Source organism: Vulpes lagopus, chromosome 8 (genome assembly GCF_018345385.1).
Source record: "Vulpes lagopus strain Blue_001 chromosome 8, ASM1834538v1, whole genome shotgun sequence".
Classification (NCBI taxonomy): Eukaryota; Metazoa; Chordata; class Mammalia; order Carnivora; family Canidae; genus Vulpes; species Vulpes lagopus.
This window is the reverse complement of record NC_054831.1, coordinates 133,459,806-133,585,487: the sequence shown is the minus strand read 5'-3', so window position 1 is coordinate 133,585,487 and position 125,682 is coordinate 133,459,806. Positions and strand designations below refer to the sequence as shown.

Sequence of the window (125,682 nt, the reverse complement as noted above, 5' to 3'; positions counted from 1 at the left end):
GCCCCTGTTCTGGCCCTACCTTGAAATCCAGCAGGTCTGCGCTGGACACAGAGCCGTACACGGGGTTAGCGCCCGTCTGCCCCAGGAGCTGAACTGCCAGGAAGAGGAGGAAGCTTGCGGTGATGGGGGAGCCCATGCTGGCGTCGCTCGAGGAGTGGCCCGGTGCTTGCTGCCCCCCTGTCCTCTCGCCTCCCTCTCTCAGCCTCCGTCCGCCTCTGTCTCCCAGCTGCCCTGTGCCTCCTCTTTTTATAGCCCCCCGGCTCTCCAAGAGCACAAGAGGGACGGAACCCTCCCCATTCTGTCACTTGCAGCGATAAAGCAGCTGAATGAGGAGCAGCAGAAGATGGCCTTTTAAAGCTATCAGGCCCGCAGAGCCTGTCACTACCCCTCCACCTTGAGCAGCCCAACAGCCCCGGACCCTCAGCGGCAAGAGCCACATTCTTGTTGATTTGCCTCAAGAGGTTCCCACTTCAAAGGTGTGAGAAGAGCAAAAAAGAGTCCTTGGTTATCTTACAGCGATGCCTGGGGCTTCTTTCTCCTCAGCAACGGGACCCACGCAGGGAGGCAGAGGGTGACGGTTGGCCGGCGCCCAGCTCCCCCGGTTGGTTTTCTGCTCAGCTGTCAGGGGCTCCAAATAAGGGCGGGAGGGGAGGAAGTGGCAGGAAGCCTGCAGCTCGGGACAAATTAGTCCAGATGCTCACGCTGGCCTCACACCTGACTCATCGGCCGTGGGGGCAGACCTCCCCTCCAGCTGGGCCGCCCTCGCTCCTGGCACTCGCTCTCAGCGGTCAGGTGAAGAGAGAGTTATTTTTTAGAGTATTAAATAGTCAGCCTGGAACCAAATGTGATGAGTGTCCCAAGAATTCAGCTCCCAGACATAAACACCAAGCAAAGTTTTGGAAACACAGCCATCCCTCCGCCAAGCCCCTCCTCCTTCCCCTCTGCGGTGTGGAGGGAGGTGGGTTCGTAGAGATGCCAACATTTTCATCCCATCACCTCGCTGCCCATAGAACCCCAGGCTCTGAATGTGAGGCTTCCGATGCCCCCAGCCCTCCCGGGAAACCTCCCTTGGCGAGTCGGCGGGTGGGGAAGTGGCACACGGTTTCCCTTAATGCCTCCTGCGTCCTGCTGCGAGGCCACACGAGTGATGAGCCACCAAGGCCTCTGCTTTCCTGGCCCCAAAGAGAATTTACAGGCAGCAAGACTGTCCTGTCCACGTGTAACGAGTGGCTTCCATTCGCTGAGCACCGAACTCCACATCGATGGATTGATTGCCTCCTACTCGATGCCCCAGGCAAATGCTAAGTGTGGAAGGTGGAGAGGCCTGCATCGTAGCCCCAGACAAACCGAGTTACACGCATCATCACCGCCTCATTTGCCCCATTTGTAAAAACCTGCTCCCCCACCAAGGTTGTCAGGTGAACTGACTAAGGCGTGAACGCACCATGAAGGGCCATCTGTGTGCAAGATGGTACTAACGGTTGCCTTTATTGAGCAGCTGTATGTGCCAGACGCTGTACCGAGAGCTCCATGTGGATGACCTAACTGCCATCACCGCCCATTCAGGGGGCACAGACTGAGGCAGAGGTTATGTCCCCTGCCCAAGGTCACTCAGCTCCCAAGTGGCAGAGCCAGGGCTCGAACCCCAGGTCTGACGCCAATGCCCGCACTCCTACCCATTTCGCAGATGCTGCTGCTGCCTCTTAGCGTGATGGTTCCTTACCAGCCCTTTCGGGGCGGTATCTGATTCAACACACCCCTGAACCCCCTGTCCCGGGTGGCCTTGAAGAAGCTCCTTCACCTGCCCCCTTCCTAGGGGCTGTAGCTTCGGGTGCTTGGCAAGCGTGTGTGTGAGTGTGCGTGGACCACCCCAAGGAGGGGGTCGTCCAAGCCCCACAACCTGTTGACGCACCTGCCGTGCCTTGGCGTACCCCACGGAACTCAGGAAAGTGCGTGGAATGACCCACTCTGCCCCAGCCAGACCCCCGCTGGCCAATCAGGTGCACAGGCTGTTCCCTGGGGCGGGGAAGTGGGGGCAGGACGTCGGGGCAGCACGCGGCCGGGGGTCACGAGAGGCACCCAGGGTGACGTTACTCTAACGCAGAAGGAGAAAGGAGCCCTGTCCGGTAACCTTATCCGGGTCAGCTGACCTCAGCTTCAAATCCAAAGTGGGTGCAAGGCCGAAGAGGAGCTCTGGGGGCCAAACCCCTGGATGCAGAGGAGTCCCTGGAATGTGCTCACAGCTTAACGGCGCGGTTGGCAGGGTTATTATTAGCAGAGGATTCATGAGCGGCCTCCTGGGGGGACTGACGCTCCTTGCTGGGTGCGTCACGCGGCCCGGCTCCTGGAGATGCCCTTTCCGACAGGCCTGGCTGCGGGCGGCGGCTTCCGGAAGGGCGGCGGGGCAGGTGGGCTCTGGGGAGGCTGGGCCCCGGGGGCCGCTGCGGCTCCTCTGCCCCGAGCCTCTTCTGAAGGCTGGCGGCGGCCCGAGGGAAGCGGAAATGCTGTTCAGGGCTCCAGGAGGAGAACCTCAGAATTTTCCCAGCTCCTTGTATGATCCTCTTCCAGACGGAATCCTGAGCAGGGCATTAGTACCCGTTGTTGAGTTGCTTGCTTGCTTTCTTTCTTTCTTTCTTTCTGATTTTATTGATTTATTTTTGTGTAAGAGAGCGAGGGAGCACGGGGTGGGGGGTGAGGAGGGGCAAAGGAAGAAGCGGACTCCCCGATGCAGGGCTCCATCCCAGGACCAGGGATCGTGACCTGAGCCCAAGGCAGACACTCAACCGACTGAGCCACCCGGGTGCCCCAGTGGTTGACTTTCTTCTATTAGCGAGGGGGGTTTTGTTTGCTTTGGTTTTGGGGTTTTGTGTGTGTGTGGAAGGGGGGTGGCGAGAAAAAGAATATTTGGTTTTGCTGCCCTGAGGACTTCACGCAGAACCAACAGCAGCTCCTGCCCTGACAAGGCTTAGTAGGAAGACAAGCCTCAAATACCCTTATCACCCTGACCCTCGCAAAGCTTTGCTTTGTGCCTGTAACCGAAAATGGCCTGACGTCAAGTTTCCCTTCTTTCCCACGCCCCTCCTCAGCTGGGAGGAGTCGATCTTTAACAGAGCGTTGGGAAGCCAGCCTGGAGGAGTGAGACGGAAGAAAAGCAAAAAGCAGAGAAAACCAGATCCACCTCCCACCCCCACCTCCCTCATTAGCCAAAAAGTCAAGAGCCTTTATTTCCCGATCACTGGAAAGAAGTTGCCTTAGTCATAGGATGGAATGAGCCCTGCAAATGGGTGGGGGAGCCCAGAATTGGGGCGTCTCTAGTTTCCATCTCAGGGTTTCTGTTTTAGGATCCTCCATGGGGATGCCGCGGGCTGCTTCCGGGGCCGTGAGACCCCAGCAGTGTAACACTTGCACAAGGCTGGTGTGAGAAACCCGGCACGGGCACGGCGTGATGGCGTCGGACGCAAGTGGTCTAAAGCAGAAGCCCCAGTTGGGAGAAGTCGGTAAGGCCCCGGTGCATACTTAGGGATGGTTGTCTCTGACTTTGAAAACGATGTTCTGTTTCTTTGGCACAGCGTGGAGGTCACCGGGACTGGAAGTTGGCGGCAGGTTCCCTAGAAAGCAAGGCTCAAGGCCAAAGTTCAGTTGCCAAAGTTCAAGGAAAGCGAGAGCGAGGAGAAAAGAGACACGAGGCCGGGTATTATTTAACTCCTGCTGTGTAACAAGTTACCCCGAACCTTAGCAACCTGAAAGGACACACGCCCTTCACCTGCCAGTCCTGTGGGTGAGGAATCAGGCCCGCCCAGCTGCGGGCCCCCGGCTCGGGGCTCTCACGGGCTACGGGAAGGTGTTGGCTGGGGCTGCAGTGAGCGCCAGGCTCGGCTGGACCATCTCTCTCGGGGTCACCCGTCCGTCCACTGACGGACCTCAGCTCCGGGGTGACCACTGGCCGGAGACGCCCGTTACTCAGCAGTCGGGGCCCCTCTGGAGCCGTGCAGCTGACTTCCTCTGGTAGAGACAGAGGTTATGGAAAGTCTCGGTAACCTCGCCTTGGAAGCGGCATCCCAACATCTTTGTCGTGCTGCGCGGGGATTACACAAGGGCTTGGGGTCCAGGAGGTGGGGGGCTGCGGGGCCCCCTCAGAGGCTGCCCATCACGGAAGAAGAGGGAGAGCAAACAGAAGGTGATACGCTCCCAAGCTGGCCACCTTAGTGTTCGGAGGGTCCGGCCGGACATCCCCACGGAGCTTCCTGGAGCCCGGCGCCTGGGGGAGCATGAGGGGAGAGCAGGGTGAGGGCAGTACGTTAGGTCCCCAGGGCGGCTCTAACAAAGTGCCACAGACTAGAGGCCCTCCGGTGCCCAAAGCCTGTTGTCTCCCGGTGCTGGAGGCCAGAAGTCCAGAATCGAGGTGTCGGGGAGGCCACACTCCCCCCGAACCCTGTGATGGGGAGACTTCCTTGCCTCCTCCCACCTCCGGCACCTGCCGGCCCTCGGCGTCCTCGCCTTGTGGATGCAGCCCCCAGGCTCAGCCTCCGCCCTCAGAGGCCATCCTCGCTCTGTGTTTTTCTGTCCTCTTCGTATAAGGACACCAGTCCTACTGGATTGGGAGCCCACGCTGCTCCGGTCTGACCTCGCGTTAACTCACCCCGTCTACTTTGCAATAAGGTCACATTCTGAGGTTCCGGGGGTTCAGGACTTCAACATGTCTTTTAGGGAGAGGGGATTCAGCCCATTGCAAACACTTTATCCGTGGGCTCCTTTCTAACTCCGTACCCGCACCCCACCACTGCCCCAAGGCCAGGAACTCCCCTTCCCTCTGGGCTGCACTACCGAGCTCCTTCAGGTGGTAGCGGGGGAACCCGAGATTCCATCCATTTGGGAACTGGTTTGGCAATCTCTCCGGGTGACCCTGCCTGCTGGGGGACGGGGCTTGGTGGCACACGGAGGCAGAGAGGCGGTCAGACCGCAGCGCGGAGAACCGGGCAGCCGATGCCTAGGCTGCATTTCTGGGAGGCCAGAGACACAGGCCGAGTACGCGGCAGTGCGCTTGTCGCCGCAGGACGCCCCTGCCGTGCTGTTCCAGCGCCGAGCGCGGAGCTGACGCATCCGGATTCTTAAGAAAATATTTTCCGAACGGTGGAATCCACGCGTGTGCCTTCAGCGCCTCTCCTATGCACCCAGGCCTCCGAGGTACATGCCTGAGTGCCCACGACTGAACCTCGCCCACCCCGGGGCCTTCACGGAGAGGAGTCGTCACTCTCTGGCCAAAACATGAAGGTTCCCCTTCTCCCCTGATGCAGGAAGAACCAGATGAGGGAGCCTGGAGTGGAGAGGCCAGTTAGAAGGCTGGTGAGCGGACGTCAACGTGAGTGACGAGGACACAAGCCAGGAATGGAAGTGAAGGGCTGTGTGTAGGAGATGCTAGGAACGAGGCGAGTGGACCCGGCGCCTGCCTGGGTGGTCCGGCAGGAAGGACGTCGAGGAAGAGTCCAGGGGCTCTAATCACCCAGGGTGGAGCTCCTGGAGGAGCTTTAATCATTGGGGAGTGTCTGGGTTTGGGTTCTCCTGAACCAGAGACAAGGATCCAAGCACAAGTAGTTTACTTTGGACACAATCCCAGGAGACGTGGGCAGGAGGAGGAGGAAATGACCACCATGGCCAAGCGGGGCTCGAGCCCTCGTCCCACAGAGAACCCCCGGGAGAGGTGGAAGACGCACGCCATCAGGGTCTCTCGGTGAGGGTGGGAGCCAGCACCCCGGAAATGTTCCGGAACATCCAGGCAGGTCCAGGGGGCTGGTCCCTGCCCCGATGGGAGAAATGGGTCACCTAGTGACACAAGACTGGTTGTGCAAGCTAAGGGAGCACATGAGAAGTCCTCCCGAGGCGGAGGCAGAAGCCTGAGACCTGCCGCGGGAACCAAGCCAGGAGGCCGAGTCTGTGGTCTTGGTCACGTCTGGCTCTGCGGGAGGAGAGTCAGAGTTTCTCCGAGGGTCGAAGCTGCCACAAGACGGATGGAGCAGGCTCAGCGTCCCTGGAGGATGTCACAGGTGCAGATTCGGTGGCACAAGAAGGCATTCAGTCCCAGCGCTGTCCTGACTCCTGTAGCCTCAACACTTGGCCCCCGGGAAAGCTCGTCCACCCTCCGCGGAGAGTCCCTCCGGCTCTGAAGCCTGGGGTTGGGCCCCCTGGGCTCTATTTTCACCGGCCCATCTTTCTGGGACGCTTGTAGCGACGAGCATCTGTGGAGAGACGAACTCTGGCAGCTTCATTGGGCGACACTGGTAATAGGGAAGCCAGGGAGGTCGAGGCCATGGCTGTGGCTGTGCTGGGGAACATTGAAGGGCCAGGGTCACGGTGAGGGAGGGCGGGGTTTAAGGGCATCTTAGACGGTGCACGTGTGCCGCTTCCCACAAACACCAGACACCTGGGGAGCTCGGTGAGCTGTGACGCCACGGGCACCGCAGGCTCCCAGCATCTCAGGCACACACATTTGGCTCCCTCGCAGTTCTCTCTGGGGTCCTCTTCCCTAGACCTTTGCTTGGGGAAAAGGTACAAACAACAGACGCTCCCACCTGGATGAGCCAAACTCGACGGCAAGGACTCTGCGTGCTGGCTGGATCGGGGGCGCGGGTGTTCTGGGCGAGGTCTGCCCTCATCCCCTGAGCAAGGGGGGAGGCTGCCCGCAGGCAGGGGCGCCAAACGCTGCCCTGAATGAGGCCCTTAGGAGGGCAGTTTGCCCTCCCACCCGCAAGCCTGATTCAGTGACCTGGGAGGGGCCGGGGGTGCAGGGATTAGGGGCCTGGGTGCTGAGCCAGGCTGTGTGGCCTTGAACTCTGGCTCTGCCACTTGCTCACTGCATGGTCTTGAGCAAGTTGCATCACCTCCCTGTACCTCAGTTTCCCCTTCTGTTAAAATGAGGGAGAGGGAGAGTTCTTCTGGGAGGCTCAGCAGTTGAGCTTCTGTCGGCCTTTGGCTCAGGTCGTGATCCTGGGGTCCCAGGCTCGGGTTCCCCACAAAGAGCCTGCTTCTCCCTCTGCCTGTGTCTCTGCCTCTCATGAATAAATAAATTAATTAAATTTTTTAAAGAAAGGATTTGTTGCAAGGACTATACGAGTTAGCAGAACTGTACCTGTGGCATACTGAGGCCCCTGTGAAAGTCGACTACACCGAGCACTCGTCGCCTTCCCCGGGTCAGAGACGCCAGGCAACGGTGGCTCACGGTCTTATTAGAAAGTAACTCACTCCTAAACCTCATTTGAAAAATCTAAAAAGGGATCCCTGGGTGGCGCAGCGGTTTGGCACCTGCCTCTGGCCCAGGGCGCGATCCTGGAGACCCGGGATCGAATCCCACGTCGGGCTCCCTGCGTGGAGCCTGCTTCTCCCTCTGCCTGTGTCTCTGCCTCTCTCTCTTTCTCTCTCTGTGTGTGACTATCATAAATAAATAAATAAAAATAAAATAAAATATAAAGAAAAATCTAAAAAAAAAAAAAAAAAGAAAAATCTTAGCTGATGTCGTTGGCTATCCATACCCTCTGGCAGGCGCTGCGTTGAAATGAGAACTAACACAGAGCCCACGCCACTCGGGGTTCCCCTTGCTCGCTCTTGGAGAAACATCTGCTGAGAGCAGCGGAGAGGTCAGGAGGTGAAGGTCAAGGCCAGGAGCGCAGGAAAGAGCACAGGCTCCAGAGTCTCTGCCTCTCCACGCACATCTCGGGGCTGGTGTTTGTGGCCACCCGCTGCCGGGTGGGAGGCTTCGGTTTTCTGGGTCCCCGTTTTCTCACCCACCAAATGGAGATAAGAATGGTCCTGTGCCCTCTGCAGAGCTAGGGTCACAAAAGGCATTCTGCGCAGACGGGCTACGTGAGCCGAGTCCTGGAAGCCCGAAAGCAGGGGAGCGCAGCCCCGGATGCCTGCGAGGCAGGTTGCATGGGAACGGGGGCGAGGGGGGGCTACAGAGGACAGGACAGTGACCCCCACGGACTCCCTGCTGAATAAGGCGACACAGTAGGATTCTGGTGGCTGCTCCTTTTCTGCCCTAGAAGGAGACGTTTCTCTCTCCGAGGCAGAGAAGTAAAGATGCGGAGCCCGCAGAGAGGGGCGCCCTGGAACGCTGGGCCTTTGTCAGACACGTCTACACCTCTGGGCTTGAGACATGGAAACACCATTAATCTCAGGGTTTTAAAGTCCTTCTCGGGATGACATCAGGAATCGAAGACTGGAAGCTGAGGTTTGGGGCAGAGTGGAGAGCTCACCCCCATTTAGAGGTGCGTGCAAGCCAGCGTGTCTCACACCCACACACGGCCCCTAATCTCTGAGATTTCCCCTTAGCCCTCCTGGAAACAAAACCACCGGGGAGAGCGTGTCCGATCGATCGATCACACAATTCCGGGCAGAGGGGAAACTAGTAAAGCAAAGGCCGACACACACCCTCGCTTGCACCAACGAACGTATCAGGGCCCATTTCCACTCCCAGGGAGAAACCACCAGCTTTGAAGAGCAGTTCCTGCAAAGTGTCTTGAGTGCTTGGGGTATTTATAGACGTTTCAGAGCATGAAAAACTCTTCAGGAGAAGGAAGGCGCCCCCGCTCCTGCTTGACCAGCCCTGACGCCGTGTCCCCACCCCGCCATTAAGACATCCTTGGAAGCTTCAAGAAAACAAAAGGGTTTGCGGTTTGGGGGTTTCGTTTTTTTAAATGATGTGTTACTTTTAATGCACAGGGACAAATCGGTTTCAAAAGAAGCTCTAAGGTTGACTTTATTTCACCGTGGAAAATCCGTGCTCAGGGATCGGAATCATCTTATATAAAACAATCGAAATAAATAAATAAATAAATACGAATAAATAAGATCTGCTTCCAAGGGGCTCAGGGGGCTGCTGAAGAATCCGATGCAGATGTCTGCAGCCGGGACTTCCTCTTAATACTTTCTCAGCACTGTGGGAGGAGAGAGAGGGGGATGATGGCGTCAGGTGGGAGACTGAGGCAGGATCTGAGCTTCCCAACCCCAGGGGCCATCCCTGCCACCAACCCCCACCCTCAGCCAATCTGGATGTTTGAGGTTTGGAATAATCCATCTCTCTAGACCTCAGTCTCCTCCTCTGTTAACTGGGAATCATCACTGCCCTGGTGACCCTGACCTCTGCCTTCGTGGCTACAGACAGACAGAGAGAGCTACGAGGACGATGTTTAGGACTCTTTCTGCTCCAAGGAGACGCTTCCAGACAATGACTGGATTCCATCCTAAGATGATTCTGCCCCTTTGGGTGCGGGAGGCAGGAGGGGGCTAGGAGGTGGGTAGGGACCCTGGACAACGATGTCCACACGTAGTATTTCCAGAAACGTACACCTTGGCCCTTAGGACTGTCAGCAAGAAGGAGCGATGTCCAGATGTCCTTTCCTCAGAGTGTGATCCCCTGAGACAACAAACCCAGAAGGGGTTCCAAGGGTCGAACCCAGGGGCCTGGGGAGGGGGAGCCAAGGCGGCAGGGAGGCAGCTTACCATTGCAGCCCAGGCCACTGAGGGAGCCAATCCGGTCCAGCCTCCGGCCAAAGCACCCTGACTTGTGCATCATCTTGGGGCTGCGTAGTCTTCTCAAGGCCTGGAGGACATTGTCACGGGGTGCAAGGACCCCCACGGGGCGTTCCTCCCCGGCCTCCGGGGCTTCTGTGGGGCTGTGGCTCCGGTGCAGGGGTTCCAGGGCCAACTGCTCTGCCTGCAGCTCTGAAACTGTGTCCTTCAGACGGCCCAGCAGCTCCTGCAATGGACGGCCTGAGCCTCAGGAACCCACGCCGGGGCGGAACCACCCTTGCACCCAAGTGAAGCCGCCACCTTGGGTATGGAGTCCTGGCACCCAATCTCGTCACTTTCTGATTCCCTTATCACTAATTCCCAAGGGAGACTGAGGACTTGGGACAGTGGCTAAGCCCCCGTGACCTGCTGCCACCCGCCGCGGCCTTCAGGCAGGCTGAGCGCTCACCTGCACAGCCCACAGTCCTGAGGCTTCCGAGGCGGCTTCCGAGGAGGCTTCCGAGGCTTCCGAGGCGGGGCCGCGGCCACCCAGCGGGTGGGGGCGGCCTCCGAGTGGCGACAGGTGCAAGAACAGGAGGAGCAGGAGGGCCCGGGGCAGCGCTGCGCAGGGCTCCATGTCTCTAGAGAGAAGTGGGGAAAGAGACGTCCGGCTGCTGAGCTGCTGCGCTGCGACTGGGGTGGGGTGTCACCGCTTCGGGGCAGCGGGTGCTCTCCTGGATCCCGCGGCAACGGGGGCTTTTTATCCCTTATCCCGCGCCTGGGGTTATCTCTGATTTATCGGCCGCATTCCGGCCGGCTGAGCTCAGGGCGGGGGAATGCGCCCCTCCGCGCCTGCGACCATGCCGCCGGGTGGAGGCTGGAGAGCAGGCCTTGTATAGAAATGGGCCTGGCCCCCGGGGGTGGGGCCGGAGGGGGACACCAACAGGTCCTCGGCCTCCTCGGCTCCCTCCTTCCCTGCCTTTCCTCCGCCCCCAAGCATCCCTGGAGCGCGGAGAGACAGCTCCAGGAGTGCGGGGCGCCGGGTGACTCAGAGCAGAGGAGCCCCAGCCCGCAGCCCACCCGCGGCGCGCCCCCCTCCGCGTCCCCCCCTCGCCTCCTCTGCGCTGCACTCCGGGGCCCGGCCGCTGTCCGTGGTGCTGAGCCATCTGAGCAAACTCAACCCAAAAGGTCTTGGCTCTTCTCCCCTCAGGCCTAGCTCCCCACTCAGGTCCAGCCAGGAAGACAAGCATGGAGTAGGGACGAGACCCTGAGACACCCCCCCCGCACCCACCGCCTGCACAAGGATGCTCATTTTCCAATGTCATCTGATTAAAAGCCTGAGCATGACAAGGAACTTCTGGAATGCTGACCCTGCTTCCATCCCTTAAACGGTAGGGCTTGATTTGGCTGGAATTTTGAGAGGCAAAGCCCAGAGATGAAGTCACCCAGGAATGCCGTCTATCAAACCTCCTCCAGGTGCCAACGCCTCCTCTCCCCGCCCCCCCACCAAGCCAACATAGGACAGGAAAAAGGGCAAAGATGACCGGAAGATGGTTATCTATTTGGCAGGACACTAGAAGTGTGGGGAGCACCCCTCCCCAGTGCCTCCTTCATCTGACCATCCATGACCTAATTCCCGTTAGCAGATGGTCCCGACCTCCTGTCTGTGATCACAAATGAGGCTGCAAAGAAAAATGGCCCTGGGAAGAGACACAGCAGATTAAATCTCCCCTAAAGCACGCATGACTGATGTCACCACCCCTTCCAGATGCCTTGTGTTGACAAGCAGCAGGATGAGAGAGTGAGATATGGGTGACGGAGAAAAGGCAGCAAGAGGCAGAAGCTATGGCCTCGAAGCAAATCTTTCCTTAGAAAAATAGCATCTGCCAAATATGTGAGAAGAAATACTGTTACCGGTTTTCATTTTTCAAATGAGGAAACTGATTCTCAGAGGAATTAATCTGCGCTCTCAGTTGACAAGTGGTAAAGCTTGGGTTGCAACCCAGGCAGTCTGACTCCAGACCTGATGCTCTTAATCACTGCCAGGGTGATTGCAAGACAGAATTAGATTAATCCACTGTCGTCTCTGAAGGTACAGAAAGCTGTGGCATGAGGGATGCGTAAGTTGGTGGCTGTGTGTGCAAGGAGAAGGATGTAAAGCGTGGCCAGGATGACCATTTTGCAGATGAGGATGGAGGAGGGTAAGGGCTCTGTAGAGGGGCCACGCCAGTCCTGCGAGGATTCCGGAGGCTGCAGAGTCGTGTGTGTGTGTGTGTGAGTGTGCGCGGGCGGGCGTGTTCCCACCACCTCCACAAAGGCCTGGGCTCATATTGTCTCTATAGCTGGCAGCAGCGGCATCATCAGAGCTCCCGGACCATAAACGCCTGAAGTTAATCTACTTTGGCCTTTGCGGTCATGGGAGCTGATAAATCTCCCCCTCCCTTTTCCACCCAGACCAACTTAAGTTAGATTTCTGTCACTTCCATCCCGAAGCTACTTAACTGACCCAGTCCCCAAAAGAAACTGCGCACTTTTTTCTTAGAAGTATTTCTTGAGGGGCACCTGGGTGGCTCAGATGGTTGAGCGTCTGCCTTTGGCTCGGGTCGTGATCTCCAGGTCCTGAGATCAAGTCCCACGTCGGGCTCCCAGCTCAGCGGGGAGTCTGCTTCTTCTTCTGCCTTTCTTTCTTTTCTTTTTTTTTTTTTTTAAAGATTTTATCTATGTATTCATGAGAGACACAGAGAGAGAGAGAGGCAGAGACACAGGCAGAGGGAGAAGCAGGCTCCATGCAGGGAGCCCGACGTGGGACTCGATCCCAGGACCCCAGGATCACGCCCTGGGTTGAAGGCTGAGCCCCCCGGGCTGCCCCCTTCTGCCTTTCCCATTGGTTGTGCTCTCTGCATCTCTCAAATGAATAAATTAAAAAATATTTTAAAAACTTTTTAGAGATGTTTCTTGAGGACAAGACATTGCAGCCATTAGTAAAAGCCCAAGGTCTGGGGCCTGTGCAGACAGCTGCCTAATTTTTTTTTTTTTTTTCCGGTTTACTGCAGCACTTTATTTCCCTCCCACAGTGATGCATTGCCGGGGCCTAATGTTCTCGCATGACAGTAAAAAACCAAAATTTGTCATCTCTTAAAGAATTGAGAGTCGCATACGAAAACCTCACATAAATTAAAAGGAGGAATAAATTTACAGGTGTTAATGCAAACCATTTCTCAACTCAAGGCAAGTAACAACCCACTGTATTCTGACAGGAAAGCATCAGTTAAGAACGGAAAACAGAGAAAGGCGATCCTGGCTGGTTCGGTCGGTAGAGCATGTGCCTCTTGATCTCAGAGTTGTGAGTTCGAGCCCCACATTGAGTGTAGAGATTACTTTAAAAATAAAATCTTATTTTAAAAAAGAAAGAAAGAGCCTGGGGGGCTCAGGGGTGGAGCGTCTGCCTTCAGCTCAGGGCGTGACCCCGGGGTCCTGGGATCGAGTCCCATGTCGGGCTCCCCACGGAGAGCCTGCTCCTCCCTCTGCCTGTGTCTCTGCCTCTCTCTCTGTGTCTCTCATGAATAAATAATTTTTAAAAAATAAATAAAAAGAAAAAAAAATAAAAAATAAATAAAAAGAAGGAAGGAAGGAAAAGAAGGAAGGAAGGAAGGAAGGAAGGAAGGAAGGAAGGAAGGAAGGAAGGAAGGAAGGAAGGAAGGGGGTCCTTGAGGCTCAGACTTTCCCAACCCTGTCAGATGAGCAAGACAGAGATGACAAGGGGGTACATGATGGTCCCAGCAGACCACACCGTGACAGTGTAGAGGTCCTTCTGGATGTCAGCGTCACACCTCATGGTGGAGTTGAAGGTGGCCTCGAGGATCCCACAGACTCCATACCCAGGCGCCAGAAGTGCAAGAATGCTTGGGGCCATGGAGCTGCTCATGGCCAGTGGTGATCACCACCTGACGAGCGGCTCGTAGCTCTTCTCCAGGGAGGGGGACAGCGCCGTGGCGGTCATCTCCTGCTCCAAGTCCAAGGCACCCTAGCCCAGCTTCTCCGTGATGATGTCACACAGGATTTCCGCTCCCCCGGGGTGCTGGAGCTGCAGCCAGGCTCCCTGAACATCTTGCGGCGGTCCTTCAGGGTCAGCCAGCCGGGTCTGGATGCCAGCTGGCGTGGCCGGGGGTAGCCCTCACTGATGGGCACCGTGTGAGTGACCCTGTCGCTAGAGTCGACAACAGTTTCCTGGTGGAGACCTACAGGGCCAGCACGGCAAAGTGTTGACGGTCTCCAACAAACATGAGCCCGACGAAGGGACCAGGCGGCGCCAAGGCCCCACAGTGAATCCGGCGTGTCGGAGCGCGGCAAAGAGGCCACCCCTGGGAGTGGGGGCAGCGGTGGGAAATGGGCTCGGACACGCAGTGAGGGCTCCACAGAGCACAGCCTTCTCCTTAGGACTTTGGCTAACGTTACCTCGCGCACAGCGGAGGCCACCGGCGTGTCTAAGGTCAAAGAGGCTCGTGCTCCGCTGACACCAGGTACCTCTGCTGCCTCTGCACCAACCTTCAAGCTGCCAAACTTGAATAATTCCCACCTTTCCCCTGTGTTACCCCAATAGGGGAAGGGGGTGAATAGCTACTTCGTGCTTTGCTTCTCCCCCCGCCCTGACACCTAGCGTTCTCTTTTCTGCTTTTTCAGATTTTCGTTGCTTAATTAACAGATTTACATATTAAATTCCCTCTGTTGAAATAACTGGTGTGGTTCTTGTCTCTAACGGACCCTCACCGGTACACCCGGCAGCGAGTCTTCCCTGGGAACGAGGCCTGGTCTCCAGCCTCAAGGGCGAGCTGTACGGTGGTAGGAAGGGAAGTCCCATCCCTCGGGGTCCTGGGATGTCGCCTACACCATAACAAATTACCACACGCTCAGCGGCTTAAAACGGCAGAAATTCTCTCACTCTTCCGGCGGCCGCAAGTCCAGAACCAAAGTTGTTGGCTAGGCCTCCATCCCTCGGAAGACTCCAGGGGAGGATCCTCCCAGGCCTCTTCCAGCTCCTGGTGGCTCCGGGTGCACCATTCCAGGTCATCGAGGCTCCTCTGCGTCTGTGTCTCAAATCCCCTTCTCCTTTTCTTTCATAAGGACAAGGACATAGGACATAGGGCCTGTCATTGGACATAGGGCCTGCTTCTTATCCAGGATGACTTCATCTCAAGACCTTTAATTTCTCTCTCGTTTTTTAAGATTTTATTTATTTGACAGACTGAGAGAGAGAGACAGCAAGGGAGAAAGAGAGAGCACAGGCTGGGGTAATGGGTGGAGAGGGAGAAGCAGGCTCCTCACTGAGAAAGAAGCCCAATGCTGGGCTCAATCCCAGGACCCTGGGATCATGACCTGAGCCAAAGGCAGATGCTTAACCAGCTGAGCCACTCAGCCCGCCCCCCCCTTAAAAAAAATCTGTAATTTCATTACATCTCCGAAGACCTTCCTTCCAAGGAGGGTTACATTCACAGGTGCCGGGGTGAGGACGTGGACATACCTTTTTGGAGGCCATCACTCACCATAATGCAACCCCCCACCCCGCTGCCAAATGCTGGTCTCACTGTACCAAGCTCTCTGCTCACCTTCACCCAAACCTCCTAGCCTGCCTCACAAGTGCCCTCACAGGGCGCTGCACCTCGTTTCCACTTCTCTGGGCACAAGCTTTATAGCTGAGCTCCCCCGAGCCAACAGACCAACAGTCCTTGAGACCTAGGCCCTTCACAGTGTGTCTGCTGTCTCTGTCTGGGAAGCTCTGCTCAGCTTGGTGTCACGTTTGCTTGATGCTGGGACACCGGCATCGACCTTGCCAACCACACACCACCCCGCTCCGCCATCGTGAATGGCTTGAAGTGGAGGATGCACAGAGGCCCAGGTCATCAATGGCCATCCCAGAAGACCCTTCCCCAGTGCATCTGGTATATGGACTTCCACTGAGTCTCCCGACCCCGTAGCATAACTATCCAGCGGCTGTCAGTTTTCCCTGCTGGGGTGGAAGCTGCGCAGGGCATGAGTCAGGCTTGCCCAGTTTGTACCTGGGATGGCTGGCGCAGGGCCAGACGCACGGAAGCGGCCTCCTTAGACACGTGTTGACTGAGTAATAGGTGAATGTGTTTACCTTCCTTTTTGCATTTACATCACTTAATGCATATACACATGTATTTTTGAAACATTTCTATTGAGATACAATTCATCCATTTAAAGTGTATGATTTGGGGCCCCTGGATGGCTCAGCTGGTTAAGCATCTGCTTTCCACTGAGGTCATGACCCCAGGTCATGGGATCGAGCCCCACGTCAGGCCCCCTGCTCAGCGGGACGTCTGCTTCCCCATCTCCCTCTGCTCATTCTCTCTCTCTTTCCCAAATAAATACATAAAATCTTTATAAAAAATAAAGTGTACACTTCAGCGGCTTTTATTATAGTCACAGATACATGCACCCATCATCACAGACAATTTTAGAACATTTGCATCACCTCAAAGAAACCCAAGTCCCTGTTGCTATAATCCGTCACCCCTCATCACCAGCCCTAAGCAACCACTTTTCTTTCCATCTCCATAGATTTGCCTATTCTGGATATTTCATATAAATCGGGGTCATAGATTTGTAACCTTCTGTGTTTGGCTTCTTTCACTTAGCATAATGTTTGCAAGGTCCATCCACGTTGCAGCATGGCTGAGAACTTCATTCCTTCTACAGCCAAATAATATCCCGCTGCGTGGACAAACCACATTTTGTTTAACCATTCATCCACCTTTTAAGTTACTCTCACCTTTAGGCTGTTACGAATAACACCAGAATGAACACTCAGGCGGTCTCTGCGAGGACACGCGCTTTCATCTCTCTCGGGCGTGTACACCTCGGAGTGGAATGGACGGGTCATATAGCAACTGTACGTTCAATCATTTGAGGAATTTGTATATGTATAATTATATACAATATTTATATATAAGTTTTAATATAGTTATCAGTGTTGCTAAAGAGCTATCATTTATCTTTTTATTTTTATTTATTTTTTTATCATTTATCTTTTTAAGTGGTCATTTTATAATCCACTGAATTTGATATTCTTAATATAATTATTTTTTTTTATTTTTTTTATATAATTATTTTTTAATTTGATAGATAACACCTAGAATTTTTTGTTGTTGTCAATTATCTTTAAAGATTTTATTTACTTATTCATGAGAGACATAGAGACAGAAAGAGGGGCAGAGACACAGGCAGAGGGAGAAGCAGGCTCCATGCAGGGAGCCCGATGTGGGACTCGATCCCGGGACTCCAGGATCACGCCCTGGGCTGAAGGCGACGCTAAACCGCTGGGCCACCCGGGCTGCCCTGTTGCTGTTAGTTTAAGTAATACTGCTACAGGGACACCTGGCTGGCTCAGTCGGAAGAACAGGAGTGATCTCAGAGTCATGAGTTTGAGCCCCACGTTGGGTATAGAGATTACTAAAAGCATAAATAAACTTTAAAAAAATAACGCTGCTATAAAAATCTTTATATATATGGGATCCCTGGGTGGCGCAGCGGTTTGGCGCCTGCCTTTGGCCCAGGGCGCGATCCTGGAGACCCGGGATCGAATCCCACATCAGGCTCCTGGTGCATGGAGCCTGCTTCTCCCTCTGCCTGTGTCTCTGCCTCTCTCTCTCTCTCTCTCTCTCTCTCTCTCTCTCTCTGTGTGTGTGTGTGTGACTATCATAAATAAATAAAAATTTTAAAAAAAATTTTTTTTAAAAATAAATAAAATAAAAAATAAAAATCTTTATATGTGTAGGCTTTTTGTCCTTTTAGGTGTGGGTTCCTCAATGTCCACCCCATCAGTGTCGGGGCCAGATCACTCCTCGTTGGGGTGAGGGGAACTGTCCTGCGTACAGGATCCTTAGCAGCCTCCGGTCTCCCGACATGCAGTAGCGTCCTTCTCACCCAAACTGCGAAGCCCAAAGACGTCTCCAGATGTTGTCAAGTGTCCTCGGATCGGGTCGAAATCGCCCTTGGTCGAGAACCACTTCTCGAGATAGTTTGCTCAGGATACGTGCCCAAGAAAGACCGGCTGAATTGAAGGCATGAGCGTGTTCAGGGGTCTCGATGCTGAGTCATTGGCCTCCCCAAGAGGACTACAGCAGCTGACAGTCTTTGTCACGGGCGTCAGGAGAATGAGCCAGGGACCGTCGTGGCCTCAGGGACCTGACACACAGGGACAGCATGGCTCCCCGCTGCCGCTCGCACACCCGCAGGGGGCGCTGCTCACACCACAGCCCCTGGAAAGGGCTGGACAGTGCGCATCTCCCTCTAGCTCGGGGGGTCACCTGGGGGACCAGCACACTGGCTTAGACCCTGTAGGCTCTGGAAGTGGAGAGGGGAGGGGGCGAGAGAGCAGAAAACAGAGGGAGGGCACAGGAGAGATGCAGGGAGCCGGCCAGGCCCGAGGTCACGCTCATGAATGGCTCGGAGTGGGGGGTACGGAGGGGGGGTACCCGGAGGCCGAGATCATGAATGGCCGTCCCGGAACATCCTCGTGGGGGATATTAATAGAGCTGTCGGAGGAGAGGACACTCTGTGCTTGGGGACGGTCAGGCGGGAGGGAGCAGGGCCGGCCGGTGTGCGGGAGGTGGCTCTGGGACACTGCGGCCCCCGTGGGGAGTGGGGGAGGCGCTGGCGCGGCGCCAATGGGTCGGTCCAGCTGGCTTTTGTCCCCTGACGTTACTCCCGGTGAAGGGGCCTGTTCCTGGCGGGCTCAGAGCCCCGGGCCCTCCGAAGCCAGTCGCATCCTCCGGCACACATCTGGGGACCTGTCCCCATGGTTGGAGCCGTGTTCCCTCATTAAAAAGAGAATGATAAGAGGGACAGGAGAATCAGACAGGGACATCGTACTGGGACAGTGTCCCCCCAGAATTCATGTCCACCCAGCACCTCAGAATACGACTTTATTTGGAAATAGGATCTTTGCCGATGTAATTAGTTCAGACGAGAACACACTGCAGTAGGGTGAGCCCTAAATCCAACATGACTGGTCTCCTTAGAAGACAAGAAGAGTCACAGATAGGGACACCCAGGGGCACAGAGCTGGGAGCAGTGCGTCCTCAAGCCAAGGAGTTCCAGCGGCCACGAGCAGCCGCAAGGGGCAAGGAGAGGTCGCTGGAGCCTGCAGAGAGAGCAGGGCCCTGCCACCACCTCGCTCTCGGGCTTCCGCTTCCGGAGCCAGGAGAGAATCCGTTTTCGCTGTGTTAAGCCGCACAGTTTGCGGTGCTGTGTTGGGGCAGCCACAGGCCCCTTGCATTTGCGAGGGCTCTTTGGTCTGGGCTCCCGTGTCCTTCGGTTTATGCTCAGGTCCCTGGAGGACTTAGCCTTTAGTGGGGCGCGAGGTCTCCCCCGCGGCACACTCTTCCTACAAAGGGACTTGAACTCTCCCTCCCATCGAACCGGAGCCCAGGCTCCCCCCTCTGGAATCTGGGCAGGCTTGTGATTATGCAGGAGGGACCCAGCGCTCTCAGGCTGGGCCATGGTGGTGAAGCAGCTTCCGCTTTGCTGTCCAGAATCCTGGGGCTGGAGGCCTGAGCCGTGAGGAGGCCCAACGTGGCCCCACCTGGAGGAGCCCGAAGCCACATGAAGAGACAGAAATGACTGCCCAGCCCCACCCGCTCCAGCCCCAGCCACCATCTGTCTGCAGTGGCATCAAAGACCCTGAACCAAGGGACGCCTGGGTGGCTCAGCAGTTGAGCATCTGCCTTCGGCCCAAGGCGTGACCCCGGGTCCTGGGATCGAGTCCCGAATCAGGCTCCCTACAGGGAGCCTGCTTCTCCCTCTGCCTGTGTCTCTGCCTCTCTCCCTGTGTCTCTCAGGAATAAATAAATAATATCTTAAAAAAAAAAAAAAAAGAAAAGAGGGCAGCCCCGGTGGCTCAGCAGTTTAGCACCCCCTTCAGCTTGGGGTGTGATCCTGGGGATCCGGGATCGAGTACGGCATCGGGCTCCCTGCTTGGAGCCTACTTCTCCCTCTGCCTGTATCTCTGCCTCTCTCTCTCTCTCTCTCTCTCTGTCATGAATAAATAAATAAAATCTTAAAAAAAAAAAAAAGACCCTGAACCGAAACCCCATGAGCCTTTCCCAAACTCTTGACCCACAGAAACCATGAGAGAGCAAAATGACTGTTGTCCCTTCAAGCTGCTAAATGTTGGGGCGATTTGTCACGCAGCGGCTGACGACCGAATGTTAGCTGAATCCCTGGGGCAAGCGACTTTAGCCTCCCCTTGCCTCGTCTGTAGTAACAGCACCTACCTCTCGAGATGGTTGAAAGATTAAATGGAATAAGATGTGTAAGACGTTTGTCTCAGGACCTGCGCAAAATAGACACGCAATTCAAGAGCAATCAGGCCCGTTATTTTTAGAATTACTGTATATGACTATGTAACACGTGGTTATTATATGTAATTTCCACCGAGAAATCTGTCGAGCCCATGTTGGCGAACAGGAAATCGGATCCTCCAGCCCCAGTCGGGCCTTCAGATTGCAGCCTCTGTGGACAGCCTGACAGTAATCATGCGAGGGGCCTCAGCCACCCCAGATTCCTCACCCGCAGATAACCTGTGGGTCCGATACCTACTTTTTCTAGGTCATTAAGTTTGGGCTGCTTGGTCACATAGCGACGGACAACTAACACAGCACAGCATAATACAAGTGGGCATTTGAGTCTCCATTCTGGAGCTGAGGACAGTGAGGAACTCATCCACCCCTCCTGCAGCTGTTTGCTGAGTGTCCATGACATGCAGCGCCTGCTCAGCACCAGGACCAAACAGGAACCAGGGCTACGGGGCTCCCGTCCTCCCAGAGCACGAGACACCAACACGCTCAGTCACGGGGTCTCGACTCACAGCAAAGAGGCACAACCAAGGTCCGACTTTCATCCTTCCGTCTCTGAGTCTGTGACCCCCCGATACCCAGAGCTCCCCCCCACATACACACACATCATTCCCTGGAGGCCACTGTGCTCACCTCCCACCGCCCACCCCCGAAGTGGAGGCCAGAGGGACAGCTCCCCGTGGAAGTGCGGATCCATCGGGGGAGCAACCTGTGAACAGGGCTGCACCCCCGTTGCTCTGCTGGGGCACCTGGTGGGGGTGAGGGGGTCAGGCACTTGCCACCCAAGAGGAAACTCTAGTGAGGGAGGAGAGCGACAAGAACATCCCCGGGGTGGGAGCACTTGCGGAGCAGAGCCGGCCAACAGCGGCCCCTGCGCTCGTCTCAACAGGACGGCTTCCGTTGTGTGACGCCAAGTAGCTGCAGACAGAACGGCAAACCGGTTAAGGACCCTCTCGAACACTGTTTGTTCGTGGTCACTGACAGGTGACTCGTGCTCTCGGGGACCCACCGAGGGGCTCGGCTATTCCCAGCTCCAAGGTGAGGGCCGTAGTCAGGTCTGTGCTTCGAGAAGCACATGGGCCTTGGTCCCCGGGGGTCCCAGGGGCACGCAGGTGCCCGCTTGTGCGCCGAGAGCACAGCTCGGGGCCCACACCCCTCTGTGGGCGGAAGCATGTGCCCTGGGCCTCGGCTACCAGGACGGCTCGGCTCTCGGCCGAGGGGAGAAGCACCGATGAAGAGGACCTGGAAAGCCATGTGCTCCCAGCCCCACATCTAAGGAGAAAGAGAACCTGAGGCCCAGACGCGGAAAGCCAGCACTCCAGGTTCTGACGCCAGCTTCTGGCCTCCCTGCCTCCATCCCCTCCCCTCCCCTCCCCTCCCTCCATCCTTCCCCCCCTTCCACCCCGCCTGTGCTCAGCGATGCACACCAGGAGCCCCGAACAGGCCCTGGGAGCCACGCTGTGTTACTGAGCACCCGAGTGCACGAGCAGTTCCACACCCTGGAGGGAATCGCAGCTCCCCGGGGAGGAAGAAGCCGCAGGGCCTGGCGTCCCGGCAGCGCTCCATCCAGCTCCATCCAGCGTCGCTGGCTCTGAGTTTTACTATGGAAAAGGCGGATGCCTTGCCCGGAGGCCCTGGTGGGTGGGTGGTGGCAACGTGCCTGCGTCACCCTGCCCAGTGCTCAGGGGCCTGTGGGACAGGGACAGCAGGGAACACAGGCCTGAGCAACACAGTGGGTGGAAGACAGGTGTGCTGGGCTGGGCCGGAGACACTGCCTTGGGGGAGCGGTGCTGGGGGTGCCTAGGGGGACCCGGGTGTGGCCCCTCCCCACCCACCCACCCACCCTGCCTGGAGGCACTGGCCAGGGAAGGCCAAGGCCCCGGAGATGAGGCTCAGAACTACACGGGCCTGGTCACCGGTGGGGAGGCTGGGGCTGGGGCTGAGCCTGTGCCCGGATGTGGGACGACAAAGGCAGGGGAGGCTCAGGGAGCCAGACCCCCCCCTCAGGACTCTTGGGTGCTCAGAATGGGGTTTCTGTGGGCCCTTCCATTCACTATTGTGCCGTAAGCCCCCACTGCATGCCAGGCAGGGACGAGAACGGCTCTCTCCCCAGAGGTGACAGTGGCCCGAGCCCTGAAGCAGGAGGACCCAGGAGTCCAGGGGGAGCCATCCAGGCGGCAGAGGAGAGCCCAGGGCTTGAGGAGGGAGGAGGTGACACGTTTGAGGACCAGCAGAAGGGCCACGGGCTGGGGCAGCAGCGAGGGTGAGAGGGGCTAACGGAAGCCTCCGGAAGATGTCCGCGGCCTCCTCCCTGCACCCGGAGAGCATTGCGGTCCACGGCCACCGGAGGACTTTGTGGCTAGGACCCAAAGACGGGTCTTGAGGTGGGGACATCAGCTTGGATCATCGGGTGGCCTTATAAGGGTCCCGGGCGCCCTTAGAAGAGGGGGCGGAGGGAGGCTTGGCCCAGGCGATGGGAGGAGACGGAGGCAGAGGCGGTCGGGCTGGGGCCACAAGCCGGGAGCGGGGCTCTCCCCGCACAGAGGGGACCGTGGGCCTCCCACACCTGACGTTGGCCCCGTAGGGACTCCGGCCTCCGGAGCTGTGAGGCTTGCGCTGCTCCGAGCCTGCGCGACCTTTGTCGTTGGTTCCAGCAGCTGAATGGTGACTGTGACGGGGCAGCGGGAGGGAGCCGGGAGTCCGCCCCGACTCAGCTCTGCTCCCCCCACACCTCCCCCTTTCTCCCCAATGCACCCCAGCGCCCCCGTCCCTTTTTAATAAAAATAACTTGTTGCAGCAAAGCAGCATCAGCTCTGAAACTCTAAACACAGGCTTCAATCTTTGAAGCAAGTGGGGAAAAAAGCAAGGCTGGGCCCCCCTCTGGGCACCGCCATCCTGTGCCCTCCGCCTGAGCCCTGGGCTGGGACTGGGAGCCTCCCCACCCCACCCCCACCCCCACCAGCTCCCGCTGTCAGCGCCCTGGGCCCGTGGGACGGCTGCAGGCTCTGTCACTGTCACGGCTGATAAAGCCCCACGACCTGCTCGTCTGCAGCCTGGGCCTCTGGGCCTGATAAGTCCGGCCTGTCAGCGGCCTTGTCCACACCTGCTCCTGGCCCTGCCCGCCTGGGCCCGGCCTGCTCTCACTTCCTGCGGCCTGTGTACAGCCAAGCCCTGGCCACCGTGCCTAGGCCAGGCCACGGTCACCTTGAGGTGACCCCAGGCGGCCAGGCTTGCAGTAGCAAGATCGGGAAGGTCAGCTCATTGAGGACACGGAGGGGGCGACGGTGCCAGATATTTTCTGCCCCAAGTGCAGGCCCAGGCCCGGTTTCCAGAATCTTCCTTGGTTGCCGGGCAGGGGGCGGTGGTTAGAGAGAGGCGGGTGTGGGATTCCAAATGCAACAGCACCAGGGCCCCTCCTAAGGCACCTGGTAACCCAGCAGGGTCCCGACCCCTGGAGGGCACGGGGTAACGTCCAAGACCTCGTTGGGTGTCGTAACCGGGGAGGGGGCGCTACCCGCCCCGGTGGGTGGCAGCCAGAGAAGCTGCTAAACATCCCACGATGCACAAGACACGCCCCCCCCACAACGAATGATCGGCCCAAAATCATTGGACGCAGCGAGGCGTCCGATCCCTCGCCCAGAGATGCAAAAGCCGAGTCCGGCTCTGTCCGGGAGCCCAGGGCCCTGCCCCCCGGCACCAGACGCCCCTGGAAAGGCCAGACGACGCCAGCATCTCCCCGAGGAACTTCCTGACCTTGGCGGAGCTCGTCCAGGACGGCCGTGGGGGGTGACAGCCGCTGTGTCCCTGGGCGCCGGCGACGAGCTGGCCGGAGCAGCAGCGTGTCTCTTCCTCGTGGTGGGAGGGACGATTGCTCCCAACCTCGTTTCATAGACGAGGAAACTGAGGCTGGAAACTGACTTGCCCCACGCCCTTGCCACGTCCTGCTGGAGTCCCAAACCCCGGTACTTGGGATTACCTTGTTCGGAGATAGGGTCTCGGAGAGATAACAAGGATGAGTGAGGTCCTTAGGGTGCGTCCTGAAGCCCAGTGTAACCGGTGTCCTTACCGACAGGGGGACTTCGGGCAGTCCCTTGGCGTCAGGCTTCGGCTTCCAGAAGCTTCATTTGGTTGCTGCTCATAACATCCAAAATGATGCTACTAGGGGATCCCTGGGTGGCGCAGCGGTTTGGCGCCTGCCTTTGGCCCAGGGCGCGATCCTGGAGACCCGGGATCGAATCCCACATCGGGCTCCCGATGCATGGAGCCTGCTTCTCTCTCTGCCTCTCTCTCTCTCTCTCTCTCTCTGTGACTATCATAAATTAAAAAAATAAAAATAAAAAAATAAAATGATGCTACTAAATAATAACAAGAAGGAGGAGGAGGAGGAGGAGGAGGAGGAGGAGAAATCAGTGTGAGAAGCGCCGTGGCAAGGTGTGGAGGGGTTTTGTCCTGTGGCCGCGGTGAACCGTTGGTCTGGGCCACCCGGGGGTAGAAACCAGTAGACGAGTACTTAGGACGCCCCCGGGCTGTGGAGGTCGCCCTCGGCTCGAATCCCGGCTCCACCAACCACCAGCCTTGCGAGTGACTCCAGCCCCTGAATTGGGTGTGACCACAGCGCCCACGGGTGGGGCTGCCCCAGAGGCCAAGAGGGAGGGTGCCTGCATGCAGCACCCGCTCCCCAGCTCGCTGCAACCACGGTCCTCCCCACCCTGGTGGCTTTGTCCTGCGTCCCCAAGACAGAGGGGGCGGCCCCTGGCGACGCCCACCCCCCCCACTTCGAATCTGTGCTCTGGGTTTCTCAGAGCCGGCTCGGAGGACGCCGGGGAGTCAGGCGAGGGTGCTGAGGCCCACCCTGCGCGCTTCCCCCACCCGGCTCCCGCGGGAGGCACGAGGCCGGTCACACGCAGAGCATGAGGCCCTGGCAGCGGCCCCGCGCGTTCCCGGGATTCCTCAGCCCGTGTGGGGCCGCGGGCACCAAGCCAGGGGGACAGGAGCCTGAGCCGCCCCCACGGTGGCCTCGCCCCACGCAGCACAGCCTGCCCCGCACGTGCTGGCCCCGCAGGTGCCGCCAAGCCACCAGACTCCGTCACAAGACGCGTGGCCATCCTGGCAGGACAGCTAGAGGGGCCTCCCGGGAGACACGGAAGGGCCGCCAAGGCGCCGCGCCCTCAGAGCTCCTCCCGGCCGCCCACCCCGGCCGATCCGCGCCTCCCCGGGCGAGCCCCGCTCAGCCGCGGCCCCGCTCAGCCTCCTACGCCCCGGACCTTGCACGCTCCGCTCTGTTGCTCGCACCATTAGGCGACCGTGGCTCGAGCACGCGGCCTTAGAGACCGCTGTAGGGACATACAGACCTAGTAGGTAGACCTCCGAGGATAGTGGTGCCACAGGGGCCCAACCAGGATGCCTGTGAGCGTGGAAAGGGGGCGGCGCGAGGAACCGGGCACAGGACAGAGCCGGGACTCCCTGGCAGGCACGTCTTGGGCAGAGACACGAGAGAGGCCCGGCCCGGCCCGGCTGCATAGAGCCGGACCCTCGAACACGTCGTTCCCGCGCATTCCGCGTGCTTCCAGGCCGTCCTGGGGGCAGGAGTGAGTCCAGCCCAGGCCGCGTGCACCCCATGGGGCTCGAATCTCAGAGACTCCAGGGAAGCCCCGTGTGCCAGGCCTCGGGGAGGATGTGCGTGTCACTTTCTTCATTCTCCTCCTTTCGCTTCGAGCTGTCTCCCTGAGCGCTGACGGAGCATCCGTCTCCTGGGCCGCTCTGTCTGTCCGGGGAGAGTCCAGGAACCCAGGCCACCAGCTGAGGACGGGCCCGTGAGCGAGACCCCATGGGGAGCACCGTGGACACTGCCTCCAGGCCCCCCTCCCAGCTGCACCCCCACCAAGTCAGCACTCCGGCCTCCCTCTACAGAGGGCATAGCTACCCCCGGGTCCTGGGTCCCTGGGCCCCCACCGCCCGAGAGAGACCAGGGCACGGCCCTGGAGGTGCCAGCCCAGCCCAGCCCGGCGTGTGTTTCCGACCCCTCCTGGGTGCCAAGCACCAGGCTTGCCGCAGTGAGCGGTGTGCAGGGAGCCTCCATCCTGCACGCGGGCGTGAGGAGCATGAGCGAAGTGGAGAGAGTCCCATGGAGGTGGACAGAAAGGAACTTGACCTGGTGTCGCCCACAGGGCTTTCCAAGGATGTGAGGCTGAGGGTGCGTGCGTGGGGCTCGGCTGGGTGGGGTGCAGGGGAGATGGATAGCGGGTCACCAGGTGCCATCAAAGGGCCCTGCACATTGGAGAGCGGAAGAGGTGGCCACGGCCTGGACTGTGGGGAGAGAGGGAGCTGGCTGGACCTCGCAGGGCCACCTTCGTGGGTCCACCGTGCCATGCTCCCCACCGCAGAAAGCACCTTGGGGCCCCGGGAAAGGGCCCAGGGGGCTGGAGAGGGGAGAGGAGCCAGCTCAGGCGCTGGGGCTGGGGCCAGGAAGGGCTTCAGAGGACGTCCCAGCAACCTGGAGGCCGGACCCCTGGGCAGGGGGAGGAGACGGGGCTCCGGCTTCCCGACCCCGGGGTTAGAGCAGAGGCCCAGGCCCTCCTGGCGGGCACCCCAGGCCCCCCCCGGGCTCACACCCCAGCCAGGCCCCTGGGGCACCAGGCTCCAATGCTGCCGGTTGTGCTGAGCACCCCCAACACACACACACATGCGCACACATGCCCAGAGCGGAGCAGAAGGCGCAGGAGACCCAGGGAGAGTCATAAAAGGAAAAGCACCGCGGGGAAGGTGAGACAGCACCCGGGCGGCCCGCTCCCTTGGCGCAGGCGGGAAGCCGTGGGCCCGGCCCCCCACTGTGCGGGTGGGGCTGCTTCGGGGAGAGGCACCGTGACCACCAGCCGTGGGCGGCCCCTCGCGCCCCGCAGGCTGACCTCACTGCCCAGGCCCGCGGGAGTGCTTCCTGGGGTCACATTCCGCGCTGAAGAGCCCCTCTCCAAGGCCTTGGTTGGCGCCAATGTCTTTTTAGGAACCAGGGGTCTAATTTTAGTGTCCCGGCCTTCCACACCTTCTCGAAATAGCTCCCTGTTTTCCCTCTTGTCTCTACCCCTCCCTTGAAAGAGGTGAACCCCCCGTGTCCCTGTGATCCGGGCTGGCGAGCACAGGCCCAAAGCCTTGTATGGGTGTCATCGGAGGGCCCCGTGTCCCTGCTGCGCGTCCCATGAGACCTGACCCAGAGGATTGGCCTCCGGAGAGGGCAGCTCACGGCGCCCACCGAGCGGGGTGACGCGGCGGCCAGGGCTCACGCCTGCCCCTCCCTATCCGAGCCGAGCCCAGGGGTGACCCGAATCCAGGTCCCCACCGTGCTGGAAATCGAGCCAAACCGCACCCAGCCCCTGCCCGTAGGGAGCTGACCCAGGGGAGCCTCCTTCGTCCTTCCAGTAGGGTCTGCCGTTCTTGGATCAGTGACAACCACGGCTATTATTTTCTGAGCACTGACTGGCGCCCCGTGCTTCGTGTGCATGATTCCATTTCCTCTCTCTGCCACCCTGTGAGGCGGGTGCTGTTATCCCCAGGGTTGTAGGGCCACCCACGGGTGGGACTGGGATTTGAACTCAGGACATCTGACCCCCAGCCTCTGCTTCAATGTTCCCGTGGTGTCGCGCCACAGACACCTTCCTTGGATCCTCAAAGCAGTCCATTCCCCACTGTGCCTTTGTCGCAGGCCCTGTCCCAGGGTCCTCTACTCACATTCTTCTAGGCTTCCCCTGCGAGCAGGCCAGAGGGCCATCCTGCTTGCCTGAGGTCACACAGCAAACTTGTGGGGGACGACGAAGACAGCGAGCGCCAGAGCTCTAAGATCCGGGCGGCGATCCAGGAAGGAGGCTGCAGCTGTGCCAGGGGAGACAGTCGTGCACGGGCGCACGGCCCGGAAGCAGGCAGGTGTGTGCACCCGGGCCCGGGAAGACCGGCCAGCCGCCCCTTCCTGTGCAGGTGCATGTGCTCAGAAGAGCTTTTTAAGAGGCACCAGCAGCAGGCTGAGTGCCTGGCCCGGGGGAAGCGAGACTCAGCTGGGAGGTACAGGACGGACAGGACAGGACGGACAGGGCCTCTGGGAGCAGCCGCATCACAAAGGAGGGAACCAGAGTGGGCCTCCTGGGCCTCCTCTCCCAGCAGCCAGACCCCAAATGCCACATCCAGGGGCTCCCCGGAGAGATTGTGGGTGGTGGGAGCTCCTCCCTGGGGCCCCCAGGCCCAGCTCCTGCAATGAGCTCCTGGCCTGTGTGTGGGGACCAGGGGGGAGTGGGGGAGGGAGACAGAGACAGAGGAGCAGGCAGTGCACTGAGTCAGAGGGGACCAGCCGCTCCACCCAGCCAGAGCAGGAACAGCGCCTCGGGCAACTCCTTGGAAGCCTTGGAGTGTCTAGATCCATCCAAGCAGCATTGACGTTCAGGACGGGAAAAGGCAACATAGATAAAAGGAGATAAAGAGCCACTGTTCTGGGGCTGCCTGGGCGGCTCAGCCGTGAAGCGTGAAGCGTCTGCCTTCCACTCAGGCCGTGATCCCGGTGGGTGGAGCCCCCGCCCCACGTGTCGGGCTCCTGCTGGGCCGAAGCCTGGTTCTCCCTCTGGCTCTGCCCCTCTCGGGCTCTCTCTCTATCTCTGTCTCAGGTAAATAAATAAAGTTTAAAAAAAAGAAAAAAAGGAAAGAGAGAAAGAAAGGACCGGAGGGGGCCGGTGATAATCCTGTACTTGTCATGTCAGTAATGCAGTTATTCAAACCCTCTAACCAGCAAGGACCAAAGCCAGCGGGTGACAACAGCCCCTGACCTCTGACCTCAGCGCTGGGGACCCCACGGGGACTGGAGAGCCTGGTTGGGAGGAGGAATTCCGTGTGTGTGCCTGAGCGCTGTCCTGGGGGACTGGCCCTGAGCTGTCAGATATGGTCGTAAATTCAAAATCTTCTGTAAAAATCTGATTTTTTAAAATCTTGGCCAAAAATTGTAAAACCTCTTGGGACTGCTGAGTTTCTAACCACACGTGCCCGCAGGCGGTACCCCGCTGTGGGGAGCGCTGGGGGGCAGCATCTGCTGTGGGCGCATCCTTCGCCCCTTCGCAAAGCCCACGCCCCGTGTAGTTGTCACTCCGACCCTGTAAGCAGAGGGGCAGTTCTGCTGGGCCCATCTGCCAGATTTGGGGAAAACTGAGGCCTGGGTGAGTGAAGCACTTTGCAAACGTCACAGCGACAGAGAAGCATGGATTTAAAACCGGACCCCTGGGGGATCCCCGGGTGGCTCAGCGGTTTAGGGCCGCCTTCGGCCCAGGGCATGACCCTGGAGACCTGGGATCGAGTCCTGCGTCAGGCTCCCTGCATGGAGCCTGCTTCTCCCTCTGCCTGTGTCTCTACCTCTCTCTCTCTGTCTCTCATGAATAAATAAATAAAATCTTTAAAAAAAATAAAATAAAACCGATCCCTCTGATTCCCAAAGGGGTGCTCTTTGTGCTCGGATGGGTCAGGGCCCTGTGGGACAGTGGGGGCCACCGTCTGCCCTTTCCACCCAGAGAGCTGACCCCATCCTGTTACCCGAACTCCGGGCTCCACGCGCTCGGCACCCCAGAACAGCGAGGCGCGGAGATAAGGCTGCGGGGTGCTGACGGAGCATGTGACACCCAGACCTCGCGGCTCCAGAGGCAGCCCCTCCCTCGCCGGGCCTGCCGGTGGAATGAGGGACAGGACGTCGGGACGCACAGATGCCAGTGTCAACCCAGAAACTCCAGGCGAGCCCCACCTGACCTCCAAGGCCGCCTCCCCCTCTGGAGGCTTCGTATCTCCCCCACTCGGGCTCCTCACCCCCAGGCGTCCTCCCATCCCTGGGCCTGGCCCGCCTGCCTCTTGGGGTCCAAAGCCGGGAGCCTGGGGCCCCCGTGGGGGCAGGCAGCACAGATGCCTCCCATCGGCCTCGTCGCCCCACCGGGCGGGAGCAACTGGTTTGCTACAGACCCTGCCTTACTGGAAACCAGCCGGCATTACTGGCACCGTGAAGGAGACCGAGGGAAGTCGCGTGGGGCCAAAGACACGCGTCCCCCCAGTGCAGCCTCTGAAACGGGAGGACACGCCAGGTCCAAACACCCGCTCAGAGGCCGCCGCTGCTCAGAAAGGCGTGGAACCCCCAGGCTACAGGACTCGGTCTTACTGTGGTTCAAATATCCCTGATCTTTTATATGTTTTAACATCACATAATAGACATTATGATGTGTATCTTGACGGGCTTTTTCTAGAAAAGCAAGTACTGTTGAAGTCAAATTTTCCCTCCGGCCCCGTTGTAAAGGAAGCAGGAATGACTGGAGATGAGGGCGCCCGGGTGGCGTAGTCAGTTGAGCGTCTGCCTTGGGCTCTGCTCATGATCCCGGGGTCCTGGGATCGAGCCCCACGTTGTCGGGCTCCCGGGGAAGCTCAGCGGGGAAGCTGCTTCTCCCTCTCCGTCTGTCCCTCCCCCTGCTCCTGCTCTCTCTCAGATAAATAAATAAAATCTTCTTTAAAAAAAAAAGGAAAATCAGGATGATGACACCCCAGCTCAATCCCCCAAAGAAGGGGACAGATATTACTGTGACTGTGAGGGCACTCGAGGGGGTGGTTTCTGGGACTTGCCTCGTCCCGCCCCTCACCTCTGTCTTACCAGGACCCCAGTTCTGTCCTTGCTCGGGCAACGGTGTGGAGTAAGGAGCAAGCCCCAGGCGGGGCCCCGACGGCTGACAGGCCACCGACCCAGCCCGGGTGCGGGCAGGGAACCGCCGCCTGCTGACCACCGATGACAGCTTGGTGCTGTTACGAGCTCACACGTTTAGCCTGGGGCTAACCTGGCCATGAGGCATCATTAGTCCATTTTACTGATGAGTAAGACTGAGGTTCAGAGAGATAAAGCGGTTTGCCTGAGGTCACACAGCCCTCACCAGCCTGCGCTATTGCCGGTTCTCTGTCCTTTCATGCCCCAAGCAGGACTCCCAGGGGAGACTCCCAGGGGAGCCTGTGCAGCTGGTCCAGACCAGAAGGAGGACAGGCCCTCCTGCTCTGCCCAGGAGCACCCGGCCAAGGACCAAGATGCCTTAGGAGAGCTCCGTGGCCTCCTGTGTGCGCCTGAGTGGGGGCGTGGGGGGAGCCCAGCCCGGCCCTGGCTGAGCAGCAGCCCGCCTTCCTCTCAAATCTGACCCACGGGCCCCTTCCCAAAGCGAGGCCCCAACGGCCAGCGTCACCCAGGTGAGAAGAGGACCCCCAGCACCACCTGCTGGACACCCGCTAGCAGCACCCGCGGGATCCCTGGAGAGGGCCAGGCTCCCCCTCAGGGACCAGCTCCTACCCTTGACCTTATAAGCCGGTGTGGGCGTTCCTCCTGCCACAAACTTAGAGAGTCACAGTGGGAAGGCTCAGAGTAGGGGCCTGACCCTGCAAGTACAAATGGAAGGAAGGAAGGAAGGAAGGAAGGAAGGAAGGAAGGAAGGAAGGAAGGAAGGAAGGGAGGGAGGAAGGGATTGGATGGGTGATACATCTATTATTTTATCTAGTAAAATCCTTTAAAAAAAAAAAAAAAAGAAGGGATCCCTGGGTGGCGCAGCGGTTCAGCGCCTGCCTTTGGCCCAGGGCGCGATCCTGGAGACCCGGGATCAAATCCCACGTCGGGCTCCCGGTGCATGGAGCCTGCTTCTCCCTCTGCCTGTGTCTCTGCCTCTCTCTCTCTCTCTCTGTGACTATCATAAATAAATAAAAATTAAAAAAAAAAAACCACAGTGAAATATCGTTATGCACGTACGGGCATGGATGAAATGTTGAAATGCTGACAATACTAAGTCTGTGGAGAATGCGAAGCGGCTGGGACTCTCACACGCTGCAGGATAGAGTATCCACCGTGAAGTCATTTTGACAAAATATGTGACAGTATATGTCTTGTTGACGCTCCAGTATTTCCACCCACAGCTGCATCACCAAAACAGGTGCGTGTGTGCACGTGCCCCCAGACAGGAATGTCCATAGCAGAATTATAAGAGCACACGACCCAAAGGGCCACCGGGTTTCAGTAGAGAAATGGAACATTCGTAATATAAACAGCAAGAAAGGTGGGATCACAACACACATGACCGTGTGGATGGAACTTATGAACTTGAGGGGCGCCTGGGGGGCTCAGCGGTTGAGCGTCTGCCTCCAGCTCAGGTTGTGACCCCGGGGTCCCGGGATCGAGTCCCACATCGGGCTCCCTGCATGGAGCCTGTGTCTCCCTCTGCCTGTGTCTCTGCCTCTCTCTGTGTGTGTCTCTCATGAATAAATAAATAAAACATAAAAAAAAAAAATCTTTCAAGATCATGAAATGCTCCCCTAGTTTGTCTGTTAGAATATTTCTTGTTTCGCTCTGCACATTTGGGAATTGGTCTCTGTGTATGATATAAGATAGGTGTCTCCACTTGAATACTCAGTTGATAAAGTACCAGTTCTTAAAAACCACTTTAGTCGTCTAATATGGGTGTGGTTATTGTACGTCAGGTGACTCTATACACATGGCTCTATTTCTGCACTATTGTTTTGTTTGTCTGTTGGTCTGTCCTTGCACCAATACCACCCTGCTTCAATTACCAGAGGTTATTCTGAGCTTTAGCACATACAGCTTTATTTTAACCAATACCGTATGTCCTCACCAACATTTGGAGAAGTATTTTTAATTTTAAGTGTTCTAGAGAGTGTGAAATAGCATTTCATTGTGCTTTTGTTTTTCATTTTTGTTGGGTTTTTTTTTTTTGTAAGTAGGCCCCATGCCCAGCTTTGAGCGCAGTGCAGGGCTTGAATTCAAGACCTGAGCTGAGATCAAGAGTCACCCGCTTAACCAACTGAGCCACCCAGGTGCCCCTCACTGTGGTTTTAATTTCTATTCTCCTGATGAGAAGTGATGTTGAGCACCTTTCACGTGCTTATTTGGCATTCATATATCTCTTGGAAGGGGGGGGAGTGTCCATTTAGACCTTCTGCCCAGTTTTTATGAGGTTCTGTTTTTATTAATGGATCTGTAGGTTTCCTTATATATTTTGCATATAAGTCCTTTGCTAGATGTGTGGATTGGGGATGTTATCTCCTAGTCTATGGCTTGCTTTTTCATTTTCACTTGCTTAATGAGCAGAAATTTTCACTGTTGGTGGAATGCAAATGACCTGTTTATTTTTATATGCAATGCTTTTTGCTGTTCACTCTAAGTAAACTTCACCTATTCCACTGTCCTGGAGATATTCTCCTAAGTTTTCTTCTAGGAGCTTTATGATCATAGCTTTTATGTTTTGGTTTATGACCCATCTTAATCCCTACTTTGGGGTTAATTTGTACTTCTTTTTCCAGCTTCATAAAGTGGAAGCTTAAAATATTTATTTTTAAATATTTCTTTTTTAAAAAAGATTTATTTATTTATTTATTCATAAAGACAGAGAGAGAGAGGCAAAGGCACAGGCAGAGGGAGAAACAGGCACCTTACAAAGAGCCTGACGTGGGACTCGATCCGGGGTCTCCAGGATCACGCCCTGGGCTGCAATCGGCGCTAAACCACTGCACCACCAGGGCTGCCCTATTTTTAAATATTTCATTTGAAGTGATAAACTCCCTTCTAAGGACATTAGCCACATCCCACTATTTTTTGTGTATTAGCTTTTATTATCATTGAGTTTAAAATAGCTCCTAATTTCCCTTCTGATTCCTCCTTGGACCATGGATTAATTTAGAATGGTGTTGTTTAATTATCAGATATTAGGGCTTTCCTGGATAACTTAAGGTTTTTTTCTTTTTTTTTTTAAGATTTTATTTATTTATTTGAGAGAGAGAGAGCACAAATGAGAAGGCACAAGCAGGGGGAGCAGCAGAGGCAGAGGGAGAAGCAGACTCCCCACTGAGTGCAGAGCCTGATAAAGGCTCCATCCTGGGACCCTGGGATCATGACCTGAGCCGATGGCAGGTGCTTAACTGACTGAGTCACCCAGGCCCCCACAGTTTTCGATCTCTAACTTAAATCCCCTCTGGTCACACAACATGCTTTGTAAGATTTTAGTGTTTTCTCTGATTCTGTTATTTTGTGCTTCATGGCATCTTGAAACTCTGTGAATAATCATTTAGGATTGTTATGTCTTCCCAACTCATTGACCCATTTATCATCATAGAACATCTTTATTGGGCAGCCCGGGTGGCTCAGTGGTTTAGCACCGACTTCGGCCCAGGGCATGATCCTGGAGACCCAGGATGGAGTCCCACATCGGGCTCCCTGTGTAGAGCCTGCTTCTCCCTCTGCCTGTGTCTCTGTCTCTCTCTCTGTCTCTCTCCGTGTCTCTCATGAATAAATAAATAAATAAATAAATAAATAAATAAATAAATAATCTTTTAAAAAATGTCCTTATTTATCTCTGGCAATATTCCTTGATTTAACATCTACCGTGTTTGATATTAATACAATGACACAAGCCTTAAATGCTTACTGGTGCATAATCTTCCATCCTTTTAACTTCACCCTATTTGTGTCTTTATAGTTGAAGTGTATTTCCTGTAGCCGCATATTGTCGAATCTTGCTATTGGATAACCTCTGTCCTTGAATTGGAATATTTCTTTCATGTAGATTTAATGTGATTACTTATACTGTTGGGTTTAAGTCCATCATCCTGCTGTGTGTTTTCTATTTATCCTCTCTTTTTCTTTGGTACTCTTTTGCTCAATTCTTTTAACCTAATCAAATAGTTCGATATTCCATTTCATTCTTTTTACTAGTTTTTTAAGTTCCATCTTTTTTATGTGGCTCTAAGGATTATAATATGCATCATTAACTTTCCAAAGTGTACCTAGAATCAATATTCTACCACTTCAGGTAAAAGGTAAATGCTTTAAAAAAAAAGGTAAATGCTTTAAGACAGCATAATTCCATTTAACATCCCTCTTTGTGCTATTAATGTTGTATATTTCACTTCTGTTATAAATTCCCAAGTACAAATCATTACTTTTGTTTGTTGTTGTTGTTGTTGTTGTTGTTTTATTCAAGAGAGACATAGAGGCAGAGACAGGCAGAGGGAGAAGCAGGCCCCCTGCAGGGAGTCCAACATGGGACTGGATCCCAGGATCCCAAGGGTCACACCCTGAGCCAAAGGCAGACAGACGCTCAACCACTGAGCCACCCAGGTGCCCTCATTACTTTTGTTTGAACCAGGTGCCGTGTAATGAAATTTTATTTTATTTTTTTTGAAATTTAAAAAAGTATCCCCTCTAGCAAAACAAGCTGAGAGTCTCTCCAGGGGGCAGACAGGGTGGGCATCTAGATGGAGGAACAGGGCAGAAGGGCAGGAAGTGGCCTACAGATAGTCCCTCTGCTATGCTGTGTTCAAAATGTGGCCCATGGACCAGCAGTATCACCTGGCAGCATGCTAGAAATGCAGAATCTGGGGGCGCCTGGGGTGCTCAATTAAGCATCTGCCTTCAGCTCAGGTCATGATCCTGGGGTCCTGGGACTGAGCCCCACAGCATCTGGTTCCCTGCTCAGCGGGGAGCCTGCTGCTCCCTTTGCTGCTCCCCCCAGTTTCTGTGCCCTCTCTGTCTCTAATAAATACGTCAAATCTTTTTTAAAAATAAGAAAAAGAAATGCAGAACCTGGGCCCAACCCAGGAATTACTGAATCAGAATGTGCACCTGAGCCAGCTCCCCAGGTGGTCTGCACGCAGTGAAGTCGGAGACCCACATGGCCCAGGGCTCTAGTAGGCTCTGCAGTGAGGTTGCCCTCACTCCACTCCTATGTCAAAGGAGCTTCGCTTCCTCCACACTCTCTGCCCCTTTCTTGGTAGCAGTTGCTTTCTTTTTTTTTTTTTTTTTGTATTTTTATTTTATTTATTTATGATAGTCACAGAGAGAGAGAGAGAGAGAGAGAGAGAGAGAGGCAGAGACATAGGCAGAGGGAGAAGCAGGCTCCATGCACCAGGAGCCAGATGTGGGATTCGATCCCGGGTCTCCAGGATCGCACCCTGGGCCAAAGGCAGGCGCCAAACCGCTGCGCCACCCAGGGATTCCGTATCAGTTGCTTTCATCCCAACGTCCTCCTTGGCCAACCCTGCCCCACTTCCCTACTTGCTGACCAGGGCCCAGGTGCCCCTGAGAGGCTGAAATCTGTCCTCGGGCTGTTGTTCTGGACTCTGCAGTGCTTGTTCCCACCGATCCCATATGTTTTCATCTTCCCTTTGCCTTGACAAACTCCGTGCTGGCCAACGATTTACTGCCCATTCCATCAACTTCTAGGAGGAGAAATATCTGTCTGCTTTTTGTTCCCCAAGTTTATTGATTTAAGCAATCTCTACCCCCAACCCCAGAATCAAGAGCCACATGCTCTACCAACTGAGCCAACCAGACACCCCTAGAAAATGTCCACTTCCTGAGAGAAGGGACAGGGGGAAGAGGAGTGGGAGGAGGTAGGCAGAGCCTCTCAGAGTTTTCCCAACAAGACCACAAAAGAGGGTTATGCTCTACAATAAGAGTGACCCAAAGGGTACAAAGCTTGGTCACCTGCCAGGGGTTCATCCACTCAGAGGGCAGAATAAGGTCTGGGGTGATAATGGGCTTTATCAGCAAGGTGTCAGCTGCAAACCCTGCTCCTGAGTTCCTGCTCTCTGTGGGGGTATGCTCAGTTCCCAGGAGCCAAAGGATGAAGAAGACATGGCCTCTGTCTCCCTCTCTGGGGAGACAGAGCACAGCAGGAAAACTCCAAGAATGCCAGGAAGCGGCTACTCCATGCCAAACAGGGGTCGTGAAAAAGAACACCTCGGGTAGAGTGCTCCAAGGATGGCTTCCTGGAGGAGGAGGCATGTGAGCTGGGCCTCAGGGGAAGGGTGGAATTTACAGAGGAGAGAGGCAAGAGGTGGACACCATGAGAAAAGAGAGCAGGAGGGAGCAGTCAGGACCCCGGAGCCACAGGCTGGGCTGGAGAAGAACAGAGCGCGCCATGCCTTAGCCGGTGTCGGGGTCCGGGTCGGGGAGAGGTGAACCACTAAGGCTGGGCTTGCTGGGTGTGTAGCAGAAGCCCTGGAGGGCAAAGTGGGGCTCGGCACCTATTTTTCTGACAGTAGTGGCAGCGCAGGTGAAAACAGGTGGACCAGGTGGGAAGGCCAATGGGCTCTGCTGCTTGAGTTTAAGATCTGTCTCTCCAGAGAGGGGGACAGGCTGGGGCAGCTGGGGGGGGGGGTGAGAGCAAGTTGGGTGGGGGAGGGCTGAGTGGAGGTGGAGGTGGGCAGGTGGAGTCAGAGAAGCCTGCCCCGGAAGCACAGTCACACCTGCCATCTACTGAGGGACTCTGCTGGGCGCTCTGGATGGCTTTTCTCCCGTAATCCCCCCATCAGGTCTGTGAAACGGGCATTTCATCCGGGTGAGAAGACTGAGGCTCAGACAAGACAAATCGGCTGCCCCGGGCCCACGGCACAGGACAGCGCTTTAATCTGCTGCCGAGCAACCAGGGCTGCAGGGAGCTGAGGAGGGCGGCCGCCGGGCAGGGGGCAGCCGGGGAAGGTGCCGGGGCTGCACCGCGCGAGCTGGAAAGGGCCGCAGGCCTCGGGGCAGCCGGGGCGCGGGGGCGACCCCGCGTGGTCACAAGGCCGCCTGCCCCGCGCGCCCCCGCGCCCCGCCCACCCGAGCGGGTCTCCCCCTGCTCCAGCCTTTCGCGTGGCCCGTGTCGCACGGCGGCCACCAGGTCCGGGGCCACCTCGGAGACCTCGTCCGGGCGTGTCTCCCTTTGGGCTCAGGCAGGCCGCTCGCCACCGACGCGCCGCCCACGGGCTCACTCCCCCGCGTGCAGCGCTCGGCTCCCGAGACCCAGCGGCCGCTTTACTCCCCGGCCCCGCCCCTAGCCCCGCCCCCGGACCCAGTCCCAGCCCCCGATCCCGCGCTCAGGGTTAGGCCCCGCCCCCAGGCCCGGCTCCGCCCCGCCCCTAGCCCCGCCCCCGGACCCAGTCCCAGCCCCCGATTCCGCGCTCAGAGTTAGGCCCCGCCCCCAGGCCCGGCTCCGCCCCGCCCCCGGACCCAGTCCCAGCCCCCGATCCCGCGCTCAGGGTTAGGCCCCGCCCCCAGGCCCGGCTCCGCCCCGCCCCTAGCCCCGCCCCCGGACCCAGTCCCAGCCCCCGATTCCGCACTCAGAGTTAGGCCCCGCCCCCAGGCCCGGCTCCGCCCCTCCCAAAGTCCCGCCCCGGACCCAGGCCCAGCTCCCCGATCCCGTGTTCAGGGTTAGGCCCCGCCCCCAGGGCCCCGTCCCTTGCCCCGCCTCAAGCCCCGCCCCCGAACCAGCCCCACCCCCGATCCCGCCTCCAGGCTTCGGCCCCGCCCAAGGCCCCGCCCCGACACCTGGACCCGCCCCTAGTCCCGCCTCCGGGCCAGTCCCAACCCCCGATCCCGCGCTCAGGGTTAGGCCCCGCCCCCAGGCCCGGCTCCGCCCCGCCCAAAGCCCCGCCCCCGGACCCACCCCCACCCCTGATCCCCCCCGCTCAGGGTTAGGCCCCGCCCCCATGGCCCCGCCCTGCCCCTGGCCCCGCTTCAAGCCCCGCCCCCGGACCCAGCCCCACTCCCCGATACCCCCCATCTCAGGGTTAGGCCCCGCCCCCAGGGCCCCGTCCCTGGCCCCGCCTCAAGCCCCGCCCCCGGACCCAGCCCCACCCCCCCATCCCCCGCTCAGGGTTAGGCCCCGGCCCCGCCCAGGTCCCGGTCGCTGCTCCGACCCGGAGCCCCTCCGCCCTCAGGCCCCGCCCCCCGCGCCCTCCCGGCCCCGCCCCCAAGGCCTCGCGGGTGTCCGAGGGCCTGATGAGGGTCGGAAGCGCACTTGCGGGTCGGGGAGCATCGCGCCCAGCTGCAGCGTGTGCAGGCGGCCCAGGGCGTCAGAGAGGAAGGTGGTCACTGGAGGGGGAGGAAGGGACACGACCCTGGCCACGACCTCACAGGCCCAACCCCCTTCGCAAATGGGGAGCCCGAGACCCAACGAGGACCAGGAACGGGTGCCCTGGGCCAGCCAGCAGACCATAGGCAGGCCTGGGACTGAAGACTGCGCATCCAGACTCCCATTCCAGTGCTCCCCTGGCTTGGGCTGTAGCTGGAGAGCCTAAGAGGAGCGACTTTGTGCATTGTGCCCCACCCCACCCCCGGACTTAGGGGCTGAGAAAGCAGCTTTTTAAAGCTTTTAAGCTTTAAGTTTTATGTGAATGTGGAAGTTTCAGCTTCTATTCACCGACACCAACTTTTGCAGCAGGGACTCTGGCTGGAGACGCTTCATGGCAGTGGGAAGATGCACAGGTTTGAGGTCACAGGGACCCGGGCTTAAATCCTGGCTCTGCGACTCCGTCTCACCCCCAGACAGTTACCCAACCACTCTGAGCCTCAGTTTCCTTCTCTGTAAAAGGAACACGACAGAAGCGCCTCCTCCATAGGGCTGTGTTAGAGATTAGTTAAGATAAACTGTACTGGAGACCCGGGATCGAATCCCACGTCAGGCTCCCGGTGCACGGAGCCTGCTTCTCCCTCTGCCTATGTCTCTGCCTCTCTCTCTCTCTCTCTCTCTCTCTCTCTCTCTGTGTGACTATCATAAATAAATAAAAATTAAAAAATAAAATAAAGATCCCAGGACCCCAAGATCACACCCTGAGTAGAAGGCAAATGCTCAACTGCTGAACCACCCAGGCACCCCACCTTTTATCATTATTAATAATGGGGTGAGGTCATATGGGGAAGGCTCAAAGCAACTTACTCCATCTATTGGTTCTATTTTATTTTATTTATTTTACAGATGAACAGACTGCCCCATGCTCATGAAGGTGGGTTAGAGGTGGGAACGCGATTGTTTAAAGGCAGAGCCACATCCTTCATCTCAGGGGACCCTCAGAACAACCTTGTAACCAGGTCAGAGACATTTTAAGTTCTTCCCGGTAGAATGTAAGCTCTGTGAAGCCAGGGCCTATGCAAGCTGAGCGAATTTTCACGTCTGTATACACCATGAAGTCATCTCAGATCAAGATATGCAGTGTTTTCAGCACCCTAGAATGTTCCTTGGGCCCCTTCCCAGTCAATACGGGCTCCAGAGTTAATCACTATTCTGACCTCTATCGCCTGAGATGAATTGATGGACACTGGGGGTGTTTTTTTTTTTTAAGATTTTATTTATTGATTTGACAGAAAGAGAGAGAAAGAGGACAAGAAGGCAGAGACACAGGCAGAGGGAGAGAGGAAGCAGACTCCCCACTGAGCAGGGAGTCCGATGTGGGACTCGATCCCAGGACCCTGGGATCATGACCTGAGCCGAAGGCAGACGCTTCCCCGACTGGGCCACCCAGGCGCCCCGACTCTCAGCTTCCAGGTCTCTGCCGGGCAGCCAGGGCTGAGAGCTAAGAGCGGTGCAGGTGGACCTCTGCTGGCTACTTACTGAGCGCATGGCATTGCTCGACACCTTTCACAGGCTAATTCATTTAACCCTCACTCAACCCTGTGACGTGGCTTCTGTGCTTACTTCTATTCTCCAGATGAGAGAACTGAGGTGGGGATTTGAATTTGTGCCAGGTGCGGAGGTGTTCGTCACCTGTGCCATCCGCCAGGTGGGCTCTGCGGGAATCGGGGATCAGAGTGAGGGTTACTGCAGGAGAGCCAAGGCTGAGGTGGCCCGGACCTGGGCTCGTTCCCCACTGCTCCCATCAACCTGTGTGTTTTTGGCCTCTCCTGCTCATAGATCTCAGCCACCATATGTTTTTTTTTTTAAGATTTTATTTGTGGGGTGCAGGAGAGCACAGAGGGAGAGGGAGAAGCAGACTCCCCACTGAGCAGAGACTCTCTTGTGGGACTTGATCCCAGGACCCTGAGACCATGACCTGGGCCAAAGGCAGACACTGAACTGACTGAGCCGCCCAGGCTACCATGTGCTGTCCCCTGCACGGCTGCCAGCCCACAGAGCTGCAACACCCCCGGTGACCCCCCAGCCACCACTACCCCCGACAATATATCGGCACCCAGAGGCCCTGGCTGCAGGCCTAGCTCCAGGGAGTCATCTTCCCAAATGAAACCAGAATGACGGGGTACGGGAGGCTGGCCACCAACCGCAGGCTGACCTTCGGGCTGTCAGCAGAGAGTACCACACTGGCTGTGCAGCCCGGTCCCACACAGCCATACGTCCACTGGTGCTGGCAATGAAAAGACCAGCAGGAGCAAGAAGACAAGGCTGCCCCTAGACAGGGACCAGAGGAGGGACAGGTTGACATCTGTCCGCCAGCAAGCCTGGTGTTGCTCAGAAACCACCAGAGCAGCCTGTCCCGAGAACCAGGAAGGGTGTCAGCATCCCCCGTGGTTCCTAGCAGCAGTAGGTTCCTAGATCATAACAACTGTACACTCTGATGCAGATGTTGCTGGTGGGGGATGTGCAGGTGGGGATGGGGATTATATGGCGAAAACTGCTCTAAGAAATAAACTTGATTAATTTTTTAAAATCGAATGAATAATATCACAGCAACAAATTTGAAAATGTAGACAAAATGGATGTATTTCTAGAAAAATATAAAAAGGTCAAGAATGGCATAAGAAAAAGTAATCATCTTAAGTAGATCAATAGGCAATAAAGAAATTGATATGATAATCAAAACACAGCCCCAAAGCCCTAAGCCAGAATGGTTGTGGATACGTTTCTATCAAAAATTTTAAGAATAATTATATCTTGGGACGCCTGGGTGGCTCAGTGGTTGAGCGTCTGCCTCCAGCTCAGGGCGTGACCCCGGGGTCCTGGGATCGAGTCCCGTGTTGGGCTCCCCGCAGGGAGCCTGCTTCTCCCTCTGCCTGTGTCTCTGCCTCTCTCTCTCTGTCTCTTGTGAATAAATAAATAAAATCTTAAAAAAAGAAAAGAGAAGAATGGCGGTGGGAGTCCGCGGTGGGAGCTCTCACGCCCTACTGCTGCTCAGCAGCAGCCGCCACGGGGAGGAGGGAACCTGGCAAGTCCAAACCACCGCAGCCACCGCTTTACCACCCCAATAGGGGCAAGAAAGGTTTCCTCTTCCCCTGGCAACAGCCCAGCCAATGAGAGGCTGCCACGCTCAGCTAATGAGAAGCCATGAGTCTTCCAGCTCCCACTTTACTCCAAGAGAGTTCCTCTTTAGAACGTCCTTTCCAACTTCCCCGTTTTCCCTATAAAGGAGAAGTCCCTCTCTTTGCTCTCTAGACTCGCTTATGGAGTCACCATACCTTGCCTGGCCCAGGTTGCAATTGTCTGCTGTTCCCTAATAAACACATTTTTGCGGGTAAAATAACTGGCAGCTTTATTTTTAGGGTTATCAGGTGACACAATTTTCAGGAATTAGAACCTGGCAATCGTAGGCACCATTACTCAGCCTCCCACACCCTCCGACTGTTCATAGGAAACCTGAAGTCAGGGCACAGAGATTGGAAGATGCAACCCGGAGCCCAAATGCCTGCCTTGACCTGTTCATTCTGTTGCACCTGGGCACTGGGGCGTACTCAAAAGGTACAGCAGATAAAATACACAGACTGGCACTAGATCCGCAGATAGCGATGCAAATCAATCTTGAAAACATAATGTCGCATGAAAAAGGCAAGTTGCAGAAGGATTAAAATATAAACATGACTTTAAGGAACACAACATCTGTGTTTGTGCATGGGATCAAATGAGATGGGGGAGGTACTAATGCAGCCTTCAGCCTTATTTTGTTTCTTTTTAAAGATTTTGTTTATTTATTTACTTATTTACAGAAAGCATTTTTTAAAAAATAATAAAATAAAAACAGATCTAAAGCATATTTGTAGAAATGTTGACACCTCTTAAATCTGGGTGTCAGGTGCATGTTTGTTCATTATACTTTTCTGTGGAATTAGGAATATTTCATTATGGTTCTTTTATTTTATTTTAAAGATTTTATTTATTTATTCATGAGAGAGACAGAGGGAGAGAGGCAGAGACACAGGCAGAGGGAGAAGCAGGCTCCACGCAGGGAGTGCGACGTGGGACTCGAGCCCGGGTCTCCAGGATCAGGCCCTGGGCCGAAGGCGGCGCCAAACCGCTGAGCCACCAGGGCTTCCCATTTTATTTTATTTTTAAGTAGGCTCCATGCCCAGCACAGGACTTGAACTCATGCATCAGGAGTTGGATGCTTAACAAACTGAGCCACCTGGATGCCTCCTGATGGTTCTTTCTTTAAATTTTTTAAATTTATTTTTTTAAAGATTTTATTTATTTATTTATTCATGAGAGACACAGAGAGAGGCAGAGACACAGGCAGAGGGAGAAGCAGGCTCCCTGCGGGGAGTCTGATGCAGGACTTGATCCCAGGACCCTGGGATCATGACCTGAGCCAAAGGCAGACACTCCACCACTGGGCCACCCAGGTGTGCCACCCCGGCTCTTCTTTTTTAATGAATAAAAGCAGTGAAGAAGTGGAGACAAAAAAAAAATAAATAATTGTTTCACTATAGACCTTAGTTTCATCTAATGAAAAATGCATGTTTAAGACTCTGATGCGGGATCCCTGGGTGGCGCAGCGGTTTGGCGCCTGCCTTTGGCCCAGGGCGCGATCCTGGAGACCCAGGATCGAATCCCACATCGGGCTCCCGGTGCATGGAGCCTGCTTCTCCCTCTGCCTGTGTCTCTGCCTCTCTCTCTCTCTCTCTGTGACTATCATAAATAAATAAAAAATTTAAAAAAAAAATTTCCCTCTTTAAAAAAAAAAAAAAAAAAAAAAAGACTCTGATGCTTGGGATCCCTGGGTGGCGCAGCGGTTTGGCGCCTGCCTTTGGCCCGGGGCGCGATCCTGGAGACCCGGGATTGAATCCCACGTCGGGCTCCCGGTGCCTGGAGCCTGCTTCTCCCTCTGCCTGTGTCTCAGCCACTCTCTGTGTCTCTGTGTGACTATCATAAAATAAAAAATAAAAATAAAAAACAAATTTTAAAAATTGTTAAAAAAAAAAGACTGATGCTTGAATGAGTCTCAAGATTTGTGAAGCATTGTCTAGTTACTTAAGCCATTTAGAAAAAGTCTTAGTGTGAAAATTAATTCAACATTGTCCTAATTGATGTAAATGCATTGACCGTAAAGGTTATTAAGCTTCTTTCTAAACATAAAGCTGTGGAAGATAGTTGTTTAGAATGAATAGGTTGACTTGCTCTCTTGTAGCTTCAGGAAAGTTTTTATTATTATTATTATTGTGATTAAATACATGTAACATAATTTGCCATTGTAACCATTTTTAAGAGCAACAGTTCAATGGTTAATACACACACAATGTCATACGAACATCGTCACCATTTCCAAAATCTTTCATCAGCCCCAAACAGAAGCTGTGCCACCAGCAATTCCTTATCTCCCCCTTACGCCAGCGCCCGGCACCCTCCGATCCATTTTCTGCCTCTAGAAATGCACCTGTTCGCAGTAGTTGGTGGCAATGGGATCGTGCGGTATGTCCTTTTTGTCTGGCTTCTTGCATTTAACATCTTTTCGAGGCTCACCCTGTTACAACAGCATGATCAGAATTTCCTTCTTCTTTTTTTTTTTTTTATTTATGATAGTCACAGAGAGAGAGAGAGAGAGGCAGAGACACAGGCGGAGGGAGAAGCAGGCTCCATGCACCGGGAGCCTGACGTGGGATTCGATCCCAGGTCTCCAGGATCGCGCCCTGGGCCAAAGGCAGGCGCCAAACCGCTGCGCCACCCAGGGATCCCAGAATTTCCTTCTTTTTAAAGCTGAATGATATTGGATGCGTGTACCCCATGTCGTTTATCCCGTCAGCTGTTGGTGGCCCTGCGGCAACTGTGAACGTTGTTGCCTTGAGCATGGGAGTCCAAGAGCCCAAGTCCCTGTCTCCAGATCTTTTGGGTGTGCACTCAGGACAGCAACTGCTGTGTCATAAGATCATTCTGTGTTTCACTTTTTTTTTAAGATTGTATTTTTAGGGGCAGTTGGCTGGCTCAGTAGGTGAAGCATCTGACTTCAGGTCAGGTCATGATCCCAGGATCCTGGGTTTGAGCCCCATAGCTTCTCCCTCTCTGTCTGCCCCTCTCCCTGTCTGCGCTCTCTCTCTCTCTCTGTGTCTCTCTGTCTCTCACTCTCTCTCTCTCAAGTAAAAAAATCTTAAAAAAAAAAAAAGATTTTATTTTGAAGTAATCTCTATGCCCAACTTGAGGCTCGAACTCACAGCCCTGAGATCAAGAGTCATGCGCTCACCCACTGGGCCCGCCAGGTGCCCCTGCGCTTAGCAGGCTCCCGATTTCTGCGCTCCTCGCCAACACCTGTCCTCTCCTCTATTATTACTACTGCCATCCTAGGGGTGCGCAGGGGCGTACAGTGGTTTTAATAAAGTGATTTCTGACACTTTTTTTTTTCTGAAGGAGAAATACAAAATAGAGGGTTATTGTTTCCCCTTTGTTGGGGTCGATTATTATATTTCACAAGAGGAGAGGGTGACGGGGTCTGAGGGATTTTTTCTGTCTCTTGCTCCCCTCGCTCTTTCACGCTGGGAAATAAGGAACCCGTGGGTTCCCGTCCCCGCCGCACCCACAGCAGGGAGGGGAGACAGGTGCGGCTGAGGGGGCCCGAGCCGGAGGGGCAGCGTCTTTGTGGGGTGAGGCCCAAAACCCAAGTGGAGGGCCCGCCTTGGATGGGGTGGGGCCGAAGGGCGGGATACCCGCTGGCTGGGAAGACAAGGGCTTCTGCTCCCCTGCTCCCCAATCCCTGGGGAAAGGTCAGAGTCAGAGACAGGAAGGGGAGCAAGGAGCGAGAGGGTTTAAAAGGGACTCCCAGGATATCCAAGAAGGACCCCCTCTGACCTCACACGCCCACCAGATGTCCCTGTGGAGCCCCCACACTCCACCCCGCCCCTCTCTCCCTCTCTCACCAGCTCCCTGAAGCTGGGAGCTTCCAGCACCCTCCCTCTTTAGAATTGTATCTGCCCAAGGCCACCAACCTCCTTGCCCCGACACCCACTGGCCTTTGCCCCCCCCCCTTACCTGACCTCCGGTGGACACTTCCTGCAGCTGGCCGCTGTCCTTGTGCACTGGACTTCTGTGCAGCTCCCACCCCAGTTCTCCTGCTGCCCTCCGCCACGAGGGGTCTTCCTAACCCCCTTCACATGCTCCTGCCCCACCCACCCCTCCTGAGTGCCACCAGCCCCCAAGGACCCACCTAGACTCCTCCACTCTCCTCACTTCCCCTGTTCCCAGGCCTCATCCTGGGACGCTCACTGTGTATTTCTCTCTAGCTTTAATGCTCAGCTTGCTTGCTCGCTTCCTTCTTTTTAAAGATTTTATTTATTTCTTAAGTAATCTCTAAACCCAACGTGGGGCTTGAACTTATGACCCTGAGATCAAGAGTTGCAGGCTTCACTGAGCCAGCCAGGCACCCCTGATGCTCAGCAACCCAATTCACCTCCCCAAAACTCCGTGTCTCTACAGCGGCCACATTAGCCAGAACGGCTGTCCCACTGTGGTTGTCAGCCTAGCCAGCATGTAAGTCACCTGGGGGACTCAGGCAATCCCCTCTTGCAGGGCCCTACCCCCAGGGTTGAGATCCAGTAGGTGTGGCCAGGGAGGCAAGAATTTGGCAGGTACCCAGGTGACACTGACCTGCTGGTCTGGGGACCAGGTGGAGGGAACCACTCTCTCAAAACAGTCATCTGATCTCCTTGGTCTCTTTTAAAACTCGAGTACATCGCCATTGCCCTCAAGGTAAAGTCCCCTGACGGCCACCTGGTCCCTCATCCTCTCTGCACTGCCCAGAACACCCTCACCGCCCTGCTTCTGTGGACCCTGTAGTGCTCTGCCACGGGGCACGGTCGGTCTGTTATCAGTGCTCCGCGTGCACAGCTGGCTCCCGCATCACCTGCACTCCGGGAGGATGACAGCTTGGAGATAGGTCTCTACCCTGGGGCCCAGCACAGGGTCTTTAAACACAGTGCTCAGCAAATTGTTGGTGAAGGAACGAATGTATTTATTTTCAAGTTTTATTTTAATTGCCTTATTTTTATTTATTTATTTTTTTTAATTGCTTTATTGAAGTACACAAGAAATTTTTACTTGGAGTCAAAATTTATTTTAAAAAGTCAGACTTGGGGCGCCTGAGTGGCTCAGTGGTTGAGCATCTGCCTTTGGCTCAGAGCATGATCCCAGGATCCAGGATCAAGTCCCACATCAGGCTCCCTGCAGGGAGCCTGCTTCTCCCTCTGCCTGTGTCTCTGCCTCTCCCGTGTGTCTTTCATGAATAAATAAATAAACTCTTTTAAAAAAATTTTTAAAAAAATAAAAATAAAATAAAAATAAAAAGTCAGACTTAAAATAAATAAATAAATGAATGAATGAATGAATGAATGAATGAATAAAAAATTTTTAAAAAGTAAGTAAGTAAAATAGACTTTTTCGGGCTGTCCTCCGCTCTGCCCCCTGGCGGTAGTCCTCGTCCCAGCAGGAAAACGAATGGACGCTGCGAGGCATTTCCATGAACCGGGGCGTGACGACAGAGGCTCATTTGCATACCCAAAATGCATTGCACAGCTGACAATTTCTGACCTGGGAACGACTCGATTTTCCTTTTTCCATTAAATTATTCCCTCCCCCCCCCCAAAAAAATGAGGCTGCTCCCTCAGAATTGTCCGAGAGACAGACAGAAATCACTAGGTCTTTCGAGCAAAGAGTCACCATCACTGTGTTCGGGGTAACCGCTACCCGAGGAACGTGTGCAGGGAGCGCAGGGCATACTCTGGTTTCTCTTCAGATCGCATAAATCTTTCGCCTTTTACTAAAGATTTCCGTGGAGAGGAACAATTCTGAGTTTTTAACCAATTTTTTGAGGCCTTGCGTTCCGCGAGGCTACTAATGAGGTTTAAAGATAGAATAGACTCGAACGTTGTCTGGCGCGTTGCGTTAAGAACTTACGGCTGCTTGTGCTCTAAGTCTGCGCTCCCCCGTGACGTCAGCACGCCCACCTAGCCGCGGTCTCTAACCGCGGCCTCCTTTCCGCGCACTTGCACCACGTGCTCTGGGGCGCACCAGTGGAGGGAGCGTCGCTCCGATAGAGACCCGGGCCGCGTGGAAGGGGAGTCCTGGGGGGGTCCTCAAGGAGATTTCGGAGCTGCTCCCCCCCCGACTTCCGGAGCAGATCGCAGCTGAGATAGGGAGCTGGGGCCTCGCTCTCAGAGCGCTCGCGGTGTGGAAACCTGGGTCCTGGGTTCGAGACCCCGGGCTCCTCGGTCTTTAATCTGACCTGCCCCTGCTCCCGGGCACCGCGCGGGCCCTGCGCACGTGTTTGTTCAACAGAGAGCGTCCAGTCACCCTGGTTTATGCCCAGATTTTGGATTAACCCCCCCTTTTTTTTTTAAATAAAGTGACCAGGGCGTATCTAACTCGCACGCATCTTTCCGTTCTGATCCTGACTCTAAGCGTTGCGTTTAACTGTGAGCTTTTAAAAAGCAACTTCAGACAACTGAAGCCTAATTGGCTGCGTTTGCTACGACATGTTGATTAAGTATTGCTGTTGGTTTGGTTTTCCTGGTAAGGTAACTGAAACCAGAGTCGGAAAAAAAAAAAAAAGAATGAATGAATGAATGAATGAATGAATGAATGAATAAATAAATAAATAAATAAATAAATAAATAAATAAAATAAAACCAGAGTTGCATCGTTTGTGAAAAATCGGATTGAGAAAGACTTAGTGGGGAAAAAAAAGACAGTGATGGTTAGGATGGATTTGATCAAACTCAAGAAGTTAATTTTTGTTTTTGTTTTTTGTTTGTTTTTTTGGTTTGGTTTTAACCCATCCCACTGGCCAGAACCCAGCTTTGCGGGCAGCCTAGGTGGGGGGTAGGCAGGCAAATGTAGTCTTTCCCCTGAGCAGCCTGGGGCCCCTGCTCATGGGGTGAGGCCCCAGGGGGAAGGGAGTGGACACCTGGGAAGAAAACCAGCAGTGTCTGCACCAACGACACCGGCCGAGGTCCCCTCCTCCTGGCTCCCCACCTCCCAGGCCAGCTCTCCCTTGCTTGTGGCTGTGGGATAACCCCTTCCTAGGCCCTTCTGATGTCCTTCCCGCCCCCCCATCTTTTTAAAGATTTATTTATTGGGACAACTGGGTGGCTCAGTGGTTGAGCGTCTGCCTTCAGCTCAGGATGTGATCCTGGAGACCCGGGATCGAGTCCCTTGTTGGGCTCCCTGCATGGAGCCTGCTTCTCCCTCTGCCTGTGTTTCTGCCTCTCTCTGTGTGTCTCTCATGAATACATAAATAAAATCTCAAAAAAAAGAGTCACATGCTCCACCAACTGAGCCAGCCAGCAGGGCACCCCTAACTATATATATATTTATATGTTAATATTTTTTTATTACTTAAGAGAGAGAGTGAGTATGAGAGAGCACGAGCGGGGACAGAGGGAGAAGCTGACTCCCCATTGAGCAGGGAGCCCAATGCGAGGCTCGATCACGGGACCCTGGATCATGACCTGAGCCGAGGGCAGATGCTTCACGGACAGACCCACCCAGGCACCTCACCCCTAAATATATGTATTTTTTAAAAAGATTGTATTTATTTATTTATTCATGAGAGACACACAAAGAGAGAGAGAGAGAGAGAGAGAGAGGGATACAGGCAGAGGAAGAAGCAGGCTCCATGCAGGGAGCCCGACACGGGACTCGATCCCAGGACCCCAGGATCATGCCCTCAGCTGAAGGCGGCGCTAAACCGCTGAGCCACCAGGGCTGCCCCCTAATTATATTTTTAAAAATAAATTTTTAAAAATTTGCGATGGTGACGTGTGCTTCTTCATGAATCGATTAAATACTAGGCTCGAATGGCTCGTCTGATGGCTGCCGTACTTCCAGAGCCGTGATGCACACGAGCAGCATTTCACGATCTGTGCAGCACCCGTAACGGGTCATGAACGCTGGGATTTCTATTCGTGACGATGACATAAATGCCACAGTTAATCATGGGGAGGAGATGCTACGTTCCAGTTAGAGCTTTAGTGAAAATAAAGAGAGATTTCTGACCCCCGTCTGCAGCCCCTCTGCATCCTGTCCGTGGACCCGGGGTCAGCAGCTCTGGCCTGCGTGCCTTGGCCTCCAAGTGTCCAATACAAACCATCCCGTGTGTGGGTAGAAAGTCTGGAGTTTATCAAGCACACTCACACCCAGTTATTTACTTAGTGGGACTTCCCGACCATCTTATGAAGTTGGAAGGTGCTATTAGACCCGTTTTACAGGTGGGAACCTGGCGCATAAACACTCAGGTCACTTGTTGGAGGTTGCACGGTGATAATGACCAAGCTGGAAATGGAACCAGGTCCCCTAACTCCCGGCCCACTGCTGACTCTTTTATATCCCACTCCCTTCCCCAGAAATGCGGTTTAGGTAGTTACCTTTTCGTGAAGTTTTATTTTGAGAGAATCCACGCCCTTTCTCCTGAGCATCCCACCCTGTTTTGTCATCTCTCACGACACCCACAGAGTGGTCCTGATGCCGGTGGCGCTTGGGCATCCATCCAGGAGCTATGGTTTACCTGGGAGCAGAGGCGGTCATTACCCTGTCAACGGGAGAGCCTCGATCCTGCAAGGCCTTAGGGACCTCTCCCCCTGACCTTTGGCAAGTCACGCTGTTGCACCAGGTCTCAGTTTCTACTTCCGTAAAGCAGGGTCTTAAGCTGTCCTCCCTTGGTTTGGGGGGAGGCTGTAAAGATTGGCTTAAAATTATAACAGTGATGGGGGGAGAGGACATGCTGTGTCCATGGGTGGAATTGTCACCTGTGACGTGGTCATTGCCGTGAGTTAGAGCCGAGCCTACCCACCTCTTGCCTTGAGAAGTTGAAGATAATGGATCCATAAACCCCAATTCTCTAAACTTTTCACCCACTTTAGTCCTTTGTGTGTGTGATTTTATTTATTTATTCATGAGAGACACAGAGAGAGAGAGAGGCAGAGACACAGGCAGAGGGAGAAGCAGGCTCCATGCAGGGAGCCCGACGTGGGACTCGATCCCAGGACTCTGGGGTCACACCCTGAGCCCAAGGCAGATGCTCAACCGCTGAGCCCCCCGAGTGCCCCCGCCCACTTTGTTCCTTTTGAGGACTCTACACTCTGGACAAACGGAAGTGTTACTGTCCCCTTGCAGCCCCACGCGTCCCCACCTCTGTACACTCACGCTCTGCCCCCCGCCTGGACAGTCCTCTCCCGCGCCTTCGCCTGGTGGACGCCCGTTATCCCCCAGGTCCCTCTTGCAGCTTGCAGCTTCCTCCAGGGGGCCGTCCCTGACCGTCCAGGGGGGTTCGGTGGGGCAGCCCCTCGCCCCTGATCTCTGACCGCAGTACAGCTGTGTCCCTCCGTAGCTGTCTCCACTCCAGAGTGTGCATTCCCGAGGTCGAGGCCTGTATCGGTGCTGTTCTCCCCTTCCCAGGGCTTAGTGCCTTTTGGTCTGAGCCTCCCTTGCCTCAACTGCAAAATAGGAATGAAACTTACCTTATGGAGTACCCTGGGCACTTGCGCTTTGCTGCCAAACATCTATTCCTCCTCCTTTTTTTTTTTTTTTTTTTTTTAAGATTTTATTTATTTGTTTGAGAGAGATAATATGAGTGGGGAGGGAGGGCATCAGGGAGAGGCAAGCTCCCCCTGGGCAGGTAGATGGACCCCAGGACCCCGTGATCATGACCTGGGGCTCGATCCCAGGACCCCAGGATGATGACCTGAGCTGAAGGCAGCCTCTTAAGTGACTGAGGCACCCCTCCTCCTCCTTCCTGATAAGAGTCCCCCAGATTTCCTTCGGAAACCACCTCTCGTCTGCTAGTCTCTGTTCAGGGGTTGGAGATTGAGCCCAAGCTCAGCTCTGAGGAGGTCATAATTATGGTTTCCTGTCACTTGCAACCCCAGACACCAGCATTAAAAGATACAATGCATACAAATGTAATTCAACAAACTTTCCTTGAACATTTAGTTTCTGGCTGTCCAGCCACCGCCTTTGCAAAACTTAAGTGCCAAACACACCTTACATGTTCATCAAATGTAATCTTTCCCCCTTTGCCACCCACGGGCCAGACGCAGAGCCTGCTGGAAGGTTCACAATGAATATTTACTGAATCGAGTGATTTATCCGAAGCTTCCATCGGGCAAAGTCCAGAGGAACCGGGAGCGTCAGACCACAGGCCAGGTGGCTGGCTTAGGGGGAAGCTGTTTGCTCAGCCAGTGTCAGGTGGTGGCGATGAGCCCGCCCTCCGTGAGCGTCCTTTCTGCAGGGAACGCATCTGCCCCACAACAAGTGTGAGCCACCCAATTGCAGACCCAAACCAGGCTTCAGAGGCTCAGAAGAGGGATGCCCGGGGGGTCAGCGGTTGAGCACCTGCCTTCGGCCCAGGGCGTGGCCCTGGGGTCCTGGGATCAAGTTCCACATCAGGGTCCCCGCAGGGAGCCTGCTCCTCCCTCTGCCTGGGTTTCTGCCTCTCTCTGTGTGTCTCTCATGAATAAATAAATACAATCTTAAAAAAAAAAAAAAAAAAAAAAAGCTCAGATCACTGTCACTTCCCCGGGGTGGGTGGAGGGTAAAAACAAAACCCCGGAGTGCAAGTTATTTTGTTCATTTTCAACTCAAACATCCTTTGAGGATCTGAAAAAAGCTCTAGAACCTCTCATGAAAGAGAAAAAAAAAATGCATACAGTTGGCCATTCTGGGGCCCATAGTCCCTTGAAATGTGATTACAGATTCCTGAGCAAGAAAAGCCACAGGGTTTCTCCTTCATCTACGATCCCGTGAATCCCGTGTCTTGGTGTGTTTGCGCCTCGGAAAGGTTCCACTGCTCCACTGCAAGAATAAGCCTGGATATCTGAGTCCATTCAGGCTCCTACAACAGGGTGCCGGGGCCTGGGGGCTTAGGAGGCACAGGAAGGGGTTTCCCACACTTCTGGGGGCTGGAAGCCCGAGAAGCACCTGCCCTCTGGGTTACAGACGCCCATTGTGGCCTCACCTCCCACGCGGGAGAGGACAAGAATGCTCACTGGGGTCCCTCTAATTAGGGCACTAATCCCATTTGGGAGGACCCCAGCCTCACGGCCTCGTCACCTCCCACAGGGCCCCCTCCAAGCGCCACCATATGTGAATTTTGGGGGGACACATTGCACCCGTGAACAATGCCCTTGGGAGAGTCCACCTCCCTTTTGGAAAAATCCTCCAGGGCAGCTGTGGGCCTCCCGGTTCACGTCCTAGTCTGAGGCAGGGGCTTGGTGCGGGCGGTCTATTCGGGAAGAGGCCGCAGGGGCGCAGGTGAGGGTGACTGAGGCAGAGTAAAAGGAACAGAGGGAACCCGGGGCAGGGTGTGTGAGGAGCCCCCCACCGCGACAGGGCCCGGGCCTGCCCGGATCAAGCCCCGGAGCCGCGGGAACAGAGGGAGCGTCTCCCACGAGAAGGGCTCCCCAAGCGGTAGCCTCTGCGCGCCAAGAGGAGCAAAGGACGCTTCACCCCCTCCCCTGCCAGGGGGGATGCGGGGGGGCGGGGGGGCGGGGTGGAGCTGCCTCACCGCCGCCCCAGGTGGCTGCCTCTGTCCCAAACCACCGGGATGTCACTGTACATGTGCGGGCCCCAGCACGTGGGGAGCGCTCGGTCCTGTAAGTCACAGGTGTTGATGGAGCTTCTAGGGGTTCCGTCGGCATTTCTCAGCAGCGGTGACACGGGTGTATTTTTACCATTTACTGGTTCGGAGCTAAACAGGGGGGTGGGACTATCGGGTGTGGCTCTTGTCAAGCAGCTTCCAGTCTAATGTAACAGCTGCAGCACACACCGCACCCTAAACCACACCCCACTGCACCCTACGGGGTTCCTGCTTCCCAAACAGGTAGAGCCACCAGCAACTCAGGGCTGGACCAGGAAGGCACCTCTGAGCTCTGCACTCTCGGAGCAGAGGGGAAGGCATGTGGAGCTGGGGCTGCCGGGCTGCCGTGGGCCACCATCAGCGGGTGGCAAGCAGCCCAGGCTGCCCGGGGAGTCGGGCTGCAGCACCCACCACACGGTGACCACGGCCTCCCACAGTCCTCCAGGCTCCGTCTGCCTCCCATGAGCACAGGGTCAGCAGATCTTGGTTTCAGCAAGCAACTGGCAGTGTTTTCCTGCTGATACCAAGGGCAGGCAAATGGGGGGCACCCAGGGCAGGTGGGGGCAGAGGCTGAAGCTCCTCAACCTGCCCGCAGGGCCCGGCGAGCCCGTGAACCCCCCCGCCCGCCCCCCAGGGAACAGAGGGGCAGTAGCCTCCACGTGTTCGGAGGAGGAGGGTCAGGCGTGGGGAAGCAGTCCCTTACCACGGCAGAGCCAGGTGGCTGGCCCTTCTGCTCCAGGCACCGCCCAGAAGCCTGGTGACGGAGGAAGATCCGCTGTCTCCGGGTTTCAACCACACACAAACCGGTCATGGAAGTTTGAAAGAGATTTATTTAAAAACAGAACAAAAAAGAAGCTTTGGTATTTCAAAAGCCAACAATCATCAATCACTAGAAAGTTAAATACCGCCCCCGAAGCCCAGAAGTACAAAAGCACAGATCTCCACAGGCTCATGATAAGAAAGAGACAATGTGGGAACCCGGGGATGACCCGAGACCCGCGCCCTCCACCCAGGCGGGGCGGCGAAGGCCCCAAGTCACCTCCACGGTTCACTGTCTAAAGTGGATGCGAAAGCCATCCGGCAAAACCTCAACAACAATAAATTAAAAACTCAGTCGAGAAAGAACACATTAAATTAGGAATAGAACACAATTTTTCTTAGACAAGTCTCTTCAAAAGTGGGTATATTTCCTGGGACAGAAGAAAGAAGGGAGGGGAAGCAGAAGGAGTGAGTTCAATTTCAAGTATTTTCCATCTAGGTTCATTTTATTGAGTCGAAAGCTTTACAAAAAGTCCACTGGCCCTCCCCTCCCGCTCCCCGATGCCGACTCCTAAACATCCACACACGCTCTGCGTCACTGGTGTCCCCGACAAGGCACAAAAGGGTGGGTGCTTTCAAAGGATCCCTTGTTCGTGCAGCAGGACTTTCAGTGCTGGGTGTCTTGTGCAGACGGGGCTGAAAGCGGGACCGTTGGTGCGCTCAGACACTGGGATCCTCCTGTTCAAGTAACAAAACAAGCTGTTATTCTTCACGACCTCATGGAAGCCACAGCACTGTCAAGGGAAGCAGGTGATGGAGCTGACCTAGGGGCACCCTGCCCAGGCTCTGACCCGGCTCCTGGCCTGGGACGTGCTACAGCGCCGTGGGGTCAGCAGCCTGGACACCTCCGCACCTGCCGCAGGGTCACTGGGCCCTGCCCTGCGGTGGCCCAGCTCGGCAGGGGGAAACTGAGGGACACGGGTAGCACCCCAAAATGAGGGGCTGGGCTTGTCCTCGGGACCCGGCAGGGAACCAAGGGCAGATGGGCAGATGCCAGAGGAAGAGCAGAGGAGCCCCCCGAACGGCGGGGAGAAGCAGCCTGCCTACTTCACAGGGGCCGTTGGACCCACGCGATGCAAATTTAGCACCTGCTCTTACAGCCTGGGAAGATTTCTTGCTCATCTGACTTTCCGTTTGTTCCTCCAGCTCGGAGCTCAGACCTGCTGCCCACCCTCCTCCCACGGCTCTGGGCTCACTGCCCCCGGCCAGAAGCCCGAAGGCACGCAGCCCTCTGCGGAGGTGATGAGGCGCTTCTCCCGAGTCGGCCCAGGCCCCTTAGCCGTGGAGCGCACAGACCGAGCGCTGACACACCGCTCCTCGCAGCAGCCCGACAAGAGGAGAGGGCAGCGAGGGCAGCAAGGGCAGCAAGCCAGCTGCCTCTGAAGGACTCTCGCCCATGACTGCCAGTCACGGGCCCCCTTCTGTTCCCTCTCCCGGGCAATCCTGGTAGTGAGCAAGGAGGGAGGGCTGATGGCAGGGCGGGCCAGGCGGGCTCCCCAGGCTGAGCCCGATGCCCAGGACGCATTCCGGGTGACAGTCCCACAGTGACCATGCTCAAAGTCATGGCTTCCTGGGGACAAAGATGCGTCAGGAAACAATACGTGCTCACAGGATGACCCCCTGCACTGGCCCACAGCGAGGGGCAGTGAACCGGCCCTCCCGAGTGAGGACAGGGCTCCCCACTGCAGCTTCCGTAGAGGCTCAGGTCACCCTAGGGGTCTTGTGCAGTTATTTGTAAAGGCTGAGGTTTACTGGGGCAGGGAGGGCACTGCCCACGCCCCTGGAAGGCCAGCACTCAGCTGCCCACACCTGATTTTCGCCACCGTCCCCTGCTCTGGTCTCCTCCGAGGAGTCACGCTCTGACATCCTCTCTAAACACACTCATGCCTCTCTGCGCTGCGGGCGGAGGGTTCTGGCTGAGAGGGGCACCCTCCCCCGCACGGGCCTGGGGCTCTGAACACACTGGGGCTTTATACCTTACTCCTGAAGAGGGGCTTGGCCCCAGGCCCACAGTACTCGTTGTAAATGAGCTTGAAGAGGAAGAGGTGGAAGAGGGTGATGAGGGAGGCCACGCTGAACCAGAAGATGAAGGGCAGCCCAGGGTCCTGCTGGGCCATATGCTCATCGTGGGCCAAGATGGCCTTGAGGTGCAGCGTGTGGCGCAGGTCCTGCAGGTGTGTGAGGTCAGTGGAGATGTAGAGCAGCGGCGTGATGGGCTGCGTCACCATGACCGGGAAGGTGTGGCCCTGGGGCACCGAGGTCAGCTCCACGGGCTCCTCCAGGCAGCCCGCCTCACAGGCGTAGATCTTGACGGGCTGGCCGCGCGACTCCACGGACACGTGCAGGTATGGCTTGCCCTCGGGGTCCGCGAGCACGGCCAGGTTGATGTGATCATTCTTGTAGCGGATGCCGTGCAAGGCGTAGCTGTTGTGCAGCACATCAGGGTCGGCCTGGAACTGGAGGTGGTTCTCGGTGAACTGCAGTCCCCCGAAGCTGAGCACCATGCCCTGCAGGATGCCTGGGGCGCCGACCCTCACCAGCCCCTTGCAGCCACGCTTCTGCAGGGTCAGCTTCCACAGGTCGGAGAGCTGCAGGATCTGCGGGACGGAGGCCAGCCGGCCGGGCCAAAGGTTCTCGGCGTGCATGGTGGCGTGGCCACTGAAGCAGTGGTCTTCGTAGTTCAGCGTCGACTCCATCTGGTCGCGCTCCCTGTGGCTCAGGCTGGGGCTGAGCAGTGGGGCTGGCGAGCAGGAGAGCATGTAGTACAGCGTCAGGTTCACGGTCAGGCCTGACGGCGTGTGGGCGTCTGTGATCTTCTTCATTTCCACACCTGTAACGCCACAAAGGTTGCACGTTAGGGGGGAACAGCATGGCCGGGGGGCTGAGGTCACAACATGAAGAGCTCCCTGAGTCGGGGAGAAAGTCCTTCTGCCTGGTGCCCTCGCACGGCCAACGGGACCCTCTGAGCCTGAGGCCCCTGTGGGCAGCACCCGGGCCCTCTCAGCCGGCTCCCTGCTAGCATCTCGTCTCCAGGCCTTGGAGCTTCAAGTAACACCTGAACACTTGATCTCCCGAATCTGCACGAATCCTAGACGCCAACAGCTAACCGCCCATTTGCTGTCTCCCCCAGGACATGCGATTCTGAACCTGACGTGGTTTGAATTCTTGCAGCCCCGAACCAGCCCCTCCCCTCAGATGATCTCCAGACACCTGCTCAAGCCCTCCCGGCAGTCAGGCGTCACTGTCAAGTGCTCACACCCCACAGCCAGTCCACGCACAGTCCTGCCGGCGCCACCTCCGGAAGTACCAGATGCCATCCATCCACTTTCGTCTCTGCGGCCACAGCTCTGGTCCCCCCCTCCCCCGCTTTCACCTGGGCTCCCACAAAACCCTATCTGGTCGCCATGCCCCACTTTGGTTCCCTTCTAGTCTACACTCCGCACAGAGCAGCCAGGGGGATCGTCTAAAAATGTACGTGCGGGAGCGTCTCTGCTCTGCCTTCCACCTCACGTACTCAGATGCACCGTCTTCACCAAGGCCTGCAAGACCCTTCAGCATCGGGCTGTCAGCACCCGTCCCTTGTTTGCAGCCTGCCAGCCACACCGGCCTCAACCAAACGTGCTCCTGCCTTAAGGCCGCCGACCTGCTGGCTCCCTCCGGATCATTACTTGGCTGGTTTCTTGCTCTTTAGGTCTTGGCTAAGTGCCTCCTCCTCGGAGAGGCCCCACCCCACCCTTCCCCCCACCTCTCACCCTCAAACGAATACTTCTCACTTTAAACGACTTTTTATTCTAAAAAGTTATCTTGCGGATTCATCCAGATTTTCACCTTTCTAGTATCATCTTCTTCCCATCCAGAACTTAAGCAAGCACCATGAGAACAGGAACTCCGCTCTATTCACTCCTGCATCCCTCGTACGGGGAGGACAGTCCCTGGCAAGACCCAACCTATACACGTGCTGAGCGGCTTACACACACTCTGAGCAACTATGCATAAGGATGTAGACAACAAGCACCCCGGAAACCAAAATCTCTCATCTAGAATAGAAGTTCCTCTACTTCGATGGCCAACTGGGAAAACAAGTTTTCACTCAACCTGTCCATTCCAACCTGCTAAAGATAAGGTTCCATTCCCTCCCAGTAAAAAGGCACAACCACACTGGCCAGGGCTCACTTCAGTCAGTGCCCGGGGCATGTGACTCTTGATCTCGGGGTTGTGACTTCAAGTCCCATGTTGGGCACAGAGGTCACTTTAAAAAAAAAAAAAAAAGGAAACAGAGAAAAAAAGCCCATGCCTGTCACCAGCCAGACTGGGGTAACTGAGGAACGGATGTGGGGATGCCCAGGCCTCTCTCTACCTGTTGATTTATCCTTTAAAAACCAACTCCGAGGGACACCTGGGAGGCTCAGTGGTTGAGCCTCTGCCTTTGGCTGAGGGCGTGACCCCGGGGTCCCAGGTTCGAGTCCCGCATCGGGCTCCCCGGAGGAGCCTGCATCTCCCTCTGCCTGTGTCTCTCATGAATAAATAAACTTAAAAATAATAATTAAAGCTGACCCCGAAAACCACCTTCCAAATCAGGCCTCATCCGCAAGAACAAACCAGTAAGGCCTGTCTTTCACTGTCGCCCTTTCATTAGAATCTCACAAGAGCCCTGAGCTCAGTGCAACCGTACTTATCGAACACAGGCCCATGGAGGTCAGTTAAGTGGCCCAAGGTCACACAGATGCTAAGTGGTGGAGCAGAGAGTCAGCCCCCGGGGTCGGTGGGCAGGCCCCCTTGCAGCACCCCTCTGCTCCCGTTCAGTGTCACCTCTGCAGACTTTAGTGGGGCATCTCCGGGAGGGACTGTGTGCCCTGGTGTACGGTGTGGACTGTGGACCGATAACTGGCCAGGCCTCACCTGGGCTGAAGAGCTGAGCCCAGAGGCGCTGGTGGTCCTGAAGCAGCTCGGCCGCTGGCATCTCCAAGAGCTCCAGCATTTCCTTTCGTGCCAAATCCTGGAGCACCTTGAGCTCCTTGGCTGCTTTGCTTTTGAGCACCTGGGGGTTAATGGGGCCTGAAACATGCACCACCCACAGCACTGTCTCGTCCAGCTGCGTCTTGGGCGCCACTTGGAGCCGGTTCACCAGCTTCTTGGCGGCCACCACCACCAGGTGCACCAGCCCCGTGGGAAAAGGCGGGGAGCGGCCCGAGTAGAGGAGGAACTGATGGTCTCCCACCTTCTCCAGCGTACTGGTGAAGGCTCTGGGGGCCGGGCCGACAGTGGGCCCCACCGTCTGCAGCGCGGCCACGCGCTCGGTGGGATTGTTGAGCTGGATCCGCTGCAGGTAGACGTGGGGTCGGCCCCGGTGCGCCAGGAAGTCCTCCTGCAGCAGCACGCAGTCGCGGCCGGGCCCCGGCGCCAGCCCGGAGGCCGAGGCGGGCCCGGGCGCGGCGGCCGCAGGGCCGGGGCCCGAGGGCCCGAGCTGCAGGCACCGCACGCGGCGCAGCAGCCCTTCCCGCAGCAGCAGCACCGCCTCGCCCGCCTCGGGGAGCGCGCCGAGCGGGCGCAGCTGCACGAAGGGCACGAAGTCCGGCGCCACGGCGGGCGCCCGCTCCCCGGGCGTCACCCACAGCCGGTTGGCGGCCGCGTCCAGCGCCAGGAAGCCGTTGGCCACCAGGGCGGGCACGCCGGGGCCCAGCGGCACCGCCTCGCCGCGCTCCCGCAGGCCGCGCCAGCCGCGGGTGGCCGCCTCCAGGCAGGCGGAGGGCTCGGCGGCGCCCGGCTCGCCGCGGGGCCAGGGCGGCAGGTGCAGGCCGCCCGCCGCCCGCCGCGCCCCGGAGCCCGCGAGCCACAGGAGCAGCAGCGAGAGGCCGAGCAGGCCGAGCAGGCGGCGGGCCCAGCTGCTCGACAGCAGCCCCGGCAGCCCCTTCAGCCGCTGCTGCAGCCACATCGGGCCGCCGAGCGCGGCGCGGGGGCGGCCGCCGGGCCCGCCGCCCAGCCCCCCGGCCCGGCCCGGCCGCCCGCGCCTCGCTCCTCGGCCCCCGCCGCCGCCGCCGCCGCCGCCGCAGCAGCAGCCAGCGCGGCTTCCTCCTCCTCCTCCGCCTCCGCCTCCTCTTCGGCTGCCGCCGGCCGTCAAACGACGCCGGCCGTCAAGCGCCGCCCGGTCTTTTGCGACGCTCGGTCGCGGAGGGGGCGGGGTCGGGGGCGGGGCCGAGGGCGGGGGGCGGAGACGCGGCGGGGACCGCCCATCCGGGCTGCTGGGAGGACGTCCCACGGAGGGATGGGGGGGTGGGGGGGATGGGGGGACGGGGGGGCGTGGACGCGGCCCACGCACTTGTCAAGAAAAACCCAGGGCCAGCCAAGCCGAACACGTGTGGGGCCCCCGCTTGCTACTGATGGTTTAAAAAAAAAAAAAAGGAAACTTTTTTTCTGTTAAAATGACTATCTCCCTGCAGAAAGACTTAGTACAGAGAAGGAAGGGAGGAAGGAAAAAAAGAAAGAAAGAAACCACTGTAAACCAGATTTTTTTTTAAAATTTTAGTTATTTAGTCGTAGAGACACAGAGAGGCAGAGGCACAGGGAGAAGCGGGCATCATACAGAGAGCCCGACGTGGGACTCGATCCAGGGTCTCCAGGATCATGCCCTGGGCTGCAGGCGGCGCTAAAGCGCTGAGCCTGCTTCTCCCTCTGCCTGTGTCTCTACTTTTCCCTCTCTCTGTGTGTGTCTCATAAATAAATAAATAAAATATTAAAAAAAATTTTTTTTAATAAAGATTTTATTTATTCATTCATGAGAGACACACAGAGAGAGAAAGGCAGAGACACAGGCAGAGGAAGAAGAAGGCTCCTTGCAGGAAGCCCAATGTGGGTGGGACTCCATCCCGGGACTCTGGGATCAGGCCCTGAGCTAAAGGCAGACGCTCAACTGCTGAGCCACCCAGGCATCCCAAAACCAGATTTTCTATGAAATATTTTGTTGACAAGTCTTCCAGACTCGGTCTGCCTGCACATACAAGCATATGGAGACGTGAATCACACCCAGGACTCTGTCCATTTCTCTATCACACCAAGTCGCTGTCTTGATGTCACCCCGAGTTTTAATCTCTTGAATGCCATAAGACACGAAAGTCTCATTATTTGAAAATGCCTTTAAATTGTGAGCTATTGATGCAAAAGAGCAATTGTGCTCTGTTTCTGGGGGAAAAATTCAAAACGAGCACAGGGGCAGACAATGGGACGATTGTTTCCACGTTGGTTTCAGGACATTCCAAAGCCAGACAGTGCTTCCCAGTTGTTGAAAATTAAACGGTCATTTGAGGTGGCTGGCTTCCTGCGGGCCGTGGGCAGACACGGGTATGTTTGCCAAGTTGGAGTGCCGGCGCCCTGTGAGAAAGTGCCTTGTCCAGGTGATCTTATGGTATGCTGACCTTTTTTTTTTCAAGGTTATTATCAAAGCATAAACGCAATTGTTTTTTTATAGTTTATTATTTTTATAGTAATCTCTACACCCAACATGGGGCTTAAACTCACTACGCCAGAGAACAAGAGTTTCACACTCTTATGACAGAGCCAGCCAGGCACCCCATAAACATTCTTAATTCCCATCTGGAGTTCACAAACCCCACAGAATACGTATCCATGGCCTACTGTGAGAAAGGCTCCATCCAACCCCCTTGGGAAGGCAGGAGCCCTTGAGGTGGCACAGTGACATGAGAACAAAGGACTGGACCATGCTTGGTTCTAATGTGAAATGGGGATGATGAGAGAATCTGCCTCTCATGTTTTCGAGGAATAGATAAGTTAACCCAGGCAAGGAATGCAAGGTGCAGGACCCACAGTGAATGTTCAGTAAACGTAAACCCACATAATTCTACTTGCTCCTACAAATAACGGTGTAATAGATGTATACCTTGGCCCACTGACATGAATGTTGCAGGGGAAATAATGCCTAGAAGCAGATTCCTGGGTCAGAAGGAAGCCTCATTGTATCCCTTCTTGTTCTTAACTCCCTTGCCACTCTCCTTCCCAGTGAGCAGGGGAATCACAACCTAGGGTTAGCCACGGAGCCACAACAGAGACTGGCGGGCATCAAGCATCCGGAGGACCCTGGTATCAGGTTCTCTGGGCTTCAAATCTTGGCCTTACCCTTGCTAGCAAGTCAGCTAACTTCCCTGGGCCTCAGTTTCTCCATTCATAAAGTGGGGATCATAAAACAGAGTAGGACTGCTCTCAGGCTTCAGTGACACCAGCATGTGATATATTTAGGATACTGCCAGGCTGAAAATAACCATTTGCCATTGTTTTTAAAACCAGGAAACAAGAAACAGGGGTACGTGAGACAAAATTCTACATGTGCTAAGAGTTAAAGGGTAAAGTCTTCCTCTCTCCCGACCCCAGCTATTCTGTTCCCCCCCTAGAGGAACAGAATAGAGGCAACCACTATTTCCATTTATAGAAACGGTAGCATGTAACACACGCTCCTATCTCTCTCCTTTCACTGAAAGGAACAGCTTGGGAATTGGGAATTCCACCGTTATTGTCATTCAAGGGGCTGAGTGCCAGTGGGAGGAACTGGCTGGCGCAGGTGGAGGGGACGGGAGGCCCAGAGCCCGGGCAGCAGGGTGTCCAGCATCCTTCCTCGGCTCTGCAAAGGAAACGGATAAAAGAAGACAATGAAAGGGAGAAAAGCAGCCCCACCGCTTGGCACCAGAGGACTGCCCTCGGGCCGCTATCCTCGGTGCCCCCCAGGAAAGCAGGTCCTGCGCCTTTAACTGCGCCCAGCACGTGCAGCACGCACCAGCAGGCACATCTGGGCGGCAGCAGCAGCAGCAGCAGCAGCAGCAGCGGCGGCGGCGGCTGGTTAAAGAGACAGGCTCTCCTTGTGGATGAAGCTTGGACCAGGTTCAAATTCCAGCACTTTGGCAAAGGGAGCAGGAAACAGATCGGGAAGGAATGGAGGGCAGGCTTCCAGGAGGCGTGAGTCCTTTCTCCGGGGAAGGCCGGCAGCCTCCCCGAGTCATTGCCTCTCCTGAGTTACAGGGACTCTGGGCACGTGGACTTTGGGAACCCCAGGGCCTAAAGATTTTTTTTTTTTTCTGTCCTCACTACTGCCCATAGTGGTTCTCCGTGGATCCCAGCAAATGGAGAGTGAGAGCCAGGCTCTACAGCCGCCTCCCTTCCCGAGCTCCCGCATCAGCTGTGTGATGTTGGGCAGGTTGCTTCCCCTCTCTGGGCCTCAGTTCCCTTATTTCGTAAATAGAGGCAATATTGCCCAACTCACAGGGACGTTGGGAACATAGAGTGAGAAAGAGCTTTGAAAATGGAGCCAGGCCACACAGGTTCATTCTCCACCCCTCTGCTCATCTCTCCATTTCCTTCTTGAAGGATCTGGAATTTCAGTCTGTGTCCTCCAGAATCCAAAAACATCCGGTGGATTCTGGCACCAAGACTCCCCAGCTGCAGAAACTCCCCACCCGCGGGTCCCAGCTGGGAGACAGAAGACCTGGATTCCACCCGGGCCCCGTCCCTTTACTTGCCTTGTGACCCCTGCGCTCACTTCAACCATCTGTACAGTGAGTAGATCTCTGAACAGTGAGATGATCTACCACGTTCCCAGGGATTCTATCTTCTAAAAATAACAGATGTTGGTTTTGCTTGGATTGTACGAATAGGACATATTAATTGCAAAAAAAAAAAAATGGTAAGAACAATGAAAAATATAAATAAAAAAACTACCAGGAAATAATGCATAATATACACTATATAATTATACATGTATGCAGTCCCACAACCTGGAAATAATCACTGCAAACATTTGCGTGTCATTTGCTGTCTCCATTGCATCCATGAGAGGCTATTTTTACTGAGTGAGGTCATAGCGCACTTCCTTTTTTCCCCACTTAATCAAACTGGTAGAGGATTTCCCCTGCTGAAACAGTCTGGTTTCTCTTCTCCCCGGCACCTGGGCCTGGACTACTCTGTGATGTTGCTAGCACCCCTGACATGCCCCTCCCTCCACCCTTTGCCCCCCAGGGGTTGGGGGGAGCCTCTGCCCACCCAAAGTTGCACCCACCACCCACGCCTCTGGAGCCTAATCTGCTGGAAGGAGGCTCCCAGGTGTGTCTGAGGGCCTCTTCCAGGGAAGGGAGGATGCTTTCGCTTCTCAGAGCTGGATGCCCCAGGCTGGCATCTGCTCCAGGAGCCCTGGTTCTGGAAACCCTAGAGCGGTTTGTGGGGCTTTGAAGACCCACGTCTGTGGAAAGCCACTTTCCTTCCTCCCTTCCTTCCTTCCTTCCTTCCTTCCTTCCTTCCTTCTTCCTTCCTTCCTTCCTTCCTTCCTTCCTTCCTCCCTCCCTCCCTTCCTTCCTTTCATTCATTCATTCATTCATTCACTTAACGCGGAGGCCTCAAGAGCCAGACCTTCCTTGGCTCGAGGTTCCGTTCGTCGCCCAGGGACGCAGAGGCAGGTTAAGTGGTTTCCTTTTTTGGTAGATGCTGAGGCATCTTCTGCATTTCCAGCGGCCAGGGGGGGCTCGCCAGGGCTGCGGATGCCTCCGACGCCCACCCCCCAGACACACACACACGCACACACACCCCTGCAGGCCCCCGCCCGCTTCCCGCGGGGGAGGAGCTGCGGGAGGAGAGCGCGGCCCGGCGGAGGGACCCGGGAGCCGCCCCAGCTCCGCGCGAGCCTGCGGGAAAAGCCTCCCCCTCCGAGGGGAGCGGGGGGAGGGGCAGCGGGAGCGGAGGGGCGCGCGGGGAGGGGCGCGGGGAGGGGCGCGGGGAGGAGGGGCGCGGGGAGGGGCGCGGGGAGGAGGGGCAAGCGGGGAGGGCCGGCGCGGGGAGAGGCGCGCGGAGAGAGGCGCGCGGGGAGGGGCGCGCGGGGAGGGGCGCGCGGAGAGAGGCGCGCGGGGAGGGGCGCGCGGGGGAGGGGCGCGCGGGGAGGGGCGCGGGGAGGGGCGCGCGGGGAGGGGCGCGGGGAGGGGCGCGCGGGGAGGGGCGCGCGGGAGGGGCGCGCGGGGAGGGGCGCGGGGAGGGGCGCGCGGGGAGGGGCGGTGCGACCCCGCCCCCGGGGCGGGCCCCGTGCGTGGCACCCCGGGCGGCCGGCCCCGTCGCGAAGTTTCCAGCCTGCGAGCGCCGCGGGGCCGGCCGGACGCGCCCGACCCGGCCATGCGGCCGCTGCTGCTCCTGGCCCCGCTGGGCTGGCTGCTGCTGGCCGAGGCGAAGGGCGACGCCAGGCCGGAGGGTGAGCGGGGCGGGGCGGGGCGGGGGCCGCCCGGGGGCCGCGGGTCTGCACGGGTGTCCGCGCTCCCAGCGGATCCGGCCGCCGCCCCTTGGCCGGGGCTCGCTGGCGACCAGGGCAGACCAGTGCCCCACGCAGCCGGGAGGGGCCGAGGGGCCGTCCAGGGGCTCGCGGGGCGCCGGCCCTCCGGGCTGTGCTCTTCCAGCGCGCCCCCCCTTCCCGCTGGGAAACTAAAGTTGGGAGGATTCACCTGCCCCGGAGCCAGGAGGGGCTCCCAGGTGTGTGGCTCAGGGGAGCGCCAGGCCGCACAGCCGCGGGGTGGGGAGTGGCCCGCGAGCCAGGTACCCTGTGGCGAGGCCTCTGTGGCCTGCTCCGCCCCCGCCCCCGCCCCCGCGGGCGCGTCTTACTCCCTCCAGGCCCCGCAGGAGCAAACGGGCTCAGACAGGTGCGCTGACTGCCCAGCGCAGGGCAGCCTTGGATGGCTGGGTGCTCTGCTGGACTCCACGGCTCTTATGGGACCCCCGCCCTGAGTGGGTGCTGCTGCCCTTGGCCACCTCCAGGGCTGCCTGCTGAACCCCTGAGAGCCCCGGGGAGGGTGTAGACTGGGCAACCCCAGGGAAGCGGAGCCACTGGCTGCACCTTCCTCTGCCCTCCTTCCTGGGAACCTGGGAACCGACAGGGCAGGATGGTGGTATAGGGGGCTGTTGCCTAGAGATGCCGTCCAGAGGAGCCTGCTCCACTTGCTTAGGCCCAGCTGAGGTGGGCCCCTCAGCCGCTGGCCAGGACGGAGTGGGCCCCCTGATTGGTGTCAGGAGTGGGGGACACTCCAGCAGTCCCCGGAGAGGCCAGCGCCTCCCTCCCCTGGTTGGGCCCGGACGCCCAGTGGTACCAGGTGGCTGGGATGGGGCCACCGCTGAGGAATGTTCCAGCGGGGCAGGTTCAGGGAAGCGCTCCTGGCAGCTTGTCCACCCCTGCAGCCACCCAGACACACACCGCTTGGGCACACGGAGAGAACGAGAGAGTTTTCACTCCCAGCTTAGGGGAGGACACAGGCTCCTCACCTCGGTAGACGCCCAGTCTAGGGGGGAGATGCAACCCTCCTCCCAACGCTGTCCTCTCCCTGGGTTCCCGCCTGTCCCCACAGCCTTGGCTTGGCCCTGGAGAGGAAGGACCATCTGGAGCCCCTGGCGGCCCCCCCCCCCAGGTCGGTAGGGCGAGGGCGGGGCTTCTGGATCATACTCTCCCACGCGGGGAGTAGAAAGGCCCCAGGAGCGAGGGTGACCCAGCTGGGCGTGTGCACGTGTGTTGGGGGCGTGTCTGAGGAGGACCCGGAGAGTCAGCCTGGGCGCCCTGGGTGCCAAGTGCACGTCTCTGCCACACCCTGTTGATGGCTTCCGTTCCAGTGTTCCAGTTCGAGGCTGGGGTGAGGATGGAGGAAGGGGAAGGGGGAGGAGCTCCGCTCATTGCCTGTCCCAGAGAGTGAGCCTGACCTGCCTGGGCCCCGCCTGGCGCTGCTGGGGGAGGAGAGGCCTGGCTGCGCCCCCTGGGACCCCAGGGAGGTGACTTCCTGCGCCCGCAGGCCCCCGCACCCGGGACCCCTCGGCCCGCACATGTCCTCCCCTCGGGGACGTTCCCTGTGACGAGGCCTGTGTGGCCGCGGCCGGGCCCTGCGCTCAGCACCTCCTAGACACGAGCTCCTCCAGTCGTCGCCAGTCTCTGGAGCAAGGAAGGTACCGCCGCTGTCATGACCCCATTTCACAGATGAGGCTGTCAGGCCGCGCTGGGCCGGGTGCGGCCCTGGGTGTCAGGGAACCCCGCCTGTCGTCGCCCTGGGCCGGGTGCCTGGCTCCTGACCGCGGAGCGTCCACGCTGCAGGTGCCGGCGTGGGTGCCGGGTGGGTCCACAGCATTCCAGAATGCCGCACGGGGAAATGGGGACGTGGGGGACACGGGCGTGGGGAACTGCAGCCCATTCGCTTCCTGTGTCAAGCTTCCATGACCTTCGGCGGCAGGGGCATTACTTAGCCTCTCTCTGCCTCAGTTTCCACACCTGCACAAGGGGGGCAGGAACATCGCTGCCCCGGGGCTGTGGATGGCTACGTGTGAGAATGAATGTAACACACTTTGCGTGGCACGTGGCGTCTAGTACAGGCTCACCGGTGGCAGTGCCTACTGGACTCCCCTCCCCGGGCCGGGCCCCCCGAGGCCAGACAGTGCACACCCAGACATCCTGAGTCACACCCAGTCCCAGCCATAGGGAGGGGGAGGGAGGCCAAGGAAATGAAGATGTCAGTGTGGCCTGGGAAGGGAGAGGGGCAGGTCTGTGCTGGTGCGTCACCCGCTGGGCACCCCGACGCCGCACCGGGGAAGGGGAGGAGATGATGGGGGCTTCCTGGAGGACTAAGGCCTCTTGATGAGAAGGGACAAGGGGATGGGGCGAAGGCTGGGTTAGTGAGGCAGCTGTCGTGGGGTGAGCTGTGCTGAGAGGTAACTCCAGGGTCCCTTGGGGGCGGGGCCTGCCGATCATCCTCTGGCTGGGACACCCCCCCTGCCCCCTGGGACCTGCATTGGAGCCCAGAGTCAGGACCAGGGATGGCCAGGATGAGAGGTTTCCAAATGTGGCTGGCCTCAGAAATCACCTGGGAGCAGTAGGAACAATCCCGCCTCCTGGGCCCATGTGAGACCCCGGGCCGAGGCCCTGGAGTCTGAGGTTCACAGCCTCCCTTGTGATGCTGTCACGCAGGCAGGATTGGGACACTCCGGACCGGGTGGGTGATCTGGTTGGGTCCTCGGCCGGGGAGGCAGGTGCTAGATTTGTTCAGGCCCCAGGGGCGCACCTGCCACCATCCGGGGACACAGAAGGGGTAGGCTGAGCGGGTGGGGGTCCAGCGTGGCCTGCTGTCCTCTCCGCCACCTCAGCTGCGGTTTCTTCGGACGGACGGGGAGGCAGCCAGCTGGTCCCTGTCCAGGCCTGGGCGGTGTGTGCAGAGGTTAAGAGAGGGGACTCTGGATCCAGGCTTCTGTGTCGACATCCTGCTGCTGCTACTTCCTGGCTCCCTGGGGCAAGTTACTCACCATGTCTGAGCCTTGGTTTCTTTTTTTTGTTTCTTTTCTTTTTTTTTTTTTAAATATTTTATTTATTTATTCATGAGAGAGAGAGGCAGAGACAGAGACAGAGGGAGAAGCAGGCTCCCTGCAGGGAGCCCGATGGACTCGTCTGGGACCCCGGGATCATGCCCTGAGCTGAAGGCAGCCGCTCAACCACTGAGCCCCCCAGGTGCCCTGAGCCTTGGTTTCTAAGCGTAGAGTTGGGGGCAGGGGTGAGGGGTTAGGACCAGTAAAGTGCTTAGAACAAGGTCCAGCGTGTCGAAGGTGTTGGTAGAGGTGAGCCACTTTGTACGGTTATTTGGTAGAGGGGACTCCGGAGAGGAGCCTGGAGACGCCCGCCGGTCCCCTCGGCCCTCCCGCTGCAGCCTGACTCCGGGAGCCCTGATCCAGCATCTTTCACAGACACACATGCTGGCTTTTTCCATCCATGAAATGTGACACTCTTCCTGTCGCTCTGCAGTCTGTGCCAGGGACTGGAGGGCCTCCGAGCTGGCGACTCTCCCCTCCTCACTTGGGGGGACACTTCACCATCCTGGGAAGAGCTCACATGTGGGCAGCACCCCTGTCTTGGCCCCTGGGGTCTGGGGGGAGGCCTCCCCTCTACACCTGCCTGGTGAATCCCTCCCCCTTGCTCCCCAGGTCCCTGGGCCCACTTCCAGTGGATTCCTGCCAGGACCTGCTGGGCCGCCCCCTGCTCTGGGGCCAGCGCCTGCCTAGCTCTGCCGCTCAGCCAGCTCCCCCCCACACCCCCCACGGGACCCCTTTGTTCCTCCAGCCCCGGCTCCTCTTGCTTTCCCAGAGTCGGGTGTATGGGAAGGCCTGACGAGCCTGTGTTGGCCTGGCCACCGGGTGTGTCCGTTCACCCAGAAAAGCATCAGGTCCCGGAGCGCAGCGAGCAGCAGTGAGTGCGGCAGAGCAGGGGAGGGGGGGGGTCCTGCCTCTAAGGGCAGGAGAGAGGGCAGGAGAAATCTGAGAAGGCTTCATAGAGGTGTTGACAGGGAAGGGGTGTCACTGTCACTGGTCTTGGGACCCGGAGGAAGATTAGAGAAAGGGGAGAGAGCGGGAGGGAGTGGGGGTAGAAGGCGAGGAGCCCGGGATGGTAGGGTCTTGGGCCTGCTCGGTGGAGGAACCGAGTTGGCTCTCGGTCAATCAGGGAGGGCCTTGAATGCCAGAGCAAGGTATTTGCCTCTCAGTGATCAGGACCAGTCCAAGCTCGTAGCAGGTGCCAGCAGCCCAGCGGGGTATCTGCAGGCCCGATCTCACTGAATTAGTCCGGCTCCTTGAGGTCTCCCCATATCCACGGTCTCGGTTACCTGCGGACGACCATGGTCTGGCAGCAGATGAGCCTCCTTCTGAGGACGCATCAGTACCAGCCCGACTGTCACGGTGCTGCATTCACCTCACCGCGTCTCATCGTGTAGGGTTGCTTGGTTTTTGGTTTTGTGATTTTTTTTTTTGAGAGAGAGAGAGAGAGAGAATGAGTCCCCATGCACACGCGCAGGGTGGTGGCAGAGGGAGCGAGAAGCAGATGCCCCGCCGAGCAGGGAGTTCAGCAACAATGACTCAGGGCTCGATCCCAGGACCCCAGGATCTGGACCTGAGCCAGGGGTAGATGCTTAACCGACTGAGCCACCCAGGCGCCCGTGCAGGGTATTATTATTTTATTTTATTTTATTTTATTATTTTTTTAAAGATTTTATTTATTTATTCATGAGAGACACATGGCAGAGGGAGAAGCAGGCTCCATGCAGGGAGCCCGATGTGGGACTTGATCCCAGGACTCCAGAATCATGCCCTGGGCTGAAGGCAGGAGCTTAACCGCTAAGCCACCCAGGGATCCCTTATTATTCTATTTTATATTGCAAACCGCTTACTGTGTTGAATTTATAGTAACTTTCTCATAGGTGTGTTCGTATAGGAGAGAGCCTCGTATACATGGGGTCTGGTACTGTCTGCGGCTTTGGGCATCTACTGGGGTCTTGGGATGCGTCTCCCGTAGATAAAGGGGGGACTACTGTACTGTTGGGTTTTTTCTTTTTTTTCTTTTTTTAAAATAGTTTCTATGCCCTGCATGGGGCTCAAAATCATAACTCCCTAGATCAAGAGTCCTGTGCTGTACTGACCAGACCCCCCTACTGTACGATCATCGTCCCTATTGTAAAGGTGGAAAACGGGAGCCCAGAAAAGTCAGGGCTTGTCCGAGTTCACAAAGCTGGGATTCAACCAGGCAGGCCAGCTCCGGAGCCTTTGCCTCTCAGGTAACACAGCGTCAGATGGTGGTCTGGAAGGGACTTTCCCAGGGCTCCCCGAGATGCAGCCTGGGAACTTGTTTCCAGCAGGTTCTATTGCAGAGGTGAAGCCTGAGAGAGGTCTCTTGTGAAAAGGCTCGTGCAGTTGCTCTGGTCAAAGCTTAGGATTTCAAGTCGGTTCCTGCGGGGGGTGAAGTCCCAGGAGGCTCAGCAGGGAAGACCGCTGGGCTCGGTCAGCAGTGTGTGCCCGGGCCTAGGCGCGGAGAGCGGTGGCTGGCCCTGCGCTCAGCCCCAGCTTCGGCCGGAGAGATCCTCCTGGTGGTCGGTGTTCGGGGCCAGTCCTTGCCTCGGCCCTGGTGCGAGGCCAGAGCCCCCTGGATCCACTGAGACCCAGCCCCCCGATGCTAGGTCCAGGCGCCTCCTGTCCTGCTGGTCAGTTCCCAGCTGGACGCTCCCTGCAGGAGCCTCGGGAGACCCCTGTTCCGTCCCAGCTCTGTCATTAACCAGCTGGGTGACCGTTGGCACGTCCTTCCTACCTGGGCCTTGGGCCCTTGTCTGTAACTCGTGGACGTGAGGACACATCCTTCCGGGACTCGACACATCTGGGAGCAAGCACCTCCTCTCCCCTCCTCCTCTCCTGCTCACCACCCCCTTGTCTGTCCGTAGACAACCTGTTAGTCCTCACGGTGGCCACGACGGAGACCGAAGGGTTCCGGCGCTTCAAGCGTTCAGGCCAGTTCTTCAACTACAAGATCCAGGTAAGGGGTGCCCGGGAGTGGGGGAGTCCAGGAGCCAAGTTTTTGCCCTTCGCAAACTGGGGGCCATGGGGAAGCTTCTGGAAGCCGGAAAGATGAGGATGAGTTAGGAAAAGCAAGAGGGGGAGAACACAATCAAAATCTGGGGGGTGCTGGAGCTGGGAGTGTGGGGGGAACTGAGACAGGAGGAGGCTGTGGGGTCACTCGCGTGAGGGAGTGTGGCTGGTAGGAGGCAGGGCCTGGGAACCAGCATCTCCACCAACGCCCCCGGGTGATCTGGGGATGGCCGCCGTCTGGACCCTCAGCCGTGTAAACACTGCTGTAAAGAAACACGGGCCAGGGCCAGTCCCCCTGGCGTCTTCTGTCTGCCGTGTCTGGGGCTTAGCCCTGCAGGGAGACTCCCCTCCTTGCGGCCAAGTGCCTCCTTCAGTCAGGCACAGTGCTAGGCGCCCAGGATAAAATGATGGAGGAGGCAGACGGTGGCACTGTCTACACAGCTTGCGATCGAGTGGTGTTCAGCCAGAAAGAAAACGGATTAGCACACATGAATGCGGGTTGAAGCAGAGGGCTGCTTCAGGCATAGCTGGATCTAGGGGTTCAGGCTGCATGGTAAGGGCTTTGTCCTTCCATCTCTGGGTCCTGTCCTGTTGGTCTTCATTTGCAGACACGTGCTCTCCGCCACCAGCCAGACCCTCGTGCCCCAGCTTCCCAACCTTAGCAGAACTAGACCTCCTTTCCTTCGTTCAAATTGCAGAGTCTCAGGGGAGACGCTGATAGGCCGTAGACTTAGGTCACAGGCCCAAACCCTCTGGGAAGGATGGTCAGGTCACGCGACCCAGCCCCCGCGCCCAGCCTGGTCAGCCTCACTCACTGTAGGGTGCTGTCCCCCGAGCGTAGGCAGGAGATGCTGGATAGACGGCGGCAGGCGTGGTCACTGTACCGGTGGGGGTGGAGGTGGGGCCTCAAGGTAGATCTTCGCCAAAAGCCCACGTGAAGGGGCCTTTCTGTGCAGGCACTGGGCCTGGGGGAGGACTGGACCGGGGAGAAGGGGACGTCGGCAGGCGGAGGGCTGAAGGTCCGGCTGCTGAAGAAAGCTCTGGAGAAGCACGCGGACAAGGAGGACCTGGTCATTCTCTTCACAGACAGGTAGGTAACTGAGGGCTTCTGGGTAGAGAAATGGAATATTCTAGAATGAGGCCCTTGTGGGATGGCGGGGGTGAGGGGGGATCGCAATCTAAGGTTGCCTGCAGGTTTAGGGGGGCTGGGAGCCCAGAAGAGACCATGCCCTTTGGTGGTGAGAAGACGGGCAAGGGGGCCTGCCCGGGTCGGGTGAGCCGTGGGCTTCGAGCGTGACCAGCGCACGGTGGGGTGGAAACGCTGTGGGCCTGGCCGGAGGCGACAGGTGGCTTGGGACGCGGCGGCCCGTGAGCCCCTGCCCACCTCTGCCCTGCCCCCGCTCTCCCCACTGTGGCCGCAGCTACGACGTGGTGTTCGCGTCAGGGCCTCGAGAGCTCCTGAAGAAGTTCCGGCAGGCCAGGGGCCAGGTGGTCTTCTCGGCCGAGGAGCTCATCTACCCGGACCGCAGGCTGGAAGCCAAGTACCCGGCCGTGTCCGACGGCAAGAGGTTCCTGGGCTCTGGAGGTGAGGAGTCGGGGGTGCCGGGGTCCCTCGGCCGCCGTCAGGACCGCCCCGCTGCAGTCCACCTCGTCTCGTAAACACCCACAGCCACCTGCACGAAGCTGGGGCACCCCGAATACCCTCCCTCGGCCCCCGACCCCCGGCCCATGGGCTGGTCACCCCACTCCCACTTGCGAAGACCTCTTGGCCGCACACTTGGCTCCACTCCCTCGGTTCCTGCCTCACCTGGCCGTTCGGGGTCGTCCCCTGGCCGCCTTGCCAGCTTCTGTCCTCGCCCCTTCCCGTTCCTTCCCTGCCCGGCAGCCAGGTGCAAATCCATGTGCATCGCTCAGTGGTTTCCCACTGCGTGGGGATCAGTCTGCATTTTATCCTGGGTTCCTCCGTCTGCCCCCCGGGTTCCTCTGTCTGCCCCCCGCAGCCTCGGTTTCCCATTGGCCAGGAGAGCATGCCCAGTCGGGGAGGCCTGGTCCCGGCCCAGGGCTGGCGGTGCCCCTCCCCACCCCCTGCTCTCCTCACCCGTCTGCACCGTGGCCAGGGGGCTGTGTGCACTTTTCCCTGTAAGCCACAGGCGCCGTGGGACCCTGGCCCAGCCTCTGCCCTTCTCTGGGCCACGTTTCCCAGATAAGTGTAGGCAGGGGGCTGCAGGCCTGTGCCCCACCAGCTCTGCCCCCGGGGACTGCTGGCCTGACCCACCCCCTCACCACCTACATGGTGCCTGGCACCCGAGCTGTGCAGATCAGTGGGCACTGTTGACCCTGTGAGCTCAGCGGGAGCGTGTCACCGGGTGGCATTAGCTGGCAGGTGCTTTTAGCCTCTAGACGTCAGTCTCACCTCAGTCCGGGAGGACTTCTCAGGGGAGGTAAAAGAGTGGGAGGTGAACGAGAGCGGATGCCAGGAAGAGGCGCCCGACTTAGGGCCTGGAGGCTGAGTGCCTGTCTCTGTGTGTCCCCCACCAACCCGCAGGCTTCATCGGCTATGCCCCCAGCCTCAGCAAACTGGTGGCCGAGTGGGAAGGCCAGGACAGCGACAGCGACCAGCTCTTTTACACCCAGATCTTCTTGGACCCTGAGAAGAGGGTGAGGGGCAGCAGGGAGGGCTAAGGAGTGGGGGCGGGGGAGGGGAGCTGTGGCATCTCGATGCTGGACCTTGATGCCGGGTGGGAAGCAGGGCCCCCGGGGCCTGGGCATCGACACCCCGTCTATCCGTTCCCCGATTCCCTGCTGTATCCAGTGACCACTTATTGGGTGCCTGTGTGAGACGCTGTCCGGCGCAGGGCAGGGGCGTGGCCGTGAACGAGACGCTTAGGGTCCCCACCTTCGTGGACCCTCAATCCGGGAGGCGGGAGCATAGGACCTCGTGTTTGTAGTGATGGTGTTGAAAGGAACCGACGGGCTGAGTTGCCCCCACCACCCCGCCTGGGGGGCTTCTGGGGGGCCTGTGAGGTCTTGGCCGGACCTGTGCCCCGACCTCTGAGCCTGTCTTGAGGAGAGGTCATTGAGGGGACTGAGGATGGTGTGTCTGGACCAGTGTCGCCCCAAACCAGCCAGTGTCCTCTGGGCGGCAGGGAACTCAGGGAGTTCTTTTTTTTTTTTTTTTTTTTTTTAACATTTTTAAAAATTTAAATTTAACTTGCCAACATATAAAACTCGAGTCCGGGGATCCCTGGGTGGCGCAGCGGTTTGGCGCCTGCCTTTGGCCCAGGGCGCGATCCTGGAGACCTGGGATCGAATCCCACGTCGGGCTCCCGGTGCATGGAGCCTGCTTCTCCCTCTGCCTGTGTCTCTGCCTCTCTCTCTATCTCTCTGTGACTATCATAAAAAATAAAAAAACAAAAAACAAAAAAAACAAAAAAAAAACTCAAGTCCTTGAACGGTCCGGATTCCTGGATTCTTGCCTGCTTATCCCTCAACCCCCATCAGCTCTGTGCTGTGTGACCTAGGGCGAGTCACCTTCCCTCTCTGGGCCTCGAAGCGTTTGGACTTGCGCAGTAGAAATGTGAACTTTTAAACTCCGTCCTTCCTCCTCCTTCCCCTTTGCCTCCAATGACGTCACTTGCAGAAGCCCAGGGATGAGGGCCGAGCCTAGCGTGCCACTTGCCTTCCTTGGCCTGGCCCAGGGCTCCGTGGGGCCCAGCTGAGTCTTGAAGACGCAGCTTTCTGTTGGAGAGAACAGGGGACCTCGGGGCCGGGCTCCTGGGGTTCGAATGCCAGCGTAGCCAGTTATTAGCTGTGTGACCTTAGGCGAGTTATCCAACCTCTCTGTGCCTTGGTTTTTCTTAAATCTGTGAAACATAGGGACGGCGGTACTTTCCCGTAAGGGTGTTGTGTGGATTAAATTAACTAATGTACCTGCAGTACTTCGTGATTGACAGTAAAGCAAAAAACTAGCACCTGTTACGGTGATTGTTCTACTTGAACCGGCTGTTTCCTTAGATACCTTCCGATTCCGAAAGTCCCCGGTTCCCTGCGAATAGAGCCACTGCACCCGTAGGTCCCAGGGCTCCCGGCTGCCCTGGTGTGACAGGGAGAGGAAGTAGCAGAAGTGGGAGGGCAGGCTCCCCACCCTCGGCCAGGCCCGTCCCTGCTGCAGCCTGGTGTCCTCTCTCCTGCAGGAGCGAATCAACATCACCCTGGACCACCGCTGCCGTATCTTCCAGAACCTGGATGGAGCCTTGGGTGAGTGGCCCCACGGGGCGGGGGATCCTGAGGGGGATGCCAGGAAGGAAGTGAGGATTCCAGGAAGGACCTGGACCAGAGGAGGAGGAGGAGGATGGGCTGGTTCCTGCATGGCTGCTGTGCCAGGAGGTCGCCTGCTGCATCCCGAGGGCCCCACCTGGATGTCCCGGGGCAGAGCTGTGTGTCTTTGGGGTCGAGGAAGGAGGGCCCAGGGGTCACTCTAAGAGCCTGCGGGATGCTGACGCAGGGGGCAGCTGCTCGCTGCGGTTACCTGCCCCTGCCCCACAGCCGTGGTTCTTACAGGTGGGCCTGCTTCCCTTCCTTCTTGCCCTCCCACTGCCCAGGTGAAGGCTTCCTGGGCTCTCGTGGGGGCTGAGCTGACGGGAGGGCGATGGGTGGCTTGGGAAGTGGAGAGGGTGCCCAGTCCTTTAGAACCAGAAGCACCCTTGGGCCAGCCCTAAACCCATGACTGCTCATGACATTCCTTGGCCTGTCTTCCTGGGTGACCTCGGGCAAGCCTCTCTCTCTCTCTCTCTCTCTCTCGCTCTCTCGAGCTCAGTTTTCCCATCTTTAGTTGGGTCCAATCGCTGATTGGTGATTTTATGGGGTAGATGGAATCTTACTTTTTGAAAAATCTAATGAGCACTATGGCTCCCTTCTCGGGACGGTGCAGAAACATCCGCACCCTTCTGTCTGTGGCTCCCGGGACTGCACGGACGTACGTTTAGAAGCCGAGTCCTGAGCATCTCTTGGGGGAGCGAGGCCCCCTCACATGATCACCCACACAGAGGGCCTCCCTCCCGGCGTCTTCCAGGCCTCTGATGAGAGGCCCCTCTGCCTTTATACCTGTCGGGCAGGGGACAGGCGGCTTCTCCTGCTGTCTCACAGGGTCAGAGCAAGGGGGTTAGGTCCTCCAGAGGAGCTCTCTCCCCGCACAGGATCTGCCCCCGACCCTGCCCCAGACTTCCACGTGGGCCGGGGTGTTCTCCCTGCCGCTCCACCCGTCTCCCAGAGCAGCTGCCCCCGGGCCCTGTGCCCCGGCTTCTCTGAGCTCTCGCAGGACCTGGGATGTTTCAGGTCTCGCTGTGTCCTGTCCCCTGCTTCCGGCTCAAAGAAGTTCTCACAGTAAATCCTAGGGACTGCCGTGGGGTCCGCGCTCCCCATGGGCAGGCGTGATGCTAAGTGCTTGCCCCACACGGAACCCTCGCACTCCTACCCCCATTTTACAGATGAGGAAATGTGGGGCTCGAAGAAGCGCTATAACCCCGAGCACGCCCCAAGCGGGAACTAGGATCTGAACCCGGCCCCGGGCCTGATGCTGGGTGTGTCTGTGCTCTCTGATCCCCAGATGAGGTCGTGCTCAAGTTTGAGATGGGCCACGTGAGAGCGAGGAACCTCGCCTACGACACCCTCCCGGTCCTGATCCATGGCAATGGGCCCACCAAGGTAGGGAGTGGCCCCAGCCCCTGGGGGGAGAGAGGGGGCGGCCAGAGGCCTGAGTGTGCTCCACGAGTGTGCTCCACCGTGAGCCCACAGCTTCTCCCTGGGGGCAGAGCCACCCCCTGCCTCTGTTCTCACAGCTGAGTTCAACGTGGTGCCTTGTCTCCTTGCTGTGGCTGTGATGGTCCTCCCTGCTCAACCTCGGGGCGCAGAGGAGGTCCCTGTCCCCAACTGGGCCTCCGCTGGGCTGCCCCAGGCATCCATACCCCGTCATCCCAGGGCAGACTTGTTTCTTCATGCATCAAATGTTTACTGAATATTTGCAGCAGGACACAAGGCACAGTCAGTGCTGAGCAGCACAGACTGGTTCCTGTGCTCCTGGAGCTCAGAAGGGGCTGGGGTGCAGGCCAGACCCCATGGGGCCTGGGGGGCCAGCCCTGGCTCACAGCACACTGCTTCAGGTGTGGTCTGCGGCCCCCTCCGTGCCCCCACCGGATCAGAATCACGCGGCCCGGAGAGAACGGGGGGGAGTGTTGAAGCAGATCTCCCGACCCCACTTGGGAGCCGCTCAGTTGGACTCTCCGGGCTGCCGAGGGGGCGTGGGGGGGACAAGCCGTCTGCATTGGCTCCAGGCAGACCCAGAGACTAAGGGGTGTCAGGGTGCCGGGTCCCACCTCTGCCCTCAGAGCAGCTTTGGTGATCTCCAAAGGGAACGGAATGTTCCCTGCAAAACCTGCTGCAAATAAAGTCACCTTCCTGCCCCCAGGGGCGAGGGGGACGTGACTCAGTGGTTACAGATGGGAGGGGCCGGCCCGTACCCCGCGTCTCAGACCTCATGTCTCCCGCAGCTGCAGCTGAACTACCTGGGCAACTACATCCCGCGCTTCTGGACCTTTGAGACGGGCTGCTCCGTGTGTGACGAAGGCCTACGTAGCCTCAGGGGCATTGGGGTACGGCTGCCAGACAGGAGGGGTCCAAGCCCCTTGGGCGGGGAGAAGACTGTCTTTGGCGGGAAGTAAAGGGCTCACCTTTCTGTCTGGGGTTCCGTCTTCCTCTTCACCCCGGCATCTCCTCTTGAAGGCCTTCTCCGCTTACATGTGCTCCAGCTCGCACCCCCCTCCCCTCCCGGCCATGCCAAGTCCTGGTTCCTTCAGCCTGAGTCGTCTCCCACAGGCCTGTCACCTCACCGACCTTCCTCCTTGTCTGTAGCTCACTTGAGAGCCGAGCCAGCCGGGCTCTCCGCCAGCGGGCCGGCAGCTGGTCCCGGATCCAAGTCTAGGCTCAGTCTGCCCAGCAGGAGCCTCCTCCTGCTGCTTTCTGCTCCCTGCCTCGGCCTCCCCCTGCCTCCCCCCCGCCCCGGCCTAGGCCCCTCTCCTGCGAAGTCTGCACCCCTCTGGCTCTGCCTCGGGCTCCCTCCAGCCACCCAGGGGCTCAGCGGTGGACCTGGCCAGACCCTGTGCCGCCCGGTCCCTGTGCAGGAGGAAGCTCTGCCCACGGTGCTGGTCGGCGTGTTCATCGAACAGCCCACGCCGTTCCTGTCCCTGTTCTTCCGACGGCTGCTCCGCCTCCACTACCCCCAGAAGCAGATGCGGCTTTTCATTCACAACCACGTGAGTAGCAGCGCTGCCAGGGTGGCGTGTGGCTCGGGCGAAGGCCCAGGCTCACCGGGTGGCCTGAGGCACCCAAGCACTCGCAGCAGCGCCACCACCTGGGCCGAGTGGACGCGGTGGTGGGCAGTGGGCGGTGTCCCCGGATGGCCTGACCTGAGGCCGACTGGCTGGGCTCCAATCCCAGCGCCGCTGCTCGCATGGGCTGCGTGACCTTGGGTACCTTCCTCCACTTGTCTGTGCCTCAGTTCTCTCATCTAGGTAGGGGTAGGGTAGTGCCGACCGCATGGGCCCTTGGGACACGGGTGCCCACCACGGGTGGGGAGGCGCATGATAGGCGCCCCTAGCCGGCAGCATGGGCGCGGGTTCTCTCCCTGCCTCATCCGTCCCTCGTGATTTGGTTCCCAGGCAGATTGGTTTCCATTCCCTGCGTCCCTCCTGGGGAACCGGGCAGGGCCCTGCGCCTGCTGCTCTGGGGAGAGGCCCCTCCATCCCTCCCTCTCCTTCCCGCTACATAAAGTCCCACCTCAGCCTTTGCTTACCCCAGTTTCCCTAACTGGGGCGCCAGGCACACCCTCCAGTCCTCCCGATTGCCAAGGTTGCTTCTCTTCCTTAACGTCCTCTGGGCCACCCCAGCTGGTGTCACCCCTTCTGAGACCTCTCAGCCCCAAGGGGCTGCACCCCACGCCCAGGGCCCCACGCGTGGCCCCACCTGGGTCTCAGACGTTCACTCAGCTGTGCTGCCTGGAAACAGGGAAAGGGTGTGGGCCTGGCCCCGGGAGGCTCCAGCTTCCCTACAGACATGAAACAGGGCACCCCTGAGGGGTGACTTTGTGACTTGGCACAGCGGAAGAGAGCCGACACCGGCGGCCTTTGAGGTCTGTCCGTGTGCTCCGTCTGACTTGTCAATGCCTGGCAGTGACCCTGTGGGGGAGGGCAAGTGGCTTGTTCCAGACCACGCAGCTAATGGTAGCAGAGCCGGGCTTTGCTCCGGATCCTGGGTTTGGTTCTAAGGATCCTGCTCCTTCCGCTTCCCCATCCAAGGAGCCCGGGTGTGGGCTCTTGTTTTGCCACGTGCGGAGTCACCTGGAGCATTTTGCACTGAGGTAGCTTCCTGGGCCGCACTCTGGACCAGAATAAATGACTCTGCATATGGGGCCTATGGGGTTGGGGGTACTGTCCCCAGTGACGGAGGGTGGGCCTGGCCTGATCAGGGGAGGGTGGTCAAGGGTGGCTGGGGACGGGCGCTCTGGGCAGAGGGGCTGGCAGGGGCAGAGGTCTGGAGTTAGGAAAGCCCGTGTGCGGCGCATGCCTGGCATGAAGGGGAGCGGCCTGCAGTAGCCGAGGGTGCTGTGGTCCTGGGGGTGGGACCTGTGTTCCCTTCATCACCTTCCCACCCCCTACCCCTAGGAGCAACACCACAAGGCTCAGGTGGAACAGTTCCTGGCAGAGCATGGCAGCGAGTACCAGTCCGTGAAACTGGTGGGCCCCGAGGTTCGGGTGGCAAATGCTGATGCCAGGAACATGGGCGCGTGAGTTGGGGGCCAGCATGCCACGGTTGTCTCCGGGAGCGGGAGGGGACCGGGTGGGGGTGGCCGTGGTATCAGGAGCATCATGCCAAGAGACAGGCATTCAGAAGCTTGCGTGTGTCCCCAGCAAGTCCCTGCCCCCCCTCGCCTCAGCATCCCCATGTGTCAAATGGGGAAATGGTCTCTGCCCTGCTGACCCGGGGGCTCCTGGGTGGGGCTGAGCGGTGTCATTTGGGGGCAAGGAGAAGTCAGAGAAAGACGAAGAACCGCGGGGCCAGAAGTGGGTAAATGCTGACAGACCATCTCTGATTTTTCCCTTATTACTCAAACGAGTAGGGTAATCCGTGTTGGCCGTGGAAGGACGGGCCCAGCCGGGGACGGGAGGTGGCTCAGCCCTGTGCTGGCGGCGCCACGGCCGTGACTGTGCCCCCACATTATGTACGGACGCTGCAGTGTGAATTTCGTGGGGCTTCTGCATCACTTCGTTTCATTTTCACCCTCCAACCATTTAAAAATGTCAAATGGTCCTGAGCGCATGAGCCGCCCGACCCCAGGCGGCGGGCTGGCTTTGGACCACGCACTGGTTTGTGCAGCCCCGGGCCAGAAAAAAAGAGCACGTGTCTGTAAGGCTTTGGGTCCGGGGAACCAGACCGTGCTTCCAAAGGGCAGGACCCGGTGGCGCCCTGGCCCGGGGCAGCGTAGGGACCTGTCGGGGGCCATGCTGTCCCCAGCACCGCAGTTTGCAGGGCACCTGGCGCCAGTGGCTGAGTGAGCTCTGGGGGTTCATCTTCTGGCCTCGCAGCTCAGGGTTTGGGTCTCAGGGCCCGGGGGCTGCGGGTCCCAACCTCACCGGGCGGGCCTGAGCCCTCTGAAGACCCTTGGCTGGCTCCCTGAGCTCGTGGAGGGGGCGGGCCTGGGAGCACAGCCGCCGGGCCGCTCCGGGACCCTGGTCGGGCAGAGGCTAGCGCCAGAGCCCCAGCCGCGCTGACCCGGGGACCCGGCCTGCAGGGACCTGTGCCGACGGGACCGGGGCTGCACCTACTACTTCAGCGTGGATGCCGACGTGGCCCTGACTGAGCCTAAAACCCTGCGCCTGCTGATCGAGCAGAACAAGTGAGGCTGGGGGTGCCCACGGCCAGCAGGCAGCCCCTCTGAGCCCGCCCTGCTTGCCTTCTCTGCCTTCACCTGGGGCCCCCACCCTGGGCTGGCCGCAGCCCTGCACCCCCGCCTCGGTCCAGCCTGTTCCCCCCTCGCTGCCACCCCTCCCGCCTCTGCTCGGCTCCCGCTGCCCGTCGCAGGGGCCCCCTACCAGCTGGCCAGACCCCGCTCCAGGCCCCACCCCAAGGGGCTGGCGGGTTGAAAGGTGTCCTCTCCATCCCTGACCTGGTCGGATCTGCCCCAGGTGCCCTGGGCGGGGGGCGGGGGGCACAGAGGGACTCCCACTGAGGTGCTCCCTTCCTCAGGAACGTCATCGCGCCATTAATGACCCGCCACGGGAGGCTGTGGTCCAACTTCTGGGGCGCGCTGAGCGCAGATGGCTACTACGCCCGCTCCGAGGACTATGTGGACATCGTGCAGGGGCGGCGTGTGTGAGTACCTGCAGGATGGGGACCCCTCATCTGTCTCCCCCAGTGGACCTGTCCCTGTTGCCCTCGAGTTCCTGCTGGACCCGAGGCCGGGGAGACACACAGAAGGACTTCCCGACAGCTGTCCTGGACCCGGGCGCCCTCCCAGCCTGTGACTTCCCCGTCCCCCAGCCTGTGGTCCCCTCCATCTTCCTCTCTCGTCCTCAGTGGCGTCTGGAACGTGCCCTACATCTCGAACGTCTACCTGATCAAGGGCAGTGCCCTGCGGGCCGAGCTGCAGCACACGGACCTGTTCCACCACAGCAGGCTGGACCCCGACATGGCCTTCTGTGCCAACATCCGGCAGCAGGTCAGCCCGGGCCGCGCAGTAGGAGGCCGTCTCGATGGGGAGGTGTCTCTGTTGCCTCACACCTGGAGATGCCAGGGCCTGGGGCGTGGGGGCACCTGGGACACCAGGCGTGGGAGCCGACCCTTGGGGTCTTGGGGACCTTGGGGACCCAGTTTCTGCACCCATCTGCTTTATTTACATTTTCACCAGGGCCGGAAAAAACTAAACTTTCCGCCTAAATACACTCCAGGTGCCCAGGAGACACCCTGCCCTACCGGCTGTGCCCCACCCAGCATGTCCCCGCGGTTACCGTTTCAAGGTGGCAGCGTGGTGACATTTCGCCAGGCCCAAAACTTGAGGACCGGACGCCATCCTTTGCTTTTACACATTTGTTCTTCCGTCTCTGTCCGGTCCTCCGGGAAGCCTTCCTTGATTGTGCCCCTCGTCAGGCCTGGGCTGGGTGCTGGGGAGATGAGATGGGGCAACCCTCACGCGGTTCCGTGACCGCCAGCTTCCCGGGCAGGGGAGGCTGCAGCCGAGCCTTTGGGGGGCGTGCGTGGGGCTGGGGGCGAGTGTGCATCCAGCCTGTTCTCCCCAGGACGTGTTCATGTTCCTGACCAACCGGCACACCTTTGGCCACTTGCTGTCCCTGGACAGCTACCAGACCAGCCACCTCCACAACGACCTGTGGGAGGTGTTCAGCAACCCCGAGGTGAGGCTCAATTGGGTGGGCGGCGGGGGGAGGGACCCCAGTGACTCTGCGGTGGCGGGGGGCCTCCTGCACTGCTTGAGAAGGGCTGGCGCCCCTGGGGCCACCCTGGGGACAGAGCTGCGTTAGGGTGAGGAGGGGAGGGCCCTGCAGAGGCAGCGCCGTCTAGCGGCGGAGGAGGGAGCAGGATGAGGTCCTGGCCTGTGGTGACTTGGCTGAGCCTCTCCGTCTTTGGGGCCCCCGTTGTCCCTTAAATGGGTACGCTGCCCCAGCCTCGCTCGCTGCGGGGGGGTGGGGGCCATGAAAACCAGAGCGAGAGCAAGTGTGGACAGCATTCCTAGACGTAGTGAGCCTGTGGCACACACATGCACACACGTGTAGGTTCACGTGCAGACCCAGTTCTCACAGGCACACAGTCACCCTTGTCACACGGGGCCCCGGGGGAGGAACCCCCTCTTAGAGCATCTCGTGGAGCTGGGCAAGGGGTGGGCCCCGCTGGCCCAGGCCGGGCCTGAGGAGCCCAACTGCCCTCCCCACCCTCCAGGACTGGAAGGAGAAGTACATCCATGAGAACTACACCAAAGCCCTGGCCGGGAAGCTGGTCGAGATGGTAAGGACGGGGCACCTCTAGGATCTGCTGAGGGGGATGAAGGGCAGAGGGAGGAGACCGCTGCCCCAGGGGAGGACGGGAGGCACCACTGGGTGCTCGGGCTGCGCTTGGGCAAGAGAAAGGGTAGTAGGATGGCCCTCCTGCTGGTGCTTCCCAGCCAGAGTCTGCAGGGGCCTTGGGACCTTGGGTTTCCCCTGCGACCCAGGCGAGGAGGAAAGACATCCCCGAATGTGCTCTCCGCTGTGGGCCAGGGGCCAGTAGCGAGAAGCTGCGGGGCCTGGAGCCTGTGAGGGGCCTCGGCCTGGAAGGGCTGGCGCCCAGCTCCACAGCCTTCCCCGTGAGCGGCTCCCCGACCAGGCTGCGGGGAAGGGCCTGAGCTGCATGGGAGGCCTTGCCCCGGGGGGCCGGAGGAAAGGGCAGCGGGGCCCTCGGGACCTGGCACTGAGTCCCCGCCCTCCCCAGCCTTGCCCGGATGTCTACTGGTTCCCCATCTTCACGGAGACGGCGTGTGACGAGCTGGTAGAGGAGATGGAGCACTACGGCCAGTGGTCTCTGGGAGATAACAAGGTGGGGTGGTGCTGGGGCTCGGGGCCTCTGCACACACCTGCCCTCGGGGCGCTCTTCCCTGAGCTGGCCAGCCTCTCTGGGGCTCTTCGGATGGGGGCCCTGGCACTTAGGAGTCTAGGGGCATCGCGATGGGATGGAGCGGGGGTCTCTAAGCTGCCTTCACCCTCAGTTGCTAGGTTTCCAGTTCCTGTTTCGTGATTAGGATGATTTAGCTTTTCCTTCACCAGACTGAGTGTGTAACGGGGGAGGGAGGAGCCGCTGTGGGATGAGGGAGGGTTGGGAACATCCCTGCCACACTCATCAGAAAGCAGAAACAAGTGGCTTGTGGGCTTGAGAGGCTGTGTGTTCCCCGGAGGAGGAATCCTGCACCTGTGCTCATCCTGGAAGGTGCAGGGGGGGAGGGCAGAGGGGGCCAGGAGGGAGCCGGGAGGGAGAATCTTGAGCAGATTCCACTCCATGCTCAGCGTGGAGCCGGACCTGGGGCTCGATCCTACAACCCTGAGGTCATGACCTCACCCACTGAACGCCCCAGGCACCCCAAGTTCAGGGAGCATTTTTAAATTCCTTTTTTTTTTTTTAATTATTTATTTATTTATTTATTTTTTTTTATGATAGTCATACAGAGAGAGAGAGAGAGGCAGAGACACAGGCAGAGGGAGAAGCAGGCTCCATGCACCGGGAGCCCGATGTGGGATTCGATCCCAGGTCTCCAGGATCGCGCCCTGGGCCAAAGGCAGGCGCCAAACCGCTGCGCCACCCAGGGATCCCCTTAAATTCCTTTTTTAAAAAGATTTTATTTGAGGGATGCCTGGGTGGCTCAGTAGATGAGCATCTGCCTTTGGCCCAGGGCGTGACCCCAGGGACCCGGGATCGAATCCCACATCGGGCTCCCTGCGTGGAGTCGGTTTCTCCCTCTGCCTGTGTCTCTGCCTCTCTCTCTCTGTATCTCTCATGAATTAATAAGATCTTAAAAAAAAAAGATTTTATTTGAGAGGGAGAGAGCGCGCGCGTGCACGAGCAGCCCCAAGCAGCAGGGAGGGGCGGAGGGGAGGGAGAAGCAGGCTGCACCCCTGCGGCCTCTCCGAATCCCGCTTACCACGCCCTTCTTGGTCACCTCCAGGACAACCGCATCCAGGGCGGCTACGAAAACGTGCCGACCATCGACATCCACATGAACCAGATCAGCTTCGAGCGGGAGTGGCATAAGTTCCTGGTGGAGTACATCGCCCCGATGACGGAGAAGCTCTATCCGGGCTACTACACCAGGGTGGGTGCGCCCCCGAGGCAGCGGCTATGGGGTGGCGGGGGCGGGGGCGGGGTGGCAGCGGGAAAGCAGAGAGCGCAGTCCCTCTCTGCTCCAGGGAGAGGCCTGAATATTTGGTCTCCAGGTGGGAGTGAGGCCTCCCCCCACGATGGGGGGTGGGTGGCAGCTTCTGGAAGAGTCCAGGGTGGGGGCAGCCCACCTCGTCACCCCCCTGACTCCTCCCCCACGTCTTTAAATCCCGCCTCTGCGACGCCTTCCTCTGGGGCTCTCCACTGAGCGCCTGGCACCTGCCCCTTTGGCTTTCCCCCTCCTTCCTTCCCTGTCACTGCCTCACACACAAGTTTTCTCCAGACACCTGCTTCCACCTGCCTAGTAGCCACCGAAGGTTGTCAGGGTTAGATGCAGTCCCTCCCCCTCCCCCTCCCCCTCCCCTTCCCTTCCTTCCCATCCTTCTGTCTGGTCCTCCCCCTGCACATTTTTTCTGACAGCCTCCCTGGGGCCAGGCACTGGGGAGCACAGCGTGAAACCTGCCCTCGGGGTGCCAGCGTCCGTGAGGCCAGCGGGGGGGGGGCCCTTCTGTGCACCCCTGCCTCTCCTGCTCTTCAGCGGCCCCCCTCTCTCCCCCGCTCCCCCCGACACAGGCCCAGTTCGACCTGGCCTTCGTGGTCCGCTACAAGCCCGACGAGCAGCCCTCGCTCATGCCGCACCACGACGCCTCCACGTTCACCATCAACATTGCCCTGAACCGGGTGGGCGTGGATTACGAGGTGAGCAGCTCGCAGGGCGGCTGAGCAGGCCCCGGGGCCCGGGGGCCCAGCACCTGAGAGCCCGAGAGATGGGGTGCCTGCCGGGCTGCTGGAAGGGGAAGGCCTCTGTGCTGTCGGGAGGGAGGGAAGGAGAGGTCTTTAGATGCAGGGGCACAGGAGGTCAGAGGTCAGGCTGCGTGGACCTGAGGCCCACCCGCCAGCTCTGGGGCCTCAGGCATGTCCCTTAGGCTGTCAGTCTGCTGGTGTCTTAGACGGGGAAACGTAGAGCACCCTGCGTAGATGCTGCGAGAATCCCGTGAGCTCAGGGACGCTCAGTAAGCACCCAAGGCTGAGAGCCGTTCGTGGTGAGGAGTTTAGGGTGTCTGTAATTCTTGGAAGCGAGAGGGCTGCTTTGAGAATGGGGGGACCGGGTCACTCCGGGTGTGGGGCTCAGGCTTGTGGCTGGAGGAGAGAGCTGGGGAGACCAGGAAGACGTGGCGGGGAGAGGGCACAGTTCCGGGGACCTCAGGCCCCCATGGGAGGCCCTTGGGTGTGACTCATTCACTTACTCCCTCCATGAGCTGCTGTTTCTAAGTGTTTCGAGGACTCAGGCCTGGGCTGGCTGCAGCGAAACACACTCGTACAAACACCTCTCACATTTTTGAGAGTTCACCATGTACGAGGGGCTCTCCTAAGGGGACAATTTTGTCCTCTCCACCCCCGGGGGACATTGGCAATATCCGAAGACATTTTCGGTTGTGAAACTGTGGGGGTGCTGCTGGCAGCTAGCAAGGAGAGGCCAGGGTGCCCAGGACAGCCCCCCAGCAAGAGAGTTACCCGGCCCCCGGCGACGAGGGCTGTACAACAGCACACACGTGCTTAGTACCACCGAGCGGCACACTTAGAAAATGTTCCCAACGGGAAAGTTTATGCCACGTGTTTTTTGGCCCAATGGAAAAAAAAAAATCTTCTGGCCACAGATGTCCACACAGTGCTGAGGCTGAGAAACCAGGCCCTCAGCTCCTACCTTGTCTCATCTCAGTGAAGCCTCATGACCCTGCGAGTTTCCCAGAAGGGGGAACTGAGGCCCAGGTTGGTCACAAAGTAAAGCACGTCACCGACGTGTGCCCGCGGCTGCCTGGCTCCAAGGCCCGCGCTGTCCCTGCAGGGCCGCTGGGCTGCCTGGGCTTGGAGGGGCTCAGACGGCGGTAGGACGGGGGGCAGGGCCCGGCCTCGGGTAGGACTGACGCTTCCCGTCTTCCAGGGCGGGGGCTGTCGGTTCCTGCGCTACAACTGCTCCATCCGAGCCCCACGGAAGGGCTGGACCCTCATGCACCCCGGGAGACTCACGCACTACCACGAGGGGCTCCCCACCACCAGGGGCACCCGCTACATCGCCGTGTCCTTCGTTGACCCCTAATTGGCCAGGCCGGGCCACCTTGGACCTCTGCTCTTTGCCAACAACCACTGCCCAGCAGCTCCTGGGGCCCCGTGCTCCCAGCCTCCAGGCTCCTGACCTCCATCCACTGCTCTCGGAGTCGCCGTTGGAGAGATCTGGCCCCCAGCCAGAGGCGGAGCCCGCCCCCTCGGCTGGGGCTTCCCTGGTGCTCCGGGCCCAGCCTACGGAGACACTGTTCCTGCTCATCCCTCCGTAGCAACTCGTCCTCTCCCACCCGTCTTCCTGAAAGGCCCAGGCCTCTTCCTCTGCTTCTTCCGTGGGCGGGACTCGAGCAGAAGGGGGGCTCAGCCAGCTGCCCAGAGAGCCCTAGGGGTGAGAAGGCAGCCCCCAGCTTCTCCCAGCAGAGCTGCAGCCCCAGGATTTCTGCTCCAGGCTTGGGGCAGACACAGAGACCTGGATCAGACTCCAGCCCCCGCCCCGCCCCCCGGGGCTGCTGAAGCCCCTTCCTCCATGGCTCCCATCGTGGGAGCGAACGTTGTTCCCTGGAGATGATGACTCAGAAAATCTCCCGGGAGACTGGACAGCTGTCATGCCACAGCTCCATCCTCCGCGTGGGGGGAGGGAGTGCGACGTGCACGCACTGCAGTGGATCGCCCTGTCCCGGATGCCCCTGGAGAGAGGGACAGACAGTCGGAAATAGGAGAGTTTCTATTAAAGGTCATTCAAACCACAGAGTTGGGAGATCGGCGGGGGGGGGCGAGTGTGCACGTGTCAGGGCAGGGCGAGTATGTCCACAGGGAGGTGTTTAAGAGCCCGTGACTGGCCAGGAAGGCTGTGTCGGCACTCTTGGTGACTTGCATTTTGTGTGTCCCCGTGTCATTCGTGTATTCCGCAAAGCCTTACACGCGAGCGCGGTGCTGGCCGCTTGGGGTGCGATCGGCGCCAAGTGCTCCCTCCTCCCTGGAGCCTCTGCTGACCACCCTCCCCGCAAACAGGCCGGAGAGCAGAGCACTCCTGGTGGCCCCCGCCACGCCCTGCACAGACTCCCGGGCACTGATGACGCCTCGGGCGCGTACTAATGGGGCGTGTGTCGTCGCGCCGCGGGCTGGGCGTTGCCCGTTTCAGGCGCCCCGGGCTGCGGACCCGCCGGGGCGGCTTTCGTAGGCGAGGCCTGTGGGCTCGGGGAAGCCGAGGAAGCTCACAGAAGCCCGTGGTGAGGGACAGCGGTTTGAATATGATTTTGCCAGACGTCTGGTCCCTCCACACACACACACACACACACACACACACACCCCGGCCCTGCAGTCCGCAGTGGGGACGAATCTCCACCGCAGCTCGGTTCACAGTGACTGTGATAAGTGCCCGGTGGCTGGAAAACCTGCTGCGCGTCGCGGGAAGCACCAGTGTTTTCTGCGATGCTGCGCCTCTTCGCTGAGGTGATTTCTTTCCCCAGGGGATATTTGGCAATATCTGAAGTCATTTTTGGTTGTGACATCCAGGAAAGAGGGGACAAGTACTACTGGCACCCAGAGTCAGAGGCCGGGCTGCTCTTAAACACCCTACAGTGCACGGGACGGCCCCTCGCCCCAGGAATTAACCTGCCCCAGATGCCGGCAGCGCCGAGCAGAAGTGCTGGTAGCAGATGCCAGCTAAGCAGGGCCTGAGACGTGGGACCTGGGACCTGGGACGTGGGACGGGGAGGAGCTTCCCAGGAGCTGCGACTCCAGGCCAGGTGGCTGGAGCCAGCAAGCACAGATGGGATCAGAGAATGCAGGTTGGCTGGGCGTGGGCAGTGGCCAGGCTGTAAAAGCCCATTTTCCCAGGCTAAGGAGGGCTGGACGTCGTCGCTTCAAAGACATTCAGGGGAAAAAAAAAATAAAAAAAATAAAAAAAAAAAGATTCAGGGGTTTTGTGTATGCATCCTAAAGATAATTTTAAATAATTTTTTTCTTTTTTCTTTTTCTTTTTTTTTTAGTGATCCAGGGTGAATTTGTGTAGTGTGAATTTTTTCTTTTTTTTGTTTTTTTGTTTTTGTTTATTTATCCTTGAGAGACAGAGAAAGGGGGAGACACAGGCAGAGGGAGAAGTAGGCTCCCTGCAGGGAGCCTGAGTGGGACTGATCCCAGGACCCCGGGGTCACACCCTGGGCCAGAGGCAGACGCTCAACCGCTGAGCCACCCAGGGGCCCTGTATGTAGTGCAAATCTTTTTTTTTTTTAAATTTTTTTTTATTATTTATTTATGATAGTCACAGAGAGAGAGAGAGAGAGGGAGAGAGAGGGGGGCAGAGACACAGGCAGAGGGAGAAGCAGGCTCCATGCACCAGGAGCCCGATGTGGGATTCGATCCCGGGTCTCCAGGATCGCGCCCTGGGCCAAAGGCAGGCACCGAACCGCTGCGCCACCCAGGGATCCCTGTAGTGCAAATCTTAATCCTTTTCCCATTTCAGCCCTGGCTAGAGGTCTCCCCAGAAGCGACCATGCCTAATCTGTCTCTCGGGCAACCTTTTTGAGCAGATTTGTGCATACACCAGTGTGCATCTCAGTGCTGTTTTTAACATTTTTTTGTTTTTTAAGATTTTATTTATTTACTCATGAGAGACACAGAGAGGCAGAGACACAGGCAGAGGGAGAAGACGGCTCCCTGCCCGGAACCGATGTGGGACTCAATCCTGGGACCCCGGGGTCACGCCCTGGGCCACAGCCGGATGCTCAACCGCTGAGCCACCCAGGCGTCCTGAGTGCTACCTTTTTCTGATTACAAATCAATTCCTGTCCAAGAAAAAGTCACTGGGAACAGAAGTAGGTGACACAGGAAAGTCTTGTGCAATTGCACGCCAGCCGTGCCCTGTGCCCCTCCCCAGTAGCACTGTGGGCCGGTCAAGCCGTCTTGCCAGAGAGGGCCTCAGGGCGTGGGACGGTTTCAGAGGGAAAGCGTGAGTGCAGGCCCAGTGCGGACCAGAGGCCACAGGCAGGTGACCAGGCCCCAGGCCAGAGCTCGCAGGAGGGAGCCGACTGGAAGTGGACAAGACAGATGTTAAGGGCGGAGAGCCTCCAGGCCTCCACCTGACTTGGGCAAGATTCTGCCAAATCAGAGAAAGGAAATGGAATTCATTTCCTGTGCTCTGAGAATGGACAGTCCCCTCAGGGGGGCCAGGGTGCAGGAAGGGAGGGCGGCGGGCCACAGGGTGCGCCCCATCTCACAGTCCGCCCCTGGGGAGTGAGTCTCCGGACACAGGCTGCTGCTTCACCTGGGACCGCATGGTCCCCTCGACCCGTTTGGTCCCTCGACCTGTTTGGCTGGGAGCCAGTGAGCCGGTCAGCCCACGCACAGACTCCCGCTGGGGACTGGGGGCAAGATTCCGCCCCGGAGACAGGAGATAGAGCCGCGTGGCCTGTCTGGTAGAAAGGATGTGAGCACGAATCCCCCCACAGAAGACCTCGTTGTTTATGTTGCACACGCGCTGCCCTTGGCCCGACGCGGGGGCAGGGGCCCTTCCTACCAAGCAAGCTCGAGGCCCAGCGGGCCCCAGAAGGATCTCCGACAGCCCTCAGTTCCACACCATCGCCTGGAGAGCGCCTGGGCTCCCACAGCTCAGGGGCGCTGCGTTAGGGGTCCCCGCCACCCCCACCTACACCACCTCTGCGGTTGTCCCCAAAGCGGCCAAAGGACGAGTTACAGATTAGAAGTTCCCACAACTCCTCCGAGTGTTAGGGCAAGGTAAGTGGGAGGGCAAGGAGCTTGTCCCCTCCCTCGGCCCTCCCTTCCCCCATCTCGACGTGTTCACCAAGCCAGCGGCTCTGCTACCCTCCTGGTTCACGGGCTCTTGCGGCCTCATTACACAGGTGTGGTGGGTTAAACCCTCAGCCATTGAAAACCCGGTCAACCTGCAGCCCCCTCCCCTCCCAGGAGGTTGAGGGAGTGTGTTCCCCAAAACTGGCTTGGTCTCCTTGTGGGTGTCACTAAAAGACAGAACCAAGCCAAAGAACAGGAAGAGGAAGTGGTTTCTGTGCAACAAGTAAGGGGAACACTGGGGATATTTCCCAAGCAGCGTCTCCCCAACAACAAAACTAGGGAAGTTTCAAGGTAAGAGCGCACACCTGTTCATGAAGGGCTGGTGCAACGGGCAAAGGTGCATGGGACTGGGCAGGCTGGGGTCCGCATTTTCAATTCTCTGGTCTGGTATCTGAGTGCTCAAAGGGGCTTGGGTCCCGCAGAGATACCTCAAGAATGTGCACCAGCTCGCTCCTTGGAATCAACACTGGGAGTTTTGCCACTATTTATCGTCCCTGAAAGGATTAGGCTGGCTCCTGGCCTGCTTCTACGGTGCCCCCCACAACACACACCTTGAGCTGTTGCATTCCTCGTGCTTGAGGGGTCTTGGGCAGAAGTCAGGAAGCATAACTGCTTCCTGCTGAGAACGAGCAAGAAGTTGTGGTCTCCCTAGTTAGAGGAGTGAAACTCTCTTTTTTAAAGATTTATTTATTTATTGGGGGGGAGGCAGAGGAGAGAAGATTTTTTTTTTTTTAAGATTTATTTATTTATTTATGATACACACAGAGAGAGAGAGAGAGAGGCAGAGACACAGGCAGAGGGAGAAGCAGGCTCCATGCAGGGAGCCCGATGCGGGACTCAATCCCGGGACTCCAGGATCACACCCTGGGCCAAAGGCAGGCGCCAAACTGCTGAGCCACCCAGGGATCCCCCAGAGGAGAGAAGATCTTAAGCAGACTCTGCTCTGAGCACAGATCCTGATACAGGACTCGATTTCAAGACCTTGAGATCATGACTTGAGCAGAAACCAAGAGTCGATGCTGAGCCAACTGAGCCACCCAGGTGCCCCGAGGAGCGAAACTCTTGGTGCTGCATTTAGATAAGTCTGGGGAGCAGAGGGCTTGGGCTGTAACTTTTCATATCCTCACTGGAGCACGGGACTTAGGTGGACTGTTGCAACCTAGCAGAGACACGTTTCTACCGGCAAGTTACAGGTGCACGGACCAAATACCTTGATCCCTGGGATTGTAGCTGTTAGCGAGGGATCCCGGGAGCTGCATCTTGTAGCTTCCTAGAAGAGTGAGTGGCTAATAGCCCCACGTCAGGTCCTGTCCTGATAGGGCTGAACTGATCCTGAGCTGACCCTGACACCCAGGTCATCCAACAAACCCAGTCACTTGATTCACAGGACTCGAGTTTATTCCGTTTGCTAAAGGGAGGCTTATATTTGCATATTTGTTGAGGGCACACACAACAGTCCCTAGGTGAATTATGTGATTAATTGCTTATTCGGTTTTCGGCATCAGGGAGAGTTAAAGTTGCAAGCTGCCTGGAAAAGGTTTCTGGGAATCCTGTGAGCAGGGTATCAGGCTGATTTTTCCAAGAGCTTTCATTGGTTCCATAAAGTCAATCTTAGTTCTTAAAGCTGTCTGGTTAAGGGTTCCTGGTTGGCTCAGTCAGTACAGTGTGTGACTCTTGATCTCAGGGTTGTGAGTTCAAGCCCCATGTTGGCTATAGAGATTACTTTAAAAAAAAATAATTCAGGACACCCGGGTGGCTCAGCCATTATGCATCTGCCTTTGGCTCAGGGCGTGATCCCGGGGTCCTGGGATCCAGTCCTGCATTGGGCTCCCACAGGGAGCTTGGTTCTTCCTCTGCTTGTGTCTCTGCCTCTCTCTCTCTGTGTCTCTCATGAATAAATAAATAAAATCTTTAAAAAATAAAATAAATTCTTGAGGTTCCTGGTTGGCTCAGTTGGCTAAGTGTCTGCCTTCAGCTTAGGTCATGATCCCATGATCAAGCCCCTCAATGGGCTCTCTGCTCAGCAAGGAGTCTGCTTCTCCTTCTCTTCCGCCCATCCCCCTGCTTCTCCTTGGCTCATGTTCTCTCTCTCTCTCAAATAAATAAAATCTTTGAAAAGAATTAAAATCTTAAAAAAAAAAAAAAAAAAGCTGTCCGGTCACATCAGAGTCTGCATGTCTCTCTCAAGTATGATCTTCCAATCAAAGCCTTAGATAGTAAACCAATGTTTCCAATGGTGTCCTTTTACAAGGAGAACAGATTTTTACCTAATTTATTCAAATAACTGTAATTGTCCTCAGGGGAAGAATACTTGCTGAGAGTTTCCAAATTCTAGAGGGGATCACGTAGGGAGAAAACGATAAATGTTTCCATTTGTTCGCCAAGGAGTATTTTACCAAACTTCTGTAAGTCTTAAATATGTTAAGAGAAAACGTTTCCTTCAATCTGGAAGAGCAAACATAAGAGAACCGGCAATGTTTCAAATAAGAGTCATAAAAACTATCATCATTGTCCTCAGTTCATTTAGTCCCACAGTATTCTTGTCTGAAAGCAGTTTTTCTATTAGTTCCAAAAATTCTTACTCCAGTTTAGTTTTATGATCTGAAGTGTATCAGAAACCTGTATTCATGAAAAGTCTCTTCCAGGAATCTCCTTGAAGATTAAATATGTTTATAAGAGCATCAGAACAATACTTATAAATGACAGAAGACTCAAAAATGGCCATGGGGGGCACCTGGCTCAGTTAAGAGTCTGCCTTCGGCTCAGGTCATGATCCCAGGGTCCTGTGATCGAGTCAGGCTCTCTGCTCAGCTGGGAATCTGCTTCTCCCTCTCCCTCTGCTTCCCCCCTGCTTGTGCTCTCTCTGTCTCACTACCTCTCTCTAAAATAAATGAATAAATAATCTTTAAAAAATAAACAAAAACTAAAATTAACAAAAATGCAATGGGTAAGGGTGCCTGGTTGGCTCAGGCAGTGGACCTTGTGACTCTCCGTCTCAGGGTTGTAGGTTTGAGTTCTACACTGGATATAAACATTGCTTGGCGCCTCTTGATTTACTCTTGATTAGAAATTGTAAACAAAGGTTTTTAATTTTTTATTTTTTTTAGGGACTCTTGGTTTCAGCTCAGGCCATGATCTTGGGGTCCTGAGATCAAGTTCCACACAAGGCTCCACACAGAGCATGGTGTGTGCTTGGGATTCTCTCTCCCTCTCCCCCTCCCCCTGCTTGTGCTCTGCCTCAAAAAAAAAAAAACAAAAAGAAAAAAAAGAGTAAACCAAGGGAGTGCCTGGCTGTCTGAATATGTGACTCTTGATCTCAAGGTCATGGATATTGAGCCCTATGTTGGGGGTAGAGACTATTTAATAAATAGAAGTTTTGTTTTTTGGGATCCCTGGGTGGCGCAGCGGTTTAGCGCCTGCCTTTGGCCCAGGGCACGATCCTGGAGACCCGGGATCGAGTCCCACGTTGGGCTCCCGGTGCATGGAGCCTGCTTCTCCCTCTGCCTGTGTCTCTGCCTCTCTTTCTCTCTCTGTGTGACTATCATAAATAAATAAAAAATTTAAAAAAAAGAAGGGTTTTTTTTTTTTTAAGTGTTGAAAAAGAAGAATAAACAACCAATCTCATTTTAGGACAAAATTACTTTCTTTTTCTTTAAAAAGAATGTATTCCCATTCCTCATTCCTTCCTCACCAGAAACATGTATCTTTCCTTGCATAGAGTTGTTTCCCTTACTATTTTCAGTAGTCTTCATTATATCTCTAACCGTTAGAAACCTTAATTTCTAGTGGAAACTAAGTAGTGAGCAATTGTGAGCTGTTAGACCAGAATCTTACTTGGAAAAGACTTAGATAGCAAATGACTTGAACCTGATTTCTTCTTTAAGCTAGCAAAGCTTCACAGTTTTAAATTACCAAAGATTTTGGAAACTCTTTAAAAGTCTACTTACAGGGGCGCCTGACTGGCTCAGTCAGTGGAGCGTTCAACTCAGTCTCGGGATTGTGAGTTCAAGCCCTGCATTGGGTGTGGAGATTACTTAAAAATAAAATCTTAAAAAAAATAAAGTTTATCTACAAACCTTTTTATCTATTCAACCTTCTTCTTCCCAACAATGACCTACGGAAACTTCATGAGACAGACAAAATCAACTATCATTTTTTTTTTTTTATTTATGATAGTCACACACAGAGAGAGAGAGAGAGAGAGAGAGGCAGAGACACAGGCAGAGGGAGAAGCAGGCTCCATGTGGGGAACCCGACCTGAGACTCGATCCCGGAATCCCAGGATCACGGGATCAAGCCCCGGGCTGAAGGTACTGCTAAACCTCCGAGCCACCCAGGGATCCCCTAAAGTGATTTTTCTTATGTCAAGACTGCTTACAGGTAATGAGGCTGAAAGTTCCAACCCTCTAGTCACCTTGTTGGTTCCCCCAGCAACACCCCCCGCCAAACTTACCGGGTTTCCAAAAGTTACCCCATTTACATAAATTCAGGTGTGGTTGAAAGGGGCTCCTTATGAATAACACGAGACACTCAAGTCCCAGGAACAGTGGATGAAGACCAAATACATATTTATTACAAACCACAATATCACAGCGAGCCAGTTTTACGCCATTTTAGATGTTTTAGTAGCCACATTTTAAACAGTAAAAAGAAATAGATGAACTTAATTTTATTTTTTTTTAAATTTTTTTTATTATTATTTATTTATGATAGTCACACAGAGAGAGGCAGAGACAAGGCAGAGACAAGGCAGAGACACAGGCAGAGGGAGAAGCAGGCTCCATGCAGGGATCCCGACGTGGGATTCGATCCCGGGTCTCCACGATCGCGCCCTGGGCCAAAGGCAGGCGCCAAACCGCTGCGCCACCCAGGGATCCCTAGTTTACCTTTTTTAAATTTTTTTTTTTAATTTTTTTTATTTATTTATGATAGTCACAGAGAGAGAGGCAGACACACAGGCAGAGGGAGAAGCAGGCTCCATGCACCGGGAGCCCGACGTGGGATTCGATCCCGGGTCTCCAGGATCGCGCCCTGGGCCAAAGGCAGGCGCCAAACCACTGCGCCACCCAGGGATCCCCTAGTTTACCTTTTTTAAAAAAAGATTTTGTTTATTTATTCAGGAGAGACACAGAGAGAGAGGCAGAGACTCCGGCAGAGGGAGACACAGGTGTCCTGTGGGGAGCATGCTGCGTGATTCGATCCCAGGACCCCAGGATCACGCCCTGAGCCCAAAGGCAGACAGATGCTCAACCACTGAGCCACCCAGGCGTCCCCATGTTCACATTTTTTAAGCTTACTGATTTTTTTTTTTAAAGTTTTTAGTAATCTCTGTATCCAATGTGGGGCTCAAACTCATGACTCTAGCGATCAAGGGTTGTCAAATGCTCTTCCAACAGAGCCAGCTAGGTGCCCACATTTTTTTTTTTTTTTTTTTGGTGCTAAGTCTGCAGCACGTCCCAGTGGGCTCTGGTCACCTCTCAGGGGCCCCATAGCCACATGTGACTGGTAGGGGCCTTCCCTGCTGTGGCTGAGGCCACCAGGCCACCTGTTTACTGCTGTGTCCTAGTGCCTGGCACATGATGAGGCCCATGATCTGCCATATGTGATCCGGGGTGACCTCTCCTCTGAGCCTCCAGGCGATGCATGTTAGGTACCTTGCCTGTTCAGTGCCTGTTGCTGTCCTTGCTTCCTCAAAGTCACCTGAAGGGCAGCAGCTCCAACTTTGCTTCCTGCCCTCCTCTTTTTTTTTTTTTTTCCTGGCCTCCTCTTAAGAGCGCTTCTCTAAAATTACAAAACGCAGGCTGGGATTACAGAGGTGGCACAGGCTCTGGGGCAATCCAGGAGAGAGCGGGAACCTCTAATCCACGCCCTTGTTTTCTCGGTCCCCTCGACAGCTCGAGGCCACGCCCACCCCGCCCTGACAGGCGTCGGGCGGAACTACAGCCCCCATGATGCAGCGGGAGTCCCGAGGCTTACGTCATGCGCCTGGGACGCTCCCGGCGGTGAGCCCACCGGCTGGAGGCGCCTCTCCCGGCGCGGGAGCCGCAGACCCCCTGACCCGCGAGGCGTGGCGAGGTCTGGCGGGCTGAGCTCGGAGGCCGCCCCGCTCCCGCCCCCGCGCACGACTGACCGCGGGCAGCGCGGCGAAGCTGCGGCGCTGGTGACGCGCGCGTCCTCCCTCCTCCGCCTCCCCCCGCCTCTCTCCGGGCGGCGCCGTCTGGTGACGTCGGGGGCATGATGGCCGCCGCGAGGCCGGGAAGGTGAAGGTGAGAGGGCGAGCGCGCCGCGCGGGTGGGGACGCGCCAGGCCCGGCCCGGCGAGTCCTGAGCGGCGCGGCGGGGACGCTGGAAGGCCGGGGGGTCGGGAGCCGGGCAGGCGGGCGGCCTCGCCGCGGAGGGGGGTCCCCGGAGGGTCCTGGGCGCCCCGCCCTCGCATCCTTCGCGGCCGCGTCGCCGTGTCGCCTCCAGCCTCCTGAGCGGCGTCCGCCTGCCGCGTCCCCTCAGCTCGCGGGGGCCCGCGCTCGCCCCCGGCCCCGGCCCCGGCCCCTGCCCCTGCCGGCCTCTGCGCCCCGGGCGGGGGCGGCCCTTGTCTGACGCCTCCGCTGAAGGTAAAGCCCCTGCAGGGCAGGTGCTGCTGGGCGCGTCCCTAACCGGGCGCGTCCCTAACCGAGCTGCCCGGCTGCCGCCCTCGGACCGACCCTGTGTCGCCCTCCTCCTGCCACTTCTGTCGCCTCCTCCCAGAAGAGCCTCAGAGGATCGCCCTCCCGACCTGCGAGGGTGCAGGAAGGCGGCTCCACCGACTCAAAAACCAGCGCTTTGCGGGGGGCTGACCGCAGGGTCCTGCTCGGCCGCTGTTAGCAGGCTCTTGCGTTCCTTTTTTTTTAAAGGATTCTAAGCTTCTGTTTGCCCCAAGGAATCGAAGATTAAGTGAGATATTTCATAGCATCTAGCACACATAGTCTTTCACATGTATTTTTTTTTAATTAAAGATTTTATTTATTGTTTTTATTTATTTATACTTATTTATCTAGATTTTATTTAGATTTTTATTTATTTTATTCATTTTATTTATATTTATAGTATTTATTATTTTTATTTATTTATATTTTATTTATGTTTTTATTTATTTTACTTATATTTACTTATTCATATTTATTATTTTTATTTACTTATTTATATTTATTTTATTTATTCACTATTCTTATTTACTTATATTTATTTTATTATTTTTGTTTATATTTACTTTATATATTTAGATTTTTATTTATTTTTTCATTTTCATTATTTATATTTATTTTATTTATATTTATTTAGATTTTTATTTATTTTATTTATATTTATTTTATTTAGGGATCCCTGGGTGGCACAGCGGTTTGGCGCCTGTCTTTGGCCCAGGGCGCGATCCTGGAGACCTGGGATCGAATCCCACATCGGGCTCCCAGTGCATGGAGCCTGCTTCTCCCTCTGCCTGTGTCTCTGCCTCTCTCTTTCTCTCTCTGTGACTATCATAAATAAATAAAAATTAAAAAAATTATATTTATTTTATTTATATTTATTTTATTTATTATTTATATTTATTTTATTTCCTTATTTATTTATTTTCTAATTTATTTATGATAGTCACACAGAGAGAGAGAGAGAGAGAGGGGCAGAGACACAGGCAGAGGGAGAAGCAGGCCCCATGCACCGGGAGCCCGACGTGGGATTCAATCCCGGGTCTCCAGGATTGCGCCCTGGGCCAAAGGCAGGCGCTAAACTGCTGCGCCACCCAGGGATCCCTATTTTATTTATTTATATTTTTATTTACTTATTTTATTTATATTTATTTTATTCATTTGTATTTGTTTATATTTATTTTGTTACTTTTATTTATATTTAGTTCTTTGAATTTTTATTTATATTTATTTAATATTTTCATTATTTTTATTTATTTATATTTATTTTTTTATTTAGATTTTTATTTATATTTATCTTATTTTGTATTTGTGTATCTATCTATTTATTTATTTAAAACACAGAGAGGCAGAGACACAGGCAGAGGGAGAAGCAGGCTCCACGCAGGGAGCCCAACATGGGACTCAATCCCAGGACCCCAGGGTCACGACCTGAGCCAAAGGTGGTGCTAAACCGCTGAGCCACCTGGGTTGCCCCACACCTAGTCTTTCAATAAGTTCTACTTTTCTTCCTCCCCCCCCCCGCCCCCCCCCCCCCGGCCTCAGTTTCACAATCCTCAAGCCCAGTCTTTGTCCCCCTGCACTACCTCCTCTCCTCTCCTCTCTCGACCTGCCTTTACTCGACCTGCCTTTACCCAGAGCTCCTGCTTCCCACCAGCACATGGCTGACCACGTGTGTGTGCATACGCAGGATTGTCCCCACCTGTGTGTTGTGTTTTTCTCCAGGGCACTTCCTTCACATCCTATCCTAGTGCGGCCAATGACTAAGCTTCCCTCGGGGATGAGTTTGTTTGGCTTCCAACGTGATTAAACATGTTTTGTGCGCTTTTTCAAACATGCTGCTTGTTGACATGCTCCTTTTCCTTTCCAATAAGTCAGAATTGGTGGAGTCAACACAATCAGTAGTCAACCTCAACCTGAGACACCGGAAAGAAGATAACTCAGATTCTTATCGTCATTTTTGACTCCAGCATACCCATGATGCCCAACCTGTGAAGGTCTCTCACTATCTAAAAAGTAAGTGGTGGCTGTGACATCTGGCGCCCTGGATCTGGGTTGAATGGAAAGGGGTGTGCTCTGCTGGCCACCCAGTGGCACATATCTTGGATGGGGTCATCTTTGCACAGAGTTGGAGTTTTCCAATCTGTGTTGAAAAAAAAAACTGTATGTCTTTTCTACTTCCTGGAGGATTTCACTGGTAGTGGAGAGAGCCTGTTTAAAGATTGACAGTTCAAAACGTGGCTGGAATCTTTGGGCTCCTTGAAGTTAGTCTCTGTCTCCCTTGTTCTCTGCTATACTGGCTCCTCCCTCCCCCTCTCTGCCCAGCAGAGACTGGCTCCTTATCACAGCTCTGCTGGGAGTCTGCTCCGCTCCCTTTACCCTGTATACTCTTTTGTTTCAATTTCTCAGCTTCTCCTCTGCTCCAGTTGTGCCAGCAGACGATCCGTGGACCTATTTTATTTTCCCTGCTAGGAGTTGCTGTGCATAAAACTGGGTAAGGAGGTGGTGTGGATTCAGGGACTATGCTTGGGATCCAAACACACCATGCAGTGAATTTTGTTACTGCTATTCCCACGTGCAAGACGCCTAATACTCCTCAACTAATAGCCTAGGTCGAGGTCAAGCTTTTTTTCAGTTGAGAATTGGGTTTGGTTCTGGTCTTAGGTTAACATCTGTTAATAACCATGCCCCTAACACTTTCTTGGGGGCGGGAGAGGGAAAGTACCAGGATGAATGAGGCTTTCCCCAAAGTATGTTCCTCAGGATTTAAAAAACTGTTACATAGAAGAAAAGTTCCTTTGGATACATTTGTGAAATGTTGCATTAAATACAGTTAAGCTAGTGTCTTTATAACAGGCCTTCCTTTCCAAAGTCTTTGCTTTGGTCATGTGCTCTGATGGAGGCCGACCATGGTATATAGTGTTTTATAAATTTTTTCTACTATGGAAAAACTAGCAAGTCTATAAATTTTTACCTGTAGCATTGGGTGTACTACATTTTTGTGGACCATACTATGGGAAATGTTTCTGTAAACTATCAGAAACCATGACTTGAAGAGTATTTTGTGGCTATCACAACAGCTTGAAGCATGCCACATAATGTATAGCTGATAGTAGAGGTACTCTGACACAGCTGGCCCCGGGGGACTGGCCTCCACATGCCTGTGGTGAGCCCTGCCCTAAAGTAAGGCCCATCAGGGCTTCCCAGAGGAGGAACAGGAACCCAGCTGCTTCCTACCACTCTGTAAGGATAGGAAGCCAGCAGGCAAAGCCCCAAGATAGTGGGGACCCTGTCTTGGCTTGTGTGTGCGTATTCTGGAACTTTGGTCCATCTGTGCATGTATGTATGTCCAGCTTGCTCTTTGAAGGATCAGATTTGGAATATGAAAGGTTCAACTCTCTTGATTCCCTGAGCTCCAAACACTAAGAAACAGATGATTCACCAAAAGCTGCTCTTTGAGAAAAAAGTAGATTTGTGTATTCCAGGGATGGAAGGGTAAGAAGGCACTCCCAGTAAGGGGCAGTCACTAACTCACCCATGTCTCTCTCAGTTGTGGAGGAAGAAAGTGGAAATGGAAGTAGGTCACGACTCTGTCAGACTTTCTGGTAACTCATTGGGTAGATGAGGAGACAGTGTGATTAAAAAACCCAAAAGTCTGGTAAGGTTGCATGTCCTTCTTGGAGATGTCAGGGAAGGCTTCACAGAGAGCGTGACACTAGAGTTGGGTCTAGAAGGATAATAGGAATGCCAAATGGGTGAAAAAAGAGGATTCCAGGCCAGAAGCAGCAACACAAACACAGAACCTCAGCTTGGGAGTTAACCATGCCAGGGAAATCAGACTGTTTGGATGGGTTGGAGGTGGATCCATGAGGGAGGGCCAGGGCACGCTGCTGCAGGCCGGGGAGTGGTGAGAGCAGGTTAGCTTCTGGACTGGTGTGACTCCAAGCAGATCATGTAACCTTGACCCACCAAGCTTTGACCAATGTGCGTGCCTTTGAATCTTACACTTACTAAATACTAACGTTTTTGGGTCTATATCCTTTGGGCTTGGCAACAATGACCCAGAACTTGAAAACACATGCTTCTAGTTCCCTGATCTCAGGGAACTTTCTGCCTGCCAGCAAGTTGCTTCTCAGGCTGGGCCCTGCAGATCCTCAGCCCTGAGCAGACCTGTTTACTGGATTCCCTATGGCAGTGGTGGGGGAGCCCTGGGTGTGTTGGTGGTGATGTCTCTGCCCTTCCCCAAAGGCTGGGTATTTGAGGGGAGAGTCATGTGATCTTGCTAGTGGAGTTTTTCTTGTTGCTTTATAACACGTGAAACTACCTGTAACTAGGTACCGTGTCTCCTCAGTCTGCGTGGCGTCACACTTGTCATGCACGTGAAGAATTCCAGGCTCTGAGGTTAAATAACCTGCTCAAGTTTATGTGGCCAAGAAGGAGGACAATTTGATCCTAGCTCTGTCTGATTCCACAGTCTCCTCTACAGCTGTATCGCACCCTATCCTGTACCCCTTTTCTTTTCCTTTTGATGCTTTCCTCTTTTTGCACTCGTCCCCTGTTTCTTTGAGAGTCTCACCTGCGGGGCCATGTGAAGCCTGATTTCAGTGCACTCTTCAGCTTTGGAGGAGCCAGTGGTGTTTCTTCCCAATTCCTCTTCTTTCACGTGACCTCAGAAGTCCATGACACATGACCTCCTCCCTAAGAAAATCAGTTGTGAGTTTTACTGAGGAGGAAGGTAGAAATGGACATACAGTTATTTCTCTCTCCTGTCTCCCTAGAAAGCATTAAGGAAGTAATTTGTAGGTTTAGGTGAAATGTTGTTATTTCCCTGTGGGTCTGTCTACTCTGTGGGATGATTTTTTTTTAAATTTTATTTATTTATTCATGAGAGGCAGAGAGACACAGAGAGAGGCAGAGACACAGGCAGAGGGAGACGCAGGCTCCCTGTAGGGAGCCCGACGTGGGACTGGATCCCGGGTCTCCAGGATCACACCCTGGGCTGAAGGTGGTGCTAAACCGCTGAGCCACTGGGGCTGCCCTCTGGGATGATTAAATCCTGAGAGCCAGTTTTCAGTTGTTTTACACTTTCTCTAGATGTTCTTTCTGCTTCTCAGGCGCTTGTTCAGTGACCTTTGGCACCCTTGGGAGATTTCTTGTGTGTGTCACTCGTGAGCCTCCTCATCCCAGGTGCAGTGAGTGCTGAGTGCTGGCTCTGACAGCTGACGTGCTGTGACGGGAGCGGCTGGGGAGGAAGTGGCCCACAAGAATTTACTGGGTGTGGAACCATAGGACCAGGCACACGCAGCTCTGCACACTACCCCCATCCTTGGAGGAGCCTTTGCCCTTTGACATCCAGGATCTGAGGGTTCTGCAGGAGCAGGCACTTGCGGGAGCAGAGATTACCAGCCACCTTCTCTGGTCTGTTTGCCTCTCTGGAGTTTGACCAAAGATCTCTAGAACTTTGGAGTTAAGCTTCACAGCCCCTAACATATCACTGCTATTTGAAAAATATGAGCCCTAAAGATGTGTGTGTGATCAAGAGCAAGAGAGCTACCTCCCCAGAAACAGACTGCTGAGAAGCAGGTGTTCTTAGTGGTTGTCATAGAATGGTGGTGGGGTTATGGATTTTTCCTTTGGTTTCTACATTTTCTAGAGGGTACACGTTTATAATGAAAGAGACTGATAACATGTTTTTAAGTAAACAGCAGAAGTAGACCTCTGTCACTTGAGCATCACCCATCCTTGTCCACTCCCAACCACCATTAAAAATGAAAACAAAAGACTGTTAGGAATTAGGGCCATCGTGACCTGGACAGCACACTGGCCAGGGGAGTGTGTTGGGGGTCATGGACCTTGAGTGTCACTTTGCTCTCACTGTTTTTGGTATTCAGTGCTTTCTCTCAGGTGCGTGATGTGTAGGAAAGAAGTGAGATTTTAGTCACGCTTTTCTGCCTAAGGCTGAGAGGTGGGCTCTCCGTGTGTCCCTTCCTGATTTCTGCCTGGCCCTCTGAGGGGGTGCGGGCAGGGCCTGCCCCTGGTCAGTAGGTGAGGATCAGCCAGCCCAAGGCCTCAATGCAGGGCCTTGGCTCCAGCCGAGTGCCTGTACCCTGTGACAGGGAAACTGCCCACAGGTTCTCAGCGGTCACATCCTACTCTCATCTTGCCAACCCGGGTCTAGTCCTGGAGGGCCCGTGCTCTTGGTGGTCCCCAGAGCTGGCCCCAGACCTCCCACTGCACCTTGCCGCGGCCCTAGCGGAACGTCCGCGCTGGGTGTCCCTGGCTTCCCTCACACTGTCTTCTTTTGCAGCGCGATGTCCCTGCTTTTCCCCCGGTGCAACTCCATCGTCACAGTCAAGAAGGACAAGAGACACATGGCTGAGGTGAATGCTTCCCCACTCAAGCACTTCGTCACTGCCAAGAAGAAGATCAATGGCATTTTTGAGCAACTTGGGGCCTACATCCAGGAGAGCGCCACCTTCCTTGAAGGTGAGACAGGCAGCCTGCTCGGCCAGGCGCACTCATCTCTCAATTTCCAGATTTAGGTGGGAGGATTTGGGGGTGGGGAGGTAGAGCCTGGCTGTTGGGGAGCTCCTGCCCAGATAGGTTGTCACCTTCAGGATTGTTCTGCTCTTGGAATCGGGTAGGATTGGGCTCCAGGGAGATGGGGCCAGAAAAACAAGGGACCCGTCATTCAGGAATTCTGTGCCATTGAATCGTGAGGGGTAGGTGACTCTTAACCCACGTAGAGGACAAACAGACAGGGGTTTTGAGACTTGCTCAGTACCAGCAGGTGACACAGCAGAGCTTTACTGGGTGTCTCTGACTCCTGAACCCAGGTGTTTTCTCTGGCCTGGTTCTGGCCACCATGCATACCAGGCCCTGTGTGGGCATTGGTTGTCCCTGACCAGGGTGTTCTTTCTCTGGTATTTATAGTCAGTGGGATCATGCATCGGAAACTTGCGTCACTGGCACCTTTTCCACTAGTTTCTAATTTGAGTGCAGCCTCTAGTCCCTGCTCGATCAGCGGAGGAGGGCGGGGTCCCGAGGCTCCAGTCAGTCGATTGCCAACAGCAGCCCCTGGCTTTCTCAAGCTCCCTGTCTAGAAGGCACACATTGGCTCCTGTGTCTGCGATTGTCAGCAAAGACCTGGTAGCTGAGTCTCATTTGCCCTTGGTTTCCCTGTTTGTGAAGGAGGCGCTCAGGCGAGACTGGGGCTTTCTAAGTTCTAGTCTACACAACTCTCCAGGTTGGGTGGAAATGCCCTGGGGACACACTTCACCCTCCACTTTCTCCTAGAGAGTCTTGGCTTCTGGTTGGTTGGTTCACATGACGGGCCGCTTCTTAAGGCTCCCTTACAGCAGAAAGGGGGTACTTCCAGGCCAATGGTCTGAGTGTTTGTAGCCCCCCAAATTCACATGTTGGAATTCTAAGACCTAATGGGATGGGGTTAGGAGGTGGGGCCTCTGGGAGGTGATTAGGTCATGGTTGGGGGCGCTCATGAGTGAGGTTAGTGTCCTTGTAAATGAGACCCCGCAGAGTGCTCTAGCTGCCTTCTGCCACATGAAGGTACCGCGGGAAGTCTGTGACCTGGGAGAGAGCCCTCACCCCAGTAGGCTAGCGCCCTGATCTGAGACTTCCAGCCACCAGAACTGGAAACAGTACATTTCTGTTGTGTATGAACCCCCCAGTCTGTGGCATTTCATTAGAGCAGCCTGAGCAAACAAAGACTGAGAATGGACTCTCTATGTCCTGCCTAGCGTTGTGCTTGATGCAAGAGAAGGCGTTCCCTACGTGTTTCCTAATTCAAAAATCTGATTTTTAAAGTTACAAGATTGGTAGTTGAAATTATTCCAGTTCATTAGCCATTTATTTGGAGCAGCTCAGGTGTGCCTGGCACTGCATGGAGAGATGGGGGAGACCAGGCCACTCCTCCAAGAGCCCAAGCTGACCACTGGTGCTGCTCTGAGCCACTTCCTGAGGTGGTGCTGTGGATGAGTATGTGCTTAATGAGGGTGTTTCTGTGCTGGCATCAGGAGTGGGTGTTTTGATTGAATATGAGGCCTCTCCTGTTGGAGGGAAGGAGCTGGAGTGCTCCTGAGACGTGTTTAGGACTGCCCTGGCCAGGGGAGGGCGTAGTGACTGCCTTGGGACTGGACTCTAAAAACTAGTCAGTGTACTGGCTGTTTCTTTTAGGTGTGACCACATGCTTAAGAGCCCAGCTCCTTCCGGGTGCATTCCAGAGGCCTCGCCCCTGTGCCCTTAGGTGGGAGGAATGTTGATGGTCTGAGGCTGAGGTGACCAGTGGACCTGGGAGGCCTTGTTGCTTTGGTCACTTCCTTTCATGGCATCATGTGGAGGAGACTCACTGGGTGGTCCCTGAGTGCCCCTTGTCAGCCCAGTGGTTCACAGCTAACCTAATCTGCCTGGGCTGCCGTGACAGAAATATCACATAGGAGGTAGCTTATCAACAAGAGAAATTTACTTGTCACAGTGGTGGAGGCCGGGAAGTCCAAAGTCAGGACACTAGCAGATTTGGCGTCCAGCGAGGGCTACCTTCCCGGACTGCTGTCTTTCCTCTGTACCGTCCCTGGTAACCACATGGCAGGAGTTAGCAAGCTGTCTGGGTCTCTGATACCAACACTAGTGTCAGTCATGAGGGCTGCACCATCATGACCCGTTCCACGGCAGGGGCATAAACACCCAGGCCATTGAGCAGTGAGCGTGTTCCAAGGGGCCAGACACCCATGTACGTGGGCCAGCCTTCCTGGTGTGAGTACTAGATGGGATGGGGCAGGATCTTGCTCAGTTGTTCCCATCATCTGTTCATCTGCCTATCAAGGCCACTGGGAAAAAGCAGTGAAGTGATCCCAGTACCTGTTAGTTTAGCCAGTATTGTGCATCTGCTAAGTGCTGGGACCACACGGGAGATGATGCAGGTGAGCTTGACAGTTACATCATGGTGAGGTAAGCAGAAGGTGGAAGAAGTACAGCGTGCTTTGGGAGCACAAACAAGGAACCTGACTCAGGCTGGGGAGAGCCAAGGAGGGCTTCCAGGGGCTGTGCAGTCCATGCTAGGCTCAAGGCTAAGTGAGAGTAAGCCAGAGCACCTCAAGGTAGTGGATCCGTGCAGGGAGGGGTTGGGGTGCACTGAGCAAAGCCCGGAGTAATGGGGAGGCAGCATGGCGAGGGTGGGGACATGGTGAGGTGCCATGTGAGATGGGGCTGGTGAGAGGCCTGGCTGGAGCAGTAAACAGGGTCTTGCGAAGGTGCACGGGCTCCCAGTCCTGGTTCTGCCATTTTAAAAAGTGTGTGACCGGGAAATGACAAGGAGTGAGTGAGACTGTGTTTGGAAGGTGATGAGAACAGTGCCTGGTAGGTAGTGAAACTGTGTTCGTTAAGTGAAATACATACAAGTGATTGGCAGTTAACATTCGAGTGTTTACTTTCTGTATTTTGTTCATTTAATCTTTGCAACAGTGGTAGGAGGAAGGTACTCCTGTTGTCTTTAAGAGTCAGGAGACTAAAACGCCAAAAGGTTCATGCCTGAGGTCGCAAAGCTGGAGGAGGGGAGAAGCAGTATTTCCCTTGCACTGACACCCAGGCAGTCTTGCTTCCAGGCCTTGTTCGGAACTGCTAGGCTGCAGCCCCACAGTAGGGATTCGGCCTTTGGCAGGCGATGGCAGGGAGTGCTGGTCTCTGAGGCCTGCAGGCTTGTGATTGTGGAACTGCCTTGACTGTGCGGTAACTCATTTTCAATCTCAACCCCCAGACACCTACAGGAATGTGGAACTGGACCCGGTTACGACAGAAGAACAGGTTCTGGACGTCAAAGGCTACCTGTCCAAAGTGAGGGGCATCAGTGAGGTGCTGGCCAGGCGGCACATGAAAGTGGCTTTTTTTGGCCGGTGAGTCTGTGAAGCCCTCACAACTTCTTCCTGGCTGGACAGAGAGGGGGCACTTTGGGATATTAACCTCTTACCAGGCATGAGGTTTGTAAATATTTTCTTCTGTTCCTAGGGTTGTCTTTTTACTCTGTTGTCTGTGTTCTTTGATGCACAGAAGTATTTCATTTTTATGTAGTCCCATTTATTCTCTTTTGCCTGTACTTATGGTGTCATATCCAAAAATTTGCTTAATTCAGTGTCTTGAGGCTTTTCCTGTTTTTTTTTTTTTTTTTTTTTTTTTTAACATTTTATTTATTCAGGAGAGACACAGAGGGGTAGAGACACAGGCAGAGGGAGAAACAGGCTCCATGCAGGGAGCCCGACGTGGGACTCGATCCTGGGTCTCCAGGATCACACCCTGGGCTGAAGGTGGCGCTAAACTGCTGAGCCACCCTTGGCTGCCCTTTTCCTCTGTTTTTTTCCAAGAATTTTATAGTTGTAGTCAACTGATCTCCTTGTTACACTTTGAGGTCTAGTAGATACTAGAGGTCTGGAGTGTTTCCTGCACCCCTGAGCCGTTCTGCAGTTCTCAGCAGACCCTGGGTATCCTGTAGTTGGAACTAGGCTCTGACACGGTCTTCCTGGAGGGAGCATCAGATCTTATAGGTTAAGGGCCCAGTCCCACAAGACTGGCCTCCTTTCTGATGCTGTTGGGAATCCTGTGCTTCTCTCTCATTGGCGGTACAGTGGACCTCCCTGTGACTCCTCAAGTTTGGTTAATTTGCTAGAGCCACTCACAGAGCTGAGGACGCACTGACTTATATTTACTGGTTTGGTATAAAGGACACAGAAGAACAACTTGATGAAGAGGTACACAGGGTGACGTCCAGAAGTACTATGCTCCGGGCATGTGGATGCCTTCATCAACCTTGAAGCTCATCAAACTTTGTTCAAGATTTTTTATGGAGTTGAATCCACAGCCCCCTTTCCCTGAAGTTGGTGTGTGGGGCTGAAAGTTCCAGTGCTCTCATTTGGTCTTTCTGGTGACCAACCCATTTTGAGAGTAGGGAGCCACCCTTGATCTGCTCATCAGCATAGGCACAAGTGTGCTCAAAAGGGGCTCCCACGAAAGGCAAAAGACACTCCTGTCACTTAGGAAATTCTAAAGATTTTCAGAGTTCAGTGCCAGGAATGGGTGATAAAAAACAAATACGTTTCTTATTTTATCATAGTGCCTTCAAAAAAGTTAAAATCTAACATAGGGAGAAGGCCCCTGGACAGGTTGGATGCCATATACACACAGGCGTTATCTGAGGAGTAGGCACTCTGCCTAATGACTCTTCAGGGAGAGAGGGCAGGGATGGGGCAGAGAGAGAGAGAGAGAGAGAGAGAGAGAGAGAGAATCTTAAGCAGGCTCCATGACCCTGAGATCATGACCTGAGCCAAAACCAAGAGTCCGATGCTTAACCGACTGAGTCTCCCAGGTGCCCCTAGCCAAGAGGGTTTTAAAGGGACAGGGGTCATTCATCAGTGAGAAGGTGTAGGGGCCTATAACATTTTCTGATTCTGTGTAAATATAGTGGTGCCTGTTTACAGCTTTCAGTGCTCAAGGGTTATGCAGGAGGTCTAATGCCTGTTCTGTGACGTGTCAGGGCTCTCTATTCTCCTACAAAGGGAATGTATGATTTATAGATAGGCAAGGAGGGTTGGTAAATCAGTCACATGCACTTAGGAACCTCTATTAAAGGTCACCATGCTAGGGATGCCTGCGTGGCTCAGTGGTTGGGCATCTGCCTTGGGCTCAGGGTGTGACCCCAGGGTCCTGGGATCGAGTCCCACATTGGGCTCCCCACGGGGAGCCTGCTTCTCCCTCTGCCTGTGTCTCTGCTTGTCTCTCTCCATGTCTCTCATGAATAAATAAATAAAATCTTGAAAGTAAAATAAAATAAATAAATAAATAAAGGTCACCATGCTCGTTATGAAGATCAACGTGGCCCTGACCTCAGGTGTGGTCCTCCACTCCTCGGGGCTGTCATTTCTACAACCTCGTCTCAGAGATGTGGCCCTCACTTCACCGGAAGGTAGAAGAGGGGTGTGACTGGCGAGAGCGCTCCAGTCATCTCCCCAGTTGTGACAGTTACCCTGGGGACTGAAGTGTGGGGCTTCACATGTGAGAAGGAACATGATGAGAGAAGAGCAAGAAAATAGGCCTTTGGTGGAAAGCCAGGGATGTTGGGGTCATTCAGCTCAGGTCATTCAGACTGAGGAAGGCCGCCCCAGGGATGAGCCCGTGGTTTCCAGTAGAAACCAAGGGGGTTCCCCTTTAGAGGTGCACAGGTCGTGTCCACGGTGATGCCAGGGGCTTACAGCGGCCGGCGGACTCCAGGAGTGGTTTGGTGTCTGCGTGCTGGGGCTGCTCAGCGGGAGCCGCTAGCAGGGAGGCTGCCGTGATGAACCAGCACAGCGCAGGCACCGGCCAGAGGCATTTGTCCACCCGCCGCTCTGCCTGGCTGGGTACTGGTGCCCCCACAGAGAACGAGACTTTGGGCTTGGGGGCCGGCAGCCTCGCTGTGGGAGCCTGCAGTGCCGGAGCTTCCCTGATGGCCCGTATCCCCTTCCAGGACGAGCAACGGGAAGAGCACCGTGATCAATGCCATGCTCTGGGACAAAGTTCTGCCCTCTGGGATCGGCCACACCACCAATTGCTTCCTGCGGGTCGAAGGCACAGATGGTCATGAGGCCTTCCTCCTCACAGAGGGCTCGGAGGAGAAGCGGAGTGTCAAGGTGAGGGTGCCGTGGGGGTCCCCACCAGCTGGAGTGCACAGCCCTGGGCGTGCTGGCAGCCTTGGAGCTTAGACCAACCAGGACGTCCCTTGTGACCCGGCCATCGGCAGCCCCTGGGAGATAGCGGTGCCCCCCATGGAGGGAGGTGGGAAGCCCTGTTGGAGCTGAGCTGTCAAGGAGGTGCCAGGGATTCAGAGAGGCTCAAAGACCCTGAGCACCGGGAGTCAGGAGGCCCCAGTGCCTTGCGTGATGCCAAGCAGAGGGGCTGGCCCCTTCCTCTGCCGTGAAGAGCACCTGTGCCCCGTTTCCGGAGCGGTTGCTAGACAGTGGTTCTCACTCTGGCTCTGATTCTGAATCAACAGCTAGTGGCCTGTCCGTGTTTATTTTCTGAGAGCCATTTGCTTTCCTGTTTGGGGCCAGATGTTGCTTTCAGTTCATAAAGAGCTCATCAGTGCCGAATAACCGCAGCTTTAGGACAACATCCAAGAAAGAAGTTTGAGAGAGGAGTGAAGAATAGTGGTTTCAGACTTTCAGCTCCCAGCTCTTGGCTTTTTTGTGTGAAATGGAAAAAGGTCAGGCTGCAGTTGGGCTGCCGTACCGTGCGTGCCAAGCTGCACGGGCAGCCTCCTGCCTGGCGACTTCCTCAGCCCTGAGCTCTCTTCCTTTCCCTCCTCCCCCATTAGACTGTGAACCAGCTGGCCCATGCCCTTCACCAGGACGAGCAGCTGCACGCTGGCAGCCTGGTGAGTGTGATGTGGCCCAACTCCAAGTGCCCGCTTCTGAAGGATGACCTTGTACTCATGGACAGGTAAGAGGGAAAGAGCCTCCCTGGGGTCCAAAACGGGCAGTCCCCAGGTCTCTGTTTCTGTGTCATCCGGGCCAGGGTCCCCAGGGCCTGTCATTGCTTAAACAGACTGCTTTTCAGACTGGCGCAGCCAGGTCCTCCTGTCCACTGGATCTCCTGGGGGCTGGTTACTGTATCCATTGCCATCACTGCGCTGGAGATGTCCCAGTGATGGTCTGTCAAGAGGTGGGGTGGCGCCCAAAAGTTAAGCAGGGTCTCAGCCTCAACCCAATGTTGGTGCGCTGTTAGAGGTGGGAGCTGGTGGTGGTGGGGTCCAGTGGTATTCTGCGTCTCTTGAAGGAACACTTTGGGGTCGGGTTAAAACTCCTCTGGGAAGTACAGCACTATAGTGCTTATGGGACTCGCGTGCAAAATTTTATCTTAATTGTGTATTTCCAGGGTAAAGTTACAAATGGTTATTTTTTTTTCTTAAAGATTTTAATTCTTTATTCATGAGAGAAGCAGAGACATAGGCAGAGGGAGAAGCAGGTCCCCCTCAGGGAGCCCGATGTGGGACTCGGTCCCAGGACCCCAGGGTTACGACCTGAACCAAAGGCAGATGCTCAGCCACTGAGCCACCCAGGCATCTCCACAAATCATTGTCTTTAAAAGTGGCATGGAGATGGAACAAAACATTTTCAAACCATCCAGAAGGGTATGAAATGAAAAGTAAATATCCTTCCAGTAAAGGTCAGGCCGGGTTGCCCTGAGATCTGTGGCTTTGTACCCCTTTGCCTGGCTGCCCTTGGGCCTGTGCAGAGCAAGAATAAGGCCCCGTGTGTGAGCCTGATGACAGTGTGCCCACCACCCCTAGCCCTGGTATCGATGTCACCACGGAGCTGGACAGCTGGATTGACAAGTTTTGCCTGGACGCCGATGTGTTCGTGCTGGTGGCCAACTCAGAGTCCACCCTGATGCAGACGGTAACCCCTCCTCCTCCTCTTCCTGTGCCCCAGAACCCAGCTGAGCGGGAAGGGGGGCGTGAGGCTCACAGGGCCTTGGCCGCCAAAACCCCTCCTACACTGAGGTCTTTCCCCCATCAGGAGAAGCAGTTCTTCCACAAGGTGAGTGAGCGCCTGTCCCGCCCAAACATCTTCATCCTCAACAACCGCTGGGACGCGTCTGCTTCGGAGCCTGAATACATGGAAGAGGTTGGTGGCTCTTTATTCGCCAGTCTGGGGAGTGCCGCCCGTGTGTCTGCCCAGGGCCTCTTCCAGCCTGTGACTGAGTTCACCACCAGGGATTTCCCCTGCATTCCCTGGGGTCCCTGTGGTGTCCTCTGAAGGCTCTGAGAACGCTCACGCCACTTCCCCCGTTCCCCTCCCCGGCTTCCTCTACTCTTGAGACGGCTGCCATCCGGGTCTGAAAAGCGTCCGCAGCACGTCAGCAGCTCCCTTGTCTGAGGCCGGTGCTCACTTCGGTTCATAAAGAATGAATCGCAGTAGAACAGGCTCAGCCTTCGGTAGACAGCCAGGAAAGAAGCTAGGAGGAGGAGCGGAGAATACTTGATCCTCCCTGACTGTTCATAATTCTTTACTTGTTCTGTGTGGAAGGAAAGGGAAGAGACGGGAGTGCTAGATTGGTGACGGGGGATGAAGTGCACAGCCGCCAGCTGACGCCAGGCAGTGACTGGGATGCTCCTCGCCTGAGAGGTGGATGTGACACAGTTGTTGAAAGGAAGAAATGGGCTAACGAGGAAAGCAGCTGGCAGGAGAACCCTGGGATTTCAGAGCTAGAAAGGATATTCCAGTGGTGGCGCCCACTCATTTCATATTCGAGGCCCTGGGAGGACTCGGCTTGGCAGGATGGAGCCCAAGGTTAGGTTCCTTTCCTGGAACCTGGCTCATGGGTTCCTTTCCTCCTGGGGCAGCACAGTGAGACCGTGTGCTGGTTCTCACAAGGGGCAGTTTGGGGCATATTTAAGCCTTTCTTTTTCCTTTTAATTTAATTTTTTTTTTTTTTTTTTTAATTTTAGAGAGAGCACAAGTGGTGGGGAGGGGCAGAGGGTGAGGAGAATCCGAAGCAGACTCCATGCTGAATGTAGAGCCCAATGTGGGGCTTGATCCCAGGACCCCGAGATCATGACCTGAGCCCAGCTCCAGAGTCGGATGCTTAAGCGACAGAGCCGCCCAGGCGCCCCGCATGTTTCAGCATTTCTGCTTCTATTTGCATGAAATAGTTGTGGCAGCCTATACCCCAAGGAGCCCCTGTCATGTGGCTTTTGGGGACCGTGGTGGCTAGAGAACTGACGGTGGGAGATGAGGTCGTGTGTGTGTACATTTGGAATAGTGGACGTGACTCTATTATATTACGTGTTCTTTAGAAGAAAGGCACAGGGGGCTGTGGGCTCCGTCAGGAGGGGCCCACCGGCACCCCACCTGGTCTCAGCCATCCGCTTGGGCCTCAGGTGCGGCGGCAGCACATGGAACGTTGTACCAGCTTCCTGGTGGACGAGCTGGGTGTGGTGGACCGAGGCCAGGCCGGAGACCGCATCTTCTTTGTGTCTGCCAAGGAGGTGCTCAACGCCAGGATCCAGAAGGCCCAGGGCATGCCCGAAGGAGGTGACCCTCGAACGGACTTCCTTTCCCCTGATGTTTAGGCTAAGTCTGCTTCTAGAAGCTGGTTCTGAGAGTGAGGCAGTAGGAAGAGCCTTGAGCAAGAAGCTCTTTGCTTCTTGGCCACTGTTTTAAGCCCTGTGCCCCGTCTGCTTGACTTTGGGGGATTTCATCCCTTGCCCCAGTTACCTCCGGACTCACGTGGTGCAATTCTCCTAGGGGGCGCTCTTGCAGAAGGCTTCCAAGTGAGGATGTTTGAGTTTCAGAATTTTGAAAGGAGATTTGAGGTGAGTCCTTTGATTCCGGTATCTGGTTATTCTGTGCCTCCCCGGCGCCCACCAGCCGTGTCCCTGGTGGTGAACGCCAGAGCTTGGGCCGTGGCTGGTGGACCCTGGTGGCCTCTGCCTCCTCAGCACCTCTTGTCTGTCCCAGGAGTGCATCTCCCAGTCGGCAGTGAAGACCAAATTCGAGCAGCACACAGTCCGGGCCAAGCAGATTGCGGAAGCGGTGCGTCTCATCATGGATTCCCTGCACATAGCGGCACAGGAGCAGCGGTAAGAACCGAAGGTGGTGTACCCACGGGGGGCAGTGCTGGGAAGTGATCGCCTCACCCCCGCCTGCGGACGGGCCGGCAGAGCCGAGTGCCTGGGTTGCCACCAGGCCTAGTTGGATCCATGAAGAGGAGCCTGGTGAAGACAGCCTTCGGGTGTCTGGCTGTCCCTCGTGGTTCCCTGAAACGCTGCCCCACAGGCACATGTGGAGGCCTCAGCGTGGCACCACACTGAGCACCACGGCATTTCTCAGAGCTTAAAGCAGGACAAATTTGTAATTTTTAAAAAAGATTTTATTTTATTTTAAGTAATTTCTATACCCATTGTGGGGCTCAAACTCAGAACCCGGAGAATAAGAGTTTTGTGCTCCACCAACTAACTGAGCCAGCCAGGTGTCTCCTCCAGGATTTTTCTTTGTTCTTTTCTTTTCTTTTCTTTTTTTTTTTGATATTTATATTAGAGAGACAAAGAGGTAGAGGGAGGAGCAGAGGAAGAGAGAGAACCTCAAGATAACTCCCTACTGAGCATGGAGCCTAATGCACAGTTCGATCTCATGACCCAGAGATCATGACCTGAGCTGAAATCAATAGATGCTCAACCGAGTGAACCCAGGTGCCTCACCCAGGACACTCATTTTATAAAAATAACCTTTTTTTGTAGAAATTAAAATTTAGGAAAATAGAGAATAACATGAAACATCTTGCTTCCTTCAATGTTTGCTTTATATTGTTTTAAATTAAGAAAAAACCCATTAAATACCTTTCAATTCTTTAGCCCCTACCCCACCGTCATCCTGCCCATTCCTCAGAGGCAAGCACAATTTGGTGTGGATTTGGTGTGTAGCCATCATCCATTTAAAAAGTGCTTTTACATAAACTCTGAAGAATCTGTAACGCTGCTTGTATGTGCTTTAAATACGCAGACGTCCTGTTGTCCTGGACGTGCTGGTGCACCTTGCGTTACTCTCTGCTCAGCATTGGTTTTGCCTCCTGCCCTGCTGATTACACAGAGTTGGAGTTTATCACTGTGAACTGGCATAGAGTATTCCCTTGGGACTATACCTCATTTTAAGTTTTTTTCAAATTTAATCTCCAGACCCACCCTGGGGCTCACAACCCAGAGATCAAGCATTGGATGCTCCACTGACTGGGCCAGCCAGGCACCCCTCCCGTGGATTGCTTTTTAGATTCTGTTATTTTCCTATTGCAAACCCTGCTGCTGCTGTGGGCACCAGTTTACGTGTCCGCTTGTGCACGTTTGTAAGAGTCTGTCTGAGATTAACTCCCGGAGGTGGAACTGTTCATCTCAGGGTGTGCGCATTTTCAGTTTTACCGTGTTTTCCTTTGTCGTTCTCTGCGTGTGTTCCCAGTCCCACCAGCAGCGTGTGCTGGGACTCTGCTTTCCCCGAGCCTCGCCTGCACTTCAGACTCGGTGACTTTGTCAGGCTTGTGCCTATGTAGAGTAGTACCTATTTTTTAAATTTCATTTCCCTGATGACTAGTGGGGCTGAGCTTTCTGTTTTCCTATGTTAACGAGCAGAACTTGTTGTAAGCCCCCTGAAAGCACCCGCCCCACCTGCCCCACCTCTCCCAAGTTGGAGGGAGTTGGGAGGACCTCCGAGTGCGTGGCTGGCACCTGGGAAGGGCAAGAGCGCATCTCTGGGCATGAGTGTGAAACTGCTGAGGCCACAGCAGGGCCACACGCAGGCTTCCCGGTGTCCCCTCACTCCTCCACGTGGCTGGGAGGGGACCCGCTCTTGAAACCGCGTGCTTCCTCTCAGGGTTTACTGCCTGGAAATGCGGGAAGAGCGGCAAGAGCGGCTGAGGTTCATTGACAAGCAGCTGGAACTCCTGGCTCAGGACTACAAGCTGCGGATTAAGCAGATCACGGAGGAGGTGGAGAGGCAGGTAAGGATTGCTGCTCCGGGGAGAGTTGGGCTCCAAGTAGCGTCCAGGGTGCTGGGAAGGCGAAAGAGTACACGCGTCCTCATCCTGGGGCCTCTCAGCCTTCCAGAAGGAAGTTGTGGCCCTGACTCGGGCGCATAGTGCCCCCCACCGCCAAGGGCTCCCTGGTCCGTTGTGTGACCCAGGGCAAGTCCTCGTCCTCTGGGCCTCCCATCTGTAACATCCCTTCTCCCTGCGAAGCTGCCCTGCCATCAGTGAGCTGAGGAGCCTGCCGGCTCTCGGGGAAGCTTGTGCGGTGGGTGAGAATCGCTCAGGCTCTCCTGGTGCCGCAGGACGGATCCACGTCGCCCTCCAGCCCGAACGGTGCGCTTTGCTGTCCCGCAGGTGTCCACTGCGATGGCGGAAGAGATCAGGCGCCTGTCTGTGCTGGTGGACGACTACCAGATGGACTTCCACCCCTCCCCAGTGGTCCTCAAGGTCTACAAGAACGTGAGTCTTCGGGCAGCCGGTGTTCTGGGCTCGCTTCTGTCCCTTTTGTCCACTGGGTGGGATCACCGCGTAGGACAGTGATTCAGGGTCCCTCAGCCAGGGCGGCAGGACCCGGGCTTCCCTCAGCACTCTGAGGTCATCTGCAGGGGGCGGGCTGACAGCCTTGGGTTTCCTTGTCCCTTGGCTCCTCAGAAGGGACTCCCGAGGTGGGGTTGCTTCTCTTAACCTCTCCCTTCCTGATTCAGGAACTGCACCGCCATATAGAGGAGGGACTGGGCCGGAATATGTCCGACCGCTGCTCCACGGCCATCAGCAGCTCCCTGCAAGCCATGCAGCAGGACATGATAGGTCAGTGCCTGGGGGCTGGCGGCCGGGGCCTTTGGGATGCCCCGAGGCCCGCTTTGGGGTCCAGTCCTCAGAATGATTCCCTTTCCTTGTCTGTCACCTTTGACAACGAGTTAGTTCAATACGCTCGGGTTCTTGGGGTGTGTTGTGCTTTCAGTCCCCACAGGGAGCCGTCTGGGGTTACCCTGTGGGACAGTCACAGGCTGAGGTGTGGCCAGGCTTTCAGTTCACACGGGGCCTAAGTGTCAGCAGGTGTGGAGGGCCCTGGGGAGGGTCACTTGCAGCCCCACGAGCCCACTCTTCGCACACCGTCAGCACCCTGGGCGGTGGCTGGCACAGCCTCTGTTCCGAGGCCGGGCACCGGTGTGGCCCAGGGCTGAGCTGACGTGGCTTCTCCTCATCTCCCTTCCTGACAGATGGTTTGAAACCCCTCCTTCCTGTGTCCGTGCGCAGTCAGATAGACATGCTGGTCCCTCGGCAGTGCTTCTCCCTCAGCTACGACCTGAACTGTGACAAGCTGTGTGCTGACTTTCAGGAGGACATCGAGTTCCATTTTTCTCTCGGGTGGACCATGCTGGTGAATAGGTTCCTGGGTCCCAAGAACAGCCGCCGGGCCTTGATGGGCTACAATGACCAGGCAAGCAGTGGCCCTCACCCTGGGATTGCTGGAGGCCCGTCTGCACCCTGCCTGCAGAAACCGGGACCGGTTTTTTGTTTTTGTTTTAGATTTTATTTATTTGATAGCACAAGTGGGGGGTGTGGGGAGGAAGAAGCAGGCTCCTCACTGAGCAGGGAGCCCAAAGGGGGCTCGATCCCAGGACCCCAGGGTCATGACCTGTGCTGAAGGCAGACACTTAGCTGACTGAGGCACCCCGACGTGCCCACAGGGATCGCTCTGAAGGGGGTTCCCTGCCATAACAGCCATGGCACCTGTGCTGCCAAATTTTGCCACAAATCAGTCGAGTTTTACCCTAAGCACTGATATTTATGAAACTTAAAACATTAGCTAAACTTATTATGTATGTAAGTATTAGATGTGGAAGTTTTAGGTTTATCTGCATAACATGTTTCTCAATTTAGATCTTAAACCACTCGTGTCCACAGCACTGAATTACTGTGTGTTCTGCTCCTGGTGCACGTCCTACACTTTGGGGGCTGGCCAGTGCTCCCTTGGGGCTGGCGCATCTGTCATGAAGCCTAAATTCTTCCTTGCTGCACACAGAGCTTATTTTTATTGCCTTTTGGAAATTGAAGAGCCGCGCTGTGTCCCTGTTCCCGGACACCTGGCCCTGAGGCTCACCAAGTGTTCTTAGTCCTCCTGTCATGTCTCTTCAGGTGCAGCGCCCCATCCCTCTGACGCCAGCCAACCCCAGCATGCCCCCGCTGCCGCAGGGCTCCCTCACCCAAGAAGAGCTCATGGTTTCCATGGTCACCGGCCTGGCCTCCCTGACGTCTAGGACCTCCATGGGCATTCTCGTTGTCGGAGGCGTGGTCAGTGACAGGCCCACCTGGGAAGGCTGTGGGCAGGCGGGCAGGCAGGCGGGGGCTCCTGCTTTGGCTCAGTGCGTCACAGTGGGCGCGGAGCATTTTCACGTCCACCAGCGACTTTTCACTGTGGTCTCACAGGTAGCTGTGTAGAGCTGTAGACTAAGCTTTAGTGTGTATCTGTTGACTTCTTTTGGTCTCAGTCCACTAATGTGACGATTAGACAGCACCAGTCCCAGAGGAGGACAACCTTGCATAGAGTTAGGATTGGAACTGTGATCTCAAGCCGTGTTTGTCCCCAGCAGGGCCTGCACCACACAACAGTCAGGGAAGAGACTTGAGAAATGGACAGACCGGGGTTCTAGAGAGATGGGTGTGCCCAGGACTTCTCTTTGGAGGGGACGCCAAGAGCAGAACTTAAAGGGTTTAGGACAAAGAGCCCAGGCTGGGCTTTGAACCCTTGCCTGTCTCCTGGTTTTCTTGCCCTTCCTTTTCCACTCGAAGGCCTGAGATCGCAGGCTGCCTTCTTGATAACTGGGGTGCTCCCCAGTCCTGACCCGAAGACACACAGAGGCCAGAGTAGGTAATAACACGTTGAGCTTTCCTGACAACATGGCCTTGCTCTTTTTGCCATGGTTTTTAGAGCTACACATTGGTGGCAGGTGTGGCGGTAACAAAACTGCCAGGAATTGTACTCCATTTGGAAGGCTGCAGTGGGACAGATCTGGGGCCCCTTGCCCTCCTCTCTGTAGCTGGTGCATGCTGTGCTGCTTTGTTCATGGGCAATGACCTAGCAGAGGTTTGGTAGGATGTGGGTCCCTATTGGTCATGTGACCCTTTTAAATATCCTGTTTTACCCAAACAACCCTGAGAGTTGGGTGAAGAGCATTATGCATCTTTTGGGAAGATAGGTTGTTAAAAACTTGCCCAGGTGTCAACCAGGATTAGACAGGCAGCACTGAAGCCGTGATTTTTGGCTTCACATCCACTGCTCTTTGACCGTAACCACACTGCCTTGAACCAAAGCATCATAGACCAGGCCAACAGAAGCCACCCACTGAGCAACGAAATGCAGAATGCTTGTCAGTGTTGTCGGGACGGAATGTCACTTTACAGCATGCCTGCATTCGTCTTTAAGAATTCTGAGTGGGTCCATGCTTCTGGTCCTAACACCACTTCCCTACCCCCCACCTTTGCACAAGTCATGTCATGTGGCCAGCACTGAGTTACCCTTGTTTCTGAACTGGGGGACTTGGGAAGGTCCTGGCTGTGGCAGGCTGAGGGGATGGGCAGGAGGACGGCAGAGAGTCTGCGTCAGCTCATCCCTGTGCCTCTGCAGGTGTGGAAGGCGGTGGGCTGGAGGCTCATCGCCCTCTCCTTTGGGCTCTATGGCCTCCTGTATGTCTACGAGCGTCTCACCTGGACCACCAAGGCCAAGGAGAGGGCCTTCAAGCGCCAGTTTGTTGAGTATGCCAGCGAGAAGCTACAGCTCATCATCAGCTACACTGGCTCCAACTGCAGTCACCAAGTCCAGCAGTGAGTGGCCCCCCCAGTGCCCAGGGACTAGTGCCACCTCCTGTGGTTCAGGATTTCCCTCTAGCTTTCCTGTGGACCTGGCCTGGAAACCTTCAGGTCCCGAACATCATCTGCCCCTGGCCTTGAGCTGTGCAGTGTCGGCTCTGGGACCAGGGACGGGGAGAGGGGTCTGTCTGGGGTCACCTTATGTGCTGGGTTGGGACCAGGTAGGAAGGAAGGAGGCTACGGGAAGAGCAGGGACGTTACTTGTGGCATTTATTAAAGGTGATCTGGAAGGGCTTGGTTTATAGGTATTGCTGTGAGCTGCTGAGCCATGGCCCTGCCTTCCTGGCACAGCTCTGGGCAGCTGGGGCTGGATTGCCTGGCCTGGCTGCTAGAGGGGAGTGCTGGCTTGCCTGCCTTACATCGCTGTGTGGTCAGCCCCTTTTTAGGCACCTTGCCCCCAATTTTCCATTTTCTCTGTGAACCCTTGGAAATAGATGCTGTTTGCATTGGCGTCTCCTTTTTCCAAATGGAGAAATTGCACCTGGAAGAGTAGTCTCTTTCCCCCTCCACTGGGTGATGCACAGCAGAGCTGGGATCTGAATCCTGGACTGTTGTGCCCAAGCCAGGGTGCTCCTGGCTGTCCCGATGGTGCCGATGCTGTGCGTGTGGTGGTTGTGACCTGCACGGTCTTGGCAGGGGTGGGGAAGTTTCTGCGGAACTGGGATGGTATGGGGCCGAGCTGCCAGTGGCTGACACGTGGGCTGGCTGCTGCCCTGCACTCGCTTGGGTTTAGCCAGTGCCGTGTTCTGCAAAACAGCCTTGTGGACCGGTTGATCCCGATTCCCTCTCCCTCAGGGAACTGTCTGGGACCTTTGCTCATCTGTGCCAGCAAGTCGACGTCACCCGGGAGAACCTGGAGCAGGAAATTGCTGCCATGAACAAGAAAATTGAGGTTCTCGATTCACTCCAGAGCAAAGCAAAACTGCTCAGGTGAGGCTGTCCTGGGAGGCCGGGGGGCTCTGGTGTGCCGCTGGGCACAGTGGGTGCTCCGCTGCTTGTCTGTCTTGGGTGTGGACGTGAACCTCATTATGTCAGGTGGCACACTGCTGGGTGCTGGATACGGCGCCAGCGCTGGAGGTCCAGCAGGATGTTGAGTCGCTGCCCTCCAGATGCTTGCAGCGGGGCCGTGTGGCAGCTGTGGAGGAGCCAGGCAGTGTGGTACCGTCGGGTTCCAGGTCACAGGCACCTTCTCCTTAGTGGCATGTGTCTGGCACTTGAGGGGTGCTGTGCCACTCAACCTCAAGGGCTCGCGTGACCCCTTTCCTTTTTCTAAAAGGGAAAACTGGGGCCTCCAGAAGTTAAGGAACTTGTTTGGGGTCCCGTAGGAGATGGTCAGGCCAGGAATAGGTGTGTGTGGCTCCAGCACTCTGTGACACTTTGCACGTTGATTGTCTTTCATTGTCTCCTGTGTACTCGGAACCCTGGGCTGGACCTGCTGCACGCTTCACTCCCAATTCCGTGGGAGCCCAGGGCCGGGGGCATGCTAGCATTTTTACCCACAGGAGAGCTGCGTAAGGTCCCTGGTGATGGGCAGGGCATGTGTTGGCACCCACATCCCCCCCCCGGGGGGGGGTCCCTGCTGAAAGTCAGTGCTTTCCTGGAGAGGATCAATCTCAGGAGCAGGAGGCCTGGGTTCTGGCCCAGGTGCTCATGTTCGGGCAGACTGCAGAGCTTTCTTAGGTCCCCTTGTTTTCATCTATAAAATGGAGCAAGATTTCATGATAGCCACAGAGCTGAACCTAAAAGTGGTGTGCAAAGGTCCTCGGCCCGCTCAGCCCCAGATAACATCAGTACACGGGGACCCTGTGCTTCCTGCCTCTGCCCCTGACGTCAGTGCCAACCCCTTGGCACATAGTGGACTTTCCCTCCCTCGCTGTGTGGATGTGCCCTCCCCGCCCACCAGCTGGGTCAGTCCTTTCTTAGGGACACGCGGAACGACGCACAGGGTGTGTGTGTGGTGGGGGCTGCCTCTGCTGCTGTCACCAACAGGGATGGGGTGAAGCCGTAAGGGCTGCAGATCCAGCAATGCAGCCGCTCTCCAAGAAGCAGGAAAACCTAGTTCCAGACAGTTCAGGGACTTGCCTGTGGTCAGGTGACCCAAGCGTGTGGCTTGAGGGTCCGAAGAGCTCGACTTTGGGCTCCAGTGCTACAGTGTGGCTGTAGGAAGTTATGTAACGTCTCTGGCCTCTTCCTCATCTGTGCAGTGGGAGCGATTGAGGCTCCACGTCATGGGAGCTTAGAACAGCCCTTGGCCTGTGACACTGTCACCTGTGATCGGCTCTGAGTGCCACAAAACACCCGTTTCTCTGCAGGAACAAAGCTGGTTGGCTGGACAGCGAGCTCAACATGTTCACGCACCAGTACCTGCAGCCCAGCAGATAGTGGGCAGCTGAGAGCCGGAGCCGCGTGGAGAGGGCGGTGCCGCCAGCGCTGTGGGCTCCCAGCAGCTCTCGCGCAGTTCCTGCCCGTTGCCGCCGCCCCGAGAACGAGAGCACCCCCCGTCTCATACCGTTTTGAGCCCTTACTTACTAGGTCTTCCCCCTTCGCCTGCTGTTGCAGGAAGACCTGGCTTGTGCCCCTAGAGGAGACTTGTAACGATGACCGTGGACAGCATGGTACAGGGAGTCGAGTGTCTGCTTTGTCAGGTGCGCTGGTGGAGACTCCCGCGAGTGCTTGACGGGGTCTGGGAACTGCCCGCACCGCAGAATGCCTGCTTGCTGTCACGCAGGCCCCCTCTTCCGCTGACACTACCGCCGACCCCAGCACCCCCGCCTGCCGCACACCCCAGCACACGCAGAGCAAGGCCGCCTTGGGGGGTTGAGTTCTTCCCAGGTTGCATAGGAACAAGTTCCATAAAGGCTGAGTCCATCGCAGGAAGGCTGTTGCCTGTGTGTCAGCCTGGCCCTTCCGCTTGCACGCTTCGCTCTGTCGGCAGAACATTGCAGACACGTCCTGGAGGTGGGGCCGTGGGGATTGTAGGCCAAGGCAGCCTTGTGCGGTGGGGCGGGTGACGCAGAGGTGCAGAGGTGACTGGCTGCAGGGTGGGGCCGCGTGCAGAGAGCTGCCGCTGGTAGCACGGAGCGGGGCTCGGCTTCCCTCTCACTGCATCCCTTGTTCCGGTCTCGCTCCTTAGCCCGTGTCATCTGGTTTTATTGTTGGTCAGAGATGGTTTGGTTCAAGGACGTTCAAGGATGTAGCAGAAGGAAGGATGGTAGAGGGAGGGGAGGTGGGGGTCGCCCAGGACAGGGTGGGGGGATGTGGGGAGGTGGGGGGTGGAATGTGGAGTCCATGGGGAACAGGGAGGGCTCGCCCCTGCCGCCCTTGGCCACCAGTCCTCTGGGCTGAGCCTCCTGTGCCTCCGCAGCTGCAGCTGGTGGGGGACGGCGTGGGAGGGCCAGCCTCCCTGCCTCCCTGCCCCCCAGAGCTCTAACTGACCCCCATCTGGGCCTCGTGTTGACTTTGAGAAATGTTTCCTGTTGAGTTTGGGATTGTTACTGGTTGGAGTGGGGGCAGGTTCCTGTCTCCACGGTGTTAACTGGGGCAAGCAGCCTTTGCAGTTCAGGTCAGAGAACTTCCTAGAAACCAGCAGGTCCTCTCTCCCAGAAAGAGGTGGGGCTCGTCCTCTTGAATCCCCCCGCCTGCCAGCTTCTGGGAAATGGGTTGGTGGCCTCTGCTCTCCGCCGGTGGCCACGCAGGTGGCATCCTCTCCAGGTGCCCGCTTGTCTCAGCCCTTGAGCGCACCTGCTGTGTGGGACACGTGCTGGACTCTGCCGAGACCGCTGCACGGCAGGGGGATGCTGGGAGCTTTTTGCCAGGCCCAGGTGGTGGTCACTTCAGTGTCAGGAAAAATCAGGGTCACACAATCCAGTGAATTTTGTGCTTTATCAGGGGGAAAAGAAATTACTTAAAAACTAAACATGAATTTTTTTGAATGTAGCCCCTGGGCAATAAATGGAATTTTGAGTTTCTTACACAGTAAGTAGGATGAAATGTTCCCCACTGAGGACAAGACTCCGGCAGAAGTGTGGCAAAAAGCACTTTAATTTAATGCTGCTAACTTTGTGTTTATGTTCCTTTGCTGGAGTGTGAGACCTGCTCGACACAGTGAGTTTCTTGTCTGATGTACTTAAGGTGACATACTTGCCTGAGTTACTCCTGTATCATTGCTGATAATATTGGAACTAAAATAAAACCTCGTTGGAAACACTGCGGGACCTCAGTTTGCTGCTCTGCAAACCGCGCCCGCAGGCTGTACTTTGAAATGACCTTAACTTTGTTCGGGGAAGTTCCAACTGTAACCTGCCCTCGGTTCCTCCTTCCCCGGGCTCTTGGAAGGACTCTGATACTCTGAGAACAAAGGACTAACGATCTTTAAGAACCAGGAAACCTAGAGTGATGTCTTCACAGATTTCGCTGTAACTCCAATCGTTTTTCACTTAAAAAGTAATGAGTCAGACGGGCCCACCCTGCTGTGCCTTCCGAGAACTTGGCTGTGAGCTCTGTTTTCGAAGGGCCCTCGTGTGACTCGTCAGCCTCCCCGGCCCCCGCGCCTGTGCCCCGGCCTCGGGCGCCCCCACCCCCTGCAGCACGGCGGGTGCGGCCTCATCCTTCCAGATTCCCAGGCCACAAACGGGGTGTCGTCCTGGACGCCGGCGTCACTTGCTGCCGTCTCCAGAGTACCTCCAGAGCCTGGGCACGTCCCGCAGTCCTTCACGGCCTCCGCCCTGGCCCTGCTCCCTGCCACCCACCTTGTCCCTCCCACGCGTGCGCCCGGCTGCTTGTTTTGAGGCCCCGGCCTTGCTGCGGATTTGGAGGGAGCTCCGTTCACCGGCCGCACCCGGCGCTGGCTTCGGGCCGCAGGCTGTGACCGCCCCTCGCTCCCTGGCGCCCTCCCGTTGGCCGCGCGGTTCCTTGCTGCGGCCCGGCTGACCCTCCGCCTCGTCCTCTAGCTGTTACCACGGCTGCTGCTTTCACCTCCACGCCTGCTGAAACGGCAGCTCCCCGCCGGGGTGGACCAGGCCGCCTCCGAATCCCTCCCCCCCCAGCCCCTGGGACCTGTGAGGACCCTGCCCCGCCGCGGACGGAGCAGCC

At 56.4% G+C, this 125,682-nt stretch overlaps 5 protein-coding genes and 1 non-coding gene across 12 annotated transcripts in view; 3 read left to right on the top strand and 3 right to left on the bottom strand.

Moving 5' to 3' along the window:
* NPPA (natriuretic peptide A) overlaps positions 1-179 on the bottom strand; it is a 1,622-nt gene extending 1,443 nt beyond the window's left edge. The window contains exon 1 of the mRNA XM_041768290.1: positions 20-179. Within this exon, the coding sequence (XP_041624224.1) occupies positions 20-136 (117 nt within the window). The 5' untranslated portion in view covers positions 137-179. The remainder of the gene's footprint in view (positions 1-19) is intronic.
* An 8,586-nt stretch (positions 180-8,765) lies between these two features.
* NPPB (natriuretic peptide B) lies at positions 8,766-10,221 on the bottom strand. The gene is made up of 3 exons (XM_041765055.1): positions 9,971-10,221; positions 9,493-9,748; positions 8,766-8,927 (listed from the first exon to the last, which is right to left on the bottom strand). Exons 1-3 carry the CDS (start codon positions 10,136-10,138, stop codon positions 8,911-8,913), a joined length of 441 nt encoding a protein of 146 aa, XP_041620989.1. The 5' UTR covers positions 10,139-10,221; the 3' UTR covers positions 8,766-8,910.
* A 37,371-nt stretch (positions 10,222-47,592) lies between these two features.
* LOC121498265 lies at positions 47,593-47,709 on the top strand. The gene has a single exon (XR_005989662.1). It is a non-coding gene; the product is annotated as a U5 spliceosomal RNA (small nuclear RNA).
* A 6,553-nt stretch (positions 47,710-54,262) lies between these two features.
* KIAA2013 (KIAA2013 ortholog) lies at positions 54,263-60,316 on the bottom strand. Its single transcript, XM_041767901.1, has 3 exons — positions 59,169-60,316; positions 56,246-57,099; positions 54,263-54,947 (listed from the first exon to the last, which is right to left on the bottom strand). Exons 1-3 carry the CDS (start codon positions 60,199-60,201, stop codon positions 54,930-54,932), a joined length of 1,905 nt encoding a protein of 634 aa, XP_041623835.1. The 5' UTR covers positions 60,202-60,316; the 3' UTR covers positions 54,263-54,929.
* Positions 60,317-65,334: 5,018 nt separating this feature from the next.
* PLOD1 (procollagen-lysine,2-oxoglutarate 5-dioxygenase 1) lies at positions 65,335-88,432 on the top strand. Its single transcript, XM_041766976.1, has 19 exons — positions 65,335-65,496; positions 71,516-71,607; positions 72,617-72,750; positions 73,082-73,245; positions 74,206-74,318; positions 75,854-75,917; positions 77,266-77,363; positions 78,206-78,307; positions 78,836-78,967; positions 80,375-80,496; positions 81,502-81,606; positions 81,957-82,082; positions 82,287-82,428; positions 83,006-83,119; positions 83,661-83,726; positions 84,189-84,293; positions 85,414-85,560; positions 86,199-86,324; positions 87,568-88,432. The coding sequence occupies exons 1-19, from the start codon at positions 65,421-65,423 to the stop codon at positions 87,721-87,723; spliced, it is 2,184 nt and encodes a 727-aa protein (XP_041622910.1). The 5' UTR covers positions 65,335-65,420; the 3' UTR covers positions 87,724-88,432.
* A 9,129-nt stretch (positions 88,433-97,561) lies between these two features.
* MFN2 (mitofusin 2) lies at positions 97,562-124,798 on the top strand. 7 transcript variants are annotated; one of them, XM_041766431.1, is made up of 20 exons: positions 97,562-97,762; positions 100,048-100,185; positions 100,579-100,663; positions 104,477-104,655; positions 107,939-108,074; positions 110,675-110,837; positions 111,521-111,645; positions 112,496-112,604; positions 112,725-112,832; positions 114,089-114,242; positions 114,456-114,523; positions 114,669-114,790; positions 116,568-116,694; positions 117,076-117,180; positions 117,426-117,528; positions 117,942-118,162; positions 118,861-119,016; positions 120,350-120,546; positions 121,387-121,521; positions 122,904-124,798. In XM_041766431.1, exons 4-20 carry the CDS (start codon positions 104,481-104,483, stop codon positions 122,971-122,973), a joined length of 2,274 nt encoding a protein of 757 aa, XP_041622365.1. In that variant the 5' UTR covers positions 97,562-97,762; positions 100,048-100,185; positions 100,579-100,663; positions 104,477-104,480; the 3' UTR covers positions 122,974-124,798. The 7 variants fall into 7 exon arrangements, with proteins under 7 accessions (XP_041622365.1, XP_041622363.1, XP_041622364.1 ...); XM_041766429.1 differs by having other exon boundaries at positions 100,044-100,185; XM_041766435.1 differs by lacking the exon at positions 97,562-97,762 and adding an exon at positions 97,769-98,103.
* Positions 124,799-125,682: the final 884 nt, after the last annotated feature.

Excerpts from the sequence above, each read along its gene's own strand:
- PLOD1 (XM_041766976.1), top strand. The coding sequence starts at position 65,421 with ATGCGGCCGCTGCTGCTCCTGGCCCCGCTGGGCTGGCTGCTGCTGGCC. Across the intron at positions 75,918-77,265 it reads GAACCTGGATGGAGCCTTGG|ATGAGGTCGTGCTCAAGTTT; the intron begins GTGAGTGGCCCC and ends TCTGATCCCCAG. Across the intron at positions 85,561-86,198 it reads ATCCGGGCTACTACACCAGG|GCCCAGTTCGACCTGGCCTT; the intron begins GTGGGTGCGCCC and ends CCCCCGACACAG.
- NPPB (XM_041765055.1), bottom strand. The coding sequence starts at position 10,138 with ATGGAGCCCTGCGCAGCGCTGCCCCGGGCCCTCCTGCTCCTCCTGTTC. Across the intron at positions 9,749-9,970 it reads CAGGACTGTGGGCTGTGCAG|GAGCTGCTGGGCCGTCTGAA; the intron begins GTGAGCGCTCAG and ends CGTCCATTGCAG.
- KIAA2013 (XM_041767901.1), bottom strand. The coding sequence starts at position 60,201 with ATGTGGCTGCAGCAGCGGCTGAAGGGGCTGCCGGGGCTGCTGTCGAGC. Across the intron at positions 57,100-59,168 it reads GGCTCAGCTCTTCAGCCCAG|GTGTGGAAATGAAGAAGATC; the intron begins GTGAGGCCTGGC and ends GTGGCGTTACAG.
- MFN2 (XM_041766431.1), top strand. The coding sequence starts at position 104,481 with ATGTCCCTGCTTTTCCCCCGGTGCAACTCCATCGTCACAGTCAAGAAG. Across the intron at positions 110,838-111,520 it reads AGGAGAAGCGGAGTGTCAAG|ACTGTGAACCAGCTGGCCCA; the intron begins GTGAGGGTGCCG and ends CTCCCCCATTAG. Across the intron at positions 119,017-120,349 it reads TTCTCGTTGTCGGAGGCGTG|GTGTGGAAGGCGGTGGGCTG; the intron begins GTCAGTGACAGG and ends GTGCCTCTGCAG.